Here is a 140,871-nt window from a genome sequence, read left to right on the forward strand (position 1 = left end):
GCAGCTGTTCTCTCCAAGCAATATGTTGTTAAATAGAAGCCTCCAGATGGAGAGCAACTTGCCTTTTCTAGCTGGCTGCTGTGTTCTCAGACTCCACAAACCCAGCATCAGCAGAAAAGGCTGGGGCAGATCTGCAACAGCCGTTTGGTACAGAACATTTGGTAGGCCTGATAGCTTCAGCTCCCCATAGACACACGAGGTGGCGGCATCCTGGTGAGCCACACATCCTGCCTGGTCCTGAGCAAAATTGGCTGCTCTGTGATATTAGGCTGCAGATGCTCAGGCTGAAAAAAAAACAAAAAACAACAACCAACAAACACCAAAACAGATTATTAAAGAGGAGCTTGGTATTTCCAGGATCAGCTCTAGCAGCACAAGACAGCATTGCTAGAGTGCTGGAGAGGGAGTAGTGACCTTTGTGGGGTAGGGTACAAACCGGTGGATGTGCCTGGAAAGACAAAGTCTGCTGAGCTGACCGCACCACAGAGCTGTATTTACACAAGCTGACCTGGATTCTAGGTAGCTACAAGCTATTTAACTCCTAGCAGTGCAAGCCTGTTCTCTCCCGAATCTTCACATCTTGATAGAAAATAAAAAATAAAAAGCTATGATTTCCCCCACCACCACCTCTTTCTTTTCCCTTTGTTCTTGTGGTGGTTATTTTTTTTCATAACAATTTTCTTGAGCAAAGTCAACATGCACTTTCTCTGGCTTGAACTAATTAACACTCTTGTTTCCCCTCTGAAACCATATGTGCACGGTCACGCTTGGGTGGTATGCAGAGAATTGGCAGTGTGCTCTTCTTGATATTTTTGTAAGGATTTATTGCGGAGAACCCAAATCAGGAGATGAACTATGGCCTATGGTGCAGGTACCCCCTGTGGGTAGGCAATGGGAGAGTATCCTGGTCTGTATTAAGGAAGGTCAAATTTAACAGGGTCTTTGCCAGTTATCCCACTAATTCCTGTCTGTGATTTAGGGAACAGCATCAGAGAATGCCATATAATGCTTAAAAGGATGGGTGTGATCAAGGAAATACAAAGAACTGTGTTCCTTGGAGCTCACTCTCTGACGGCAAAGCCACTTGGATGACAGGTGAGTTGGAGCTTGCATGTGCAGTAGAGGAGCAGGCATGGAATGAAACACTTTCCATTGAGCATTTCTTTTACTCAGGTATAATTTTAAGAAAAAGCAAAAGGAAATATTTCATGTGCAAATGAGTTTCTTGATTATATGTTCTGTCCTTATTAAATATGCCGGTTTAGTCCTGCAAGGTTGGAACCTAGTGATTAATACATTCGAGGCAATTAGGCTTTGAGCTGCCGTCCTTACGTTTGTTTGGTTATTTTCGGTAGCACATATACACACTTGCACAGTTAGTCTACATGCAAGGTGTAATTTATCTGTCTGAGGGCTGCACTCTGAGTCACTGAGTTACCTCAGAATGTCATGATTCCTTTCCTCTAAATCCTCAAGGAATATCCGAGGTGCTGTCTGGCTTTTGCATTCCCATTAGAAATCAAGTTACACTGTAGAAGTGGCAGTAGCCATCTGCATGTAGCAGGTTGTGATTCCCATTATAGGTGAAAATACACTCATCTTTCTACTGAACTCTAAGGATTCCTATACCAGTCTCGTTATTTCCATAAAGAATCTGTCAGCAGCCTCAGAGGAGAATGCAGGAAATATATGCAATATGTTTCCACTTGGTGATGTTCAACATTAGATATTTGACTGCATTCTCACAACCAAGGGAATGTAGAATGAATGCTGTTTGAGACTTAGGTCCTTCGAAGCAGGAATCCAGCTCAAAGCCTGTGTTTAATTTAATTTAACTTAATTGTTCATTTCATTAAATTTATTTAATTCTAGTATTTGAAGATCTGTTTAAAATAAAAAAGCCACTGGACTGACTTAATTCCTACCTAATTTCCCTATATTCCATTAAGGCATTCAAACCATCTGTGTCTAAAAATTATACACACTGTGTAACTTGTCTTGTGTGAGCACTCATTGTTTTTTGCATTGTTTTAATGTATACACACAGAGAAAAAGCCCGACATTAAAACACCACAAAGAATGCAAAACCAAACACTGGAAAGTAAGGAATTACACTGGGTAAAGAAGCCTATGTAAATCTAATTTGGTCTCTATGTGTGTCTGTATTCACATAATGTCTACGTTACACACAGATATATAATGAGCGCAGTGTTTCTGTTTGTACTGGGATAAAAGGCTTTAATTACATGAGAACCTCCTGCCTTTTCCATAAAGGGTTTGCCTTGTTCGGTGAACAGGACGAACCTGCTTTCAATGTGGGTCACTTTACAGTGAGGAAGGCTGTTCCCCATATGACTCTGCCCCATTTGTCCTAGCGGTGAATCATAAACGAGGTGGGAGGCTGCAAGAAGAGCTGAGGTGTACCACCGCTTCTGCAGGGAATTGAATTCATCATTTAGAAAGACAGCTGGGCGACAGCTGACAGGTATAGAAATATCTGAGCCTAGCTCCTTAACTCCACTCAAGGAGAATTCTCCTGACAAGCTCATGCAATTTAAATTCCCCATCAGAATGAACTCTGCCAGTTTACCCTGCTCTGAAGCAGGGGTGAAAGCAGGAGTAGTTCTGCACGCAGACTGCAAAGGGAGCTAATTTCTAGCAAGGAAACGGTCCCAAGAAGCCGATGGACTTCAGCTCTTCTGGTGTCACCACTGTGCCTAGAAGAGAACAGCTTGGTAACATAGAGCTACCTCAGGTTTATCTTTCTTACTCTCCAGTTGCTAATACAGTACAGGAGGACCTTCATCTTCATTAACCAAATTTATGAGCTCATTTAAGAACTGGTAGTGTGGCAAGGTTTCTTTTTCTTAAATCCAGGTCAACTGTCTCTAATTATCTTACTCGGTTTTAATTCTTTATTAATCAAGTGCTGCCTCAGCAGCTCCAACATTTTGCCCAGGAGTGATGTCAGGCTTCTGCCTGTTCCTCCGAGCCCCATCTGATGTTATTCCAGTTGCTTTTGTCTCCTTTTATGAGTGCATGCCTTGAGACTCCGGACTCTGATGTACAAAAGCACTGCATGTTCACGGTTGCCAAGAGGAGCTGTGCTTAGAAAATACAAAGTGCTGCACCGTGCTCAAGAATGCTAAACTGCTAGGAGCTGCAAGCTAGGCACCCAAAACTTCATAGTTTTCACCTTAACCTATCTGCCTCTGGGTTTCCCAATAAAGAGAAAGGCAATAAATCTTTATTGTATGGAGATGCCATAAAAATAAATGCATTAATATTTGTGAAACACTTGTATACTTCAGAGGGGAGAACTATAAAAAAGCCCATGAGGACATTAATCATTAGTTCTTGAGAGCAGAGTTTGAAGATAGTGCATTAAATAAGTCATGTGGCTCCATACTGAACAAAGAGAAAACAAAATATTGAATCGCTCCTCATTAAGACCCAGATTCTCAAAGGTATTTTAAGAGCCTAAATCCTGCTGAGAGTCAGGGCTTCTTAAGTGGCCATCATTCCCCTCCTCCCTCCCCCCTCATCCCTTTTTTTTCCTTCTGAAAATGGTAGGAGTCCTGTGAAAAACACTGTATATGATGGTGTAATTACAGATTGCATCACAACGCACGCATAATTAATGGTTGCGTTGGAATGCACATGCACAAGATTTGGGGCACAAATTAACATTACTCAAGGAATCTTAGTTGCAGCATTTACCAACGCCAGATTGCTTGGCTTTGCAACATTCATTATCTTTTCCAATAGCTACAGTACAGGTAATATTTTCTCTGGGTATAGGATAATAAACATCCCTGGTAGACAGAGGATGGGAAGCTTGCCCTCGCTGCACACCACCCTGCATGGCGGTACAGACCTCTGCCAGCAGCGTGAATGGTACAAGTAATAGGTTGCCATCTTCTGCTTGAATCTGCAACGGGGAGGGATGGGAGATTTTGCCAGTGAGTTTCATTTCCTATGGTTTTCTTCTTTATACAAATAGTCTGTGTTCTATTAGGCTATTTTATTAATCAGTCTTTGTACCAGGTAGCTTTGATTTATTGCATTGTCATAACTTCACCCCTACAGTACAAGATTCTTTTAGATAAAAAAGGCAACCAAGCATACATCCCATAAAACATTAAAATATAGCCATGGTTGTTATTATACAAAATAAGGCTGTTGCAAATTCTATATAAAACAGGAATTTGTGCCAGGTGCTCTTCATAGTGCCATGGCTGGCCTTCCAAGAATCTGGAAATGCTAATTCCAAGGCTAAGGAAACTTGGTTTCTTTTCCTTCTCTGTAAACAAGATGATATTTGTCTCAGTCCTGACTCTAAATCTTGCAAGCCGTGGCTGGGTGCTGACAGACAGGATGCCAGTTATGTGACCAGAGGCTTGCTCTGCCCAGGGCGACACTCACTGGTTTCCAGTGCTGCCCCAGTGCTGAGAGTCCTCCATGTTGTGGCAGGGATCAAAGTGTTACTTTCAGCTCTGAACAGCAGAAGAAACCAAAGCCACCTTTCCTGCTCCTCCTCCCCAAAATGCTGAGAACACAGGTTAACAGCATGCAACTTCCTTAATATAATCCAATGACAGTGGAAAAAATATGCTGAAAGACACTGAATCATTCTTGAGCACAGCCTATCTTTTCAATGGTATTTTTATTTTGTCTCCTAACAGAGAGTCACGCCAAAGACCTTTTGTCAGAGGTCAATGAGGCACTGGTTAAGAAGCCCTGCACAGGAGTGAAAGGCTCGCTTCTGTAATCTTACCCTCAACATTTACTTGCATGTAAACTCCACTGTGCAGTTGGAATATTCCTTTCAAGCTGTTTTTGTTTCTCAAATCAAAATCAATTTGCACCAGAACATGTAATGACCTTTCTGTTATTTGAAAGATATTTTCAGTGAAGAACTACTTCAATACTACTTTTTCATCAAAAACACATTTCTTAGCTACTAGAAATGTATTTTCTTTCCTTCCCCCCCCACCCCCTTTTTTTTTGTTCTTTTGTCCTCAACCCTCCTGTGCCCAGAAACAGTCTCTTGAGGATCCTATTTCAAGGTTGGGAAAACTTCTGCTACATAAAAATATGTGATTCCCAGCAATGTACACCTTGGAAATTTTCTGCTCCAAACATTATCTTAGAACACAGCAGCAGCCCAAAAGAGGTGTTTTGCATGATGGTATATTGTCACCTCTCGTTATATGCTTTTCATCACCCTATAGGATTTGTGCTTATAGAACTGTTTCTACAGATCTACTCATTCACATCACTCCTGTCCCTCTCTCTGAGGCTTTTCTTTTCATAGAATCACAGAACAGCTTGAGTTGGAATGGACCCTTAAGAGTCATCTAGTCCAACTCGCCTGCAAAGAACAGGGACACCTACAGTGAGATCAGTTTGCTCAGAGCCCCATCAGCCTGACCTTATGTGTCTCTAGGGATGGGGCATCAGCCACCTCTCTGGGCAACTTGTTCCAGTGCCTCACCACCCTTGTTATTAAAAACAACAACATCAATAACAACAAAGAAAACCAAAGAAACAAACAAAAAACCACACCTCCTTCCTTACGTCCAACCTAAATCTGCCCTCTTTAAGTTTGAAACCATTTCCCCTTCTCCTGTCTCAACAGACCCTACTAAAGAGACTGACCTTTCTTATAAACCCCACTTTAGATACTGGAAGGCCACTATTAGGTCTCCATGGAGCTTTCTCTTCTCCAGGCTGAACAGTCCCAGCTCTTTTAGCCTGTTCTTGCTGGGGAGGCGTTCCATCCCTTGGATGAATTTTTTCCCTCCTATCTCTTCCAGAGTTTTCTGTTCCTTGCTTTTAGTCAAATGTCTCAAAGCTGTGTTTGACCTCTGTTCCCAAAGGTCATTTCTGTTTATTCTTCTATTCAAAGGCCTTGCCCTTTGTGGGAAATGAGATCTGGTGGTATTGGGGAACTGCTAGGCCAGTCCTATTGCAGAAGAAATCCAGGAAGAATAGTGAGCAACCGACTGGGGTAAATCACAAACTCACAATGGCACAAGTGTGGAGAAATCAGCTGAGGTTCCTGTGGGTTAAGTACAGAAGCACTGGATAACAGGAGCCTGCAATGAGGCTCAGCGCACTCAACTTGCACTCAACTGCAATAAGCTGATGGAGAAAATAAAACTCAACTAGTGAGAGCATCACAAGTAACAAGAAATCATTCAGTAAGTACGGCAGCGGGGAGAGGAAGTCAAAAGAAAGTGAATTAGTCATCAGAGACAAAGCTATTGACTGATGCTGGGAAGGCTCAGAGTGCCTAATGCCTTCTGCGCACCAGGCTTTGCTAAGAGAGTTCGCTTGTGATTAGGTGATTGCCATTACACACAGCAGTGACAAAGGAAAAGGAAAGAAGAAAGTACAAGAGCATTCAAGCAGGTTAGAAGTGTTCAAATCAACACACTGGCCTGGCTATGGGTGAGGGTGCTGAAAGGAGTGGCTCTGACAAGGCTGGAAACATTAATGTCCATCCCTGGGAGCTTGGGAAGGGCAAGTGAGGAATGTGCTGATGGAAAAGCATGAGTGGGGCCTGTCTGTGGAAGGGTGCTTTAAAAACACAGAGAGCAGGCAGCCATTTTCTTCCCAGCACAAACAGGCAAATCCATTGCAAACAGCCTAGATGGTCAAGCTGATCAAATTGCCTTTGGCAGAAGCAGAACAGACCTTGTGGTGGAAGAATGGAGTGACCTTAGTTAAGTTCTTGTTCATAAATGAAAAAGTTCAGTTTATGTCAGGTAGTGGGCACAGAACTCTGATGCCAGCAGTTACTTGGTCACTTCCTGGCAATCAAATGTGTTACAGATGCATTTCCAAAGAGGTCTGTTTCAATAGCAGCCTCCACAGGCAGCACCAACTGGGGAGTGACCAGAAGGATGAAATGGGAATTAAAAATAATCTATATTAACACAACTGGAAGCGACAGGAGGTAGCGCTGTGGCCGTGGGGGCCAGCAGGCTGAGGCCTACAACTACATGAGGGCAACAGGGGGACATGAGGCAGCAGGGTTGTGAGAGGGTGTGATAACACAGTGAGGAGATGGGTGAGAACTTCCTGGGAAGGAGCTGCTCAGTAGGGTACGGTGGAACCAGATAGAGGGTGAAGGAGCAGGGTGAGGGGCTGCCCTATGGGGACTGGGGACTCGGCGTCCTGCCGAGCAGTGCTGAGGGAAGCCATCCAGACAGCATCCAGAGCCACTGGTGGAGCACGGGCCTCATGGTGCCCTTTGTAAGAAGGAAGCTGAGGGGAACGAGATCCAAGGAGTTAACGATGCGCCATAACTCGCTTGCAGAGAGCAGATCAGATAAATACGGTTGTCCACCACCAATCTGCCTTTCCATTTACATTCAGTGAAGATCCTCTACTAATGCACTCACATATTTTCTGCTCGCTAACCATGTTCCTGTGTATGAGCACCTATCGATCTGCTATCTCTGCTTCTCTTCTTCCATAGAAACAACTGCATAGCTCAATAATGCACACACCGAAGCACTAAAGTGGGCTTAGCCGAACACAAAGTAACCTTCACCAATCCGAAACGCCTATGTTACAATTTACGGGAGGCGTTCACACGATTAATTTAAGCTCTCAGCGATCCGAAGAGACGCGGTCCCTCCCTTCGCCCCGCTTCTACTCCCCGAATCGCCCCCTCGCCCCGCATCCCCGACCCCCCTCAGCCGCTCCTCCTCCTGCAGCGCAGCCAACCGCAGCCGCACTGCATTAGTAAAGGCGCACCGCGTAAATAATTGATCCGCGCAGCACGGCGGCCCCGCCGCTCCCAGCCCTCTCCTTTCAGCGGGGCGGTGCGGCGGGTCCCTGCGGGGATCCGGCTCGGCGGCTCGGTGGGAGCAGGTGCGGCTGCCCGACGCGGTGGGGGCGGAGCGGAGGGCCGGGCCGGCAGGTGGGGGCTGCCGGGAGGCGGAGGCGGAGGCGGAGGGTCGGACGGCCGGGCTCGGCGCGGGGCGGCTGGGCGAGTAGCCGGGGAAAAGGGAGAGGCGGGCGGCGGCGCTCCCGCAGCCCGGGCCGAGAAAGAGGCCGGCGGGGCCGCCCGCTGCTGCTGCGGAGCCAGATGTGCGGGACGGGAGGCGGCCAGGGGCCCGCGGGGGGGTGTTGGAGGCTGCCGCCGCCTCTGCTGCCGCGGCCGGGGGGGGCCCTTTAGCTGCAAGCCGGGCAGCCGCATCGGGAGCTGCTGTTTTCTTCCCCTCCTTCCTTCGCCTTTCTTCTCCTTCCTCCTCCTCCTCCTCACCAAAACCGGGAGAGGAGGCGTGTTCGCAGAGCCTTGCTGCACCGGTTTTGCTTGGTTCGCTGTTGCCGGGTTTGGTTCGCAGGGTGATTGGGCTGCGGGATTTTTTGTGTTCTTTCTTCTTTTATTTTTTTTTCCCCCTTTTTTTCTTTCCCTTTTCCCTCTCCCGTGGCCCTTCGCATGCTCGGCTCTGGCTGGATCCTTCCCTTTATTTTCGGCGGTGCCGCTCGGAGGGGGAAGGGAGCGCGGGGATGAGTGCAGCCTGACGCACGGGCACGGCGAGGGGGGCCCGCCGCCAGCCGCAGCCCTCCGCTCCCGCAGGGCGAGGGGCTCGCCGCCGCCGCCCCCTCCCCTCGCCCCGTTCCGCCGCAAGGTGTGCGTGCGCGGACGGCAGAAGAGGGAGGAGGAGGAAAAGCCGCCCTCCGCCTCGCCGGCAGCCGCCGGGCGCCAGGGCTGCCGCCGTGCTCCCCCCCTATGTAAGGCCCCCCGGGCGGCCGCATGGCGATAGAGCGGCGCCGTGAGGCGGGCGGCGGGGGCCGGCCGCTGCCCGAGGAGAACGGCTCCGTGCCGGGAGCCGCCGCTCCCCCTCCGGGGTCGCCCCCCGCCGGGGTCGCCGAGATCCAGGCGGTGCCGCCGCCCGCCGCCGCCTGCAGCCCGCTGCTACTCGACTACGACGGCTCGGTGCTGCCCTTCCTCGGGGGGCTGGGCGGCGGGTACCAGCGCACCCTGGTGCTGCTCACCTGGGTGCCGGCCCTCTTCATCGGCTTCAGCAAGTTCTCGGACTCCTTCCTGCTGGACCAGCCGGACTTCTGGTGCCGGCAGGCCGACGGGCAGGGCAACTGGAGCGTGGCTCCCGGCCACGGTAACCGCAGCGGCAACGGCAGCATCTTTCCCCCGGCTGCTCTGCCCACCCCCGTCGCGGGGAACGCCAGCGAGTGCGATTGCCATGAGTGGCACTACCGCATCCGGGCCGGCCTCGTCCAGAACGTCGTCAGCAAGGTGAGCGGAGGGCTCTTGGGTCCCCGGGTTCACACCCCACTGGAACCAGTTCCCCCTTCCTCGTTTTCTTGTCCCCATTTCTGCGTGGGTTTGTCGTCGTCTCACGCCTTGAGATGGTGTTCTCGGCGCTGTTCATGTGTAGATATGTCTGGCTGTCCCAGGATGCGGGACTGTCCCAGACAGGTGCCCGTGGGAGGGCTGGGGCAGGGCTCGGGTGATGTGGCCCTCAGTTCTGTGTGCCATCAGAACCGAGAGCTGGGCTGGTGTGTGGGGAAACTGATGGTGCGGGGTAATGGACAAAGTTCTGCTGAATTCCTCTTGTTCTGCAGCCCCTCCCTTGATAACGTTTCCAACAGAGTGAGTAGTAATAGAAGAAATGTCTCGTGCAAGTTGTATACCTCTTCCGAGGTAGAAAGCTCTGTTTTCTGCTCCCTGATGCAATGGCTAAAGTGGAAAATTTCTGATAAAGGAGGCTGAATTTGCAAATAGAGGCTTCATCTCTTCACCTTCTCAGGTTTTGCTTGTGCTTTGGCTGTGTGAAGGCTCTGCCGTGGGCCTGGTGGTGTTAACAATGCTCCTGAAAGCGCTGTGTTATCTGTAGCTCTTGGAAGTGCAGAATTAAACTGTTACACCAGGAAAGCGGTTCCCCTTTGGCTCAAAACTCTGAACTCAGCAGAATTGCTTCCTGCCTAGAAGCGTGTTAGGGATTAGCTGCGCTTATCTGGTTGGGAGAAAGCAATGCAGCGGTGGCTGGGTGGTCGGTGTGCTCGTGCTTTGCTCTGCCAGCGGGCACTGGTATTAATCATCAGAAATCATCACAGTTTCTCTTCATGTCCCTCGAAAGCGTTTGCAACACTGGGAAAACAAGCACAGCAAATCCTCCAAAAACTTGAATCTAGAATGGATTTAAACAAGCCTGCTGCACTCCTTCCATGAGAAGGAGCACAGGCACATGGTGGACTTGGTTGGCTTGTGGCGTAAGAGAGCGTAATGAAACCTGACATTTTAAGAGAAGCAGATTTCCTTCTGTTTATAACAGGAGATGGAATGTTTCATATGTTTTTGGGCTTCACACTGATCCTGAAGTGTGAAGAAGCGATCTTGAAATATAGTGCAAACTGTAGCAAATCTCTTTTTTTCTCAGAACGCTGGAGATCTTGTGAAGGTCACCATCACGTTGGCCTCAGAAGGTCGAGGGAGAGTTAGTTTGCTATCTTGCACGCTTTCATAATAATAATAATAAAGTGTTCTTTGGAAGAACTTGCGGCAAAGGGCAGATCAATTTTAATGGATAAATAAACAGCTGTGGTCCCTGCTGTCTTGTTTTCTACTAGAAAGAATAATAATCATCTTTTGAGACTCTGGGTTTGTTTTTTTTCAGTGTGGAGTTCTTGTTGTGTGTTTGCTTCCAAAAACTTGGCAGCTTTTTCTCTTCCATTTCTAATCCCTTATAATTATAATTAGGTTGTTTTTATGGGGTCAGGGTTCCTCCCCAGCTCGTGTTTTTGTTCTCTTTGGGGCTTTCTGGGTGGGTGTGCTGTCTGTTTTCATCACAGTGAAGAAAGAGGAAAAACCCAAACAACGTTAGCGTATGGCTGAATGGTCTGTTTCCCATAAACTGCCAGGCACTCCTGTGATGCAGGAGTGTTCCTCATCACTGCTGGCTCTCCCTGTGTGCATCCCACTGGCCTTGATGCAAAGGGACTTTGCTGGGGGATTGAGGAGGTGTTCCCATCCCAAGGTATTGAGATCTCCCTTAACTCCTCCCAACAATACTTTTGTTTCTGTAAAGGATTACGCGATGTTCTCATCTTTCTAAGTAGAGTTTTATTAAATCTTAGGCTAATATACAGTCATCTCTGTAATAGCCAGGGGTTATATGGAAATATTGTAAACAGAGACAAAAGTATATCAATAAAAAGTGTACTTTTGTTTGGCCACTGAGCCACTTTGTTCTTGAGGTAATGCACTGGATCAGTCTGCCCAAGGAGTTGCTGAAGTCACTGTCCCTGGAGGTGTTCAAGAACTGTGTGGATATGGCACTGAGGGATGTGAGTTACTGTGCATAGCGGTGATGGGTTGATGGTAGGCGATCTTAGTGGTTATTTCCAACCTTGATGATTCTATAATTTCCACCATCTCCACATCCTCTCCTCTCATGGTACCTCTATCCAGTGTTGTGTCTCTGCTCCTGTTCTCTCTGATGACCCATCCTCCATCAGGCCTAGGGCTCATGGATCCAGCCCTGCTTGTTGTCTGGCTTCTCCCTGTTCTGACCCAGGAGGTTGCTGGGGCTGGAGGTGGCCTCGTGCTCCTTGGAGGCCAGCACTGCCTCACCTTAGTGCTGCCATCACCTTGCCCTCCTCCAATGAGTCACTGGGAGTGCTGCTTTTTATAGTGCTGCCAGTCATTAGAACTGGGAGCGGTAATAAAGGACGTGCTGCTCGTTATTTAATGCCGTTGAGATGCATATAGCAAAAGGGTCAGGTGCATAATTTAACCACAGGAATTCCAGTGGCCATATTAAATCATGGATCTGAGCTCATGTCCTGCCTTGGTGCATAAATCTTGGTCTCGAGCTATTTCATGTGTAAATATCCCTAGGAGAATATCTCTCTAGGAGAATTCACTTGTGAGGCATCTTAATGTTAAATGCTTCTTGGGAGATTTTCATCTGTTCTTTGTCATGTCATTGCCACTGTCACATCACCACAAGCAGAGAGTGCCCGTATCACTTGTGATATACATATCCTCAACTGTCCTTCGGGCTAAGAGCTGGCAAGTGAATCATGTTAGCGGGCTGTGTCTCACTGCTGTCCGAAGGGTGGATGCTGAGAAATGTTTCCTTCTTTTTTTTTTTTGAAGAGGAGAAACCTGAGTCTCACTTTGTCTATTTGCAGAGTGGCCATTCCAATAAATTATTAACATTGACATAACAAGCAACGTCATTACAGTTAAATGTATGTAGCTGTGCAGTATATTGGGAAATATATATAGGTGTGTGCACCTAGCAGGGACTTTTCCAGTCTTCTTGTCACTCTCTTTAGTGGCTGCATCTTCTGTCAGTTTGAAAAACCAGCTGTACTCCTGGGGTGGAGTTTTCATGGCACTGTGTAGTTATGGGGCCGATGGCTGTTGCTTTTCCCTTTGTTACCAGGATGACCAGTCTGTTGTATTGAGTGTTGTTATGTGGTGCTGTGGTGTAGCTCTGAATGCTAATCTGTATAATGAACACCAAGAGCTGGCAATGGGCAATGACTGAGGCTTGATTAAATTGCAGTGGATGGTAGTGCAGCTTCTCTCCGTGCACACTTGTGGTGTTCCAGATCAGCTGTGTAGGGCAAAGTGGTTAGTTGGAGGCTGCTTTTTAATCATCTAGAACAATTATGTAATAGCATTTTGTGTCTGGTCACATGGGAATTCTTGTTGTGGCTGCTTTTCTGTTCCAGATGCTTTGTTTTGCTGCAGTGCTGTTCCTCTTGGCTCTTTGCTTCCCACTTGATTTGGGTTGAATCATCTTCCTTCTCAAGGAATGTGCCATGATTTTACCTACTTGCTGCTGGTTTGATCCTTCTCATTCCAGTTTGGCTGGGTGTGCAGCTAATTGTCTTCCCTAAAAAGGGTTCGTAATTCAGGGGAGCCCCTGTGTGGCCCAGTTATGAGCATGGGGCAGCGCTGTCTTGGTGGGGACTTGGGTTAGTTCAGGCAGTGATGTGATGCTCTGTGCCTCTGCAATGGCATGTCTGTGCCCTGCCAGGTTTTATTCCCTTCTCTTTCTTGCAGTTATGGAATTTTTCTGGTCTGGCTTCTGTTGTTTTGTCTCTCTTATCTGGCAGTGTTTTTCCTATTTTATTTTATTTTAAATAATTGATTTCTTTTTCCCTCTTGAGTTTTTTTGCTGAGTTAATGAGGTGAAATGGCACTGCGTGGTGACTCATGCCCTGGGCTGTGGTGATGTCTCACAGGTAACTGCAAGTAACCTGAATGTGATAACAGTGAGAAATTTGGCACTGCTCATTGGTTGGTAGTTCTTGGAATAGGAGACAGGTGTGAGTTTCAAGTGCACTTTTAGAACTGTTATTAATTCAAAGGGATCTCTGGCAAGGTCCTTCCCAAAGGAGGAGTGACCAAGCTCTGGCACAGTGCCTGTGGAGTCTCATCCTTAAACATACTCGAAAGCTGTCTGGACATGGTCCTGGGCTGCTGGCTGAGTAGCTTCTTCTTAATCCCGAATCTATTAAACCCTCAAGTTACGGTACCAGGCACAGTAGGTGGGCCAGAAGCTGTAAGATCAAAACTAGTGCACTGACTTTGCCCTTGCTTGCCTTGTATGGATTGAAGGGGGCAAAGGGACACACAGTATGGTAATGAGGCTTCTCACTTATCGGGGTGCTAATGAACACCATCCTAAAACAAGGCATGAATGTATGTGTGTTCTGGCTGAGCAGAGTGTGGCGTGTGGCTGTTTTGGTTGCAATACCCGCATTTCCCAGTGTTGGAGCTGTGCAGAGCTGGCTGTGTCTGCCTGCAAACAATGTGTTATCATCATATGCTGATGTATGCGATAACCAACTGTGATCTCACTAGATGACAAACATGTGCCTAGTGAGCTTACATGTCTTTATTTACTTTTGAGGGGGTGTTATCTGCACACCAAAATACTTCTAAGCAATTGGTGTAGGAAACAACAACTATTTAGGATCTGTAATGCCACCAGGACTCGTATAGGCTTTGTTTGCTTTTTGGTGTGGGTTTTCTGTGCTAGAGGGAATGTGTACAGAGTTAATGTTTATTATCAGCTTGAAGATAGTGTCTTGGATACTGGATTCTGTTTTCAACCTACTGTGAATTTTTGCTTCTACAAATGGCACGAAAGATTTTGTAACATGTAGCTCCATGTTACAAAATCTTCACGTCATTCTCAGCTTTCCAAGACTGATTTTGGACCTTTTGCTATTCCTCATTTTCTGTGAGTGTGTGAAACCACTGTGGGTTTTTGTTGTTGTTTGTTTGGGATTTGTGTTTGAAGAGGTTGGAGTTTTGTTTGGTTTTGTTTCCACTCCCTGGTAGATCCTGTATCTCAGTCTTTGAGTCTACACATACCAGCCCTGCACCTGTTGTAGCGGGAGTTATAAGCTTCAGTGTGTGTTTCCCAACTGTTCAGGCGGTTTCATTTCTAATGTGCTTTAGCAGTTGTCTCTCTGCTTACTCTGGCCGCAAGTGTGTGATTGTAAAAGATACCCTCTCCGTTTTCTTAAAGAAATTGTCAAGGAGGATGAACTGGTGTTTAGGAAAAGCATTTAATCTTGGGCTAGTCATGCTGTTTGTCATGGTAACACTGAGATGAGGATTACAGGCCAGCTGGTTGTGAAGGTGTCCATTTTCAATGAAGTAACATCTGGAATAGCATGAGATTTGTGGTTTTCCTTAAAAAATTGTTGGCTTAAATTAAAGCTTTCCAGATAAATTCTAGAGAGCTGCTAAATTTGGAAGGTGCCAAAAGAGATTTAAGCTTTCCCGTTGCTTTGGTTCTGTTTTTCCCATTAGCCCCCTAGTTTCCACCCGTGTCCCCCCTCTGCACTATCTGGTGTCCGTGCCTGAAACAACCGTTCCCCTACTCCTTCCTACCCTTGTGCTCCTGCAGCGTAGCTGGCTGCCTCAATATTATTGAGGATAGGTCTTTCTTAGCTGAGTTACAGTGGTGAGAGGGCAGGGTCATGGCAGTAATAACTGCATGTCAACATTAAGGCATCTGTTCTTTTTATGTGCAGCAACGTTGAGGAAGTGTTTCTCTTGAGGAATGGCTTTCTTTTTCTCATCCCCTTCCCTTGTCCACATTCAGGAGTTTTGTCCCGTGCTTGACATCAAGCAGTGCTTAAGAAGGCTCGTGTGGTTTGTTAGGAGTATGTATTGTCCTGCAAAATACCGGCCTTGAAAGTGTTAACTTGGTTTTGATAATCAAATGATAGCAAATGTTAATATTTAACTAAAACATTGTGGGTTCTTTACGTATGACTTCTGTTTACCATGAGACCTGTTCAAGATACCAACATGACAACTTGTTCAGTTTTTTATTTATCTGGATGGTGAAGCCAGCCCCACCAGAATGTGCCTTTCCAGAATGTGGCATTAGGGCACTGTAGAAAAGATCTTTGCATGTCTCAGTTCTAGCAAGAGGCGTCATTGCTCCAGTCTTTTCATGCTTCTGGAGGGTAGCAAACATCTGTGGGTATTAAAGTAAAGCATAGGTTTGTAGTCACTCAGATTTGTGGCAGTGGTTTCCCCGTGATGTCAGAACATACGTAGAAAAGTTGAAGCACAGAGATATAGAAGGGAGGTGAAAGTATCATACATGTGAATGTAGTGTCCATGAAAGCTGCAAGACTTATTATCTCCCAGTGCTTTGATGTTAGATGATACTGTGGAGTTGGCAAAAGGGGAAGCAAATTATAACAGCTGGAAAACAAGTTAGTCAACTAATCTTAATAGGGTGAAGTCTGGAGAAGATGAGAATGTCTCGGGATAAAGGAAACTGCTAGTGAAAATGAAAGAACTGATAGAGAAGTGGGTGGTATGTGGATGCTACTAAAACTGATTTAATCATGTTGAGTATTCACAAGGGTGTCATATGGTTAACAAATCATCTTCTAATTGTTGGTGTATTAGTGATGATTATTTACCTAGCCAGCTTCCTTCTTCCCTATCCTGGTGGGGAAAAGAAACAGATCTGAGATGGGACTGAGGCTGGAAACAGAAGAGCTAATTGCTCCTGTTTGAAATGTGAAACTGTAGATAGGAAGAAACCTGCATAGTTTTGTGGTGTTTCAGACTGCATCTTGTCCCTGTTGGACTCTACTGGTGTTGTGATTTTTGGATGGCTTGGAGGGTCATCTTCACCTGTTGCATAAACTAAGGAGTAATTTGGTGCAGAGCAATGAAATTTTAGACAGAAGCCTTTTCTGTGTTAACACAGTGACTGAGTGACAAAGTTAGTTTCTATGGTCTTGTGTATTTGAAGTTTGTGGCTTGTTTTCTTGATCACATCACTGCTGGAGCCATGTCACCACAGTGGGGAGAAGACCATCCTGGGTGAGCCATGATTAAAAGGCATCAAATACAATTCTGTGCACACAGGTGTGAGTGGGGCAGCTCAGCTGGCAGGCATGGAATTGGGGTGCAAAGCCATGCTGGAGGAGAACAGTCATCAGCATCTTGTCACAGGGAGTAGTGGGGCCAACTTGTTTAGCCTAAGGTGTTATATAGGGCAGTGGCTGAGAGTGTCTTAATGTACCCCATGCCTTATGTTTGCCTCTATCACAAAGAGCCGAAGTTTACAAAGCAGGTGGGAGCACTGTTTTAGGTATCAGTGTTTGCATAGAGATGTATGGTAGCATGGCGCCCAGTCCTCGTGCTTTATTTGTAAGGCTGAAATACTAGACTTTAAAAAAAAACCTTCAAAAGTTAGTGTGGAAATTTCACAGTGAAATCGTGCCTATCCCAAGGATGTATTTCAGCATCTCTGGCTTTGTTATACTTCAGAAACTGTTAGGTCCTAAGCTTGTGAGAACCACGGTTGTGTACTGTTTTGAAGGAATGGAAACTGTTTTCATAGGTACATGAAACTGCTTTCATGCAACACTGTGTGGTCTAATTATATCTTTCTGGGAAGCCTGCTGAGCACATGTCCTCTGGCTCATGCATTCACTCCTCTTTCTCTCTTCTTTCCTCTGTCCCCCAAACCCTTGGCTTTGTGGCAACTGTCAAAAGTAGCTACAACCGAACACTCAATACTATGCTAACAACAATATATTTCTTGCTACCTGAGTACAAGTTCTTGCAAACATGGGCAGTTACGAACCCCTCAGAATACCAGCGGGTGCTTTCTTAGTAGTGATTTTAGTAGAAGCATTTCTGTTTAACAAAAGCATCCATTGAGGGTGAAGTTGAAAGAAGTTAAATATATGTGGTGCTTGGAAGTCTGGTGTCATGCAGAAAGGAAACAGCTTGAAAGTCAGGTGTTCTGGGTTCAGGAATTCCAGCATGTGAGGTGCATATTTCTTTGATAGCTCTTGAAAGAAAATATACAAAAAAAAGCTTTCAGTAGCACTGTGCTGGCTTTCTTCTTGTTCTTTTTTTTTTTTTTCTTTTTTGCCTTGACTCTCATTTTCCAAGTAAATAGGTTGTACCTGGTAAGAAAATAGGACTTTTGCAGGGATTTCCCCCCATCAATGGGAAAGTCTTCTTTTGGAAGACTGTTGCTGAATGTAGTGGGTCAAAGAAAAAGGAATTTTTGTCCCTTATTTTGAAGCCTTTCAGGATTATTTAGTTTACATTTAAAACTGCAAATTGCTGTTTTGGAATGTGACATTATACTTAGTTACAGATGGCTGTATTGGTGATCAAAAATGCCGGGTGTTCCCAAAAACAATTTACTGATGCTTGAAGTGTATTTGAGATTGGGGAGTGTTTTGCCCAGCTGTGTGCTCAACGGAGTGGCATTGCTGCCCTTGGCCTTGAAGATTAAAAAGATTAAATGCTCTTTTGTTGCCACTGCTGGCAGGAGCTAGAGGTTGGAAGTGTGACTGGGCTGCCCCTGTTGTATTATTTGTCTTGATTTGTTGTTGTTCTGGTGGTTTTTTTGTTCAAGGATGTCTGTCAGTAAAACCACCCTAACTCTGTGCTGTGGACAGGCTGGTGTGTGTCTGGGTGGCTTTTCCTGCAGCCTCTTCAGTGTTACAGCTGCAGGGTTACTTCCTGTAGAGCTGAGCATTGTGGTGTTTTCGGGATCTTGTACATTTTCTCAAACTTTAATATTAAAACACAGACAAGTTGTTACTTCTGGCCAGAGGCTGAGACAGCAAGAAGAGGAGCGTTGTCCTGTAGTGGCCTGTAGGGACTTCTTGTCACTGTCCTCAACCGTGGCTGTCACTGTGAGCAATTGAGTTACTGGGAGAAGGCATTAGTGATATGTGTAGTACGGTAGAGGGACTGACTGTCCTACTTCTTTGGTTGTGTTTGGGTTTATATCTGTTTGGTTTTGTTTTATTTTTTTTGGAGGAGAGTGTATTTGCTGTTTTTTCTGGTTGTACTTTGGTCTGCTGACTTGGAGTTTTCCCTCCAACATAAGGGCCTGGAGATGGTTTTGATTTTTGTTATATATAGGGTATGAATAACATCACTTTTTTAATTAATATTTTTTATGTAGCTTGGTTTTTTGTTTGTTTGGTTTTTTTAAAACTAATTTTGTGGTTCATATTTTGGGGGAAAAATACTGAAAGAATGCAAAAGTATCATAAACTCTCACTATACAAGGTGCTTGCGTAGAAAAGGAGAGTAAAGATGGGTTCTAGAACCATGTAGGGAAAACCACCAAGCTCTGGTAAAGTGATGAATCAGGAATAGGTGTTGGTGACATGTAATTGATTCTTGTTTCCAAACTGCTGCGCAACATAGAAATGTGGGGCTTCTCCCTAAGAGGGGTCTTTGGGCTGCCCCAGCTGGCTGTGGCTTACATAACATTTAGAGGCTGAGGTTCCCAGGGTAGCACCTCTTCTACAGGGACTAAGGAAACAGAAAAGGAATGGATTTTACATTTGCGATTTATATAAAACTATTCCCTTAATTTCGCTACAAATCTTGGCTTGCTGGATTAATCCTGTCCAGACTTCCATCTTATGTAAGGAAGATACGGGATGGTTACATTCAAAGTACACTAACTTTTGCTGACTGTCTTTTGAAGCATGTTTCTAACAGTCCTCTGGCTTGAATTCTGGCTTTTGAAGCACAGTTACTCTCAGCATGGGTGGTGACTCACTGAGATCAGTTAAACATTAAGATGCTGAAGGTGTGACTCCTTAGGCTTTGACAAAAAGGGCTGTCAGTGTGTAAAAAACACTTGCAAATGTATTACCTGTCTGCTCAGGTGAAATTCTCTACATTGCTCTACTGTTACAGAAGTGGCTTTCTTTTCTTTATTTGGAGTTTACTTGGAGTGCCATCTGAGCTGCCTCTCCCAGTGTGCAGTGACATGGGAACTTGCAATTTCTTTGTGAAGCAAACCTGAGTATCCTATTTACCGAACAAAACCACTGGTGCTTGTAGTAGGCTGCACTGCATAGGCAGGCCTTGAGGGTTGTGTGTGCTTGTGCCCCGTTGTGGCTGCTCTCCTGGATGTGGAAATGTTCTCAGTTGACCCATACTGGGCTGCAGAGAAAGCCTTCAGAAGGCAGCGAGTGGCCAAATGCAGGATTGGCACGGAAATAGATGTTTTTGCTTTCACAGCGGCTGAGAAGTTGGGCAAGAGCCTTGAGAGCAAACAGACACGTGGTTCCCTGATAGCTTATCAGAAAGTGCGCTCTGGGCGTTGCTGAAGGACTTGCTGGGAGTTTAACCTTTCTTCTGTTTTTAAGCTTCTGCTCTATGTGCTAAAGTGGACAATTTAGTATCTTGTATGTTGTCCCAGCATGAAATTTCACAACAGCCCTTTGTGAGGCTTGGTCTCCTCTAGCCATGAACCTTCACCGACTGGCCTGGCATGGTACATTCCCTGTCTGGGCTCTGGTGGTGGCCAGCCATTGTGGTTGGCAGTGGTAGGCCCTGTAGGTAAATGGACCTCATGTTCTTTTCATAGTGTTACTGCTTATCTGACAGTAACAAAAGAAAAATGAGCAACTTATGGATATTGTCTTTAAGAAGTACTTGTGTATAAATTTGGCTGTTTTTAATACCTTTAATTTCTAATCTACACTGAAGAGGTTTCTCACTCTTAAGACCTTCTGGATTGTGGAAATAAGGCCAGAGGCTTCTGAAAGTTTGTCTGGAACTCAGAGGTACCTCCTAAATGTAGTTTTGTTTGCAGCTTGCCTGGTCAGCTATCTTTGTTGCAAACTAAAAGCTGATTCTTTAATTGTGCAGATACTAAGTAGAGGAAATGTAATTCCTACTAAAATACTTTGAAAATGTCAAGAGCTGAGAAGAGCAGTTTCACTGCCTTGCTGAGCTGCTTCCTGTAGATGGCCAATAGCTATTTGGTGGGAAAGAAAAATACTCATACTACTTGCTTCTGGTTCCTTTATGTACCTTCAATATGCAGCTTGCAGAACAGTGTAGAGAATCAGACAAGCTGGTACAGTGACAAACTCAAAAATACATTTAATGAAAATGAAAGCCTGAGCCTAAATGTTTGCAGAAAGCTGGCGTGTTTCTTTTAGCCACAGAGCGCTCTGCTTCTTGGTGAGATGGTACGTTTTGGGGAGGATATCTTCTGTGATGTTGAATGAACCAAATGGTTGAGTCAGAGCTGTATGTCATGAAAATGCCTAACTCTGCAGTGCACCTAATTGAGCTCTTTTGAGGGAAGGCTTCTTTTGAAGTTGCATTGGACTTTTGAGAATAAATTCATCTTTTTATTTTGCAAGGTTGACTGATAAATTTCAGTTAATATTTTTGCGACTGCCACTACAATTACATTATACACAAGCAGCTGTTTATTCTGCAGTTTTAATTCTGGTGTATCTGATCCTTCAAAGTTGGCTGTACTTATTTTTTATTAAATGTGTATGGCTCCTGTTACCATCAATATTTGAACACTTTACAAACCACCAGCAAACATGCCTTCCTACATTTATTCAAGGACGCAATAGGGCTATCTGCACTTTACACACAAGAGAGACTAAGTTGCCTGTCTGAGAGCAATGAGGATGCTGGGCTAAAGCCAGGAATGCAGCCTGACTCTCCTGAGGCTTAGTTTGAGCCTAAGAGGAAAACACCTTGAAGGTTAGAAAAGCCTTGCTAGAGACCTTCATTATCCCCACTGAGTGCCCTAATAATGGGCTTCACAGAATGGTCCATTTTCTCTTCTTTTGGATGAAAAGGGTGGTTTTGGTATTAGAGATAGCTCTGGCATGAAAGTTTGGCCCATCTGTTTTGTGAGCTGTGGTGGAGGCTGACTATGAAGGCTCTCTGGCTGAAAATGAGGAGCTGGTTTGGATGCTTTTCTGAAAGCAGAAACATCTTAATGTTTTGCCTATGGGAGCCTGAAGCCAGAAGCCACTGGGATCTTGTGTCAAGGAATTTGCTTTTTCTGTTGTATCCCATACCATATAAGTCAACAGCAGAACACTGTCCTAGGTTGTCTAGCTGTAGGTGTTTGGGGACATTATGGTAATGCACCCTATTTACATCAGTAGTGTCAGTTGTGCCCCATAGTACCTAAACAAAAGTGGCCTGAGGAGGGAGAAATTTCAGTGCTGGGTGCTCCCCTTTTGTAAATATGGGCCCGATCAAACTTACTCAAATTAATCTTTATGTGAATTTCATGGGATTTCATGGGGCTTGATTTGAGGGGGAAAGCTCTCCCCTGCTGTGTCACAGAACTGCATACATTTCCATGCACTCATGCTAGGAATGAAGCTTGAAAAACAGTCTTTCAATGTTAGTATGTTTAAAAGCACTTGAGAATGTCATACCTGATTTTTGTTTATCTGTCTTCTAGTGGGATCTTGTTTGTGATTCTGCCTGGAAAGTCCACATTGCAAAATTCTCCCTACTTGTAGGATTAATCTTCGGTCATTTGATAACAGGATGTATAGCTGACTGGTAAGTGCAATATCTTCTAATGCAGTATATCAATTAATTAAATGTCAATATTAAACACTGCTTAGATTTTTATCCACTTCTTATTCATAAAGAACCTTTGCTTAATGATTTTCAGGTTTGGAAAAGAATGTGATGAACAGTTTAAAACTGTGTGTTAATTGCTTGAACTGAGTAATGTGCTCCAAGGTAAATAACAAGAAAATAAGCTATTTGATAGTTGACTTAGTTGTTTCCTGCTGGCACAATTCATTACAGCTGTAGAGCTGGTGCAGAAGTATGTATTTGCTAATCATGTAAGTGAAGCCTTTGCTTTAGGGTTTTCTCTCTTTTTCTGAACTAGGAGATAAGACGTTGAAAGCAGCATTGATTTGATTGAATACAAGAGAGTTGTGTAATGTCAACCCCGTGCTTACACAGTGACTTTTAAGAGTGGTAGAAGGCTGTTTGTTGCAAACCTTTCAATTGTTCTATTTTTAAAGCTGTTGTTAAGCAAATGTTCTGAATTAGTGTTAAGGAATCTCAGCCTTAGGTGCTGTTGATATTGGCGTTTTAGATTTGAGCACACAAAATGCAGTTCCTTAAATTACAGTACTGAAAACATAATGAGGTTCCCCAGTTGTTCAGGGTTCAGTTTTTATGTAAAAAAAGAGGGTCTGGTAGTGCAGGAGAAGGGGAAGAAAGTTGAAGGCCTGATTCAAGTGATTTAAAAGGAAACTTGCTGAATCTGAAACAATAGCTGCGATGCTGCCCCAGTCATTTCAGTGGCTTCCAGCACAATTGCAGTGTCAGAGCTTTAGTTGGCCCCGAGTTAACTCTTTCACTGTTTGCTAAACCAGGAAAGGAAGGAGTTGCTTATTAAGGAAATTCTAAAAAGCCCCAGCGATGGCTCATCAGTCAGAGGGTAGAGAAAAGGCTCCCTGCAGCTGTGCAGCAATGCGTCTCAAACTTTCATAGCAAAACTACGTCTTTCTTCTTGAACAATCATTAAATGTTTTTAGATAAGTCAGGAATTATGACTTCTCTGTGAAGCAGGGAACGGGCATGGTGAAATACAGTTGAATTTGATTAAAATGCAGCAGTAACAACATGTAGAAAGGATAGTGGGGAAATGAATCAGGGTTCTCACTTAGTTTTCCAAAATAGGAATCTGTATGAAGGAAGCAGACTTATTGCCAAGCTAGGGAAATGCTGTTATAATTGACAAATAAGTCACAAATAAGCCAACAACTTGTTGCTTAAAGGGAACAACTTGTTCTTCAAGGGAGAAATCTGCAGCAAGCAGATTTAATAGTTCTCTGAGAAATGAGTACCCTGATCTTCCATCCATTTCCTTCCTCAGTGTGTAGTTTGCTCTACCACGTGTTCTTTTTCTGTGTTTTCCCTACAGTGAGAATAAGAGAGTTTAAGGACAGACAGTTTGACAGATGTAATGTGATGGAGAAAAGGGTAGTTTGTTAAATGGGTGAGAAGAGCACACCCGTTATCCTTTTGCAAGAATTGCATTGCTCTGGCTGCTGCCACCAAAGCTGATTCTGGTGCTGGTCCTCTGCCCCCATCACTGTCGTCTAAAGTAATTGATGCAGCAAGGTAGTTCTGCACTGGGGTAGTCCTTTTTTGTTTGGTAGTGGCATTTGGTGCTGTTGAAAGAGCACCTAAACAGGATTTGCTTTGTTATTCAATCACTGTTTGAATTTCCTCTAAGAGAGGGGGTTGTGTGGAAAGACAAATACAAAGAGGATTGTACTTGTGAGGAGTTATTTTATTTCTTAAAAAGTCAATCCAGAGCAAGAACAGGCAAGATAGGGCCAGATCGATGTACATAAGTGCTATAGTCTTTCGGAATTCTCATTTCACTTGTATGAAATGAATCATGTTCTGGTCATCAGAGGAGGCTTTGGGCGTTTTTAATTTGTTTTAAGTCCATAAGATCCAGGGCATTGCTTTTCCTTTTTGGAAGGTTTTTAAAGCTGCACATGGCCGTAGCATAGCATGCATTATGACAATTTGCTAAGCAGACTGGAGTGGTCTGTGTTCAACATACAATAGGTAATGCAAGCTTCGGTAGCTGTGTGTAATAAATCCATAGGAAGAAGGTCTGCAAACCTGTTAGGCTGTGTAAAAAATCAGCAGTGTCCAAAGGCTGATTAAGCTATGTGTTTGATGGGCAGGGTGCTGCTGGCACTCTTGTCCTGGAACAGGAGCTGTAGGGGTTTCTGTGGAAGGGTCCCTCTGGAGCAAGCACCCAGACAGAAATCATGTGCCTCAACCTGCCCTGGTACTCTTTGGAGCCTCTGTACCAATTCAGATCCCAAAACTGAGAGAGAGCCTGCAAAGATTGGCGCAGGAAGGATAATGAGATTGGCTGCAGAACCAGTTTTCTCAAGGGTGGTGAGATATGTGTAAGAGCGGGAAGGGCAGGTCCTGTCCTCAAATCATTTGCCTTTGCCCTGCGCCTCTGATGACACTGGAAGTGTCTGATTCATCTGCATATCACTCTGCGTAGGTTGCGGGTTGATCAGAAGCCTGTGGTTGCTTGTATGCCTAGTTATTTACCTGTGTAGGCAGAATCCAACATCTGATATAGATAATAATACATGGTGTAGGCCGAGGCTGTTGTGGCATGGAAATTTCTCTGAAGTAGCGTGGATGGCAGCAGATAGCATCCCAGGTCTGTTTTACAAGGGAGATTGTGTATGGTTTAATCTCTCACAAGCGTTTCCATGTAGCGTTAGTCAAATAACTGTCTACACATAAAAGGCTTTATATACTCTTAAGACAGCATCCTGTCAAAACACTGCTGGATCACCAACGATGTGGCTGAAAGCTGCCCTGCAGTTCTGATTTCTTTTTATTTTGAGGAATGTAATGAATTTGGGGGTGAGGAGAAATGCTAGGGTAGGGAGGTACTGAGGGGCTCAGGAGCTTTCAGAAAGCCCAGGAGGATCTCCCTGTTCTTCATTAGCAGCAAAAATTCATTTGCATAATTTGTATAATGGTAGAAGAAATTCCAAGCCCTAATGATGGGTAACCTCAACTAAAGAGGATGGGAGGAGGGGAGGAAGGGAACTGATGTCTGTGAAGCATGGAGCCTTTTTTAATCAGCATCAGGAAATGGCAGGTCAGGCTTGTGATGAGAATTTAACTCCTAATTCTGAGGGCTTACCTTAATGCCTTTCATCTATAAAATGCTTCCACAAATACTAATTGGTATGAATTGCAGCTTGACTGTTAGGAAAACAGGGCTGTGAAATTCTGTGCACATCGCTGATAACAGAGTGGGCAGTTTTTGTATTCAGGGTTTGGTATGAGGTACTTTCCCTCCCTGCCCATGTGCTGTGTGCCCTGTAAACATAAAATGTAAAGCAGAGGCATCAGCAACTGCCATCATATCCACCATGTTCCTGGTACATTGCATATCACCGAGGGGGAAGTAAAGCTGTGTTCTCACCTTGAGGCTTGTCTCTGACAAATTGCATTTGCACCCTGATTAAGAACCTTCTCCTCTGACCTTGTGGTCTCCAGCCTGCCCCCTGCTACTTACTGCTTTCATAGAACAGAATATCCTGAGTGGGAAGGGACCCATGTGGATCCTTGAGTCCCAACTCCTGACTCTGCACAGGATGACCCCTGTTCTATAAGCATGGAATGTTTGGTGCCAATGGGTTAAGTGAGGTATCCTGTAGTTGATGCTGCAGCTGGAACTAAATGAAAGCCCCCAAACCTGTCCAATATCGTCATCTTTGGAGTACTTTGAAAAAGTGTAAGTGATGACACAATTACTGATTTGCTTTTCCAGTTCCCAAAGGCATCAAATATGATGCCTCCTCTCCAGCCCTTTGCCCCTCTATTTCATTGATCTTGTTCCATTTTAAAGCAAAATCCAAAGTTTTAGTTGTGACTTTGTGTATGAAGCTGCTGGTAACAATAAAATAATTGAGCTGAAACACTTCAGCATGTGAAACTGGATGAAGTAGTGATGTTTATATGCTCTTTGTTGCACTGACATTCAGCCTGATAGCTGGCTTGCAGCTGACAGTCTGCTTTGAATGGGTCTGTGAAAGCTGCCTACGAAAAGCAAGTTCATGTATTCTTGGTGGAAATGGCATATGGAGCTGACTGAAAGAAATCCTCAGTTCCATTGGAAAACTTGTGGGAGTTGACAAGTTGAAAAATTTTGGAAGTCTCCACATAACGATCCAATTTTTTGCTTAAAAATAGCAGCATGCTCTGGTGCTTCATTATTACCAGCCTTGTGCAGGAAGGGGAGGGTGGTGGGTGGGAAGGGGAGTTATAAACAGTGAGCATGTGAGATGTGTAGAAGGAATATGAAGCTTTGCATAGGAAGCTGACTTCTGCAGCAGGTGCCCTGTGTTTGGTGGCAGCATAGCTCCTTATCAGCACCTGCAGCTGAAAATCTTCTCTGCCAAGAAGGGCTGCAGTGCTTATACCTCAGTTGCTGATGACTGCTTTGGAGTGGCTTCTTCCTCCTCTTCCTCCTTTTCAGCTGGTTTTGTGGGTCTTTTTAGCTGCTGTGAGGATGCGAGGTGGACGGAAGAGTGGAGCTCGCTGCTTTCCTGTAAGCATTAATATCGGCTGTCTGAGGATTAGGGAAGCAGCACAAGCCCTGTTTTTACATTCAGTCCCCATTTCTTAGGCTTGTCCTTAATGATGAGGCTAAGAAAAGTGATCTTTTTAGCATGCTTTTCTTGCAGAGGAGTCTGGAAAGCACATCTCTGTTGGGAAGAAGAGACCTTTGCAATAAGCTTTGGTTGTAGGCTGTGGGGAAATAATATATGCTATCGTGTAATGCATTACCATAAATACATTTCTTCTGCTACTGAAAGCTCTGAAAAGCTGTTGTTGATCTCCCAGATATTTGTTTATGGTCCTGTTGTAGTTCCTACAAGTTTCCTCGTTCACTGTTGGTATTGTGCAATTGGTCAACTGATGTCTTAGTGAAGAAGTAACAAATCACATGATGGCCCTGCTTAATCCCACCTGAAATTAATCTGTCAATGCAAAGCTGACTGAAGAATTGAGTGGTTTTTAGCCAGCAGCAGGGTGGGCAAAATGGAACAAGCATTAAAAATGGGTGGGAATATTTGGAAGGCATTGTATGATTTGTGCTACTCTTTGTAATGCTGGAGTGTTATGTCCATCCTGGCTTTTAACACTATTTCTCTCTCTTTCTTATTTTTAGGGTTGGTCGGCGGCCCATACTGCTCTTCTCTGTCATATTCATTTTGATATTTGGACTGACTGTGGCACTCTCAGTGAATGTGACAATGTTCAGCACACTCAGGTTTTTTGAAGGGTTTTGCCTGGCTGGAATAGTCCTCTCCCTGTACGCATTGCGTGAGTATACCTTTACAGAAATCCAAATGTATTTTTACACAGTATGTAGCTTGCATCGTGCTTTCCTACAAGCAAACAATTCTGAATCATACCCATTAAAAAAAGCTTCAGCCTGTGTTCTGATAACAAAGTAGGGATTTTTGCAGCATCTCTTCAGGTTGGTACAAAGCAATACTAAGCTCAGTAGGAGACTCTGCGCTTTTCCTGTCTGGAATTATTTCAAAAGTTCCCCTGCTACTTGCAGCTAAGAGGTCTCTTGTCCCTGCCTTGGATTATGAAGTACAGCAGAAGTATGTGAGATGAGGAGCCTGATGTCTTCTTATCAAGTCTTCTTGATTCTTTGTACTTTTTGTTCTTTGGTTTTTGAGTATTTCAAGGGGATAAAACCTGAGAGAGTCTTGAAGGAAAGCCTATGAGAAATGTCTGCGTGCTCATAATATTTAGGAGAGATGCCAAGACCTATGGAAGTCCCATCCATACGTTGTGCCTTCAGAGGGTGCGTGTGCAATGCCGCCAGCCCTGATTGTGTCACTGGAATACACTCTGGGGAGCTCTGTGTGCTTGTGCTTCCTTTGCTGTTTGTGATAAAGGGGTAGTACACCACCTGAGGGAAAAATACATCCTTTCCCCCTTTTTATTATGGCTCTGGAAAAGTATTGCCTAAATATATCCTGGGACTTGCTGTACAAATCTTCATAAAATTTTATTCACTTCCTATCTTAGCTGTTAAATCCTTACGGGTTATAGATACCACAGTATCCTCACTCTACATGGAGTATTAAGCTCTACAGTATTTGGTATTTTGTTTTGAGATTGTGCCATGGGGAAAAGAACCTGAGTAGAATACGCAATGTTTTGTTCTTTTGCACTTCTTTGTAGTAGACAATACAGTACCCAAGAGAGTTTCACTCTTTTTCTTCCTGCTTCTCTTGCCTTTGGTGGTGTAATCCCAAAAGGGGGATTGGACCAGATGATCCGTGGAGGTCCCTTCCAGCCCCTACAATTCTGTGACTCTGTAATTCCCAGCAGGAATTCTTCATCAAAAAGTAAAGCTATTATTGAAGACATCAAATGTTCTTTTGTACTCCCCCCATCGTTGTTTATAGTATCAGTGAGAACTTCATTATCCCTTTTACTTAGTGACCCTAGAGACCTTGCTAGAATGGAAGAAACCGATTAGGATATTCAGCTGGAATTCAGACTAGTTAGAAAACAAAGTTTATTCAGCCAGAGTCACCAGCTGAAGTTTCCGAAGCTACTGTGCAGAAGAAAACTCTACAGGATTGCACAGCCTGCAAAGATAATTAGTCTGCCACAGAGATCCTCTTTACACTATGTCAAGCACACTGGTTATGTGCGGATTTATGGCCTGCCTCAGGGAAATTGTAAATAACCATCCTGATGCTCTAGGAGTGGGAATAGAACCAAAGTGCTGCCTTTAAAGCAAAGAGCTGCTGAACTTGAGTTGCCGTTCACACCATGCTCTGCTCAACAACCTAATGTGGTTTTCCTGTGGGTCCCTGCCAGTGTGCTGAGCAAGCCCTGGTACGGACCTTCCTTTCTGTGCCACTGCAGGCTGGTTTCAGCACGGCCATGAGTTGGCTTCTTGTAGGCTCTGCACATTGGAAAGGGGGCTGCAGCAAGATGCTGTTTGACCTGTTTTCTCAGGTGACAGTGTGACGGGATGTGAGGAAATGGCCTTGTCCTGCACCAGCAGAAGTTTAGATTGGATATTGGAAAGAATTTATTCCTGGAAAGTGTGTTTAGATATTGGAATAGACAGTGGAGTCTGGCATCCCTGTATTTAAGAGATGTGTGGATGTGGTGCTTATGAATATGGTTTAGTGGTGAATCTGGTAGCATTATGTGATGGCTGAACTTGATGATCTTAAAGGTCTTTTCCAACCTAAATAATTATGTGTCATCTTGCTGCTCAGGACTTAACTAATCTAAGTAGTTTCTTTGGCTAAGGTGAAAAGCTGTAGTGCAGTTCTTTTAGTTTTTGTCAAAACTTTAGCTGGGAAAGGATTTCAAGTGAAACTTCTGGTGAACCTGCAGGAAGAGATGGTCTCTGCACAGGTGCTGGCACTTGCTGTGAAGGGAGCAGGTAGAGGAGAAATGAACCTGGGATTTTATTTCTCAGTGCTGTATTCATTGCCTTGTTTGGGAGAAGAAGGAGATGGTACTTCTCTCCTGAAGAAACTACAGTTCTATGAAACACAGGCAGCAATGAGAGGCTTTTGTTTCATGATGGAGCTTCCTGCCTCTTCTGCTTAGTGTGCTGTATGCTACAGCCTGATGCACAGAACTTGGGTTGCTGCTTTGGTGACCTGCTGTGTTGGATGAGAAGGAGGGTGCTGAGACAGCAGGGTGAGCTTCGATTTGACCCATTGGGATGGAAAAACCAACAGCTGGGAGAACTGGCCTTGAAAGGTAGGCAAAGGGAAACCACCCTGAGCAGTGCCATGTGTGCCTGAGTGCTGCCTCAGCTGATGCCTGCAGGCTTTTACAGATGGTGAAGGTGTGCCTCTCCCCACAAATTGCTCTACTCATGGGCTGCCAGCCTTGTGGGACAAAGTATGCTCTGCACATGTGGAAACCACAGATGTGAGCAGCAAATATGACTCTAGAGAGCATGAAGGGAGTGGCTGCTGGTTCCTTCTAGCCTGGCAGGGATATTGGTGTGGCCTCGTACTGCACTTCCCTAAGGCTGGGTTTCACAACCCGGGTGTGCTGATGCAAGAGCTGGCAGGGCTGCAAGCAGGAGATCTGTACCCATACCACTGCCAAGGCTGTGCTGTGGCATCAGTAGTTGTATGGGGAAGCTGTCCCCATCCCTCAAGAGGCAGGGCAAAGATCCTGCTGCCAGCAAGATGTGCCTAGCAGTCTTTTCTCACCTGCCTTTAGGTGTTTTCTGGGCCTGGGGGTGCAGAAGCTGTCAATTCCCAGAGCAGAAGCTGGGATGATGGCGTTAATTGCATTTAAGAAGGAGGTGGGGGTGGAAGGTATTGTTCTGCAGCTCCCGTAGCAGCACTGGTGATCACACCTGAGATCAGGCAGCAGGAGCTGTGCTGTGGGTTTGCAGGCTGTTTGATTGTTTCATGGGTGGCTGGACTGCAGATTAGGCTGTGAAATTAGAAAGCCTAGGCTTGAATGGAGCAGTAAATAGGCTCTGAAAATAACTGTGCTGAAAGGGAGACATCATCTCTGCAGGTTGGATTGAGGAAGCAGGGGTGCACCTCTAATGCGTAGTAGTGGGATGAGTAGGCACATTGTTTTGTCCCTTTCATTGGTAGGAAGAAAAAGGTAGAAACACAGTGAAAAATAATAGCTTGTGTTTGGAAAGGCTGAAGAATGCTGGCAAAGGTTTCCAGACTGGTTAAGACACCCAGCTGTGATGTATCTTTCTCATTTGTAGCTAGGTCAACCTAACCTGTTACTTGTGAAAATTACAAGGCACTGACCTGAGAGAGGCTCAGTGTGATTTCTTAAGCTGCTTTTTTATTTTTATTTGTTTAATGCATATCCTGGAAAGCTGGAACAGCATGCTAGAAAGCTTGCTAATGCTGAAGAATGAGCAAAGAAGCGTGTAGACTCAGGGCTATGAAGCATCCCCAGGTACACAGCCCCCAACTCCATTGGAGCTGGAGTGGTATAAGCAATAATTGATCAATTTTAATTCTCTATTTTCCTCTCCTGACTCTTCAGCAGCAAACATGGTCTTGGCTAGGCAAGGCAGGTGAGGTGCTTCAAGCCTGTGCTGTTCCATCTGAACCAACGAAATTAAAAACACTGTAATGCCTTCTTCTCTTCAAATCAGGGGAAGTGGAAAACATCCGGCTGTGTTCCAGTGCATTGACATGTGCTTCAGTTCTGCAGTAACACGCCGTTCTCTTGGCTGACACTTGGTGACAAGAGCAAGGTTGTTAAGCCACCTACCTTCTGTTTACATAACCAGCCTTCTCCTGCTCACGTAACCAGCCTTCAGTTCTGAGTCATCCAACTCAGGTCTGGGAGGGGTGATCAAGGGAGGCTGTATTACATAGAGGTCCCCCTAAAGTGGCCATTAATTGCTAAATGATTTGGACTTTTTTGGTAGAATTAAGTTGTGACTTCTCATAGAGTCTGCTGCCCTCCTTCTCGATGTTTCTTTCCCTTTTTTGCTGCTAAGAGTGGTGTGAACTCTTCTGGGGATGTGGAGCCTGCCCATGGAGTGCTGTCTGGCATGCTTGTTTTAACCTCTGCTATCTGTTTTCCAGGTCTGAAGTGCCCTTGGAGCATTGTGGACACTTTTCCCCCAAATTTTTGGAATTGCTATGCTGTTTGAGGCAGCCAATTTGAAACAAATTTGTATCAACTCGTAAAACATGCCTAAGGGGAATAAAAACAGTATTTTCTGCAAAGCTCCTAGGGAGGTTATTATGAGAAATCCTACCTTCTGTTGTGCAGTTTCTTGTAACTCATCATAATTGTAATGACATTTCTAGGGGTTTTTATTTCTTGTTGAGTAATGGTGGGCAGAATTAGAGCTGTGCTGGAGGGATGAGCAGACCTGAGTTCACAGCCACTGGAAGGAAAGTGGGGGTTGGCTCCTCGCCTTCTAATTTACCTCAGTTGCTTATGGAACTGAGCAGTAAGTGGGAGTGTCTAAGATGGTCGTGTAGTTAAATCAAAAACATTGCCTTTCATTTGTAGCTCCTTTGCTCAAATGAAGTGGTGTTAGAGCTTTCTTGTAAGTGCAAATTGTAAAACATCTTTCCACATGCTTCTCTGTGTGTGTGTGTTCCAGCTGCTGTTTGTGTCAGCAGGGAAATGGAAATGTCCCATTACAGGGCACGCCAGTCCTTAGTACTGCTGTATGTCTGACATCACAGCTTTGTGGGTAATCGTGGACTTGTTAAGGCTGGAAAAGACCTCTAAGATCGAGTCCAACCATCACCCTATCACCAATCTATACTTCCATGATCTAAGAAGTATGTTTCTTCTCAGAAACACAAGTGGATCAGAGGCAGGGATGTGAAAATTCTGTCAGTCGTGGTTCTTATTTATTTATTCTTTTTTCCTGGCAGGAAATTGTATTTGCTACAGAAAGCTTCCTTTGTTGAAGGCATGCATATGCAGCCTATTCTGCTAAGTCTGATGGCTCACTGAAAATCACCTATGAATGGTGGTTCACTTCCCTTTCCTACTTTTTCTTACGGACTTGTCAGAAAAATCCAAGCGGCAACAGGATGTGCATAGAGGAAAAGAACGTGTATGTGGAAGGTGGATTTAGCAGTTATCTGTAGTGACTTTAATATTAAAGTCTAGCAACAAATGTCAGCACACAAATTCACTTAAATATTTATGTGCCTTTCAAGAGGAACTGTAATTTAACACGACTAGCCAAATTTCCATCCCCAGTCACATGGACATGACTCTTATTTTCTCACCTACAAATAACATGACCCCATGGAATTTTTTTGCTAGTTCAGCTTAATTAAATTTCACTCAAAGCATGAAATTTGCAGGCAGCGCTCACTGCAGTATTTCTAAAACTGCATATTATTTTGTCAGATATAATAAAAAGTTCACGCTTGTTTTAATTGTTATTTGTGTGATTAAATTCTGTAGGCTGACAACATGCTGCACCAATTCTCATACAACCCCTTTTTCTTTTTGAAAGGAAGCTTCTTAGAGATGTAAAAATCAAGCACTGCATGATTTTTACATGAAGCACATGCTGTAGTTACAAGTATGAGCTGTGTTTAAGAACATCTCATCCCCTCTTCAATTCAACTGTGCATACAACCAGGTAGTTCTTACAGATAAGTTTAGGCACAAGTGTTGTTGCTAGTTTGAAAACTTGTTTGCTTGCATTCTTTGAATTCTGGTTATGGTATGAATTTTGAGAGAAGAGTAGAGTCAGTGTCCCTGAAGGTGTTCAAGAAGCGTTGCAGATGTGTGGCACTGAGGGACATGGCTTAGTGCGTGTGGCGGAGATGGGTTGATGAAGGCTGAGCTTGATCTTTGTGGTCTCTTCCAATTTTAATGAGTCTATAGTTTGACTGGCTCCTGGATGCCCAGCATCTCAGTCCAGCTTGTCTTAACAGGAATTCAGAGCAGATAAACCATTCTCATAGTTTCTCACTTCTGCCTTTCTATCCTGTTCCTTTGTAGCAGAGATTGCCTTCTGTTAGAGATATGCTGCTAGCTTCTATAGTAAAGCCTCAGTCTCCAGTATAGTCAGGCACTGTAGTGCAAATACATCTCTACCAATGGCTTACCTCACATCATCAACATAATAGGGGGTATGCATTTCATTCTGCTTCTCTGTGCCCTCTGAGGAGGGTAATTGTTGGCAGAGGTGGTCTTGGAGCACTGTTCCTTAGCTGAGGATGCAGAGGTATTTGGAGCTGTGGAGGAGGGTAAACTCTGCCAGAATGCTGCAATTAACAATCATCTGTTGGAAATAAGTACCAGGTGCTGAGGCTCAGGTAAGTTGCTTTGTGTACCAGCTGTTATCCAATCATTCAGACTAATGGTGTGGAGAAATTAGGAGGGTGTTTCCTCTGTGAAGCATTCACTTCAACACATATTTAGGCTCCTTGATCAGGGATCATTGTTTAAAATAAACAGATTAACGAATCTGTCAAGTTTTCTGACTGATGGGGAGTACAGTGCTGCTCTCTTAGCTGTTCTGCAAGGCCCTCTTCTAGACACAGTGATGTTTTCACCCAGATTTTGGTGCTGTGCTGGCAGTGTAGGTGCACTGTGAGTACACAGAACTTGGTTTGCAACTTCATAAGGGAGGTTAGAAGGAAAAGGTGTATGAGAAACACAAGGGAAGCAGAATCAGTAATGTCAGACAGAGGATGCAGTTTAATAAGAAGTGGTTTTGAGGCTTTGTGTTTTTAGGTTTGTTTTTTTTAATTATAGCAAACAAAAGTGGGCTGAAGGCAGGGAGGAAGAGCAAGAGCAACATAAAAATTGTATAATGGTAGAAGTAGCTTGTATGTTACACTCGCAACTGGCATTTCTAATAAAATCCTATTTTGATTTCCTTTATGGCTCTGGCTTGAAAAGGGGTTTTAATCTCAAACTTGATGGACTTATTTCTCAAGACAAAAGCAAATCTTTTTCTAGGAGGCTTAAAGAAAGTTAATTAAAGAGCCTCTGGTTTATAGATCCATTAAAAATAACTCTGGAAGTTAAAGAAATAAAGCTGTAATTGTTAGTCATTGATTGGAAAAATGATACCTGTGTCTGTAGAGAAAACCAGTTGCTGCTCTTCAGTGTTTTGGGATTTGGACAGGAGAAGCTTTGACTGTATTATCCTTGGCTCTACCCACGTCAGTCTTCTGAGATGCTACATGTGCCGTTAGAGTTATGGACCATCCTGTCCTGTTCTTGCTTCCTTCATTCTTAGCGGTTGCGAAATATATAGAACGTGGAGTTAATATATATACGTGAAGTTCAGTTTGCATCTTGTAAGCTTTTAACCTGATGGATTCAACTTTTTAAGGGGGCAAATTTCACTCTTCTTGACCAAATGTTTTATCTTGATAAACTAAAAATAAAAAGTAAGTATCTGTGCAGCTGACGTTTGTCTTGACGTTTTAGTCTGCCTTCCTTGGATGAGGGAAAGTGCTTCATGCAGCTCTGGGGACAGCAATGCTTGGCAAGGCAGAGAACAAGAATAGCCTGTGCATGACCCGAGGAGGAAGAGTAAGGAAAACAGAATACATAGCGTGTACAACAGCTGTGCCTTCTCTCTTCTTCCTGGTAAGAGGGAACGTGACAGATAACTTTTCTGAAAGAAGAAATCTGCTTATATCCAGTGAAGAGTAACAGCAACAATGAAAGATTTTGTATCCTAGCTATTTCAGAAACAAAAACACAGCCAAGAGAAGCAGGCTGTGCATTGTGCTAGTCTGTACAGATCTGGGCCATATTGCCCTCCTGGTGCTTTGAGTGCCTAGCAGCACTTACATGGGACATATTAATGCCCTTTCCTGCTTGGACATCTTAGTGTGAGGTCTGTCCTGGTGAGAAAATATCTATTTATGCTATGTTTCCATCCTTACTTCAGTCCAGGTGTGTGTCCCTGCCTGCTGCCACTCAGCTGCAGCCACCCAGCTGCACCATGGTTCTGAATGCAGAAGTGGAAATCTCTCAGACATCCCACTGGCTCACCCAATATAGGGCTGGTGGGCTTTTTGTAAAGAAGATAAAGAGAAAAATCTTACTCTGATCCCTTGAAGTAGCTAAAATATCAAAACTGCTCTGCTGAACTAGGCTGAAGCTTTTTTCCCTGCTCTTGGAAGGAGTCCCTCTTGGACGCCTACCTGTGTGACCTGGTGTAGGGAACCTGCTTTGGCAGGGAGGTTGGACTCGATGATCTCTAGAGGTCCCTTCCAACCCCTACAATTCTGTGATTCTGTGGAGGAGATACAAATAGATCTTGCTGTGGTGCCCTTCTGTAGATACAGTTTTATTCTTGAATGCTTGTTGCAGCAACCTGAAGTCTGGAAATTCTCCTGTTAAAAACAGATTAGTCTGCTACAAATCACTGTGAAACTTGCCCTTATTCTGCATGGGTCATTTTTGAACGCAGAATTTAGAACGTCTTTCTTACAGGCTTTTTAGAGATTATACTGTGTTTAACTGCAGCTTGGCAGAGTCAGCAGGTTTAATGTGTTCAGCTAAATGTGTGTCTCGGACAGGTTGATGTTTCCTCCCAGGATAGCTGACTGCTTGCAATAGTAGCAGATGGAAGTCCTTTTGTGTCTTCTGGGCATTAACATGTGTTGGAGATGAGTGGATGAACTGGCAGCAGAGAGGAGGACTCTTAAAAATGATTTATAGTGATCTGTATGGCTTTGTTTAACTTTATTTACTTCAGCTCTTGGTGTGGGGAAACTGGGTTTGGGTTTATTTAAAACTTCTAAAACTCAGTTGGAGAACCAAATATGATCAGGTCTTGCCTATGAGACTTCCAATTTTCTGGCTGGCTTTTCTTAGCAACGTCTAAATTAGCGAATAAATAGAAGCCTCCAGTCTGCTGATGACAACGAATAATGTGTGATTCAGAGTAAAACAACTTGATTGTGGACTTGGCAACCCTAAACCTTCAGGAGCAGAAATGCAGACCATCAATCTGATATTGCAATGCTGGAAAGACTCATGGAAGGTCATTTTGTTGCTGTTCTTTCGGTAAATTAAATGCTTTAAGGAGAAGACTAGGTTTTATTTTTGGCTTTAGAGGGGAATAAAAAGTAGGACTGAGGGGCAGAATCTTGCTTGCATCTAGTATAAAGATGCTGAAAGGTTCACTCTGTACTGAACACAGCTCGTATGACAAAGTCCCCAGAGATTTTTATAGGTTTTGGTGTGTTTTTTTTTTTCCCCTTGTTTCTTAATAATTTTTTGATTGCTGCTTAGGTTGTTGCCTGATAATGTCTGACTACAGTGTACATCCCTATTTTAAAATTGAACTGAGTAATACAATGGGAAGTTTCTGGTGTCGTGCATTTGGGCAAAAATATCACCCATATTTTTTTGCTGTAAAAAGTAATACTGAAAAAGGAAGGGTTTTTCTCAGCACTGGAAGGGAGTAGTGCATATTCTGTGGGAAAGACTAGTGAGAAAGGTATGCTTCAACACATCTTACAATGCATTAAGAGAATTCACTAAGATTTATAGAAGATTATATGTGTCCTGATGATTCTGAATTGAGGATATTAGTCTGCAAAATGTTATGCATAATTCTAACATACATTTAAGGTGTTACTGTAACAAGGTTAAATGCCAAACCAGAATAGCTTCATTTTTTTTCTGCTGCAATGCAGTTATGCTTGTACAGTTGGTGTGAAGCAGTACTGCTGTGACACAAACCCTCTGACAATTTTAAGTCAGGCATTTGGTGTAAAATGTATCAGATGGAATGTCACTGTTTTTTCCTGGTGATTGTTATCGTGAGAACTGTGCTGCAGGTGTGATCCCAGCAGATGCTGTTGCTCAGTGATCACAGCCATCGCTTTCCCATTTCTGTGGTCACCGTGCAGGAGAGCTGCATTTTCACTCTTTGGCTGCATGCTGACTCCTGAGGATGAACCTGCATGGAGGAGCTCCTCCTATTCCCACCATCTGAGTTTTGCTGGTTTAGCCAGATTTGTGCTTGAAATCAGATGTGCAAGATGACAGGGATTAAAGAAATTCAGGAGCATCTCTTGAGCTATTACCCTCTGCCTTTTAAGAGATCTACCTTACACTTGCTGTGAGATTGCATCAGCAGTGGAGTTGGTGCAGCCGAGGGAACACAGCCCTTCCTTCTCACATGTCTATTGCTGTGTGCACTGAGAATGAGCTGAAAGCAGATGAGGCTCTCAGGTACTGGAAAATACACTTCAGGTGGGGTAAAATCAAACAGAAGGAAATCACAACATTGTGCTATGAGAAAGAATGGCAACAGCCTTTGGACCCCGGTAAAGGAAGTTAAAGAAACAAAGAGTGTGCGTATATGGCCTCTAGCTAAGCTTGCAGTTTTCATGTGGGAAGGGGGTGAAACTCTCTCAACTCACTGTTTTTGATAAAAGAGTCCTTTTTCTTTTTTCTCCCTCCTTCATTTGGAGTTGTGAAATGTTAGCAGCAGACCTAGTAAATGTGGCTGTATGAGCGAATGGAGGAAAACAGATAAAAGGTGCCTGATAAAGCACTGAATGGAAGTCATGGCAGATGACTTACAGGAGGGGAAGGCTGCCTAAAAACATATGCGGCGCGTTTCTTCTTTTGAAAACTGTATTGCCTTGAGATAAACATTCTACAGAAGATGCTTCATTTCCTTGGCATCTCTCTATGCTGTGGAAATCGTAAATGTCTTGTTCTGGGTCAAATTTAATTTCTGTGGTCTCTGAAAGTAATGCGATGCTCATAAATGTGATATTTATTCCATTCCTCATGCACAAACTCCTGGATCGTATATTTTTACTGCAGTCTTCTCCCTTGCTGAACTACTCTGTTGTATCGTGGGAATTCGTAGGCAACAAGGACAGATTTAGGTGAAAACAGATGTCAAAATAAAATTTCTCGTGGGGTAGAGACTCCTCATCCCACACACACAATGTATATAATCTGCTATTGGCATAATCTCCTCTTTTATTCTTCTGCATGAAGTTCTTAGCAATGAACTGAGACTGGTTTACAGAAGATGCTGACTGAGCACAGTGTAGAATGGCACTGACCTGAACTTTGTTGCTGCTCTTCTCTCTCTCTTCTAGGCTCCCCTTCCCCAGTTTTTTCTAAGTATTTTAGGGAATGTTGAGCGACTTGATGCAAGGAGAAGGAGCAAATCACGCTTTCATGCATCCCTATCTATTTGCTGATGGCACTGCATCCACTTTTGGTCCAACAGAAGTGCTCTTCACGTGAGCAAAGTCATATAATGCCATGCCTGTCTGCCTCACTATTGATGATGATTTCCTGGCAGTGGCATTTAATGGCTTATGTCTATTATAAGCTTCAGCTGGATTCCCTGGACACAACAGCATGATCTGTTCCTCCACTCATCACCACCCCTCTGTAGGGCACTGTGGATACTGGTAGCAGAGCAGCTGGCATTCTCATTACTTCCTGGGTTTGGTTTCTTTGCTGGCATAGCTTCTTAATGAAACACCTGATGAGTCAGTGTGAACTGATCTCGCTTGGGTGTAAGGTTGTCATCTCCCTGAAGGCCAGGGACAAGTTCTAAGTGTCGAGGATGCTGTACGCTAAAAAGATGATGTAAATGTATAATCCTGCACTTGAACGGATAGCAAATTGCGAGCGGAACTGGTGCAGCCAGAAGGAAGAGTGTCCCCTAATCCCTCAGGCAGCCCTTGTACATAAGAGGGACACTTTAGATGTGCATATTGAAATTGATTTCATCTTTCTGCCCCATTAAACAAGCAATTGGTTTTCAGCAGCAGCTCGCAGATGAATCTGAGTCAAAGCAGGCTGATTAACTGGAGGATAGCCAACTTAGCAATTGTTTGTCGTCTCCTGTTTAAATCTAGCTGTATACTTCAATAGACGTGTCAGAGGCTTAAAACTTCTCCCCTCAAGAGACAATGCAGTATATTAGTCTGTTGAGAAATTGCTGAGGTTTCAGCATCCGTACCAACTTCTGGATTTAACCAAGTACTGCTGCTGGAGTTGCTCACGTCAGTGGATTTGTGCCTCCTTGCATCCTGTGTTTATGAACGGATGGGTTGGAATTCAGTTGGATCAAATGCGCTGAAGTGAAACCTAATTCCTGTCAGTTAATAGCAACTATTTCTCGTTCAGACAAATGCGCTCCACTTTTTCTCTCAGAACTAGATGATCTGAGAGCACAAATGCCTGTTTGTATTCTGAATATCTGAATTTGGGATTTATTGGTGACTAACCTGACTTCTAAAAGGCAATGGTGCTAAGGAGTGTCTGCTTAAAGTCTCACAGGTCTTATCTGTAATATCCCAGTATTTGTTGTCTTGATTAGTTTAAAGGAAAAATACAAGTATTTAAGAGTTCTTCTCTTCACAATCTCTCTGTTGGTTTGTTGATGAGTGAAGTAAATAGACAAGAAGTGTGAGGAGAGAAGGTGGAGGGAGGAAGGAAGCTGCTACTGCTGTGCATGTGGTGCCTATTACTTATATTTTTTAATTCACTTTATTATTTCAAAGGAGAGTTAATGAAAATCAATGACTGTGTTGCTACCTGGAGGGGTGGGAACTGAAGTAAATCTACAAATGAAAATGCAAGCCTGCTGGACACTTAGTAATCTATATCAGGGACAAGTGGTATCCTTCAGGGGTCAGTGCTGTGACTGATGCTCTTTAATATCTTCATGGATGACATCAACAGTGGGATTGAGTACATTCTCTGCAAGTTTGCAGATGACATCAAGCTATGTGATGTGGTTCACACACCCAAGGGACAGGATGCCATCCAGAAATACCTAGACAGGCTCAAGCAGTGAGCCCAGTAGAACCTTACAGGGTACAATAAATCCAAATGCAAGGCCTGCACTTGGGTTGTGGTAACTCCTGCTATCAACACAAGCTGAGGAATGAAAGAATGGAGAACAGCCTTGACAAAATGTACACATGGATGGCAATGCACCTTTACAGCCCAGAAAGCCAACTGTATCCTGGTCTGCATCAAGAGAAGCATGGCCAGCAGGTTGAGGCATGGCCAGCCCCTCTAGGTCTGAGCTGGTGAGACCTCTTGGTGCCCACCAGAGGAGGGCCACAAAAATGATTCAAGGGATGGAACACCTCTGCTTCAACGTGAGTGGTGTGAAGCAGGAGGACTCTGCACTTACTCCTTTTGCCAGTACAAGTTTTCTTCCTGAGATCCCCTTATGTTTCCTAGCAGTGTTCTCTGAGCTGAGCAGCTCCTGCTGCTTTTTTTTCCGGGTGGGAGAATCACAGGTGTGTGCTGAGCTTTGTCCTGCCCACCCTTCCACTTCTCGTTAAGTCTGGTTGATACTCACTTGGCATGAAAGCGAGACTGGCTAAGGTGTGTTGGAGAGAGGAAGGACGAGGAAGCTTTTTGAGACAAAAGGAGTAATAATGTGGTTCTGGTTTAGTTTCTGAATCCCAAGGAGTGGGAAGAGGTGAAGAGAGAAGTGGAGAGCTCTATCTTTAACAAGATGTGTTTTCAGCTAGTGCATTGAGTACTGATGGCCAATGTAAGCCCTTTGAATTGATCTCCTTCCAGCTTTGTTGTATTCAAAAATATACAGAGCTGAAATTCTGAAGGTCTCTGCAGTGCAATCAGTGATGCATAAGCAGAGAATTCCTCAGTGAGGGATTTTTTTGTCTTTTTAACCTTTTTATTTTATTTTTTTTTTAGCAGTCCGTGCAGTTAAGGCCACAGTGTTGTCTTTGCGGCTGATCCTGTGTTTTAACCCTGGTTTCCAGAGGCAAGAGACCAGAGTAATATCGTTCTGCCTCATCTAACTGCTTTTAATCTGGTTGGGGTGCTGCTCAGTTCCCAGACTAGATTGTATGGGTTGCCTGGAGTGGCTCAGTTGTACAGTTAGTGCCTGGCATCACTGATGGGACAGTGTTTCTTTCTGAATCAACATAGAAAATAGGTTAAAACTGAGCCCATGCTCCTCGATTCCCTGCAGTGCTGTTGGTAACTGTGTGCATGATGAGTACCGGTTGGTATTGATGGCTGGTAGAAAAAGCCGTATTGTTTTTTCAGTTTGGTGCTATTTTAGTCACTTGTCGGTTTCCAGCAGGACATCCAACAGGCAGCGGTGCTCCATCAGAGCAAAGTATGCACTTCCCACTGTGATCACAGGAATGCACAGCTCTTCATTTCTGATGTTGGAGCACACACGTTTCTAGGATTGCTGAGGTCTACAGTTTAGTTTGGAATGCTGCTATAGCAGCGATGCTGAGTCCTCAGAAATACTGCCTGTTTGTTGTAAAGCTGTATGCGTTTTACTTTAGAAACAAATTAATTACTAATTTTGTGTTCAAAAAGTAACTTCTTTTAAGGGATGACTGTACAAATACAAAACAATTTCCTGATGTCCTGCGGTTTGTGGTGCTGATGTGAAAAACTGTGAGTCGGAGTGCACATACTTAAGTATTCTTCCTTCCTGGAACGGAGGAGCACAGCTTAGTGCCAGCATTAGACCACACTTCTCACCAGGAGCCAGATCTGTGTGCAGGGCTCTGACACGCACACATTCACAAGAAATACGTTCTAAGTTGCATGTTTTTTTCCTTACACCACTGACCTGTAGCCACACTGTTCTGGAGGTCATAAGCTGCTTCTCCTGCTTTCTCCTACCTTTGAGAGGATCGGTTTATCCATTCTCCCTGGCTTCTCCATATGCAGCACCAAACCGACTGTTGTCTGTAATTATGATTTCAGCTGTTCTCAGTTTATTGCTATTTATTTACCTTGGAAACTGGCCAGCGTTTTCCATGGGATTATTTCTCATTGCTGAAGTAGCTGCAGTCAGGATGGCTAAGGCAAAGCAAAGCAACTATTAGTTTTTAGGCACTGAAGGCCAACTTGGGACTTTGGAAGCCTTTAATTTACAGCCCAGAATTGTTTGCTGCCCAGTGTAGGGGAGCTAGAAAGTGCTGTTGCTTGCATATATTCACCTAACGTTTTGCCTCCCATGAAAATGTGAGAAATACTGCAAAGATCACTGATGCACTGTAAAAGCAGTACCTGCTGTAGGAAGCAATCTTGCTACTTTTTGGTTAACTGCCAGCAGAACAGAGCAAAAGGAGCTTTTTCCCAATGGAAGGGCAAAGGAGGAGCCTCAGCAGTCTGAGAAATGGCAAAGAAATTTGTAGAAGGAGGGACAGCATTTTGTAAGTAGCAGCATGGACACATCTAATGAAGCAGATCTCAGTGGATGGTGTTTGTTTCGTAGCTCACTGCAGTGGCTGTTTTGATTAGGCTTTCCATTGTGTTGAAATGTGTTGGAGTAGGTAAGGAGTGCAGGTAACTGTTTTTCCTGAGGTAATGGCTTTGCTTATTTGAGCCAAAGGAAGACAGGAAGCCAAGTTAATTTAGTATGGGTTTCATCTATGAGGTTTCTGGTGCCTTTTATTATTATTTTTTTTCCGTGGTGAAAACTGGCAGAATAGGAAAGGAGTCTTTGTGACCTCATGGCTGAGCAAAACAAGACTGCTAATTATGTTTAGGAGGCTTGCTTAGATTGTCATAAATATTTCTGCTTGCATTTAAACCCACAGACCTCCTTTTTTAAGAAGATAAGAATTCAGGGTGGATGTCACTGCAATTCATGGACTTCACTCCCTGTTTTTGTTCTGGTGCTGACTTCAGTGTGGCTTTATTTGGGCGGGCCAATTGCTGGGTAAAACTACCTGACCTGGCAATTGCTAAAGCTGGGCAAATGGAGGGTTTATAATTACCTTGCCTCAGGAATGAGACCTGAGGTGTTAGCTGACTTTAGCTTCCCTTGCCCTCTAGCTGCTGCCTTTCAAGAGTTGGGTGCCTGGAGGCCGCAGGAGCAGCAGCCCAGCGCTTGGGGGACAGTGGGACCCCAGGGGGGGTTCTCTTGCTTTCCTTTTCATAAACACAAAGTGAGTGGAAAGCTGCAAAGTTTGAGTCACCTAGTATTTCACTATAATGAGGCAAGGGGGAGGAGGAGGAGGCAGCTGGATTCAGATTTCCTGTTGTTCTCCCTCTTCTGGCTCAGTTTCTCAGCTTTCCTACCCCCTTGCTACGTGCCCTTGTGATCCCCTGTCAGGCTGTGCTGCTGCACAAGGCAGCCTTTGTTGCAGATGGAGTGTGGTATTTATGTGTTGTGAGAAACTCTACAACAGCAATCTATATTGGAGGCTCCAGGCACTTCGGAGCTCTTCAGACCTGAGCTGTGTCACCCACACCCCTGTGAGCTAAGCATAGAGCCGTAGGGAGGCTTCAGGCAAATGGAGAAGATGCTGCAATGCCAACCAGTGTAAAACATGCTGGTGGTCGCTGCCATGTAGGTGTTTCTTCAGAGCAACTGCTGTGTGTCCACATTAACAGCTGAGCAAATCTTAAGGTATCTGTAGAAGGGAAGAAACTTTTGATAGATCAGTCATACAGAAGTTGCAGGGAGCATCATCCACTTGGAGAAGGAATACTGCTTGGGGGAGTTACACCTGCAAGGTGCTTTCCTTCACTCACAGCTCCCAGTCTGCACTGTGTCCAGCAGCCCTCCCATGTCTGCATTAGGGTGCCTCATTGCTCTGTTATACTAAATGTCATTAAGGAAAAGCTGTCATGGAAAGGCCACGGGCACTGCATGGAGCCTTCTTTTGAGTAAGCCTGTTGATGCTGTGCTGCAAGTGTATCTTGTTCAAAGGCTGTACTAATTATAAATCAGTCTTGGGAGATGAGGGTAAAAATATCTTTAGTTGGCTTGTCTCTGTAAACAACCTGTGATGCTATTTGGAAACATGGCACAGTTTCTGTGTTACAGGGAATACACATGCTGTTTGTGAATGACTTTAGCATAGCCATGGTGCAGAGCTTTCCCCTGGTTTTGCCTATGAACGAAGCAAGAAAGGGATTTTTTTTTGAATATCAGAGAGGTCAGAGTCAATGCTGATGAGCTGCTCCACGATGCATTACAGGGAGATATTGTTTTCCTCAGAACTGGAGGAGGAAAAGGTATTTATACCAAACAGCTCCCACCTCTTCTTCTTTTAAAGAAACTCCAACAAGGAAGCACCCTTGGAGTACCCCTCTGTTCTTGCTGTATGGATTTGGGTAAAATCTCTCCTGTGCTTTACAGGACAAATAGGTCGTGATGGTTGACCTGTGTTCTGAGCTATATTTCTTATGAAACAGGCCAAATATAGGCAGAGGAGCAGTCGATACACCTGCTGAAGAGCCACCAGCTCAATACTTTGGGACTACATTGATAGTCTTGAGGGAAGAATGCCTGAAGTGCACAAAAGGATTTATCATCTGGACTAAATTATTCATTGGGGTACTAAAAGAAGAGCATATGAAAATATAAACTGCATAGCACACTGCAGGCTGTACTGGGCTAAAAGACAGGTAATGATCTTAGGGAGAAAACAGAGGATTTCAATTAACATAGTGCTGTCAGAGCATATAGCAGCACAAGGGCAATGCTAGGTATTTGTCATAGTTGTACTTGTTTTTTGGTAGCTTAAATGCAGTAGGGCTTAGTGTGTATTAACGATAGGTTACAGCAGGGCCAGTTGATAAAGAATGCTGTAAATCTTGTGAACAAGTAATGTGAACTGGAAGCTTTTTGCTCCTGGTAACTTGTAAGGTCTTTCTCATGGGTTTTCCTCCTCGCTGTTTGTCTTGCAGACACCTATAACTCAAGTTTTTGAGGTGTCGTTCTTGTGTCCCCTTCCTGCATCGGATCTGTTCTCAGTTGTTGAGTACTTTTATGCTTGAATCTGTCTTCATCAGAATTTCAAAAGCTCAGGTGTTATAGCAGTGGGATTTGATTACATAAAGTACTAGGGAGTGATTAGAAGTAGTTTGCATTCCAGATGGTAGTTAATGTGCTTGAAATTGGTCAGCTCAGAAAAGGACTTGAGCATTTTGGGGAAGAAGATGCTTTTCTGTGCTTGTTTCTAACTCTCCCCCTTTTCTCTCTCTCTCTCTATTTCTCTTATTAATTAATAATAGTCTTTGTGTGGGTGAAGATTTGTAGAGCCAGGAGTGAAATGACCTGGGAATGACCTGGGAACTTCTGCCATTCTGCACGTATATATATAGCTCCTAGACAGCCACAACAAAGGAGATACTGCTAATGATTTTCCAAATTTGATGGAGGCATGAATTAAAAAAAAGGTACTTGGTTATTTTTGGAAGATGTTGAGCAAAAAAACCTCTCAATTTAGAAGCTGCTTGATCTGTTTTTAAATAAAGAAAACGTGAAAGTCAGCTAAAAAGAAGATGAGGGAGAAGATTTTGTTGTGCTTCTTGGCAGTGTCTTTGTTTTCACTCTACAAGAGCATCTGTGTTTCAACCTATACCAGGAGAGGAGGGGGAACAGAGATATATAGTTAGGTGTGCAAATAAAATTGAAATGGCTTTCTGCAAAGAGAAGATTATCACATAGGATATGCAGTGGAAACCACAGATCTTTCTCATTATTACAGATAGCCTGGGAGATACTGTAGGGATCTCATGTGAGATTAGAAAAGTAAGCAGATCTGTCTTTCAGTGATATGATTAGGGTTAAGGTCATCCCTGCCACCTTCGCCTGGGGAAAATTTAGTCCTGTGTGCCTGAGGAACTGAGTAGTTGATGTCATTTTCTGTTGCTGCAGCTGTGGAATGCTTGGTTTTTGGCTGGATGATTTTCTGTTTGTGTCATTTACACATCTTTCTGGTCCCTTTGCGTCTTCAAATGTTCTTGTGTCCTGGGACAAATCTAGCCTGGCTCATTGCTTGCATTCTTTGGAATTGTAAGACTCTCCGTTTAGCTCTTCGCCCTCTGCTGAGTTCAAGTACTTCCTTGTCTGATACGTTTTAGCTTTCATGCTCTTACTTAGTGTTACTCCTAGTTTGGCAAGGCTCTAATTTTATGTCCCTTTAGCTCTGCTCAGTGGTCTGTAACTATTCATGTGGCCCAAAGGAACAGGTGAAAAAGTTCTACAGCAGCTGCTTCCAGCAGGGTCAGAGACTTTGGTGCATTAAGTGTAAGGCTATACCAAAACTGTTCTGAAGAGCTGTGCTTTCTATGAAGGTTTAAATTGTTTACATCCTCTTCTTGCTGTAAGACAACAACATTCTTGATTGTAGCATTGCTCAGATTTTTTTTGGAAGCTGTTATCTATTGATAGGTGTGACCTATCAAGAAGATATGACCCAAATTGTCACAGTTCTGCTTGATTTCTCCTTGGGTCTTTGGGGTTGTTCCACTCTCCCTTTGTTAAGCCTGGAAAGTGCTTCTGAAGGAGGAGTGTGTCCTCTCAGTCATTAAGCCTTTCCTTAGACCATGTTCTAATCTTAGACACCCATTTAAGAAAATCTTTCTTCAGTGCCAGTTAGGAGCTAGCAGGTCTGCAGTGGAAACAATTAGCATTTCTTTTCTTGTCACTTTAAACTGTATAGCTGTTACTATGCTACAGTTCACGTGCTAGCTTAAGAGCTATGGTTCAAAGTAGTTAATGAACTTCCTTGCTCCCAGCAGCTTGTATGCTTTGGTAAGTATGCGAGTCATCCAAACTAAATGAATGCAAATTGGCTGATTACTTCAGATAGAGCTGAGGTGAACAAAAACTGCGATTACATCATGCTTGGGGTGAGTCTCCATGCGTGCTGGAAAGACTTCTATGTATAGGTTGAATATGATCCAACTGAGAGGTGTCAGCCAAGTGATCTTCATGTCCATGACATAGCAAACAAGAAGAGGAAAAAAAGCTTAAAAACAAAAAATAAAACAACAAAAAGGACACAAAAACCATTGGACAGGGGTTTTGCAGGGTCTTTGCTTATAGCTGGGGTATATTTGTCTCCATGCTTATTACTGTGTAATTGGCGTTGTGAAAAAACTAGCATATTACATAGTATTACACAAGCTACTTTGTCCTGAGCCTGTCTTCTGTAAGTTAATTTCCAATATGTCTTTTACTAGTAATCACCAAGTATTTGTGAGCAGAGAGGTGACATATTGTAACATGTGAAGTAAAAGAGCTGAAATGAAATCAGATGATTGACGGTAAGGGGGAGGGGAGCATAAGGAAGACAGCTTGATTAGCTGCCAACATGACAAAGAGTGGTAGTTCACTGTTGTTTTTTTTCTTTAATTTTTAATTTAATTTTCAGTTTTGCCTGGTTAGGCTCTTAAAGGTATACTATTTATGTAAGGCAGTGCTGTCATTTCTTCAAGATGAATGCTTATAGCCATTTATATAAATAGAAGGACTGGTACTGGCAGGATTGATGCAGAAATACAGGTATCAGGCTGGATTTGCTGTATGCCATACATTCTCCTTACTTTTCTGGGATTTGTAGCACAAGACTGTTGTTGTTAAAAGCAAAGCTTCTTTAGGGCGTTAGTTTAACGTGTTTACTTTAAGCTTCTGAAATGCTGAATTGAAATTGTTTCCCACTTTGTATGCGCTGCCAAGCCTTCAGCAAGAATGGGGAGAATAACTTGGTTAGCTTTCATTCTGCCCTCTGCACAACACTGAACTGATTGTGACTGTACTGAATGAAATGGTCAGAAGTGCGGGCGGGGGGGGGAGAAGCTGAACACGGTGCTAATAGTGTCAAGCAGTATGGTTGTAGACCTTCAGCAGTTTATACAGAGTATGTATAAAGTCGTGTGTTTTGTTGTTTTTTTGGTGGTGGTTCTTTTTGATTTGTTTTTCTTCCAGGCAATAAATAATGCATAATTGAAACTTTAATTTGTTGAACAAATTAATATATTTTTCTCAGAAGTCAGGGTCAAGCTTTCTTGGCACAGGCAAACATTTAACAATTATTTTTATTTAATCCAAACAATCTTCGCTGTTGGCAGACAAATTGCCTGTGTCATTTCATGCTCTGTGCTGCCAACACGTTCTCTGTTTTCCACAGTGCTTGTTATATCAGAGAATCAAAGAATGGCTTGGATTGGAAGGGACCTCAAGGATCATCAAGTTCCAGCCCTGCTGTCACTGTAGGGTTGCCACTAGATCCAAGTACTAGATCAGATCATCCAGGGCTCCATCCAACCTGGCCTTAAACACCTCCAGGGATGGGGCATCCACAGCCTATCTCTGGGCACCAGTTCCAGCACCTCGGCGCTCTCAGTAAAAAACTTCCCTGACATCTAATTTAAATCTCCTCTCCTTTAGTTTAAAACCATTTCCCCCGTCCTATCATTATCTATCCTTATAAAAAGTTGATTTCCCTCGTGTATAAACTCTCTTTAAATATTGGAAGGCTGAAATGAGGTCTCCCTGCCACCTTCTCTTTTCCAGGCTGAACAAGCCTGGTTCCTTCAGTGTATATTAATAGGAGAGATGCTCCAGCCCTCTGATCATCTCATGGCCCTCCTCTGGACCCTCTTCATCTTCCCTGTTGTGGGGGGCCCAGACTTGTACATAGTACTCCAGCTGGGGCCTCATGAAGGCAGAGTAGATGGGGACCCTCTCTCTGCTGGCCACCCCTCATCTGATGGAACTCAGGATACCATTGGCCTTCTGGACTGCACTCTTGCAAGTCTCCTTGGCATGCCAAGAAGGCCAGAGTACTTCATTTTGAAAGCAGCTGTGTCAGGCAGGGAACTACTAGTCTAGTGAGGAAGCAATCCCAAGTATTACCAGGTGGCTCTGGCATGGGCCACAGCTGGAAAGAACACTCCACATTTCCTGTCGTTGCCTTCAGTGTCCTGCATCCCTGAGCCTAGCTATCTGTCATTCTGTTAACTGATTTTTTTTCTAATCCTGCCTACCTAAATTAGCATTCAGTACCTTCCGAGGGTGCTGAGCTTCATCTGGAAGGCAGGAGGAGGCTTTTGCAAAAGTTTTGGAGTAGGTAGTGAAATAGGAAGAAGCTCATGGGGCGTTTAAGCTTTGTTAGCCATTGCCAAGTTTCCACAGGGTTGTAATGTCAAGTACTTCTGTAAACAAGACCTCAGCCCACGCCCTCCTGTGTAGGTGGACACAGAGCTTTCAGTTAAAACCCTGTGCGTGCCTGTGTGCAGAAGTAGTAATGACTGAACTAACGACTCTGCCAACTAAACTTTAACTTTCAAGTCTCATTGAGTCTCATTATATGGTTGACAGGCCTAGGAAGTGCTTACGCATCCTGAAGCTTCCTGGACAAATGGGTGCAATGTAAAATATTTCCAGCTCCTGGAGCAGCCAAATGAAAGGAAAAGTAGAACAGCTCAAAAATAAAAGGAAGCACCCTCTCATCTCAGGTTAAATAAATAGATGGCGAGCTCTGAAACTGGTTGTTCCAATTTTGTTGACAGGAGGTTTTACTGAGACCTGTGCTGGACATGGCTTGTGCTGCTTGAATCTCTCGAGTTCTGACTGAGATTTGGTCACTAATGCAGGTGCAGGTAACCTTCTGGCCAGGTTGAGTGGGTGACAAAATGCATCTCAGCATGGCATGAATGCTCAGGCAGGGTAGCAGGGCAGCTGTGATGGGGTGTCTGGCTCTCTGAGTGAAGGCCATTGCTACTTGGGACCCATGTTGTTCCCAGGCATCTTTCCTGAGATGGAATGAGGGTTTCACAGTCATTTGCTTCATACTTAATATGTAGCTTGCCTCAAAGGGAGCAGAACCCTCCTGCTCATGAAAAGAGGAGCTGAAATAGAGAAGGTGGAAGTGTCCCATCAGGTCATGGAACTCAGTCCTGTTTTGGGGCCAACCTCAGGTACTGTGCAGGAGTCAGAGAGATGTCTAGACGAGCTCCCATCTGCACCATGTCTCTGAGGTGCCACACCACTGTAAACTGCTGTATGCCTATAGATTGTCTCTGGCTTCTCATCTGCCTCTCACAAAGCCCATATTAGGCTGCCTTGGACGTGGTAGGTGCTGGATGGGTGTAAGCAAAGCTGCAGCTTCTTTCTGCCTTTCTCCAAAGGGACTAGGAATCTTCTTGTGAAGAAAAGTTTTCTTGCTATTATTTTTAGTGCTGTTTGATAAAGCAGTTTTTGAGGTGAAGATCGCTGTTGTTAGAACAGTATCCCCAGTGGAGACTTCTTTTTCTCATACTGATTATACAGCCATGTCTGTAGACCACAAGTCTGTGTATTTTGTAGGATTTCTTGAACTTGCTTCAGTGCTTTGAAGTTATTTGGAATAGAAACAATCAAAACAGAGTAATGAACTTAATGTGTGCACAAAGATGTTATATCAATTAGTGCTGGAGAAATCCACACCAAGGAGCCCAAGGGGTCTTTGGGCTATTGCTTTTCTGGTTTGTAGATTCAAACCAGGATGTATTTGCAGTTAAAGCAAGAATTTTTGGTTACGTTTAACGCACAGACAGACAGACTAAGGAAATCCTTACGCGTGCATTGCTGTTCTTAAGATATCTAGTGACACTTCTGGGATATGGCTCCTTCTGGAAGGGAAGCTGGATGGTATTTAGAAATCTCTTGAATTACAGGTTTTTACTGATGCACATCCAGTATTTATTTGTCTGAAAATGTCATTCATTCAAAGGTCAAACTCAAATCCACTTGAATGTAAACGTATTAGTTTTCTCCTCTTCTTTGTAGAAGGCTGGAAAGAAGCTGCTAGGATATGTGTTTCCTTGATCAGAGTGCTTTGGATGTCCCTTAAGCCCTTGGATGGGAAGAATGCCTTGTGATTGTTCAAACCCAGATGGATTCACATGCTTGGCAATAAGGCTGTTCTGGGAAATGGAATGAACCTACAGAGGGATATATTTAAAGAACGGAACTGTAGTGAACACACATAGAAGTGAATTTAAATTTAATTAAGTGGATTTAAATCCACTTGTCTAATCTCCAAGACCAAAGTATCGTTTGCTCTGTAAGTTCATTTCCTATTGGCTTGGGTGCTTTTCTCTTTCCCTCTAGTTGTTTGCTGTCAATTTTTGCTTCTGAGATTTAAGAGCCTTATATATATATATATCAAGGTTAGGAGCTTCATAGAGAGCTTTCTATACATCAAAAATCTACTGTTAAAGTAGTATCAAAAATCTAATGTCAAAGCAATATGTAAAGAGTGCTCTTCCTCTTAATTGAGGAAGAGCTTTTCAAATCAAAGCCACTTCTGCTGCCTTCTTTTTTATTTCCCCCAAGAAAAGTGCTTTCAAAAGGAACATCTGATATTGTTGTTGCAAAATATTCTAGTCTTAGAAAAATTAGGAAGGAATAGCAATGGTCTGGCCTAATCCTACTGCCTGATAACTGCATGATTCTGTCTCAACATAAATGTCATCAGTAAAATATTGTTATCAGTGTGCTGGAATACTGAAGTTGTGGTTTTATGATGTGGTAAATGTGGTTCTGAATGTTTGTTTGTTTGTTTTTTGGTTCGTACCTGTAAGGTTTAGGGCGAGAGCACTCAGGCCCTCAACCACAGTCATAAAAGAATCATAATTCGGCAATTTTAGAAATTTCTGCTTTATAAGCATGGAAATAAATGCAAAGTGCATGTTGGGATACAGGAACAGCTGTGTGTTCAAGGTCAGGTTACAAATGTTTGTTCCTAAACCGCTCAAAGTGTACTTACAGTAAGAGTCCCATTCATTAAGGTCAGGGTTTGCAGCAGGGTCGTATGCTGCTTTAATGTAGTCCACAAAATTGCAGTGATTTTGCCAGTAATTGCAAAAGCTGGATCCAGCTGCTGAGTCCAAATCCCAATTTCACATCATACCTTAAAATAGAATATTTGGTGTGGGAAATACCAAGAGTTGGCCATAGATTTTATATTCTTGCCTTCAGGCTGAAACTCTAGCTTAAAATAAGAGCTAAATTATTTAAGATGCTTTTCCAAAGGGAAGTGATCACTGGTAGTAATTCAAATACGATGACTTGTAATTAAATATAGTTTTCACATTCGTTTGGCTCTGTTCCTGGAAAACTGGGTGGGTGCATACTGTATCTCTCTGTACACGTTCTTACCCAAGCGGTTGTAAGGGCTCAGCTCACACTTGCTCAGATCCTGATTAATAGCTGTTTTTTTTTTCCTTGTGGCTTGTGCCAAGCTGCGTTTGGATGGAAAATTGAGTTGGAAAGCACAAACATCATTTAAAGACTAATTATTAGTAAAATAAAAGCTTGTTCACGAGCTCTTCTGCTTAAGTGAGATGGAAATTTATCAAAATGTGTTTCTGTTCTTTCTAGCTACCCAATCTCTTTAAACAAAGGGAGCGTTGTGGCTTTTTGTTTCTGGTCACTGTGTCCTTCAAGGTTTTAGATATTACAGTAGATAACATAGTGTGTACTAGAGAGATGAGTAAGCTGTTGGTATCCTGAAACTTCCCCTCAGGTCATTGTCAGCATCAGGTTCAAAGCCTGTAGTAATGGGTTACTTGAAACAAACTGAAATAAACAGGGCTCCTCCAGTATGGTGAGAGGGGGAAGAGCAACAGCAAAAAACTTCCTATAATACATTTGACTTTCTAAAGTTATCTTTGTTCCCTACCTCATTCCAGTGGTGTATTTTCTTCCCTTATATCAGGGAAGACTGTATGCTTAGGTGTTGCTTTGCAGGTAGGCTGGCATAATTCCCAAGTCAGGAGTATGGGAATGAGAAAGATCACCTTACATCTGTTCAGATAGGTGTGTTCCCAGTGGAAGAAGGAGAAACAGTGATTCAGGAAGAGCAGATATCAAATTTATGGTTTCTGTTGTTTTTTTTAATTTCTGTGAATAAAAAAACAAGTAGCATCAGATATGGATGTTATTCCTTATTTCTTTTTTAACAGTTCCTTGATGTTAAAAAAAAAAAAAATAAATTCTTTTGCCTATGCTTGGGTGAAATTGCACAGTCATATCATCATAGACTCATAGTATGGTTTGGGTTGGAAGGGACCCTTAAGATCATTTGATCCAACCCCTTGCTATAGGCAGGGACATCTCCCTCTAGACCAGGTTGCTCAAAGCCCCATCCAGCCTGGCCTTGAACACCTCTGGGGTGGGAACATCCACAGCCTCACTGGGCTACTTGTTCCAGTGTCTCACCACTCTCACAGTAAAGAATTTCTTCCTCATACCTAGTCTAAATTTATCCTCTTCCAGTTTAAAGCCATTTCTCCGTGTCCTGTCACTACATGCCCTTATAAAAAAGTCCTTCCCCAGCTTTACTGTCAGCCCCTTCTGGTACTGGAAGCCTGCTGTAAGGTCTTCTTCAGCCCCCTGATCATCTTTGTGGCCCTTCTCTGGGCCCACTCCCAATAGCTCTATGTTGGTCTTGTGTTGGGGGCCCCAGAACTGGATGCAGTCGAGGCGTACCATGTCACCATCAGCTTACTTCAGCATGCTTGATGATTTCAGCAGGTGTTAGCCAATGCTGGAAAGCAGCTGTATCATCTGAGTTTATGTCTGCTTTGTAGATGGAGTGGAGATCCAGATGTTCTGAAGTGCTGGAAATGACTTAGCCATAGCTATAAAAAAATGATGCAGAGGGTAGTAGGCAAAATTGTATGGAGCTCTTGTCCATTTAGATGTGACAGTGCATGGCAAAAACATAAGTTCTTCTGCAGAACAGCAGCCAAAGCATGGGCTGAACATGAGCCAGCAGTGTGACCCAGCCAATGACAGCGTGGCTTGTATCAGAAATAGTGTAGCCAGCAGGTCTAGGGAGGTGATCATCCCTCTGTATTCAGATCTGGTGAGGCTGCATCTCTAGTACTGTGTTCAGTTTTCAACCTCTTGCTATAAGAAAGACATTGAGCATGTCCAGAGAAGGGCAACAAAAGCTGGCGAGGTGTATGGAGCACAAGTCTTCTGGGGTAACAAAAGCAGCTGAGGGATTCTTTAGCCCAGAAAAGAGGAGGCTCAGGGGAAACAATTGCTCTCTGCAACTCCTTGAAAGGAGGTTGTGTTGAAAAGAAGGTTGGTCATTTTTCCCGGGTTACTAGCAATATGATGAGAGATGGTGGCGGCCTTAAGTTGTGCCAGGAGAAATTGGATATTAGGAAAAATTTCTCATTAAAGAGTGGTGAGGTCTTGGAACAAACTGCCCATGGAGGTGGTGGAGTCGCTGTTCCTGGAGATGTTCAACAAAAGGGTATAAGCAGCACTGAGGGACATGGTTTGTGGGTATGGTGGTGATGGGTTAATGGTTGGACTAGATGATCTTAGTGGTCTTTTCCAACCTTTATGAATCTACGATATCGCTGTTAGGCAAGGAAGGCTTTGGGGCTGGTTGTTACCATTATAAAGGGAAGAATAATCCTTATGGTTTGCAAGAGTGGTAATGAGCAATCAAAAAGCAAAAATGTCTGAGATGGATGTGTTTGGCTGTGGGAAAGAGGTGGGTGCCAGGCTGCTTGGAATGCAGCTACTTTGAGAAGGAAGACCGATCACTGAAGGAGGACGCCTCCTTTTGCTCGCTCTGCAGCTCTCCTCAGTGCAGACCTGGCACACTGCCTGCTTGTGTAAGCAAGCAGCACTGCTGCAAACAAGTAGGCAAAGCATGTATTATGGATAGTGTCTCCAAAGAAGCCCGTTAGAAAGAGAAATATCGTAATTCTCAAGTAGCACCAACTTGTGTTCCTTGATTTCCTATGCAGAAGACATCCTCAGTCTGGCTCCTGAGGAAAAAGTTACTATTTCTCAAGCTCTGTCTCTTTTCTCTTTTCCTTTTATGCATTTATGAGACTTAAAAGGATCTTCCTCTTTCTAACAGCTAACCCAATTCAAAGGAAACTCTGTGGTCCCTCTCAAAGAGAGATGGTGGCCGCTGAAGCATTTCAGGTGCACACAGTGCCGAGATAGGACTTGGGGGACATGGCATATAGCTGCTATCTGAGGAAAATGGGGGAAGGGAGTTCAGGCTGTTTCTTTTGAGGATCAGTTATTAAGCCTCACATCTGTGTCTTTAGATAAGGAGCAGATTTGGCCCATGGTACATAACACCATAAATTGCTTTGTGGTTGTCTTCTAATACAAGATACAGAAATCTGCTTTGTTGCCAGCACTGCAGATGTACAAAGAATTTACCTATTGCCTTTCCTTCTTTCATTCCATGTTAAGCATGTAAGTGTCCTACCGTGTTACATTAACTCTACCACAGAGCCATCTGTTTGTAGCACTCACAGTGTTGGTTAGCAAGTTTTTCACAGGGAATGTGCTTCAGTCAGAGAAAACTTACTTCTTTTAGCCATAGTTCTGCATATTCTGGTCCTGTATAGGGTGCATTTGGCCATGGGCCTTCATAAGCTTCAGTGTATGCCTTGTGACAGGGATCAGTTTTAATTCAAGCAATAATGTGTGGGGAAAAGACTCTTTTATTGCCTTGTGGATGTTTTTTAGATGCTTCACACACAAATCTCCCAGAATGCTTTCACACATCATTAGTTATCTTAATGCTTTGTCAAAACCACAGTCATCCATCCCTCTTCATCTACATTTCCTTGGAAATTCAGTGCTCCCTTTGCTTCCTTGCCGAGAAGTGCATTGAGGATCATTTGGTGTGTAACCGGTTGAGTGCTCCCCTGGTGGCAGATGTTGTCCCTAGGGCTGCACAGCTGTGAGCATGCTGGGGAACAAGAGACTGCCAGCTTCTGGCCTTGTTTCACAGTAGTTTCACCTGTAATTTTATTTGCGTATCTTATTTATTTTTGAAAATCAACCCGTTTTTCTATATTCCCTACAAAAAGAAAAACTGAATGAGGAGAAGTTTACTCAAGTGGAAGATGCCATTGGGTGTTTTAGCACCAGGGAAGTAACAACCTGAAACAGACAAGCTTTTTCTCTTCACTGCTTTGGTACAAGGTATAATCAAACACATCCTTTGAGCTGTCTGTACCTTATACTCTTCTTTGATTAAGTCTTTGTTGTACGTGACGATGCTTCTTGTAGTACAGATGGCTGTTTGGCTGTTTCAAAACGCAGTATGTTGAAGTGGAAGTAGCACGGTCAGTCGCAAAGCCGAAACAGCAGAAGGAAGCATCAGACATTGGAAAACCTGTTTCATGGACTACAGGCGTATTGTAAACATAAGAATTTCTGCCTGAAATACATTCTCTAGCTGAAAATGTTGGTTTGTTGCTACTGTGATTGTATTCTTTCAGGCTAGTACCAATTGTACTCATCAAGAATGTCCAGAATGATTTTCCTATGATAATTCTGATGTTGGCCGTTTATGTCCCGTTATCTACTGGCCTATTTTTGTCTTAAATAATAAGCTCAGATTTCTTCATAATGACAATTTCCTAATCTCCCCTGAAATAAATTGTGCCTTCTATGAATATTTCTAGGAGATCTATGAATAATTGACTACCAAGAAAAGGGAAAATCCTTTTAATAGGCAATTGAATCTTGATACGATGTATGAAAATTAATAAGTAGATCTAAAGCTTTAGATTTGCTATAAATAGTTTAGAGTAGGTGTACAGTGTTCAGGAACGAAGATGCTCTTAGTAGTACCAATTCCAGATGTTTTTTCTATTCCAGATGTTTTCTGTATGTCGCTAAATAACATCAATCTATTTTTCCTAATGTTTGGTTTACGGTTGATGCGTTGCAATTCTGTGTTTGAATGCACAGACATGCTGAAATTGACACATTCATGTCTAGGTGAGGGAGAGGATCAAAACAAAATCCATTTAATTTTACTTTCTTTTGTTTCTTCCTTTCTATTTTTTTTTTCTAAATTATTATTAACTCCTCAACATCTGTTTCCTCTTTGTTATGCTTGTGCAGGCATTTGCTACAGTGGAAAAATCTTTGTATCTTTTAGGACAGGCGTGCAATGATTGTTGAAATGAAGAATATTTTACAGCTGTTGCTATTACGGTTGGTTTTGTTTGTAGCTACTGATGAGCCAATAATAAATCAGTGCAAGCCTTTCATGCCCACGCTTTTCTTTCTTTGCACAGAACTTGGATATTTTTTGCTGCTTGCTCTCCTTTGTGTGGTGGACTGCCTAGGGAGTTTTCCTGTTCTGGAGGAGGATTTTGAAATGAAGTTACTACCACGCTTCAGATCTTAATCTCCACCACTGTTTGCAGATGATTCTCCAGCAGCCAGCTGGGTCAATATTAAAACCATGCTGCGCTGCTGAAAACCCCGCAGCCATGTGTGTATCAGCATTTCCAATTTCTCATATCTGGAGTTCAGAAATTGGCTGTAAATCGAGTCCCCTGTGGGGAAGAAAGGGTATAAGTGGCAGCGCTCACCGACCTTCTCACCCATCTGGCCGTGTTGTGCCCATAGGGCTGAGCCAGCCATGGGTACAGGGGATGCTTGCAGGAAAAGCAACCCCAAGCACAGGAGGGAAGCTGTAGTTTTATGTTGGTGCTCATTGCCAAGCTGTGCTGCTTTTGATGAGCTGTGTAGGGCTGGGAACCAATTACATTGTTATCTTGGTATCCATGCTGCAGGCACATAGTTTTTTTTTTCCCTTAATAAACAATTTGCCTTGTTTAATTTCTGTGCTGCCTATGTTTGTATTCTCCTTTTAGGAACTTGTGTGATTGCCTGTTGTCAGCCATAGTTGTAGTAATACATATATTAATGTGGTTAGGCTTGTACCTGGGTGGTTGTTTTATTTTTTTTCCTGTGTGGTTCCCAATCCCTCCCTTGATTTGCATCTTCCCAAATTAAAAAATAGCTCCACAGTACAGTTGCTTTTGCTTTGATCATTGTGGCTGTGCAGAAAGGTTACTGGAGACAGCAGCATCGTGGTGACAGTGGCATTCTGATAGTAGCTGTCTCAGCAGTTCTCTGGCTCGTTCACCCTCAACTTTCCCATCTCTATTTGTTTCCATTTCAAAGGTGGCCTCCTTCTTAGGAGGGTTTATTTTAATCAAATGCACGTGGGTGCCTGGCTGTGTTATTTATAGGTTTGTGTGCCAAATGCAAAGTGATCTGAGCCACGGCTTCTGAATAAGTTAGAGGAGATTCCAACTCAAGCTGAGGGCTATTCCCACTGTTTAACTCTATGCAGGCAGAGGGATGTGTTGTCTGCATTCAGGAGTGAGGCTAACTCATGATAGGTTTGTGGAAGTTTTGCAGGTTGTTTGTGTATGTATGGGTGGTGTACTGTCATGCATTGAACACTGGAATATAGAATCATAGAACTGTTTGAGTTGGAAGGGAACTTTCCATCTAGTTGGACATCTAGCCCAACTTCCCTGCAGTGAACAGCAACACCCACAGCTATATCAGGTCACTCAGAGCTGGGTAACTGTTCCAGTGCCTCACCACCCTCACTGTAAATGACTTTTTCCAACCTCTTTTAGTTTACTATATCTGATCTCCAGAGTTATAAATGCTGTTTCTTGCCTCTAGCTCACGCTCCCCCGATGTGGAATTTTTGATGGTTTTTTTTGGTGGTAGGCATGGATGTCTGTGTTGGAAGATGTGGGGTAGAACTTTCATCCTGTCTTCTCTTCTGGTGCTGTCTCTTGATGTCATTAGGACACGGTGACCATTGTTGGTCAGGCTTTCCTTTCTCAGTGATGGTCTTATCCACTGTCTGCTGTAAGGCAGGAAAGCAAAATTAAATAACCAGCCCATGGTGTCCTTCATTTCTTGCTGCTCTGGGCTCAGGGATGCTTGCTTTCTCCTACACAGATATACTGCAACCATGTATAAGGTTCAGTTTTGGAGAACCTGGGCTGACCTCCAGCTGTGCTCTCCACAGGAGAGTGGAGGTCAAGGAGCACAAACAGGCTGGCCACATCGGCACTGTACATCAGTACTAGGGTAAGTCCTACAGGGTGCAGCGATGTGGGCAGACAACCAGGGCTGCATCAGGGTAGCTGCAGAGCAGGACAAATGCCATGGCCATGCATTCAGCTCTGCTCTGCTCTGTGCAGGAAGAGCTCCTTGCTCTCAGAGCTGATGGACCCTCAACCACCCATCCCTTGCATATTTAATGTAGCCAGATGTTTAATTTAGCAGATTCACTTCCTACGTTTATTTATACAATAAAAATAAAAAATGTGTTGCGGGCAGCTGGGCACTTGACATCAGCTCACATTAAAGCAGAAGAAATTTCGAGATGAGAAGCCTGTGGTGCTGGTTCTTCGCTTACAAATACTACCTCTATACCCAGACTGATGAATGCCTTTTTACACATTGAAATGAGATCTGTGTTTCTTTCAGAGGCAAATTCCAAACTGTTCAGGCATGGTTGTACACAGATGCAGATATCCCCAGCAAAATAAAAGCTCATTATGACAAATATAATTTTACAGGCTAAAGAAATTAATGGTGTATTTTACCGGCTTGCGAATGTGTAGAGGAGTCCTGATGCCAGTGGTTCTGTGAATGCAGCACGTACTGAGTGGAGATTTTTCCACTGAAACATGATTTTAAGGGTTGGGATTTTTGTTGATTAAGGGCAGTGCAGTACCACGTAACCCTTGGAAAGCCAATTCCCTTTCAGTCTCTGTCAGGCTCTGCACTGCAGAGCAGATGTCTGGCACCGCACTCGCCTGGAACTCAGGTTGTTATGTCATCCAGCACTTATGAGCACCAGGCATTTCCTGTCCTTTGGATGAAGGTAGTTTATTTAGAAAAGAGCTTGCTTTTATCTATTTTTGCTCTCAGTAGAAATGGAATTCCTTCTTCCACACGGAACATCTGGTGAAACTGTAAATGGGAGGAAGTGACTGAAGAAGTGGTTTAAGTGAAGTGTTGCGTATTGCATGATTTTGTGTGTTTTATCGCGGTAAGCCACTATATAGGAAAATCCTGTAAAATAAGGAAACAGTGGCAATAATAGAAGCTCCTGTTCTTAGAAACCTGAGCTTAACATTGCTTTGTGAGAAATAGGTGGCTGACAGAGTGGCAAGCAGTGCTGCACAGGATGTCTGCAAGTGTCGTGCAAGCAAGCAAGGTAGTCTAAAGAGGCTTCTTGCTTTACCTTTCTCTTCAGTCTCATGTGGGAGCTGTCTCAGTTTATGGAAGCATGGGTAGAGTTCAAAGATCAGAGAGCTATGGCAGCCTCTGTCTGTGCTCTCTCTGTGGAACTTGTGGGCCTTGTGTCTTTAGACATGCCTGCTTTTTCTCATTTTGACCAGCAATCTCAAAGGTAATGAGGCAAGGCAGGTTACGGTAGTCTTCACCCCATGTAATGTTAGCCATTTAATTTTACCACCACATGTTCTGATCCTCACATCTCATAAAGTTCCTTTAATCCCTCCTCCAGACCCCAAGATGGCAAAAATCCCTTCCTTCTGAGACTGCACTTGGAATAATGAAAACTGAAAAGGAAAATCGTAGAACTGTTCTTCTTCCCGTAGTCCATAAATAGCGTAGTTTGCCTATAGAAGCTTTGTGTTTTGCAACTTTAAATTGTATTTTAGTTTACCGTCTAGGACCTGTAGTTCTGAACAGTTCTGCTCTTTATTTTTATGACTCTTGTGTTACTCTTCCTTGTTTACTTGCTTATTTTTGCCTTCGGCTTGGAATTCAAGATGTGTCCCATTTAAAAGGCCTTCTGAGCTTCATCCTTCATTGTGCAAGCTTTGGAGTTCAGCTTAACAAATACAGATGTTCTATGGCGGCACCCTCCACATGTCTGTCATAGCTGAAGGGTTTACAGCACTTCCAAATGTCTTTAGTTTTTTCCTTTAAATTTTGATTAGAAACATCACTCAGCAAGAAGGAGCAGCAGCTCACATTCTCTCTGCTCCTGTAAACACATATAAACGGGAGTGAAAATTAATTTTTCGAAAAACATCTACACTGCTTTTAAGTAAGAGCAGATCTTATGGAATTAGCTATTCTGTGCAGGCATACAAACCAGATTGCCTTTTAGATATAGCTCATTAGTGAGTACTGTCACTGAGAAGGCAGTGAGGTACTGGCAAGGGTCACCCATAGAAGCTGTGGATGCCCCATCCATGGAGGTGTTCAAGGCCAGGTTGGATTGGATGGAGCCAGGGGCTGCCTGATCCAGTGCCAAATTTAGTGGTTAGCAGCCCTGTCCACGGTGGGGGGAATTGGAACTAGATGAACTTCAAGGTCCCTTCCAACCAAAGCTATTCTGTGGTCTTGGTAAAATCAGGATGTTAAGTACAGCGTGGTTTTCCTAATAAGACTATGCAGCTTAAAAGTTGCATTGGAATCTTTTTGCTAGTTGGTCCAATGCTGCTTCTGTGGAGCTGCTGGTGTCCCACCACTGCCTGGGGCCACTGAGGAGGCCTTGTGGACAGGGAGTGGCAGGGCCATCCAAAAAGCAACTATTTTTCTCCCATCACTCAATGCTTGTCTCAGGGATGGATATACCCGTCGAGTTTACCATGTTCCTTTAAGTGGCTGGGTGTGATTGCAGAGCAAAGGGTTTGCAGTTTTCAGTCTGAGCTGAAAACTGAGCTCAGCTTTCATATTTCTCCAGTTCTGCCTTTTCTTTCCTATCTCTTTACTGGCAAGAAGATCAAAAGGAAAATTTGGAAAATTTGACTTAACTATTCCTGTTGTGTTAAGCAACAGAGTGATTTGTTCGTAGCTTAGTATGGGAAGACACATGGAAAACTGCAGAACAGGCAACTAGCCCATGAGAAAGGGCTCATATTAACTTGGGAACACAAGTAAACTGCCTCTAGCTTCTGCTGGTAGCTGGAAGAAGCTTGTTTGTGAGAAACTGCTCTGAAGCTGTAACTAGGTATCCTTGCTTATCCTGATAACGTGATGCTTTATTGTCTCCCACTGTTATATATATGGCCGCGGTACTAAGGAGCATGTGAGCACCTTGCTGGCCACCACTAGTATCTGCAGGGTGAACCCCAGGGCTGCCCCCAGTAGTGAGGACTTGGTGGAAGCTGGCCATCCCCAGTAATTTGAGTGCAGGCACTGCCTGCAAAGGGTGCACCGTGTCAAAGTTGTGCTGTTGACTATGAGCAATCCATGTATCGTACAAATGTTAGTAGGATTGTAACTGAGATGTTGCTTGCTTTTTGCATTTGTCTTCAAGTCAAAAGCATGTCAAACACCAAAACTTATTAGAGATACAACCTCCCTTAAATTTCATGACCATACTGCTGCACAGTTGCACGCAGGCAGGTGAGATCTGTGCCCGGTCTCCTGGCATTGCCTCTGCCTGTAGCTCTTAGTAGGTAGGTAACCACCAGAAGCAGTGAAACTCAGCTCAGTCATACCCACTGTGTGAAATGCGTAAGCCGTGTAAAGAATTGCTTGGAAGTTGATAAGGAAAGGTTAAAGATTAAGCTCCAAAGGGCAGAGGAGTGCATGTATATATCTCGACAATTCTAATTGCGGTTGTGATGCGTATGAAGTTTGCTAACATTGTCGAGACAGCAAATGAAAAATCCACTTCTGTGAAGTGCAGCTGGATTCTTTCCAAGGAGCTTAGTTTCTTTTAAATGTTATGTTATTAATTAGTTCAGCAATTAGTTCTGGTTTTGTTTGGAACAAATCAGCGAGTGTTGCCATCTTTTAAACTCCGCTGTGAGGGACAGAGTTGAATGAAAGAAGTTTTTCACTGTTGAGAGCCAGCGTCCTCTGCAGGCCCGTCTTCTGCAAAGGGGCATCTCTGTTAATCTCTGTGAAAGGCGGTTATGATGAAATGTCAGCTTTCTCACTTGCAGTTATTACAAATGAATAGGGAGCAGTGATGTTTTGCCATCTGTTCAGTAGAAATATTCCACTGGTTTTATCAGGTTATAATTGGTATTTTCCCCTGCTAGGACCAGTATGCTTGGATTTTACATAGTGTTGAACTAACTCGTATATTTTTCAGAGGTCCTATCCTTGGAAAACTTCAAATCCAAGTGGATGTTCTTGGATGGATGGTTCTTGGGTGGTTTTGTTATTGTGTGGGCATACATAGCAGAGCAGTTTACATGGACGTTTTAATGCCAATAGCTCTTGTACTGTTCTTCATCCTCAAGTCAGTCACTCTAGGAGTTCCACTTCCTCAGTTGCCATGAGGGCTTTTTCATTCTGTGTCCCTGTCTTTGCCTTCCCCTGATCTGTGTCAGTTCTCATGCTCACCCAAATATTTGCTTAGACATTGACAATAGCAGGACACGGGGAAATGGTTTTAAGTTAAAAGAGGGAAGATTTAGGTTGGATGTTAGGGGGAAGTTCTTCACTAGGAGAGTGGCTAGGCCTTGGAACAGGCTGCCCAGGGAGGTTGTGGATGCCCTGTCCTTGGAAGTGTTCAAGACCAGGTTGGACGGGGCCCTGGGCAACCTGATCTAGTAAAGGTGTATGTTTGGTGGCCCTGCCAGGCAGGGGGGTTGGAACTATGTGATCCTTGAGGTCCCTTCCAACCCGGGTCATTGTATGATTTTGTGATTGTGCGTAAGAACATTCAGGTGATTTGTTATTAAGTTTATATAAGCTAAAGGTACAGAGTGCTTGCTGCCCTGATGTGTTGGGAGGAAGCATTTAATAAACCCCAAACAAGGGATTAGGTTGTCATCTGTCTGAAGGTTGTGAACTGAGATTTAGAAATAGCTGCTGCTGGAAAATTATTTGCCACTTGGTTAATTAAGAGATGGCCGCGCACATTGGCAGCTATTGATTTTCTTCTCCTTTTTTTAATTGAAGTGACTACAGCATCGTTTAAATTCTCCGACAAATACAGGCACAGAGTTCCCTCATCGGAAGCATCTAAAAAGAAGAGAGAGTTTCTCTGATGCTTCTTGTGCTGTGGTTTTTTGTTTCAGCTGCTTTTTTTCCTCCCCATCAAAAAGATGACAGTTGTGATTTAGAACCTGCCAGAAGAAAAGGGGCCAGCTGGCGTGAGCACAGAGGTGTTAGGTTTGCAAAATAGTCATGTGATCAGCTGCATGCTTCCTTTAGAGCAAGCCAACATTCTGGAACAAGGAAGAATGCAACAATTCTAAGCTATCTTACTCTGGGGCAAAAATGAAAACAAATACTGATGTGGTTTTGGAAAGTCTGAGGTTATTGGGAAAGACAGGAGGTTATTGGGCTGGCTCATTTCTTTTATGGGGAGAATTCAGGAAATGCCAAGCCTTGTGTTTTGGCTGGATGTTGGACAAGAGGTGTTGTCATCTTGGCTGGTGCTGTGTGACTGCACATTGCAGTGCTCGTAGTGGCAGAAGTTGGGTGTTGAGGCTGGAGGGTGCTTTGCCTGGTGGCATCTGTAACAGTACACTGTTATGTGCAGGGTCTCCAACCACCAGACCAGGCTGCCCAGAGCCACATCCAGCCTGGCCTTGAATGCCTCCAGGGATGGGGCATCCACAACCTCCTTGGGCAACCTGTTCCAGTGTGCTACCACTCACTGAGTGAAGAACCTTCTCCTAATATCTACCCTAAACCTCCCCTGTCTCAGATTAAAACCATTCCGTCACCTCAGGATACGTGTTTGTGTGTGGCTGGTTGGATAGTTAAACACATTCATTGGGTGTAAATGGTGGGATGGTGCGTGTTTAAAAAAGATGGACCCTGAGATATGTGGAAAAGTACTTTTGAAGGAACATCGTTGCCCTTTCACATACATTTTAGGATAGCTTTTGTCCTGTGCTGCATAAGAAGAAAATAACCCCATTTCTCTTACTTGAAGTTTAGTCTGTTACAGCTCTCTTTGCTTGACAACAGATTGAATTTCTCCAGAGAGGAAATTAGATTTTTCCTTTTCTTTCTCTCCATCTCTGCCGTTTGTTTACATGAATTGGCTGATTGCGGTGTGTGCGATAACCTTTCCTTCCACATTCTGCTTTATTTGCTGTTCCTTAATAAACTGTATTTACACACACTGCTTCTTTTTAGCTGCTTCTGGTGACAACCAAAACGATCAAGAAAAAGCACTGTGTCTAAACTGAGCCAGGAGTGCAAGCAGGCTTAACCTGTGCTGAATTAGAAACACACTGATTGAGGCAAGGAGACAATTGAGCTCCTGAGTAGGGTGTGTGGCACTTACAAGCCTGAGTCTGTAACTGCCTGAAAAATGGGATATATATGCAGGTATTTGGTGGATTTTATTCATGTATTTATTTTTCCCCCGGCAGCCAGCTGCAAACTTAAAAAGTCTTGCTGGGGAGTTATTAATAGCTTCTGCTGTAATAGTATCTGGTAGTCTAGCCATGGGCTGGCATGGGGGCTGTGTTCCTCTAGGAAAATCCAGCAGGATAATCTGCTCCCAGCTGAAGGCAAAGGAAGAGGCCCCTGGGTTTTGAGAAAGCTTGGTAGAAGTTGTGAAATACAGGGCAGTAGAATGGGATCGCCTCTCAGCACTCCCCAGGATCACTAGGTGCTGGAGCGTGCTGCACACAGGGATTTCATAATGCTACTGACACTAATGATTTCAGGTGCTCTGCATTTTATATCTAATGCTACGCTGCCTGAGCTTTCCCTCTGCTCACTCTGTAATGAGGGCTTTGTTACAGAACTGACTGTTCTCCTCCCTTTTGGGGTAAGGGTTGCATCTTGAGAGTCCCTGGAGTGAGGGAACTAAGACCTTTGGGTAGATAGCAATATGGTGAAAACTGCCAAGAGCTGATTTCCTTTTTTTTTTCTTTTTTCCCCCCCAGCATTTTTAAAGATACAATATGAAACTGAAAATAAATCTGTAGTCAAACCATCTCCTCAAGAATTCTTTTTCTTCAGTGGGAAGCAACAGCCCAGGCTTCAGGTGTTTTTCCTTGGCTGTTTTCTCCAAGGGATTATCCTATATAATTACAGCCTTGGCAGCTCATAGACTGAAACTGGGAGGGGGGAGAAAACTGCAAAGGCACAGAAAGCGGTTAGCTTGTGGTTTGTAATGTACCTAGCGTATGGACTGCGTTGAGAGAATTGCTTTGTGCTTTGGGACCTGAGATGGTGAGTGAATGCTAAAGAGTTCTTCAAGCAGTGTGACTTAACCTCTTTTCCCTCTTGATGTATTATTTGCAAATGGCTTACTGCTTTTTCTTCTTTTTGGTTTTTCTTGTTAAAATGAAAGTCTTTGCTATTCGCCCTTGTGCAAATGTCAGCCTTTGAGAACAAATGAGGGTCTTTCTGAAATCTGAAGCAAGAGGTCTATTATCAGTGCGCAAGGCTAAGACCAAGCAGGAAAGCCTGGTTATGGCCCTTAGTCCCTTCCCAGCCTGCTCAGCAGGTTTGGGGCCTTGTGGCTGTGTGAGCTGATGTCAGCCCAGTGTTAATGTAATCCTTCCTCCATACCTGCCTGTGTGTCCATCTCTGCAGTCTCCCATGAGCTCAGTCCTCTCACCTGAACCACAACCTGAGCTCTCAGCCCCCGGCCTTGTAAACCTCGCTGGCCATGCAGGGCCATGTGGTGCAGTGAACGTGAGCTCATAGGGAGCGTGCGCTGGGTTTAGACCGTCATGAGACAGGTTAGTTTTACCCTACTGATGATGTGTCGTTGCGCCCTTTTCTGTAAATCTGAGCCTTTTTGGTGGGCTGTTTGGATGGTAGTTAATTTTGGTGTGGAACAGTCTAGAGCCCTGTTGTCTTTAGCCAGCTGTATCTAGGTTTCCAAAAATGATTCTAAAAAAGAAGTGAAAGCTTTTGGGGCTAATGGTTGAAGACAAATGCAAGCATGAGATGTGCCATACATCTTCTGCTTAATATCCCTTCCAGACCAAGCCAATGTGTGACTCTGTGATCTAGAAGGATTAAAACATCCCAAAAACAAACAGATGCATCCAGGAGTTTATGATACTGGTGGTCATTTCCATGGTTTGTGTATATGTTAAGGGTTTGTTTGACTCTCTACAGTCAGCAAGATATTTGAGGTGCAGACCTTTTTGGTTTTGGAACCTTTTGGTTTTGGAAGGGGAGAGCTGGAGTTTTCTCACTGGATTTGCCAGAGAGCTGATCTCTGTCTTGCAGTGTTTTCACATGAGTTGGTAATGTCTCTTGTGGGACTGGGTGAGCGCATCGCGGCACTGGTAAGAGCATCAATCAGGAAGCCCTTGCTAGTCCTGCATAGAGGTGCTGCAGTGTCTTTACTGACGGGGCTGGAAAAAGCCTGACTGCTAAATGCTTGCTAAAAACAGCAGTACTGAATATTTTATTGTATCACATCGAAGGCAGAGGTTGTGGAAAGTCAGTAGACTGTCCTGATATGTAGAACATTTCAACAGAGATGCGATATTTCATTTAAGCAGAGCACTTGCCGATGACGCTTGAAGGTCACGCTCACCCAACTACTGCAAGGACTTTTCTTCCACTATCCAGTTCTTCCAGGGGAAAAGGCAAAAAAGGCCTGTGATTATCCAGAAAAGAAAACAGATGCCAGACTATCCCTGAGGTGATTTCCATCCTATACAATGACTGACTGCTGCACATGGAGTTACACGCGTTATGCTCCAGTGACTCCAAAGAGCATAACTTCCTTATTTTCATGCCTCTTCCTGACGTCATGAAGAAGTTGTTCTTGTCTCAGTGAATTTTTGTTATCTCGTACTAACCTGAGCAATGCAATTGAAATGCCAAAGTCTCACCTATCTAATGCAGACTTCCTGTTTCTATAGCAACAGAAGTCATCCTTGCACTTAGCGGATAAATACTGGAGCATGAGAAACTGCGACTTCAGGGCGTAGGAAAACAAACAGAAACACTTGTACTTGAAGATCAGGAAAAGAAAATACAAGTGACCTCTTGGCACAATTAAAAAAATGGCTGAGGCTTGGAATATTTCATTAATAAGATTGAAGCCATATTAATATCATAAGAAGTCCTGTGTTTGAATCTCATTTCCCTAATTAAAATGTAAAAGCCCTTTATAGCAAATGAGAGTCTTTGAGGGTTTTTTCTCCCCCTTTCATTTTCCAAAGCTGTTGTGTTTCTGGTTACAGTAATGAAAATTTGGGCTGCCTCACAACAGATGCGTTTCCCTTTCGTGTTGGCAGAAAAGCATCAGTGTTTTTTGTCACTGGCCGAAAGAAAAGGAAACAAACAGCATGTGGTGCCTAATCCTATATTTGATCTGCGGGCAGCCAGTTCCTGGTCAGTGGGTTTAGATCTGTGTTACAGAGATAAGTGCTGAACAAGCTACAGATGAGAAAGTGAATGAATGAGCAGCTGTCTCCTCTTCCTATTGTCTTATGGTTTTTCAAGTACTATTTTAACAACCATTAAATCATAATTTAAAATAACTGTGGGAAACATCCCAAGGAAAAACACCAGCACTGACAGCAACACATCATGAGTGTTTATGAGCTTGTGTTTCTGTATCAGCATACTGATAAGTACTGCACAACGGTTGTGGCAGGTTTATTGTACTTGGTTATTAATCTGTGGAAGTGAATGTAGGCAAGTGAGAAGTATTAAATAGGGGGTTCTATTATATTCTTACTAGCGAAAACATTATTTATGTTGGGTATATTTGCAAAAGGCAGTCCAATTTTAATGCTGTTTCTTCTGGGCATTAGAAAAGAAAAAGAAAAAGCCGCCTTTCTGATAAATTCATCTTAGTTTCTCAAGAATAAAGCCAGAATTCAGGATTTAAGGAAGCTTTTAGTCTACTGGCATCACTTGTCACAGGGCAGCTGAAACAGCCGGTGCTAGCAGTGATGATGGTTGTTTGCCCTACAACAAAAGGAGGGATGGGAGACAGGATAAGGCAGATACAAGGCTGTCTTGTATGAAAGTTGATCAAGACTAGTTATTATGAAAATAAAAACCACACCCAGAAACAATCCACTCAGCAAAATCTGCCTTGAAACCAGCTGACTTGCAGCATGTTTAGCTGTGAGAAGCTAGCATCCCATAGGATCCTGCTGAGAGCTGTGCTTTTCTGCCTCCAGCAGACTGACAGGGAGGTGTCTGGTGTCTTTGAGAATTGCAGAAAGGCTCTACGTGAAATCTGTGGATCACCTGTCATCTTCTAGTCTCCTTAAATATACACATATATATGTGTATATTTATATTTTGTTTATGGGGGTAGGAGACATAGGTTGACAGTCAGAGATGCAGCAGATCTGCAGGAGATGCAGTATGTGCATGGAAGTTGCACATGTTAGCACCACAGCCAGCTGCTAATGAGCTTCCCTTTTGCTGCAATGGTATTAAAAGCCCAAATACATGAGGAAACAGGATTTATGGGATGGTCAAAGGTCTTGATGCTAAGTCCGTGGGATTTCATGAAGCTGGGCAGCCTGCTGTGGGGAGGTGCTCCTGTGGGGTTCTGAATGCATTGCATGTGCTCTGTGTTTCAGGGATAGAGCTCTGCCCTCCTGCACATCGGTTCATGATCACCATGGTGGCAAGCTTCATTGAAATGGCGGGGCAGTTCCTGATGCCGGGGCTGGCTGCTCTCTGCAGGGACTGGCAGGTCCTCCAGGCTGTCATCATCTGCCCCTTCCTACTGATGCTGCTCTACTGGGTGTAAGTATTTCTTCCCCTTCAGGTCAAAGGCAACACAAGTTCCTAATGCTGGACTTGAGAGGTGCCTGGAAGTAAGGGTGCTTCTCCATACATATCAATTATTATCTTGTTCTTCTACTCACTTTGTATGAGGTTTTGACTGTGGAGTAAGAAGAAATAACATTATAGCTTACTGTAGTAGCCATAAGTTTTACATGTTGATGTGTCAGGACTCAGTAGATGAGTATTTTGTTGGGCAGAAAGTTGTACTTTGTAATTTCTCTGGCAGTAGCTTCCACTTTGAAGATACAAAAGGATGTGCCCCAGACTAACTGCTTCGACTTGTGGCTGCACAGCTCGGTTTTCTCTTTAAACCTGCCCTGTGGTTCTGGGCAGTCACTGTTCATTCCTTTGGCCTTGGTTAAGCCCGTCTAGGTTAAAAATAACACACCTCTGCTCGTGAGTATTACAACTGGGCCCAGTGTGTGCACGAGGTGGCTGGCTCTGAGCCTCCCTGCTAGTTGTTGCCCAAATTAATGTGCGCCAGGCTGGCAGCTGGGGAGCACTCCCACAGGTCGCTTCTCTGTTCTGGCTCCTTGTCCTCCCTCACTGCCAGCCCTGTGGGCTGTGCTTTGGCAAAGGGCTCCAGGCCTGGTGCTGCCTGTCCTGGAGAAGTGGGGGGGACTCTATTGTCACCAGAACTTCATAAACCTCCCAAAACCATGTATTTTTGCTTCTGTCTTAAGAGTGACACACAGTGGTGGCATAACATAGCAGAGACTAGCGAGAGCAGGGTTGTACAAAACCATAACAGTGAGAACAGAATAGATAATTAAAGTAATGCTGGCTATGTTTAAATGTTTAGTTGCTATAGACTGAAAACGGAGCAAGTTGGTGGTTGTAACACCTAACAAATTGCAACTTAAGTACTATGTTTTTTCTGTTCTTGGGTAAAGATGGAGTTCTCATCCATTCATCACCATAACCCCATAAGTAGAAATCTCTTTGCCTGTCTCTGAGCTCACATAAGTAGACATACTATGGCATGGGCTGAGGGCAAAGAGCAGCTCAGGAGAAAGTTATAGGTCTTTTATAAGATGATGATCTCTTTTCCTTTTTTGATTTCCAATATATAATAAGTATTTTGCTGGTGATACCTTGATGCTTTATAGCCTAGAATGTAGCTGAAACATGAGTTGTACTGTATATTTGAAGTTAAAAGAAGCTGATAAATTCATTCTTAGAAAGGTCTTTTGGAAAATGAGTGAAAATGAGGCCGAAGCAAGAGGAAAAAAAACATGCCCATTCAGAAAGTATTGATGGAAGTGAGGGAAACAAGCGGATGAAAAACAAACACTTTTATATTATGACTGTATGTGCATTTGTGTGTATGCTTGTAAGGCAGCTCAATTAACGTAACCTTGTCTTCACTGGGAGAAACTTTTATAGCAGCAACTGAACTTTATCTGGAGTACACACCATACTCACTTGTATAAGAGAAGGCCTTCAAATCAGCATGTGAAGAAGAAGATTTTTTCCGTGTTTAAAAATTAAAAATCCTGTTCCATTATAATCCTGGAAAGTAATTTTTCACTTTTTAATCTCCATCTTTACAAGAGATTTCAAATCACTTCTGTCAGATGTTTTCCTACTGCAGCCTGAATTATCCTGTGTAACCGTGCAGCTCATCTATCCCCTGCCTGGCAGCAAATGTCTCCTGCACACGGCGCTTCCTCCTTCTCCCCATTCTTTCACAATGGTATTAATAGGCAGAACTCCTCTAATATGTTATACAATTCTGATATGTCCTATCTCAAGGTGATAGGATGGTTCCTGTATCATTTGTGTATCAGTGTAAAAGGGAATGGCACCAATTCCTGTGCTTTGAGCCTTTTTTCTCTTATATTTTTAACAGATGATTTTTCCACTTTTTGAAAACAGTTCTATTGCCCACAAATACTTAAACGAGCAGCTACCCACTATACTTTAAAACTATAAAACTTTATAAACTGGGCAGCAACCCTAATGTGTTTTCCGTCTCTGAAGTATTTTCCCAGAGTCCCTACGGTGGCTGATGGCTACGCAGCAGTTTGAGGCATCCAAGGAACTTATCCTGCAGCTCACGCGCAAGAACAGGATGAACACGGAAAGTGACATCAAAGGAGTGGTGCCTGGTGAGTAGAACAGGCATCCATGAATCTGTCCATTCAGATGAAATTCTTTTCTACAAGTTATTATTCAGATGCTTTCTTTACTTTGCTGGTACTCACTGTCGAGGGTCAGTTCGGTTCTGTACTTCAGCTTGGTAGTCATACCATGGCCAGTGCTGTGATTTCTGTAGTAGTTGGCAGATCTGTGTTAATGATCTGGTTTGCATGTGAATTGCATATCTGAAGTTTCTTGGATCTACATCACACACAGCATGGCTGTACAATGTAAATGACATTTTCTTGGTAAAGTTCTGAAAAGCTCAAGGGTACGGAGCAGCCTCTGATCTCCATCCCTGTCTCTGTTCTGCACATCTTCTGCAGGGTAGATGAAGGGACTTGGAGAAAATGTGCTTCAGAGGCAATAAGAGATCTCACAGTTAGACTTGGAGATTCCCAACCAAGTCTAAATGTGGCCTTTCTCAGCTAGTTAGCTACTTGAGTTTGTCGACAAAATAAAGTGTGTTTTTAGGGGATTACTTGAGTTTCCTTTAAGGAAAACGATAAAGATGCAACTTGGTGCTATTGGAATTTATTTAAGCTATTTCTAGTTACAGTGTCACTAAGCACTTGTTACTTAGCACTTAGAGTGCTAAGTATCAAAATGGTTTTATGGCTATTACTAGCCACAGTCTGTATGTGTCTTGGTGGGTCTGTAAGCAGAAGAAAGCATCTGTTTTTGTGTGCTGTAATCACAAAGACATCATTGCTGTATCAAGGAATGGTCAAGAAGCCTGTACTTGTCCGTGTGAGAGGATGCAGTGCAGCCTGATGCTGATAGCTCCTATTTATTCTTAAATCTATTGCTGAGCTTTCCTGTCTTCATGGAGGGGGTTTTTATTTGTGATTTGTTTTATTCTCTGAAGTGGCTGGAAAACGTTTTGCTTCAGTCCAGGTCTGTTGTGTTGCTGTTTAGTATTAGTGATAGTAGCCTTGTGTGACCAAGTCACTCCGTGTGTTGACATGTACAGTCTCCGCCAGCTAGAAACCCTAGTGTAATTCTACTCACCTATATCAGTCAAATTGGTGTACCCTGTGTAACAGATTGTTACTGGAGTTGTATGTACACATTTTGGCAGCTTCTAACAGTTCAGTAATAGAAAAAATTGACACTGAAATGAGTGAAGTATTTCTGGGATGGAAGAAAATGCAATTTTAAATTGTGGTCCAAGCAGCGAATGGGTGTATTTACCCTTCTGAAGAACTGTGCTGCTCCCATTGTTGGAGGAAAGCTTTTAATTCTCCCTTTGGTTATGCTACACACAGTGGAGACCAACCTTCTATAGCCTCTTCGTGCTGTAGAGAGGTGGCCCATGTGTTAGGTAGGGAAAAAAACGAAGCTTGTTTGCTCTGTTTGAATCAATCCATGAGGTAAAAGCAGTTTGTCAGTGTTCTTCTAGAAGATGCCTCCAAAGAGAAGAATGAATTGTCTTAGTAGTGGTCGCACTGTAGTTGTGATAACAGCTTCTATGTCTGGAGACCATCACAGATGGGCAGTACTTAGCCTGCAAGGCAGTAGGCAAACAAATTAAAGCTGGACAAGAGTTTTCTAGCAATTGGCAACCCTGTCTATGGCAGGGGGTCTGGAACTTAGTGATTCTTGAGGTCTTTTCCCATCCAGGCCATTCTGTGATTCTGTGACCTGCCCTAAGGATGTGAAGGCAGTGTATGTTCTGAACGGCAAAACAAATGGAAGGTTGGCCCCTTAGCCAGGGCTTTGATCTGAGCCCTAGATGAAAACACAAAGTAGAATGGTGCTGTGGACATAGTGTATATAGTCATTGCTATCTAAGGTAGGGCTATTCTGTGGAAGAAAGCACAAAAATACTTTTGCAGCTTGGTGAAATAATACAGATGTAATTACAGAAGCGTGTGGTGATGACATGTATTGTGTGTGTGTACGAATACTGACTGCAGTTAGGAAAGCTGTGGTTTTCAGGGGGGTTTTCTTTGAATTTAAGAAAAAAAAAAAATGCAACAGCTCTCCTTATGTCTGAGTCAGTCATTTTTCCTAATATGAGAAAATAACTACAAAACCTTTGATTGTACCTCAGGCCACCACAGCTACAACTACAGTACTGTGTACGGATTGGGATGGATGAAGAGCCAGGTGCATTAGGCAGAGGAAGAAAGCAAGTTCCTTAGCTCAGTAACACAGGGCAGCCTCATGTGATGCTGCTCCATACAAACCTGCTGGATGTGTTCCTTTACAAGATCCTGTTTCTTGGTTGTTTATTAGTGCCGAGCTTAAGTACCCCATGCAAGTCTCTGGGGTTAGCCAGGTACATTGTGTTGATGAATATGATTTAGCTGGGAAGTATTGGTAATGGTTGGACTAGATGATCTTCTAGGTCTTTTCCAACCTTGATAATTCTGTGATTCTGTGATTGTGGGAAATTCAGTTCAAACCATTGGAATAAAGGCAGCCTTTAAGTCTCATGAACAAAAGAGATTTCTGTGTTAAAGGAAACCAGCCAGCAGCAGTGATTTCTGTTGCCCTCTTGAATATCCGATCAGTTTTCAGAAGGGGCTCCTTTTTTTCCTGACAGTCCCCTCTTGTCCGCCAGTGGCAGCTGATGGAGTTTATGCAGCTCCTTCAAGGCATTGCCATACAGGAAAAATAGTGAGCAACAAGAGTAAGACTGATGAATGTAAGTCTTCTTTTGCTGGCTGGATATACAGAAGTAGAAGAGGAGGTCATGCACGTGACATGAAGACGACAGTAATGACATGACAGCTACAGGATTTGAAGAGGGAGGGCATAGAAGGGAGCACTGCACTGAGAATGTGCCTTGTGGTGCCACTGGGAAAAGCCAAATATGCTGTAAAATAAAATAAAATATAAAGAGATAACCAGGTGGTGGTCAGCTTCTCTTAAAGCTTGACTGAATTTCAGTGGGAGCTTGGCATGGAGGGCTAGCAGCAAACTCTGGTGCTCTCACTGCCCATGTGAACAGGGCATGGATGTGGAGCAAGGAGAGGAAACCTAAAGAACCCATCAGAGGAGAAGAGCACTGAGAAGGACTGCTAATACAGCGGAGAGGGAGTAGGGGAGTGAAAAGAGTTGTGGGGGCACAGTATAAAGATAGTTGAAGGTGACCTCCAAAGGCAACAAGGGACAGAGGGCATTAATGGCTGTAGAGGAAGGAAGAAGGAGAGCTAGGGCACAAAGACTAAAGAGTCTGTGACTACTTGCTTCCTCCTCTGTCCAGAATAAGTTGTCAAGCCCTAGGATGCAGTTTCAGCATTCTTCTCCTGTGAAACCCACTTGTAAAATGTGTGCCTCACTCCTCTGCTGCCCACCTTGCTCGAGGCTCCCTCCATAGCTCCAGCCACAGACAGCCCTAACACCTGTGTAGGTATCTGCAACATGATGGCCCAAATACAGCTCCACACAATGACAGCTGAGATATTCCTTTTTGTTTCTTTTTGGGTGTTGGTAAGGTTAGCAGAATATAAACATTGGCAAGTCAGGCTCTCAGAAATGCAAAAAGTCAGGTTGCCTGGGCAACCTTTGCTTGGCCTCCTGTCATGAAGATAAGATGATACAGCCTTTAATAACGTGACTGCAACCTATTTTTTCACAAGACATAGGATGAATGAATCAGTGCATAGCATGGACGATGCTGTGGGAATGAAGCTGTTGTCTGTTCCTCATTTGTTGCAGAATTTGGAAGGTGTGTAGTGAATGAGCCAGAGGGTTGCAGGAGGAAAGAGGGCAGTCCTGGGGGAATGAAGCTGAATAGCTTGTAAAGAGCTGAACTCGTGCCTGTGTCCACCAGGGATGTTCGTGCACAGTGATGGAACATTCCCTGCAATTAAGCTTTTCCAGTTGCCACCAGTCATTGTTTCTTCAGTGTGTGTCTCTATAGCGTGTATTTCTGGGGCTTGGTTTGCAGAAAGGTAGAGTTTCTTTCAGGACCTACAGTGAATATTGCATGCAGAGCAACCCAGAGCTCGTATTTCTCAAGCTATACTCCTAAAATTGCTGAGTGATTTTTTTCCTCATTCTGGACATTATTTCTCTGCATTTCATCTCCCTGCATTGCAAAACTGGAATAATCTTACGAGAAAGCAGTGGGGGTGATTCCATTGATATTTATGAAGTACGGGAGTATTCTGACAGCGCTGTGGGAATGTCTCTCAGGAAAGCTATGATTTTGTATTCACTGTGAGGTCTGAATAATAAGGCAGAGGGGCGCGTCTTGAATGAGAAAGGTAGAGAATGTCTAATAGCTCATTTGTTTTCACTGAACATTTTGGAAGAGGAAAGCAATGTGCAATCATCTAATTAAGTGCTGTATCATAAAGTGTATGAGTGACTGGAAGTTGCAGAGGCAACCTTGCATCTGGCCTTTCCCACCTTTTTTTTGAATGTAATTAGAAACACGGGATTGAAACAAATTATTGCAGTCAGTCATTTGTATTTATAGTCAATGAGTTACACAGTTGCTCTGACTACCTGAGATACATCTTAAATGCTGTTAGCTTTCTTGTCCCATCCTTTTGTTGGAAAGCCATTCCCTAATCCGGATTGCTCTTATGCTTGGCTACATTTTAGCATTCAGTTCAAATATACTGTAGCTGTCCAAATTCTTTGTCTTTTTTCTTTTCCCATTTGCTCCTGTGCTGCAACTGTCTCTATCTTCATTTTCTCTTTTCCCATACTGTAGCAGGAGACAGCTGGATTTCTTCTCTATCTCCTCTCCTTTGATAAATAGGCTTACCAAGGCTTTAGTTTCTCAAATATTGATGACCAGAATTGTAAAAGAGCACCCATATTTCATCGTGTGGATTGGAAATACTTTATAAGTGCAGCATATGGGTGCCATATAGTCAGAGCAGCAGCAGAGAGCCAGCGGCATTGCAGTCCTTGTTAAAAGCTCATATTCCAGCAGAAGCGCTTCTCTTGAATTGCTGAGTTGTATTTTGCATTTCCAACTTGAATTTGCCACACACCATCTCAGGTTCATCCATTTTTCTCTGTTGTCCCTTTTCTGTGCTGAACAGCTGATAGCACCTCACTGTCATCAGCAGTCGTCATTGACACATCCCTCAGTTTTGTGCCGATCTCCCTACTGAGTTTATTAAATATCGTTTTTGTTTTTGAGAATGACAAGTCACCCCAGCAGTGATCTCCTCCATCCTGCTGTCATTTCCATTTTTGTGCCCCTTTTTGCTGTCTTTCCATCAGTCAGCCCTTTACCCAGCTTGTATTTTTGTATGTGACTTGATAGCCTTCAATACTCCTCCAGCATGAGGCTTTTAAAAAGTATGATATGCCAGATTGCCAGTCCTTGAAGACAAAAGCAAGCATGGATGAGATTCTGGAGACAGAAATCCTGGGAAGCACAAACAGCCCTGCTCAGCAACAGCGCAGTGTGGCTGTGGGCAGGTTGCTCAGCTCTGCATTTCAGCTTTGTCTGCCTCCTGCTGTTGAGCTCTGGGGACCGATGGTGCCTTTCTGTTATGCTTCCATAGCTCTTTTCATGTTCAAAACACTACAGACAGTAGCACTTAGCAGCCAGAAAAATCAAGCAACACTCCGTCACCATATGGCATTTGTCACCTTGGACATCCTTTTTTAGAGGTTTGCTTCAAGCTTTGTCCATTTTGCCTTTGCCAAACAGTGCGGGGATGGGTGGCTTCATTTGAAGCCTTGAGAGATGCTTTACAGCTTTGAAAGCCGTGGTCCTGAGATGCAGTGAATCCCACGAGAATCCAGCAGCTCTGGGAGCTGGAAGCTGATGGGGTTCCCCTCCCTGTGAGACTGTCAGAATGTCCCAGTGAATAGCTTTAATTTCCACTGAGACGTGAAGAGCGAGCACGCTGACAGTTTTCCTACCGAGTCCTTGAATAGGAAGCCCGCAGTGTGTGTGGGCTCTGGAGTATGGGAAAGCTCATAATGGGCCTCTGGGAACGTGGGGGAAAATGTATTTTATTTTCCACACTCTCCTTTCTGGCGTATCAGTCAGAACTGAAATGTTTAATGCAAATTCCTTCTGAACTGATGACTTTGGTGCAAAATCAAAGAAAAGACTGGGGGAGGGGCAGTTGTTCTGCTGTAACTGGCAGAGCAATAGTTTGCTTCTGTGTGACTTTAATGGATGTTAGCTCGACTTTTAAGATCGTATCATTGACCCATGGAGTTTAGACAGCCAAGGAGCTGTCAGGACCGTGCTGCTGCTCTCCTGATGGCCTATCAGTCACATACCTGATTTGTTGCAATCTCAGTGATGTTTTGCCTATTGTAAGTGTTTGTGTGGGGGTGGATGAGTTGGGTTTTGGGTTGGTTGTTGGGTTTGGTATTTTGTTTGTTTTTTATTTGTTTGTTCTGTGTTTTTTGTTTTTTGTTTGGTTTTTTTGTTTGTTTGGTTGGTTGGTTGGTTGGTTGGTTGGGTTGTTTTTTTTTTTTGTATATATAAAAGATGGAGAAAGCCATCAGAAAGATACATGATATTGGAGACTTGGGGAGAGCCAGTCATCTGAAGGAAGTGACTTGTGAGTAGATTTGGATGTTTTAAAGATTGAAGAGATGGGGAAAAAATAAGTGGTAGAGTCCGAAGGTTCAACCAACATTACATGAAAGAATTGAAATAGCACCTGACTTTACATACATACATATATATCTTGTGTCCTCTTAATTTCATTTAACGAAGCTGTGGCTTAACAAAGCACAGACTGACAATGAAAAATGACTTTGGGAAAGCTCAAAGAGCACGGCGTTAGGGACAGTCTACTGCTGACAGAGGAGGAAATGTTTTGCTTTGAAAGTCCAGATCTGGTCGTACTTAACCAGATGGAGAGAGAACCCTCGTGCCCACAAGAAGTCTGTGCAGCGTGTATTGTGTGGGTGGTGATTTTCATTGTTTCTCTTGAGCCAAATTAGTAAACAGTCATCCTCTGTTCAGCTCTGCGAAACCTTGTGCTTTTTCTTCTGTTTTGCTTGATGTTTTCAGTGCAAAAGGTTTAGCATGGGCTCAGTTATAGGTTTTAGAACACTGTCTTATCTGACTGCTGTAGTTGTTTGGAATTATTTTCTTCCCATTTAATCCTTTCCAGAATCTCGCTACAAAAATCATTTTGACCTTGCTCTGTGAGATTAAGTACCTCCATTTTTTATTGCTTTCTTTGTTAAAATAGCTCCGATCCATTGCTGAGCCCGCTGGGTGCTCCTGTCTTGCAAATATTAATTTGGCCAATTTCCTCTTTTGCTCCAGCTCTGCTGTTCTGATTCTGTGGGCCTCACGCTGCATAGATGCTGGGGAGAATGGATATTATCAGGTATAAGGAGACTAGTGCCATAATATCCTGCTTAAGTACAGTCATTAAGTACAATGAAATACCTCTCATTTTTTTTCCTCAGAAATATTCCACATAGTTAGAGCAGATAGGTGACCAGAAGTGACCTGTGAGCAGTGAACAGTGCGACTATTTGCATCTAAATAGTCTTTTCTTTGCTTTATTATTTTTATGACACTGTTTTCCAGTAACAGTGGACAAATGCGTCTTTTGTTTTGGTTGTAAATTAGAGCTGGTCTATCTCATTTCTCCCCAGTGGTTTGCTTTTTATTTTTTTTTTCCCTTTTTTTCCCCTCCTCTCTCTCTCTCTGTCTTGTATCTCTTGAAGGGATTACTGTTCAGTGAGTAGAGCAGAGGCCAGGGCAGTGCAGTGTGGGCAGCTGAGGACACTGGGCTGATTGCCCATGCACAAAGGGAAAGGATGCAGGGTGCAAAAAGGGACTCTGCTGCTGCTGTGGAGCAGGCTGGAAAGCAGCAATACAAGTCTTTGCCCTAAAAAACAGTTGTGGTTCACACTCCTGGGATACAGCATTTTTTATGACTGTTTTATAGCTGTGGCTTTTGCTTGCAGCAGGCTTCATGCCCTCCTGCTCATCTCACTGCTGTTGTATCTTAGAATCATGGAATCATTCAGATTGGAAAAGACCTCTAAGGTCATCTCATCCAACCACCAGCCCATCCCCACTGTGCCCACTAACCATGTCCCTCAGTGCCACATCCACACCTTTCTTAAACGCCTCCAGGGATGGTGACTCCACTGCTTCCCATGGCTTGGGAACAGTGGCCCTGTTGCATCCTGAGTAGGAAGGAGTTCACTTTCAGTCTCTAGGCTAATGATATTTTGGAACTGAGCAATGTTCTTCATTTCATCCTACATCAAGTAGAGTATCAGGTGCAATATTTGAGAGGTTTGTGTGTTGTAGGATTGTAAATAGAAGTTGTCTTGCAGTTAGCTCAGTAGTTTAAGGACAAATCTGGTTCAACCGTCAACCCATGCCCACCATGTCCACTAACCACACCCTTCGGTGCCACATCCACGCATTTCCTGAGCACCTCCAGGGATAGTGACTCCACCACCTCCCTGGGCAGCCCATTCCAGTGCTTTACCACTCTTTCTGAGAAGAAATTTGTCTAAATATCCAACCTGCACCTCTCTTGGTGCAACTTAAGGTCGTTAACTCTCATCCCATCACTGATTACCTAATGATTTGGTTCATTTGTTTTGTTTCAGAGCTGGAAAAGGAGATCACTAGGAGATCGAAGAAAGTCTGCATAATCAAAGTGGTGGGAACCAGGAACCTGTGGAAAAACATTGTGGTACTGTGTGTGAACTCGTAAGTCCCATAATGTGTTCCTGTTTGAGTATTTTTGTGGCTGGTGACCTGAAAGAGATGATGGGGACTATCCAGTGAGGGACCCTTAGCTTTTAAAATGTCCATTTGAATTTGGTTCTGAGAGTTTGCCAGTGGGAAGTGGGAGCAGTCTGGACATCTGGACATCTGGACATCCTCTGCTCTCCTTAGAAGTCTGTAGTGCTCTCGTGGCTTTTTCTTCCCCAGTCCATGGCCCCACTGTGCAGCTGTTATCCCTGCTAATAGGCACGTGGACCAGTCTTAACACAGAGAGGACAGCCCCTGAGAGGCATGCAGATTCTGCACTGGTTGCAGAGCCAGCTCTCTTCTTTAGACTTTGCATTCCTCTTTGCCACCAGTATTTGGCCTGGTTCTGAACCAATGTCTTCTTCTTAGGCTGAGCAAGCAGGTTGAACAGCCAGAGTTAGCTGTATGTGGAATTCTCCCTTTCACCCACACCCTTTCTAGTGACGCGTGTTTGGAAATTCCCTAATCCAGAACTAGGGAGCCCACAGAGCAACTTAGAGCAATAGAGCATGGAGGGTGTTTGCCATCCAAATAGAGTGTGCAGCTGATGTGTGTTTAAGGAAATAGCTTTCAGGTTTGTCTTTATGAAGTGGGAAAAAGTAAATCTAAGTTCTGTTGATTCCGTTGCTTGGGTCTACACTAGGTTTTAGCAGTGTGGATGGGACATGGAGGAGGAACCTTTCTCAGGGAGTGATGAGATATCAAGGGAGATAAATGTCATCAGTTTCAGCAAGTTTAGATAACTGAGTAATTCATGGGGAAGCAGACCGGATAGCAAAGCACAGATGATACGCTAATCTGGCTTATTGGTCTTGGCCTAAATATCAACCTTAGCAAGCATGTGTGCATGCACAGAAGAGAAGGGGAGAAGATAGAAGCTGGTTAATGCTCTTATTTGTTAAAGAATGAGTTTGCTAATTAATATTTCACTTAGAAGGGGAGTTATCCAGATACCCAAAGCAGGTGACATCTCTGTATAATGGCAGGTAGCTGTGCTGCTGTTTGTTGTTGTGGGGAGGAGTGTGGTGCTGGGGGGAGTATTCTTGAACTGTGGTGTTGATTCACAAGTTTGCAAGAAAAATTCCCCAGGCTCCATGTAGTCACGCCCTCAGCAATTGTGTATTCCCCAGCTGTTTCTATGCTTAAATTAATACCCGGTTTACACTGACAAGTGCTTCAAGTTCCTGACACTCGGGAGGATAGAGGTGTATCAGCATAATTCACCTGCCATTCGTTTTTGGAGACCCAGGTCTGCAGCGCTGTGAGGCACCATGAATTTGACACGAGCTTGCAGCTCATTGCAGTCATTAGTAATAATCATTGCAGAACAATGTGTGACTTTGCAAGCTCATTTCTAAGGGGTTTTCAGTTGTAACAGGCTAACATGGGGGGTGAGATGCTGTCCGAAGTATAATCCAGTACTGTGGGCAGGAGGGTCTTTCTGGAGGAGGTGTTTGTATTGTGCTGTGTTCTGCCACCCAAGCACACAGGTTGTTCCATCACAGCAGTGCTGGTTGAGTGACCATCAGCAGTCGGATATATTGGAAACAGTGAGATGCTCGAGAGAGGAGTTCCTAAATGTGTTGGGAAAACCAGTCATAGAATCTTAGAATCACAGAATGTCCCAAGTTGGAAGGGACCGTAAGGATCATTGAGTTGGCGCTAAGTGTCCTTATGAAATTTATCATATTTTGATCTTGAGCAAAAGCTGTATGAATGATGACAGTAGATTGCAAATCTCTGTAAGGATTCTTTTTTTAATTTTCTATTTTAATCATTTCTTTTTGTGATAGCACCTGGAAGATGAATTAGAGATGGGTCTTTTTGCAGTAGGTGTTGTATTCTCACAGAAGAATTGCTTCCCACATGAATATGTTTCAGTGTTGAATTACATTGCAGTATGTGGTGATGATCTCTCACTGCCTTTTCCTGTTCCCTAGGCTGACTGGCTACGGCATTCACCACTGTTTTGCAAAAAGCATGATGGGGCACGAAGCGAAGATGACGCTTACCCAGAACTTCTATGCAGACTACTATACCATGGCTGGGATTGCGCTGGCATCCTGCCTGGCCATGTGCCCTGTGGTTGGCTTCCTGGGGAGGAGAGGAGGGCTCCTGCTCTTCATGATTCTCACAGCCCTGGCATCGCTTCTGCAGCTGGGCCTTCTGAACTGTAAGTTGGAGATGAGCTTTTCAGGACCACAAGAGGCTGAGTGTGACACATAGGGGTAAAATGGTCATAGCAGTTGATGGCAGAGAGTCTGACAGCCACGTAGCTGTGTGGGAGCATGGCTGATTTCTGTGCTATATGGTCGGGCTGATGGTGATTGCAGAAATATTACTTATAGTATATTTAGGCTCCCTTTTATCAGTTAAAGTAGTACATCATTAGGTGCTCATAGGAGTCTCCTTTTCAATGTTTCCTTGCACTGTACAGGTACAGAGATTAACACTGTCACAGTTAACAATTCACTGTCAAATTTTGGATGAAGGTTCTCTGCTCTCCCTGTTTTTTTCTTATGGGAGGGGAGAATTGATTTTAACTTGTTTGTGGAGTTGATGGAAAATATTACGCACCTTAGGTTGATTCCTCCCCACCTCCAAGGATCTTTGGATAAGGGACCAGGGAATGTTTCCATTGTCCCTCTCAGATTTGACATGCAACCTGCTTAGCTTCAGCAGCTTAATTTATCTGAAGGTTTCTCCAAACACTTGTTGCCTTAAGATTCATTAAGAAGAGGAATTGTGTTCTGGATGAGTCCCAGTGGTAAAGCTTATTGAGTGTTGGTGCTGCTTCTAGTTCTATCACGTAAAGACAAGCAAACAAAAAAACCCCATTTATTTCAGTGAAATAGGCTTTGGGGGAAGGAGCTGAGTAGGGGCTTGGGGAGGAAGGAACTTCCTACTTGGTCTGCTTTCCATATGGCCTCTAAAAGAAGCAGGAGTTAAAGCAATAGGTGCGTGTCTTCTGCCTACCCTGTCCATCTTGCTACTTAGAAATAATGTGTGGGTGGCAGAGAAGCAGAGCTGAGGAGCCCTACTTCTACTGTGGCATGTGTGTAAGGTCAACGTGTATATGTAGGTATGATTTCTTGAGGTGATGCAGCTTGTCTAAGAGGTTGTTCCTTTCAAAAGCAAGAGACTCTGCCCCTCTTCTGGAGTCTGTTGGGAGACAGCGACGTGCCTCTGGACAAACTGGAATTGTGACAAACACGAGAACACTGGTTGTTGCTGTTTTCTACTTCTAAGTTTAGAAATGACTTCAGAACTTTAATGAGAGAGGGTTTTTACTTTGAGGATGGAAAGATTTTTATGTTCCCTTGTGTTGAGGGGGAGCCCTTGGCCAGCAAATGTTGCCCATATTTGCAGACCATATTTCCTGAGAGTGTTGACCAAGTTAACCTTTAGTGAACACACTATTTGTGGAAGTGGGAAGGAGGAACAGTGAATATCTTTCAGGACATTGAGGAGACTCCAGTGTTGCTCTCCACTTGGTACAGATGTTTACATTTCCTTTGAGCTTGTGTACTGTGCCCAGCAGTGTCAGCTGAAATGAGAGAAGCTCCCTGCTACATCTCATGTTTTGAAATACTGTGACATGAAGATGCACACTGTGTGTGTGTGTGTTCTCCCAAAACTCCAGGTTCTGGTGATATTATCCAGCAGGGTCCCTACAATACATTCATCTTTCTTTTTAAGGGCATCAGATATTTGTGGAGGCTGCCAGGGTAATAAATGCAGTTGCTTTGTAGAGAGAAAGTGCACTGGAGCTGATAAAATCTGTTTTCAGCTTTTCAGCAACAAGGGCTGATGGTAGGAAGGAACGTCCTGTAAGAATTGCTAGAACCTTTTCTGTGATGGGTCTGTGTGGTTTTGTGATCAAAGGTAGTGGTGCAGCTGCTCAGAGAAGCTGTGGTGCCCCATCTCTGGAAGCTCAAGGCCAGGTTGGATGGGGCAGCCTGAGCTGGTGGGGAGCAGCTCTGGTCAGCAGGCATTGAGGCTCATCCTTATCAATGCTTGCTCCAGACCCTATGGTGCCCTTGCATTGCTGCCCAGGGAGGAGGTCACTGAGCACTCAGTGATGCTGACACTGAGAGCTTTGCTCCAAGCAGAGCCTGCATTGGCCATCTCCTTGGGGGCTGCAGGATGGGGGCAGTTTCTCTACTCCCTCTTCATTAACAACAAAGAGGCCTTTGTGTTATCCCAGCAGTAATTCTGGGTCTCTTCAAAATGCTTTTCCTCTGTGGTTATTATCACCATTTCATTAGCATTTATTTGGCTGAAGCTGGCATGTTGCATCAGAGGACATGCCAGTCCTGTTGTGGGACAGGAGGGGTGCGTGGGGCTGAGGGAGGCATGCAGGGCTTGTCTTTTCTTGCTCTGAGTTGTGTAAATAACAACAGTACATTCCTGTTTTCTCTCCCTCTCTTATTTTTATCATATTGTAACTTCCATGAACCTTGGACACAGTGATTGGAAAATACAGTCAACTTCCAGACTCAGGTACGGTTTACATACATGTCTGCAATGTGCAAGAAGCAATGTTGAAGTCTGTTCTTAGAAGGGGACTCAGACACTGTTTCTCAGCCTGAAATAATTTTGTGGCAATAACATGAGCTACATAAAGTGCCCAAGAGCCTCACAGAGCCTCACAGTGCAAGGTACTGCACTCACATCCCTATCTGCCAGCAGGATTTATCCTCTCCTGCTGGCTTGTGGTACATGGCATAAAGGGTTTAGCCCTCAGCAGGCTGTGGGAATCACTCGATACACTGCAGAACTTGTGACCTGAGGACACCCATATACTTTTTGCTCTCCCAAGAGCTGATATTTCCAGCAAGAATGTAAGTGGGTGGTTATCCATTGGATCCAACACAGAGGGTCAAGCTGAGCTGCATGTCTGCAGACCCACCGCTTGCAGGGCATTGGCAGGTGGAATGGAAGTGGGAGCACATCTATTTCCCTGCCCCGATGTGCCATGAGCCTCTCCAGCACCCAGGCCTGTGAGCTGTACCAGATGCTGGCAACCTGATGAGCACCGCCTGCATCCGCCTGTCTGTCAAATGTGGGAGGGAAATGTGTGTCTGGTGCCTAAAAGGCTGCCCAAATAGGTGGGTTGTTTTTTTTTTGTCTTTTACCTTTTTGTGGAGGCTGGGCATAAGTAATGCAGAGATCACTGCCATTTTTGGCACAACATTACAACGTTTCTTCATCTGTGTTTATGTCTTGGATGCTTGGGAAAGGATTTTATAAATACCTGTTTTAAATTAGCGTTACAGAAATGACTCAAATCCTTATTTGGGGAGAATGAGTAACGTAGACCTGTTTTCTTGTTTTCCTTCCTGGAGATGTGGCCTCCTTCTCTCTTTTCATGCTCATCCTTGTCTTTACAGGTATGAGTGACAGTGTCAAGGACAAGTTCTCTACCGCATTTTCCATTGTGGGGATGTTTTCTTCGCATGCTGTTGGAAGTCTCAGCGTATTCTTCTGTGCCGAAATCACACCCACAGTAATAAGGTGAGACACCAGGGCCCCTCACCTTAAAGTGCAGGGAAGAAATTGAACTCATTTTCTTAATAACTGGCTGTGTAACTTAACACGTTGTTTGGGGTGGGAAATCTCCCATAATTGGAGAAAACACAGTAATTTCTGAGCCACTTTTTAATCGCTGCAGTCTGTCAGTCTAAGTAAATGCCTATCTGAGGACAGAGGGGCTTTGTTTCAGATGGCTCCACCTCAAACCCCATTGTGGCGATTTTCAGCAGGCCAGTCATCACATGAAGTGCATTTGTTCACAGCGTGGTATGGTCTAAAGTACTGAGCTGAACCAGATCCTGTCGTTTTACACCATTTTGTTACTCTGCTTACCCTGCTGGATTTGTACAAGCAGTAACTGTGTGAGCCCACAGTTGGATATAAGATAGATTCATACAAGTCGGCAAAGATGGATGTAGCTGCAGTCAGTTCCCTGCCTCCGTAGGGTGAGTTAATCCTACTATAGGAGTGGTTCACTGGAAAGGACTTGCTGCATACTGTAGCGATCTGCAGTTTCACCTACAGCACCACTTAGTTCTGCCTTTACTACAGAATCATGCTCTACCTCTTTACCATCTTTCTCTGTGGCCCCAGATCTATCTCAGCCAAGACTCGATGTTTCTCTAAAGAGAAGTGCTCTCATGCTGGGCGGTAGTAGAACTCGGGCAGATGATCTCTGGAGAGCCTTCTGTAACTTGTCTTTGTATTGTGTGGCTTTTTTGTACCATTTTATTTATTCACCATTATCTTTCCCGGTATGAAGTTTGTGCTTGTGTGTTCTGGATTGTGCTTTCAGCAATGCCACGGCAATTCAGGAGTCCGCCCTGATTCCCATTGAATTTCATAGGAATGTAGGTCATATGGGTAGGAGGGAGAGGGGAGCGGGGAGGAGGAGATTCTGTGCTTCCCTCTTCCCCTCCAATTACACGGTTTTTCAGTAACTTTGTAAAAGCTTTATAACAAAGCTGTCAGATTTGCCTGTCCCCTCACACAGCCTGCTCTCCTAAGCTCTCTGACTTTGTGAGCGTATTTTGCAGATAACATTATTCCCACAGGGAAGGGCAGTGTGAGTGGCCGGCAGATTGCACAGCAGCCCAAAACACTAGCAGCTATTTATTTACGTGCCTGTCAGTTTGGTTTCTTTATGCCTCTTTAATTTGCTTCTCATCTCTGTTTGAAAGGCCTGCAGATAAGGAATTGGCCGAGTCCACTAGAAGGGGATCTGCTAAGTGGGGTCAGATATGCAGTGTGAACCTAGCAAGCTTTTTCCTTAAACTGCTCATGTTGTAACAGAGAGGGGGACAAATTCCTGTCTGGGAACCAAAGTTGTGCTTCCCCTGGCTCTGCTGGGTGACACTGGGCGAGTGACAATAGCTGGATGTGCCTCAGGGTCCCTGTTTATAAATAGGGATGATGATACTCTGCAGCGCTTTGCAGTCCTACCATTGCAAACCTGTTGATGACATCAGCTCGGGGCTGTAATTATGTTGTGGCTTTCGGGACAGTCTGTAAACATGTCTCAGGAGGAAGTACAGTTAAGCTGTCTGTGCTTTGCGCTGCAGTGGGCTCTGGCCTCGTTGCCTGTTTTCCAGAATACCACCTCTGGTGTCCCTTTAGTGTTTCAGAGCATCACACTGGGCTTTTGGTTGAACCTTGAGGAACCTTAAGAGAAGTAGTGAGAGAACTGGAGCTGTCTCTGAGGTTTCCCTGATCAGATGGTTTATTTGTACCAGGGACTTAGAGCTACTGAATGTGAGCATCGAATAGTGCTGGTAATCCATCTCCAGTAATCTTGATGAGAATACCACCGTGGGTTGCACTGCTCCTCAGTAGGAATGGGCTGAGGAAAGCATGATGTCCTCTCCCTGTCCTCTGTGTTCTCAGTCACTAACAAGTGGGAAAAGAGGCCTGGACCGAGAGTTCTCTCGGTGCCCTGCTGTTAAATGGGACCTGGACCAGGCTTGTCTTTTCAAAGGCATCAGGGCCATGGGTGTCCAGACTCCGGTATGGAGATCAGACTCCAGCAGGGCTGTTCATGTAAGAAGAAGGCTGGGAAAAGCCACGGGAGTGTTCAGGGGATGATTTCAGAAGCAGCTGAGCAGACGGGATAAAGTCCTAGTAAGCAATTGGTTCTGAGGACAAATGGCCAACCCGAGATAGGATGACAGTGCACTGTGCAAAGCTGAGAAGGGCAAGTCCTTCCTGTCAGGCTCAGCTGGGCTGAGGCTAAGAGCCCTAGGAAGGATGTTGTGCTGCTTTCTGACGGCCACTGCAGCCCTCAGGGGCCTGCACAGGGCAGCTGTTTCAGGCACAGGCCCCATCAGGACAAGGCAGGGCTGCCAGGCCACCTGCTCACTCTGTGCAGCAACATGAGCTCTGTCTGCTCCCTAGTGGTGGCACTGCTTCCCTGTTCTCAGAGCTTTCTGCTTTTTCACTTTTCTTTTCCCCCCCATTTTCATATTTGCAGCATAGTCAGACATGAAAAAACCAAGCACACCAATGTATACTTTCAGACCTTCTCCTGCCAGTTTCTGAGGGCAGGGTAAAGTAACGCTTGCTCTAATTACTGACACGACGTGGAAAAACTGTATATTTCCCCCCTCCAAATGTGAAGCTGCTTGCCCTGTAGGGACAGAGCTGCCTTTGTTGCCCTCTTCTGCTTCCTTTCAGCCTCTCCGATGTCCTTCCGCAGCTGCTTTGAAGGCTCCCCTCAGGTCCCCTCACTCGCTGGGATGCAGTGTAGCTGTAGTAAGTGCTGATGTGAGCAAGCCAACTTGGAGAGCGGCTCACCATGTGTTTGGGAGGGGTGTTCTTCACAGCACCCATGTGAGCCTATTAATGAAGCTGCAGGGAGGCCGCTTGCATAAGGGGCACATTCAGCGAGGTTTCTAAATTGCCATCGGAAAGCTGGCAAGGTTTTAATTAGGGCTTTGGCTGTATTGGGGGAAAATTCACTCCTATCTGTGAAAAGAGCTTCACCAAGTCCGGAGAAGCAGGAGGTACCTAAAGGAATTTTTAGAGAGAGCATTTATTGAAACCTGCACATCTCTGCCACTGGGCCTGACCTCCCTCTGCAGAAGAGGGCACTTTGGGAAGGGCACACTGCAGCTCTGTGGGATGCAGCTAAGGAGAGCTGCTTTGGGTTACAGCCAGGAGGTCTGAGTGTTCCTGCCACAGAAACAGGTCTGCCCATGTCTGTAGTGTCAGCAGGCGGGGTGGGACAGCCTCAGCCACGTGGCTGGATGTGCACGGGGCTTGGAGAGGCTCCAGGGAAGGTAAGGCATTGCCAGAGGGGCTGCTTGCATAACCCAGAGTCAAAATGGCATGGAATGCAGCCGGTATAAATGTTTCCATTCTTGTGATGGGGTGACAGAAGAGGCTGGTTTCACACTTCACCTTTGAGCTTTACTGCCTTTTCACTCTTTTTTGGTGCTTGCATATATGATCTCAGTACTCCGGCACATTGCTGTAATAAATAAGCATTTGTGCCATAAAGAATATTCTATGAAGTTCCCCATTTACAATTTAAATGTTTACCTGAATTCACCTTTTTGTCAGCCCTTGTTGCACAGCACACGAATACATGAGGAAAGCAAGAGCTAGGCAAGGCGCCTCCCTCATGGCGAGTCAGGAAGAGATCTCAGAAATGAATCCGTGTTATCCATCTTTGTCTTTCTATCTTCCTTTCTTTCTGTCTTTCTTTCTTTCTGAAAATGATTCATGTTGTACAGCGCCAGTGGATGTAGAGGTTCCAGCCCCAACACATTTTATAGGGAAAATATTTCAGTGCTCAGTACAGCAGAATGAGGCGATGGTCTGTGAAGCCTCATCTCCTGCCTCCGTTGGCCATTGCTGCCAGGTACTTCAGGGACATCCAAAATAGACTTCTGCACCTACCACTTCAGGTGTGTCTTGTCTAAGCAGGATGCTAAGCACAATCTGGTTTGTCCTTGCTAAATAAAGGAGCACTTGGAATAATTCAGAGGGCTGTACTCGCACAGTACAGCTGCTCTTCTCTTTATGTAGGTACAGTTATGTGGGTGTGAAAAGATACTTGCGTGAGTATGGTTATTTCTCCCCATAGCAGCAGATAGGCAGTAATCATCTACAACAGCAAAGCAACACAGCTTTTTTTTCCGCACAGCACAGAAGCTGTGAGCAAACAGCTTTGTCTCAGAGATTTCAGAGTCCATGTGCCCAAGTTGCTTGCCCAGTGAGACAGCATTGGGTCTCAAGCCAAAGGGGTGTTCAGGTGCTTTTCTGGCACAGATGTGCAAGGTCGGGCTCTCACCTCTACTGTGTTTGCAGGGGCGGAGGGCTGGGGCTGGTCCTGGCCAGTGCAGGTTTTGGCCGCCTGACTGCCCCCATCATGGAGCTGCACAACCAGAAAGGCTACTTCCTGCACCACGTCATCTTTGCCTGCTGTACGCTCATCTGCATCATCTGCATCCTGCTGCTGCCGGAGAGCAAGAACCAGAACCTGCCCGAGAACATCCCGGACGGGGAGCACTACACCAGGCAGCCCCTCCTGCCTCACAAGAAGGGCGAGCAGCCCCTGCTCCTCACAAACTCTGAACTCAAGGACTACTCGGGCCTTCACGACTCAGCAACTGTGAGCGATGGCATCTCGGAGAACACCACTGCCAACGGGATGAAGTCTATGTAACTGGGTGGATTTTCTCCTTTTTCTTCTTGGTTTTTGTTTCTTTGGTGGGTTTTTTGTTGTTGTTTTGTTTTTGTTTTCCCTTCTCCCCTTCCTTTTGTATTTTATTTGATGCTGTTGTGCAGGAGGAACAGCACTTTGGGCAAAGGTGTTTTGCGCAGGTTTTACGAACCGGCAACGGAGCAGATGTAGACTTGGGGGAATTCAACTCTGTTGCTAAAGCAACTCATAGGAGTCATCAGCTGTTGTGTGGATCACTCTTGAAAAAATCATGGGGGAAAATACTCCTCTGAGAAAGGACCTGGCTGGAGGTAGCCCTTCAGAACTCTTTTTTTCCTGCCATTAAATATGTATATTTATTTTGATTTATTCTCAAGAAGCACTTTATTTCCTTTTCCTTTCATAGATCACAAAAATGAAGCCATCTTATTATAAGAGGTGCAGCCATTCCAAGAAAGAAACCATGGGGGGAGGGGTGGGGGGAAGAAGGGAGGTTGTTTTTTGTTTCCTTTTTGTGTTCCTTTAAAGGAAGGAGGTATCACTGCAAAGTTGAACCTTGACTTGTGCAACATTCTTCTGCCTGTCTAGAAAGGCAAAGCACCCAGGTTGCCTGCTGTGTTTGTATACACCAAAAAAAAAAAAAAAAAAAAAAGAAGAAGAAGAAACAAAGCAAAACCTGTTGTGACTCAAATTCTGACTGCATTTTAGGCAGCTTATGGTTCTTTTTTATAGCCCGTGTGCATTGAAAAGTTACTTTCTAAATTAGTATGGATTTTTTTTTTTTTTTCACCAAACGCATCGAAGAAAATCCTACCCAAACAAGCTGGTTTTTCAGTGAGAATCAGCCTTACGCATTTTAAGAGTCTGTTAACCTATTTTAGACTGTTCCTGATGGTGTTTAGTACTAATGTAGATGTAAATGATTTTGACCGATGATGCAAAGATCAGTTTTGCCAAGAATGGCTTTAATTACTGGGAGGTCCTGAGCCTACAGCTGACTGCTCCAGAACAGCATGGACCAGCAGTAACAAAAAATAAGGAGCATTGGCTAGTTTGTACTTCTATTTCCCAAGGCAGCGTGGCTGCCATTGCCAGTCCTGGGAAATGAGTGTCCTGGCATTGCCCTGCCTGCGTTTAGAACCAGGGGTTTTGCTACCAGTTTAAGTGGACAAAATGTTTAAGTGACTATCGGAAAGGAAGGAATTGATAGCCTGGGTATGATTTATTGTCTGTTGTTGGACGTCTTTGGACTTTCTGAAATGTTTTCTGGTTCTGACCTGTGAATTACACGGTGAGCTCACCTGTACTTCCCCCCTTTCCCAATTGCTTTTGTAGGATTTTCTTTCAGGAAAAAAAGAAAACAAAAAAAAAAAAATTAAATGGGGTCAGTCCCCCTCTGCTACTCCAAGGAAGGTGAATATCCGATTTGTCACGTACTGTATGGATAGCACTTTGATCACAGCCACTTGACGTCCTTCCTCTGGACTCCAAGCCAACTACTTGCATTGGCCATCAGCTATTGGTTCTCACTGTATGATGACTGTGAGGACCCAGTTCAATGCAAGAACACTGTAAACAGCTTTCTTGCATTGTAATTAACCTCTCTCCTCTCCCTCCCTCTTTTCCACTCAGGCCATCCATTTGTGATTGCGCAGTAGTGCAGACGTTTGAACAAACAGAGCAGCAGGATGTCGATGTTGTATTGCGTGTCCATATGATTGCCACTTTGTTTGATGTTCATCTTGCGTTTGCGAGCACGGAAAGCGCATATTTGCACTTTCCTCCTCTACCTGCCCTCCCCTTCCTCCTTTGCTGTATATAAATTGTCTACTAACTACTGAACGTAACAGTTTCCATCCTCCACTAGGCTGCTGATGTCCTCTTCCAGTCCCCAGTATATCAGAGAGGTGCTGCCATGGCAGTTACTGAGGTACACAGCACAGCTCAGATACTGCCGAGCAGGAGGACAGGTAGACCCGCGGGAGCGACAGAGTGTCGTGTTGAGTATAATAATGTTGTCCTTAAGCTACTAATGTTTGTACAGAGGATGTGGACATTTGGGTTCTTCCTGAGCCCGGTACGAAACACTGGACCAGTTGATGCTAATTTTGCCCACAATTATACTACTGTTTTTTCACCTGTGCTAGACTTGCTGTGACGGCGAGAGCCTGATCTTCCTTACACCAAAGTTTTATTGCCCAGCTTGAGAGCGGCCATTTCCCTTTCTGTTCTGTGCTGACTTCCATGATCTGTGCTCACCTAAAGAAAACCCAAGGCCTTTTGAGTCCACGCGGTATCCACGTGCCAAACTTGTGCAATACCCTCGCCTTCAACTTAAGACATTTGTGGAAAGCCACACACACTGGGGGGAAGAAGTGAGTTCACAAGGGAAATTGACGAGGCAGAACAAGTTTGAAGGGAATAGAAAAGGTCTCTGTGTGTGTGTACTCAAGCTGCGGTACAACTATTGGAGCCCATTCGCACAGCTGGCTGCTTGCAGCACCGTCAGCAGTCCCAGTGTGCTCACAGCTGGTGTCCACAGCGCTTTATCGTTTCCTATTGTGGTGTTTGCTCTCTGAGGACAGGCAGGCCCAGGGAAGAGAATGCTTGTTTAAAAGTATCAATGTTGATGTAATGAACACGAGGTGACAGGCATATTTGGCGCTTTTTGTTGTCGTTAATTACTGCAGGCTTTTTTTTGTTTGTTTGCCTGTAAACAGGTACTTGGTACTGATCTGCAGTGTGGAGAGTCACAACTTCTCAGGCCGGTTTGGCCCTCCGCCTCCGTCGTGATAGTAAAACACAAAATCAGTAGCTCATTTTGCACCTTCTTAAAAGATGAACAATTATGTTTGTTTTCTTCTGTTTTTGTTTCCTTCTCCCCATGCTCACATAGCTGGAAAGCTTTTCTTAAGCTTCTCTGGTGTGGGAGAGCTTGGAGGAGCAGTCGGGTGCCACAGGCAGACACTCAGTGCCTCATTGCTCAGCCATCGGCTCCTCCATCCGCTCCTCTGCAGCCACAGCCAGGATTTGCTCTTCTACAATGGCCATTTCTGGCCATCACAGTGCAAGAAGCGCTCAGAGTTGTCCTGTCCACGTCAGCCTTTTTCTGTGAGCCTTTGGTAACCTCTCAGCCCGTCCGTGGATTTTTCTTTTCTTTTGGCTTACCAGTCAAGGGCTTTTTTCTTTCTTTCTCATTTTAAAGAAAAATGTGAAAGTGTTGTTATGCCTGATCTCAGTTGTCTTTCCTTTTAAGGATTCCATAATGCTTGTGTTGCCCGACATACTACAGACAGATGCAGACAGCATGGAGAAAGCTGTCATCTGTTTGGAGGTGTTTTCTGGCACCTGTGAGAGGGTTCTGTCTGATTTACCCTGCAGTTTTGGTGAGCACGTTTGTTGTACGGTTGTTGGGCTTTTTTTTTTTTTTTTTTTTTATCATTATTATTATTTTTAATGGAATTATTTTGCTTAACTGTTGCCACTTCCTGGAGCCAAACACTAAAGGTCACCAAATTGGAAGCAGAAGTGCCATTAAATGAACTCTGTGAATGTCAAGTCAAGTTGCGCCTGTAGCTGGCACATAAGACAACACTATTTAAAGTGTGGGATCATCTCCCCCACTGTAACTTTTTTTTTTTTTTTTCAAGACAAATGACAAACCTCATTTTAAATGTATTGTGTACAATGTTTTGGGAAAGGAGTAACAGTGTGTTATGTCTGTGGGTGAGACTTCCCTCCCCATTGCGGTTTCTGATGAAATTTTAAAGAACTGTGTTAACTGTATGTTTTGATCATGAATAGTCTGGTGGTGCTTCCTCATAGCACAAGCTTAAATCGAGTACTGAAAACAGTCTTACAAGCTAAATGTCTGCATGATGTTACATCCGTTGTACCTACTGAGAAACTTTGTATGTAAATGTACAGAATAAAAAGATGTCGTCCCATCGGTTTGCCTTCCGTGGTCTGACTCTCTCACCGTGAGTTCGGGTGAGCCCTCCTTTATAAACAGAATGAAACAATTTCAGTTCGGGCTAATTAAATCTGCACATTGATTTGCAACTAATTACCCTCCACATTCAGTCACTGAAGAACAGCTGTCTCTGCTTCCTGGGTTGTATAAATTAAAATCCCCTCCAACAGCTGCTTTTTGATCTTGAGCTGCAGCCAAGCGTTGGTGGCTGTGCCTAACAGGTAAGGACGTGCCCAGTGCTCCCATGTGGAATGTACGATGCCGATGGCAGGTCTGCAGCCATGGACATTCCAACTCCTTCAGACAACTGGAGACTGGCTGTAATCCAACATCACACACCAAACTCTGGTGAACTTGGGAGTTTTTGTTTGCATCAGAAGTTTGAGTCAGGGCTCAGCTTGCAATAAAAAAAGACAAATATTCCATTTCTCATCAGGTTGCTATGCTCAAAGTTCCTGAAACTGCTGTGAAGAACAGGTACTGCTCAACAGCACGGTGCGTATTGACAGCCACAGTCATTACACCATTGGCTCTGTGGTGTTTTGGGGTTTTTTTGTGTTTTTTTTTTATTTCCCAGTTAATTTTTAGCTGCCTGTTTTGTTGAACAAAATAGCAGGGGGGAGGGGTTTACCTTTGAAAGGATATCCTAGCAAGAAGCAAGTCTAGAGCTGTAGCAATAGAATACCTAGTAGTGGTGTTGGTATTGACTGCTCTGATTTCTCTAGCAAGTGTGTTCAATTTATACACATGATGTATTTGTAGCAGCTGGCAGACTTACCTATTGCTCCAGAAGTCAAGCTGTGCTTTTTGCCTCTATGTCGCTGTCAGGGCTGTACAGAAAACCCTTTGTGAAAACCTCCCAGTATCCAGAAGATGGAAGGTGATTCAGTGTTTAGCGCTAGTACAACAGCAACTAAAATGACAGAGCAAGGTAATGCTCGTTGTATTTTACAGCTGGTCAATATAAAGCACACGTGGCTCCATTCTAATAGCCCCCATTTCAGCTATTACCGTCATTTTCCTCTGAAGCAAAAGACAGTGCTGTCTGGTACCCTCACAGGTGTTTATATGAGCAACTGCAAGCTGCTCTACTACGTTCAACACTACCACGTGGCAGATGAATTGCTACAACTTGGCACTGATTTCCCAGCAGAGGAAGCAGGCCAGATGTTGTACATTGCTTCTACAATGATGTTCTTATGTGGCAGCACCTTCCAACTCAACCAACCTGTCCCCAGCTTGGCAGGGTATCAAATCTGGGGTAAAAAAACTTCCAGGTCCAACTATATTTAGGTCAGCTACATTTAATAACAAATGCAAATCCAACCAATGCAGTGCAAAACAAGTACGCTGCTTAATGCAGTGTGGACACCACACTCAGTTCTTCCGAAACAAAAAACTTCTTTTACAATGGTGCAAAGTCAGAACTTCTCAGGAAAAGCCATCATTTCTTCCTTGATCCTGTTTTCTATGAGTAAGGTGAAACCGCTGTCTGTGTTTGGCAGATTGTAGCTGACAAATACCTGCTTTTTTGTCTTCTTGGCTAAAACACAGAACAAAGCATTCAGACATAGTTTGTTCCATTAGAAAAGCCATGGAGATACTCAAGCATTCATTCTAAAAGATGACCATGAAGATGCCTACCAGACCATTCTCAACTTCCTGCATGCCAAGACACAGTTGTAAAGCACCCAGCATGGGCATGTCAGACAAATCTCTGCACATCACCCAAGTGGGCAATATAATCCCACCTGGTGACTGTGAACAAGTTTTTGGAGTGACACTGAAGCCATCAGTTGCTGGAAAACCTCCCCGTACTTTTTGTGTATTTCAGACAATTCTTAAATAGAGGACAGTGGAAGTGAAACTAGGGGCCAAGCTCAAACTCTTTTCATTATGAACACCCCCAAAAGGCTCCTAAAGCTGTGCATTGCTTTTGTCAAAGCCTGCTGTCAGTGGCTGTGTTTCCTCTACCCTTCACTTATGTGGTGTCCATGAACATCAGAATTTCTGGGCTACTGTGCTGCTAACTACCTGGAGAGAGGTGCTGTGAAATTAAAAGCTGTCATGCATCACAGAACTAATTAACAGTGACAGAACCAGTGTCCACTGGGGCAGGAAAACTTAATTATCGGAGCAGAATGGATAACACAAAGAAGCATTTTATAAACAAAATGGAATTCTACTTAGATATTACCTTTGTGATATCGCTGTTCTGTAACTCCCTTAACACATGGCTAAAATTCAACTGTTGAAGCACCACCAGGGAAAAACAGTCACTAGGTTTAAAACAGTTGGGCAAAATAAAAGACAAAAATGGTATTTAGGTCACACCATGTTCCTGACTGGAGTAAGCTGGGAGCTGCCATTCCCCAAGGAGAAATCAAGAGTGTTCCCCTCAGTGTTCAAAAGCATCATCTGAGATCTAAGCGCTGAAAATAAACATGCCAGAACGCGTGATAGCATGATACCTCAGTCCTTCTTCAGGTGGAAAGTTAATCTCAGAAAACCAATGTACATGTTTATAGTCGTATTTTAACACACACACAATATAAAATGCAGTGTAACTACTCCTTTTTGAGGCATCTTCTTTATGCAAATCTGTTTATTACCATTTTCCATTCTACCAGCTCACCCTCTCAGCCTCTTAATACACAAAGTTTTCTGTAGAAGGGGGCTCCTCCAGCTCACAGGGAACAATCTCTTAGGACACAAGTTTCTCAACACGAGATGCATCTCGTGTTAGAGTACGGAGGTAGGACACAGAGATACGCTGTGGGAAGCAGTTGCTGTACCCAATACAGATAGAAATAGGTATGAAGGAGTGGGAATGCTGAAAATGTGCTTTCATCAGTGGAGGGGAAAAAAATAAAATAAGGTAAAAGCCAGAGCCAGTACACTAAATGCAGCTGTTCTGGCTAGGAACTCGGTCAGACTGTAAAGAAAACAGTGGGAGGATGTGCGTTTACTGACACATGGGAGCACCAAACCTCCTGCATCAGAACAGGGAACCTGGCACTGCAGGAACAAAGCGCAGGTGACGGAACACAACTGCGAAGCAGAAGAAATAATACTATTCGCCTCCAGATGGCACTGTGTGCCACTTAAACGAGAGCCTGACAACAGCAGAATGGAAATGGCACATAAAAACGTGGTGACAGCACAGAGAAAAAGAAGCTATGGCCTGCTTGAGGGTTCCAAGATGGCAGGATGGGTAAGAAGGCTGCCTCAGCTATGGGGCGGGCTGAGATCAAACAGCCAACTCTGTTATTGCAGAAGCTGTGGGAGTATGAAAAACTCAAAACACTACTAGCTATTATGAGGAAGAATCACACGACTTTTTCAACTGGAATGATAGAAATAAGCAGAAAGCAAGCAGTGCTCCTCAGAGCAGAGGAGCTGAGGCCTGATGGCGGCTGCAGCTCCTCACAGGGAGCAGAGGGTAGCATTGAGCTCTGCTCTGTGTGACAGCAACAGGGAACAGCATGGAGCTGTGTCAGGGGAGGGGCAGCTCCCACACAAGGCATCCCCCGCCGCCCCCAGTCCCACCCCAGCGGTACGGTTCAGTCCCACAGCCCCGCACGTACCCAGGCGCTGGGCCAGGCAAGCAGAGGCGGTGTCGGAAGGGTCCCCCAGCAGCGATGTGGACACGGGCACGCTGTCCTGCGGGCAAAGCACAGCGCGGGGCTGAGCCGCCGAACGGCACCCGGCGGGGCGGGGACGGGGACACGCACTCACCCGAGGGCTGCACATGGCCACGGCCAGGCTGGACAGGGCGGGCGCGGCGCCCACCCAGAGGAACAACGAGTCCTGCAGCCGCATGGCGTGGAAGTGCACCCGCTGCTCGCCCAGCTGCCCGCTGAAATCGTGCAGACCGATACATCCCGGCTCTACAACGCCGGCCACCGCCTCCATCTGCCCGGCCAGGCCGCAGCGGGATCGGGGGCGGCACCGCGCGGAGCTCCGCCCCGGTAGCGGCGGGATAGGGCGGTGTGAGGGGCCGCCTTCAAAATGGCGGCTGTAGGGGGTATGTGGTGAGGTGCTTGTGGCGTGCGAATGTGAAACACGTTTTCTAATTACAGCACTGTGAGGCTGACAGAGCCCCTGCAGAATTAGAGGATAGCATGATCCGGCAGCACAGGAAGCCTCTTGTGTTTCTTTGAACTGCTCATCTTTATTTTGTAGCTAAGAAAGCTGAGCCCGTTGTCATCTGTCTGATCTGTCAGGTACAAGGCCAAGATGAACGTCAACTGCACTGAGATATCTGATAGAAAATCAATGATAAAGAAACGATACTGTAGCAAAAAGCACTGCATGTGTGTATAGGGATGCATTATATTGCTGCTGTGGTGAGGTCCAGGCCCCAGGAGTGTGGTTTAAATTCACTTCTACCTGTTCTTCTCCAAAAGTTATGTTGCCTATGGGAGCAACTGAATCCTAGGCACTGAATCTACAGCCCACCTTTTCCCTCTAAACCTTGAGTAAATCTCCTTCCTGATAACTGAAGGGCTAACAGATGTAAAGCATATGATTATGGACTGGGATGTTGCTGAGAGAAGCAAGTATTTTCATAGAATCACAGACTCATTTGAGATGGAAAGTGCTCTGAAAGGTCACTTAGTCCAACTCCCCTGAAATGAACAGGGACACCTACAGGGTGCTCAGGGCCCCAGCCAGCATCCTGTCTCTTAGATCCAAATGTACCTTGAAACACCCTGATCTAACTGGCCATACCCCTGCTCGAATGTTTATTCTAATGGAGGGCAGCATAAGGGTAGCACAAGCAGGAGAGAAAGGGAGAAGTGCCTCTGCTTCTACCTTGTAGTTGCTGTGGTAAACTAAACCAATGTTAGGTGGGGCCACCCTGCTTCATAGGGCTCATCAGATGTGATGAGACAGTGTGGGGAGTACACTGAACCCCTACTATGAATTACATGATCCAAAGCCTCTTCTTTGCATGGGGTTGGTACCCTCAGCTGCTGGCATCTCTGATGGGGTGGGGTGCAGCAGGCAGGGTGATTCTCTGGCCAGCAGCTCACTGTGACCTGCTGCAGTGTCCTGGGCCAGAAATCAGATTTCACGCCTGCCTGGAGCTGTGGCCATATGCAAATGCCTTCCACTCTGCTTCATTTCATTCATCTGCAGACTGGAAGTGTGGCAATCCCTGCCTGTCTCCCTGCAGCTGAATGAATATCTGCATAACTCGGCTCTTAAGGAGCTTTCTGAGCACAGAGCAAATGGTTTAGACGTTTTCTTTTTGTTGTTATGAGTCATGGGAGGAACTTGTCATAGATCTGTCGGAGCTTCTTAGACACGTGGGTCTATCTGTGGATGCTGGACGTGGCACTGACACTGTGTGACTCATCACTCCCTCGAGACAAGAAGAGGTTTGTGCAATCAAATGGAAATCATATTTTTTACACAGATAGAGCACTTCACCCTGGAGAAACCCCAGGCTGCTTGCAAGCATTGACTCCGGCACATAGAAGCAGTATTGAGATTTGCAGCTGTAATTGGCTGCTACATACCTGTGACATGGCTGTGATAGGGCTTGGAGGAAGGGACACAAAAGCTTAGTGGAAATGAGCTTACAAAAGGCTGAGAAAAGAAGTGTGAAAAGATGGTACTGAACAATGTTTTTCCTTATATAGCTGGATGGAATGCTGGATGCTGCTGTCTTTCTGTCCTTAGGCCACCAACAGGATCAAGGCTGGGTGTGCAGCATCCTCAGGATGAGCCTGAATCCAGAAAGGATCTGAGACTGCTGCAGCCCCCAGTGCAAGGGCTGAGGTGGGTTTCTGCTCAAGCCACACAGAGCCATGTTCCTAGCTTTGGAAATATCTGACACAACACACAGTGCTGGTTATCCTATAAACCACTGTCTGTCTGAGGTTCAGCTTGCTTTTAGGAATGAAACGCCCTTCCCAAAGTGGCTGTGCACTGCTGGCCTCTTCCCCGTCTCTCTGGGTGCTTTTCCTTTGCTGATGGCAGAATTTCCACGAATCTTCTTTTCCTCCCTGGACTTATATAATAGTCCTGCAGCCTGTGGCTTGGCCGGGTGTGTCTGCACACAGTTTCCCCCTTTCTTGAGTACCAAGTGCCAGTGTCTCAGTCCGGCTCTCCAGACAGTCAGCCTCTTTCATTACTTCTTACAGTCCTGTCACAGCCTTTTAACTTTTCCGTTCTCAACAAACCCAGCTGGACAAAATCAGCTTTGATTATTTTCCTTCCTTCTCCCCAGGCAGGGAGCGGAGCTAATAGCCTGCCACTGTCCCTGGCAGCCCCACGCATTTGCTTAGAGGTGAGCTGCCTCGAGCTGGGATCTGCTTTGTTTTTCCTTCCTGCTCTGTTGGATACGGAGCTTAGCACGAAAAGCAAATATCCCAAATGGTAGTTCAGTGTCTGTATGTGATATTGGGGGTGCATCTGATTTCCTAGCAGAAGCATCAAACTGCCGCTGTCACCCAGTTCATGTGAGTGATGATTATAGAGGGTGTAACCTTCAGAAACACCATTTAGTCCCCATTCTCCCAGGGGTAAATGTTTTAAAATGTAAATTCTTAGCACTACCGCTGTAAACGCAGAATAAATCCAAGAAGAAGGGTGTGTTACCTGCTAGTGCAACAGAAGAGCAGACAATAGCTGAGCTGTCAGAACCTGCTATAATATGTTACCAGTGTATTTTCAGCCCTGTGGGGTCCCAGCAGGCACCTACTAAAGCCTGTGTCCCACCCCTGAGCAGCAGCTGAGAGCATCCCTCCTTGCTGCCTCTTGGAAAGCAGGAGGAGCCACATCCCAGCTTGGCCGTGCATTTGGAGAAGCTGTGCCAGGCGTGGCTGGAGCTGAGCACTTGGATAGTGGCCTTCCCCATGGTCGAGAGGCAAATGCAAGCAGCGGGTGCCACAGAGCTCACCTTTGTTACGTGCTTCTTCTGAAGCAAGCAAAAAATCAGGTGAAAATCATTCCCAGAGCTTGTAGAGAGCTGCAAATGGGAAAACAGAGAGAAAGGAGGACAAAGGAATTCACAGAATAATACCTCCCTGCAACAGATTCGGGATCTGAGCCAGCCGCTACTGAAATCAATTGAAAAAGCACCTGCCGGCTTCCGAGAGCTGAGGATAAGCTGTTCATTATGAGCCTTGCTTATCACTCGCCCAAAGCCCTGCAGTCGGGCTGGCAGAGGTGTGTGCCCTCAGCCCCACAAAGCCTGCATGTGCTGCCGGGCAGGGACTGCCAATAAAACAGGGCTGGGAGCAAAACCCGTGTCTGCTGCCCACCCCACTTTGGTGAGGACGCTTCCAGCTTCATAACCCAAGTGATCAAAGCCTTTGTTTGAATCCTGCTGTCAGGAGAGGCTGCGCTGCTCTCCTGCAAGCACAGCACAGTGCAGCCGCCCCAAACCCTGCTTTGCTCAGCCGCAAATTCCTGGCGCCCCAATCTTCTCCCTCCTGCCCAACATAGGAGAGCAGCTGATGCTGGGGAGAGAGAAGAAAGAGATCTTTCCACACAGCCATTTTATTTTCCCGCAAGCCAGAGGTTTAACATAATATATATATATATATCGGAATGATCTGGGGCCATTTTGTTCATCCCCCAAAAGCATTTTCTTTTTCTTTAGCCTTCAGAAAGATGCGTATCACAGGCACCTGAGAGCAGCCAAAGTAGCTGCGGTGCCTTTTGCAAAGAGAAAAGAAAGTGTTAACGAGTTGACAGCAGCTCTGCCTTGCAGCGAGCTGCGCTGCTCTCCGCAATGCTGCTGCAGGGAGGGGAGAGCGGGGTGGTGACAGGAGACCTTGACAAACGCTTTGTTCAACCCGTTTGCCGAGCCCCTGCTTCATTAACACACCACGTCCTTGCAAGCAATGGATTCTGTAGGATCCGTAGGGATGCGGGGCGGTGTGTTGCTATTGGGTTTTCAAGGTCCTTGGGATGGATGAGAATAAGGTTTAAACAAAAAGGCTTGAAGCAAAAAGAAGCATTTCCCGGGCATGTGGGTTGCGTGTCGCCGTGGTTCCAGAGCATGACCTGAGGACTGCAAATGAAGTTCCAGCAGTGCTTTTGCCCTCTTAACGTTGCAATCTGCCACCAAACCCTCCAGCTATGCAAATCTGCCCCAATCTCGGTTCAGACCGCACACAAAGAGACACACACTCAGGACAAAACCGACTGAGAGCAGATTGCAAGAACGACTCAGACTGGCAACTGAATATTTGCTTTCATCCCTCGCTCTTGTGCATTCAGTGAATTCGTTCCACATTCACGTAAGAAACAGCTGCATCAGCACTAGTGCCGAGGCTGGAACCCTATTAATATTTATGCCCGGAGAGCCGTGCACACAGGCACCAAGTGTCCCTCCTGCCATTGGCTCAGGGATCACGGCATCAATGCTGTGCCCGGTGTCCATGCGACCGGATTTATGTGAGGATCAATTCCTCATCAGCACTCCTGCACCAGCTCAGGAAAACTCTGCCCTTCACCTCCCTCCTAATTGCACAATCATTTCCTAATCACAGACACCATTTCTCACCTCTCTTTTGTACTGTGGCGGTTCATACTCACATACTACACACGGCTTGAGATGCTGTTAGATGCTCACACCGCCCTTTGTCTGCTGTAAGGGCACACCTGTGAGCCTAAGCATGGACGAGCCAAAGCAAGGAGTGCCCACACTGTAGTTAGCAGCTCTCCCCAGGCACTCATCCTTCCCAGCCCTCCCTCTTTTCTTCCCTTAGCACCCTATGGAAAGGCTTTCTGCGCCACCGCTGATCCTCCCCTGCCCTGGAGCTACCCGTGATCCTGTTCCTATAATCCTCTTTCTGTCTGCAGTTTTACCTTCTCCTATCTGGCGAGGCTCTGCTCTAATGACTTTCTCAGAGCTTAGCCATTTTCTCAGGCTCCTGGGCCAGGCTGTGCGGCAGAGCTTGCAGAGAGGGCACACCAAGCACGCAGCCGCGTGCTGCTTCACACCCTTTCCCTCTGGCCAGCACAGGTTGAGACAAAAGCATTTCCTCAGCCCAGACACCACAGTGAAATCCTCCCAGCTCACAGGATCTTTTGGGTCTCTGAGCCATTCGCATCCTGGGGTGCCCCTGGATGAGGATGCGTGTTGGCCACAAGGTTTCCAAAAGGAAAAGCAAGTTCCTCCTTGGGAAAAAGACATCCCAGTGAGCACACACTGCTGCAGCACATCACACCAATGCAGATATCACAGAGTGAGAAGATGAATCCTTCCCCAGGGCATTCACTGGTGCCTCTGGATATGTTCTGCCCCCTGTGAGGGCCTCTGGCAGCAGAGGGCTGACAGGGATCACACCCAGCTCCCATATGGGAGGATACAAACCCTGACAGCACCGGGGAGAGGATGCATTGGAGAAAACCGGCCCGATCCTCCGAGCTTCGTTAAATGTGCTCCGTGCTGAGGTCACATTGTGCCTCCTCTCACTCTTACAGCCAGCGGGGATGGCTGCACAATAACCCTGGAGCTGCCATTGCCTGGCTCGTGTAGCCACACCACTTTGACACCATGGGAAATCAACCCTGGGAGCGAAATGATGGCGGGGCTTTTTGTTCCCCTCCCTTTGCCGCTCAGCCTGTTTCTGCCACCGGGCCGGTTGCCTGGGGAACTGCTGAGGGTGGCATCCAGCCGGCAGACACGGGGGTGCAGGGAGGAAAAGCCGGGCGGCAGAAAGGAGCAGCCCAGCAAGCAAGACACGGCCTTGCAGAGCATTTGCAATGAGCCCTGCCCAAAGGCTGCCGCAGTCATCTGGGTGGCTCCCATGCACGGCCACAGCTCTCAGCTGGGGGTACGTAGAGAAACGCAGACATGCTTCATCCCCCCCATATCCTCCTTACATTTCATTTGGAAATAACCTCTTTTTGTTCTGCCTTTCTTCTTTCTTTTCCCCTCCCAGTCTCAACAAGTCCCATAGAGAACACAGACACGAATTCCTCCCTTTCAGATCTGTGAATTAATTCCTTCTAGGAACAAGCGGGCAGGGTGGGTTCCTTTCTGGTGCTAATAATCCATTCTCTTGAACTGGGTTTTAAAATGGCTTCCTTCGGAGCTGCTGGCAATGAGCTTAGCGTAGGTAAGGAGGATGAGCGAGATCAGCTACTCCCCGCAATGCCAATAAATCTCGCAGCGAGCAACTAACACACAGCATGTGGCACTCGGAACACCTGGAGGTACCAGTGGCGAGCAATAGCGGTGCCGGCATTTTGCACCGGTTCTGCTGCAGCCGAAACGAGCCTCCCTTTCAGAAGCAGAATGGCTGCACTTGGTCAGCACCTGCAGCACGCGGTGAGCCGCTGTTCTGCGGGCTGCTTGTTGAGCGAGCACGTAATGCGCCGCAGACACCTTTCAATGCACATCGCCTGCGAAGCGTGCTCAGCCAGACAATGGGATCGCTCCGTGGCTCAGCCCAGCGCACACAGCCTTTATGGGGAGCGCAAGTGATGGGATTTTACCCCACATCCCTATGGAAGAGACAAACCCGTGGGTGCGTTTCAGATCCCTTCCAACCCCCCACCCCGCAGCTGCGGCGCTAACAAAGGGATGTGGGACACTGCACGGAGGCAGCAATCAGAGCCACGGGGACCCACGCGCGGTGCGGTTGGGTCGCAATGGGGGGTGTCGGGGACAAAGAAGACGGGCGGGGACAAAGGGGGACCAGCTGCACCCCGACACGGAGGAGCCCCGACGTCGGTCCGGCTCCGGGATGGGGACACGGAGTTTTCTTCACGTCTGGGGGCAAAACCAAAGGGCGGCCACCCCCACCCCGTGCCCTGAAGCTGGGGGGGCAGAGCACACCCGGCAGCAGCCCCTGTTTCAATACCGGCTGCCGGCACACGCCGTGGGCTCAGCACCCCCCTCCATCCATTGACAGCCCCCGCCCCTCCCGGCGCTGCGGCAGCGCTCAGCGAACAAAGGGCCGCGCGGGCACCGAGGAGCGGCGGTGCCGGTACCGCACCAATGCGGCTCTATAGCACCCACACGGCGAACACAGCCCCGGGTTGGACCCACGGGATGCCATCCCAGTGCGGACAGCCGCCCCAACCCGCTCCTTTGTCCCCATTGCCCGCGGCGGGGCAGGGCGGGGTGCGGGCGTCGGCCCCGGTACGAAGTAGGGCCGCCCCAGCCCCGCCCGTCTGCCGCTCTCCCATTTGCTGTGCGCCGCTGCCGCGTGATGTCACCTATAGGCGGTGCCCATGGGCCCTATTTAAGGAGCGGAGTGGGGCGCGGCCGCTGCAGCGCCGAGAGCGGGAGGTGACGGAGCGGGAGTAGCGCGGCACCGGCGGATACAGGCATCATGCGTGAGATCGTGCACATCCAGGCCGGGCAGTGCGGCAACCAGATCGGTGCCAAGGTACGGGGGTACGGGACGCCGCCCCTCCGAATGCACGGCGTTACACCATGCCGGTTTCCGTGCGCCCCAAAGCGGGGCTGTCCCTGTGTCCCCAAGTGGGAGCGGTTCCGCTCGGTACCGTCGTGCCGCCGGTTCCCTGTCGGGTTGCGGTGGTTCCGTGGTGTGGGCGTGGCGCGGCTCTGAACAGCAGTGTAGGGTGGGGGGGAAGCGGTTCTGCTCGACGCCGTCTATGCGGGGTCCCGGGGTATCGGTGCCACACCCGGCACCGTGGGGCGGCGGTCAGGGGGCGGGGCTGCAGTGACCCCCCTGTCCCTCTTGTGTCCCTGCAGTTCTGGGAGGTTATTAGCGATGAGCACGGCATCGATCCCACCGGCAGCTACCACGGGGACAGCGACCTGCAGCTCGAGAGGATTAATGTGTACTACAATGAGGCCACAGGTAACTGCTCCGGGGAGCCTGTTTCCTCCTTCATTTCCCTTATAGGAGTGCATGGAGACCTCATGTGTGTCTTGTCATGAGAGCTGTGCACGGCATGTGGTTTTCTAGCACAGTGCAATAGCTGATTTGTGTCGTAGCTCCTGATTTGCTCCTAAGAATGCCCTTATGCTGTGGGTGGGGACTTAGAGGGAGGCTGAAGGGAGCACAGCAGTGCTGCAGGGCAATAACACTGGCACTGGTTTGTCCCGCAGGTAACAAATATGTCCCCCGTGCCATCCTGGTTGACTTGGAGCCCGGCACAATGGACTCGGTGCGCTCCGGCCCCTTTGGACAGATCTTCCGACCTGACAACTTTGTCTTTGGTGAGTGAGTGTGCTGTGGAGGTGTCACCAGTGTGAGCGAGGCACATACAGGAGGCTCAGCGCAAGAACTGGGGGGTTGGATCCTAGTGGCACTCTGGGAATAGTATTGAGAGGCGTGAGCCCTGTGGGGTGGGTGGAAGTTGATCTGGGATTCCTTCTGGGGCACTAAGGTGGCACGTTGCTTCTGGTCCACGTGTAGGTCAGAGCGGGGCCGGCAACAACTGGGCCAAGGGGCACTACACCGAAGGCGCTGAGCTGGTGGACTCTGTGCTGGACGTGGTGAGGAAGGAGTCGGAAAGCTGCGACTGCCTGCAGGGCTTCCAGTTGACCCACTCTCTGGGTGGCGGCACTGGCTCGGGGATGGGCACCCTCCTCATCAGCAAGATCCGGGAGGAGTACCCCGACCGCATCATGAACACGTTCAGCGTCATGCCCTCTCCCAAGGTGTCGGACACGGTGGTGGAGCCCTACAATGCCACCCTTTCTGTGCACCAGCTGGTGGAGAACACGGATGAGACCTACTGCATCGACAACGAGGCCCTGTACGACATCTGTTTCCGCACCCTGAAGCTCACCACTCCCACGTACGGGGACCTCAACCACCTGGTGTCGGCCACCATGAGCGGTGTGACCACCTGCCTTCGCTTCCCCGGCCAGCTGAACGCCGACCTGCGCAAGCTGGCGGTCAACATGGTGCCTTTCCCGCGGCTGCACTTCTTCATGCCGGGCTTTGCCCCGCTGACCAGCCGCGGCAGCCAGCAGTACCGAGCCCTGACGGTGCCCGAGCTGACGCAGCAGATGTTCGACTCCAAGAACATGATGGCCGCCTGCGACCCCCGCCACGGCCGCTACCTGACGGTGGCTGCCATCTTCCGCGGCCGTATGTCCATGAAGGAGGTGGACGAGCAGATGCTCAACGTGCAGAACAAGAACAGCAGCTACTTTGTGGAGTGGATCCCCAACAACGTGAAGACGGCCGTGTGCGACATCCCCCCGCGTGGGCTCAAGATGTCCGCCACCTTCATAGGGAACAGCACGGCCATCCAGGAGCTGTTCAAGAGGATCTCGGAGCAGTTCACGGCCATGTTCCGGCGCAAGGCCTTCTTGCACTGGTACACCGGCGAGGGCATGGATGAGATGGAGTTCACGGAGGCGGAGAGCAACATGAACGACCTGGTCTCAGAGTACCAGCAATACCAGGATGCCACTGCTGATGAGCAGGGTGAATTTGAAGAGGAAGGAGAGGAGGATGAGGCATGAAGTGGAAATGGGTAGGAGTCAAGTGTAGTCTGAGCAGGCAAGTGTTCATTGGGAGGAGAAATCTGTGCAGTTGTGCTGAAGCATGCGTTTCTTAATTTGGTGCTCTCCACTGTTGCTTTTGTCAGCAGTTTTGTATCCTCGACTGTCCAATGTAACAGTAGTTGCAAGAATACTCCACAGTCTTCTGTTGAAATGGTTAACTTCTCAAACATAAAGGCTTTTTGTGTTCTAAACTGTGTCCTCTGTCTTATTTCTCTCTAGCTCTAGAAAATAACTCTTGTAGTTTTCTGTCTCTTTCACTTCTCATTCTCAGCCTTTTTCCCTCACTGAAAGGTTTAAGTCAATAAAACAAGATTTTCTGGGCCATTAATTCTGCATAGTACATAAACTGCACTTACTTGGCTTAAATGAGTAGGCACTGTAAGAGGGTAGCCAGTCCACAGGCGCTGTGAGTTCGATATTAGGCACTCATGTTTAACAGTTAATCTATTGTTACTGAGGAAGCTGCCTTAACTAATAGAAACAAGATGCTCCATTTGAGGGTACTGCAACTTCTATTTATGGACATACATGGTAGTGAGGTCAGCCAGAAGGTATTGAATGCTACGTTACATACTGTCAAAGCTGATCTGACAGGATAGCAGCAGTGCAGGCTTCTCAGCTGCCATCTCGAGCGCTTCTTATTGAACTTGTCTCAGGGCATAGATGCTGTGAATATGGGTGGCTGGCTGTGGGCTTACTTGATCCTTAGCTGTCCTGGCTCTGTGATCCTTCTATAAGTAGAAAGAGTTCATGAAGGGTCTGTACTCTGAGCACAATAGCAGCTGAGATATTAACTTGAATTCTGTTCTGAGGTATGGAGAATTTCTCTGAGGTGAGTGTTTACCAAAGAAAACAACCACAAAGTGGGCCGTCTCTGTAAGAGGGAATGACCCTTTGGGATCTGGGAGGAGATGGCAGGCAGATTTCTAAGTAACATGACTCAAAGCTGCCCAGAGCATAAACATGGTCCTGGAGTAATCATGTGCATATCCTCACAGTAGTTCTTTCTCACACCCCAATTACATATTTACACTGCTGCTGTTTGATGCTCTCAGTAATTGCAACAAGAAGTGGACCTCCTGCCAGGCAGCTGAGTGGTGCAGCAGGATCCTCGTGTGCATCTTTGCTAAGGTAAATTCAGCTTTTTTTTTATGGTGAGGGCGGTGGGATTTGTTGTACCGTGTGCCAAAAGTGCACAAGAAGCCTAGGTGAATTTGAGATGGGGCAAGCCTGCAGCATAGTCACAAGTTATTATAATATCTGAGACTCTTCTACAGGATGAGAGTAAAATCCTATACCCAGAATAGTAGTTATCCCATATGTGAGCTCGCAGTTGTTAGTTCCCCCAACACTGCTTAGGGAAGTGCTCTTATGCTTAAAAAAACCCACCACATTGTGAGAGCTGCTAGTAATGCTATAACCACTGCTGTCCTTACTGTTCAGAGGGAACAGCTATCCACCTATTTGCAATCTCTTGTGTGATCCTATAATGGGACTCTGGCAAGGCATTACCAGAATCAACACTTAATTAGTGCACAGTAGCTCCCTTTTATCTTGCCTGTTTTGGCTCTGTTAGTGGACTCTATTGCTTGAGCATACCGATGTTTTGCTGATGGGCTTGTTATCCTCCAGTAAGGTCTGAGATTGTGTGCAGAACAACAAGCTTTTCATGCAGTTTCTTTTCTCATCTCTATCCTTCATTTCACATGAAACCTCTGAAAAGAGAGGTGAGGAGCACTTAAAATGCCTGAACCGTCTGTAAACAAACACAGCACTCATAATAGCACTTGTATTTCTTAGAACATGAGCAGTTCTGGGATTAAGTATTAAACAAATTAAGGTTGTTTTAGTAACTGAGTTACTGTGTGCTGCCTCTGGGCCCTTTGAGAAATAACAACCTGTCTGGTTGTCACAGTAACCTTCCCTTGAAATTGCCCAACTGGATTGTGCTCGAACCTGTTTGTCATAAACTTGATTCCTAAAGGTGAGAAGGGAAGATGGAGAACAAATTTAGTTCCTCAAAAAGATTAGAATCTGGTCATTGATAGTGACAGTAAAGATCTTTCTACAGTGGGACCTTACAGAGTTTCACTAGTGTTCAGCATGTTCAGATCCTTTTTCTTAGTGTAATTGCTCTTCAGCTAACACTTAGATATAGTTAACCCAAGAGAACCATTGCACTACAGCTCCTGTATTAGAAAGTAGGACACCTTCCTACATTGCTTTCTTGGAAACAACACTGTTGTTTCTTCCTCTTCCCAAAGGAAGAGAAACCATAAGTGGTGGTACAGAAACATGTCCATCCTACACAGCTTATTTGCCAGCCATAATACTTAAGAAAATCAAACAAACCCACTTCCCACATAACTTTAGTAGGAGTTAAGGGTAATACAGGAAAGGGGGACACTAGGAGACTTAAAAGGGAGGCTTAATCCTGTTGGATAGGAGTAGTAAATCAATTATAATGGAAGATAATCCTCATATTGTGACTGGAAGTTGCAATGCAGGTTTTTTTCCTGCTGTACCTTTGAGTTTTATCTGCATCTACACTTAGGGGACCGTTTGTTATAAAAGCTGATGACTGCTGTATGCAAAGCAACAAACAAATGTCTCTTCATATGTTCACAGCTCTACTTCTTTCACAAAGAGCGGAACCACTGAAACTATTTCAGATTAAATAATCTGATTGCCTTAGCCTGTGTCAGCTGGTGACTTGTTCTTATATATGCGATAAACAGCTCTAGGATTTAAGGTCTTGTATGAAGCATCCTTTCTGGACAAAATGATGGTAGATACCACAGGCTCAGCGGGGTTCAGTTTAAACCATGTGGCTCTGTCTCGCTCCAATTTAGGAGTGAGGCAAAGGTTCTTTTGATAATGTTATGCCCGGCGTGAGATTAAGAAGAAGAACATTCAAATGTTGATCCGACCAGTTTCTTGGAAGTAATAGACAATTGAGGGGATGGGGAAGGGAGAGCGGCGAATGCCAAAATTAGGGTGATGGGGAAGGGAAAGTAGGCGATAGAAAAAGGTAGAAAAGAGCAAGAATTACGTTAAAGCGGGGAATAGTAACCTCCTGGATGCAGCAGCGTCCCGTAGCACGTTGTTAACGTTGGTCTGGGGCAAAATAAGCGTAGGGGAGAGCAGCAGCGAAGTAGCAGGCCGCAGATCGATGAAACGCAGAGAAGATGGTCAGAGTAGCGAGGTCTCAGGAAGTGGAGTCTCGGGCAGTGAGGTCCCTCGAAGTAGAGTCTCGAGCAGCAATCCCAGAAGAGATAATAGGCAGCAGTAGGACAACGGTGGAGGAATCTGAGGTCAGATACCTAGATGCCCACAAAGGTTCTTCAGCATGCAGGCGCTCGCGTAGAGAGGCATCTGATGACAGAAAACCTCCTTGTTTCCGTAGTGAGGCATCTGGTGTCAGAAAACCTCCCAAATTCAGTGTTTGTCCGTGCCCTTTTTATCCTTCTTTCCAGCCTTCGAGACATTTCGGGACGGCTCGGGTCAGAGTCCTGTGATTTCCTCAGAGATGTCAATCTTCCTTGAGATGAGCCAACACGAGAGGAAGACCACTTAAGGGCCATCAGTCCTCAGAGATGGCCATCTTCCTTGAGATAGGCCAACACAAAAGACCACTTAAGGGCTATTGATCAGTATCTTATCTCCCTTTCGTAGCTCCCGGACTTGTCCATCTCCTAAACAAAGGGATTTCTCGAACCTTGGTTCCTGTGTGTCTCAGACAAAGGCAGTCCTGGAACCTTGGCCAGGACTTGCCTGAACTTGTCCATTTCAGCAAACTTTGAGACAGTAATGTAAAAAGCATGGCCTCTTACAGGCTCATCTGTGTTAAGTGGTTTTATCAAAAAATGGCTTCTTTCATTTAAACATAGTAATGGTGACCTGTAGGAAAGCATCCTATCCTGTCAACTGTTAGAATTGATGGTGTCAGGAAAGGGAGCTGTCTCTTTCGTCTGCTTTGTTTGATGTCTGCCATTTTAAGGTGTTAGCAGAACAATTTGACTAATAAAAGCTACAAGAGAACAACTGTATACAAGTGGATGCATAGGTGATAAAGCTAAATATGGCTGTAAATGCTTTAAATTACATGAGGTTTAGGGTTTAGTAACCTGAGATGCCAACTCTTGAATTCCCTGTTCTAGGATCTCAGTCTAAAGGTACTGTACAGTGTTGTGGAAGGTTAGTCCCATATTTGGTCTGGACCTGAAAGAAACAAGTCTGGTACCCTCTGTCACAAATTTCACATGAGCTAGTATCCAAAAGCTTGAAACATTCAAGTATCTACTGAGAATGTAGGCCTACATCAGCTTTTCAACAGATGTTTTTTAGTCTGTCAGATGGGAGTAACAGTTTTCCTTCATTCAACATGAGATGCGCTTCTACATCAGAATAGGATTGCATTTAGGATAGTCAGGATACAGGATAGTCCCAGTGATGTGATCATCTAAGAATGAAATCTATGGGGACTGTCCTGTTGCCAGAAGCTTCTTTGCAGAAAGTATGAGATAAAGAAGTTTGTTTTCTTCACTTAGAACCTGAAGAAAGAAGGGAATATAATCTCTACACTAGTTCTCTGCACAAGTGGAGGCCTAAAAACTCTGATAGTTAAAGAAATATCCTGCTTCTGAATGATAGTCTCATATTCTCCATGCTACAGTAGTATGGTGCTAGTAGATCATTCCAGGCATCTGAAAGTGCCTCCTGCCTAGACAAACCACAAACAGTCTGTTATGGGACAGGGATGTTGCAATGCACTGCTGCAAAATGTAGTGGTGGTGCCTAGAGAAACAGGCTTTCTTAACTCAAAAAACAGGGCCAGAACATCTATTATAACATTCTATGCAGAAGGGAAGAGTTCTCCTCTGACTTGCTTCTTTTGCTGCTCTGTGAGCTGAATAACAAGTTCTTATCAGGATGAACCCTGATGCTAGCTTAAAATACAATTAGTTTTGTAATTATTGCATTGAGGTATTTTTACAGAATTACCTTACTATCTATTTTTAAAGGTTCAATTCATTCTGCTTCACAGGGAGGTGGGGTCTCAGTTAGTGGATTATTTTTCTATGTAATAGGGCCTAAAAATGTTAATTGCTAAAGGGATGAGGAAATGGGAATCCTCCCTAGAGAGGCCATGTGTATCAAGTAAATGGGGTGGTCCTGCCCTTTCTGCCAGGGGATGTTACTTTTCCATTAGGCACTGCAGTATCACTGGAAGTATACAGTAGTTACTGGTCAGATACTACAGCCTGCATAGGAGCTACAAGTAACACTTACTTGGCACATGGGAGGCACTGTTCTCTCACTCCTCAATATTCCTGTGCACTTTGTTCCACATTTGTTGTCTTCATTAAACAAATCTCATGACTCTGCTCTGGGCTCAGTGTAACTCAGGTGAGGTTTTTCCTCAACTTCCACTCTGCAAAAAATAAGCCTTTGTAGTATTTGTAGCACTTTTAAATGTGATTGAATCAAAAGGTCTCGAGAGTTTTTCTCCTACCAATCTCAAATTGCCACACTAAGCATCGGCCTTCTGATGTTCCACCAATAACCTGTTCTGTTCTTTGTTAAAATGGGAAAGTACATTCTACTGCTTACCAGTGGTTCCATTTTAGATGCTTGTTATCTTTTAGCTTGTCTACATGAGAAATCAAAATGGAAGCATTTGGTCGTACAGTAAAGTGCCTGAGGCCGTGGGGTATTTTGGAAAAAGACATTACTCTATTGGACACTTACCCATCTGGAGCCCTTTGAGCATTTCTTTTAATGCATGTTGAAGGTATTGAGAGGAGCCCAATCCCTCAGTTCTTACCAGCAAAGGAAATACAATTCAACAATTCATCAATTCAACAATTACAGTTGATAATCTTCTTCCTCCCTGAGCAGTTTAATAATGACCAACCTGTTTATCTGCTTGTAGCTTCAGTCTCCAGTTTCAAGTAGTTTATTAACAGCTGCCAGAAAGACAAATCACTTATTTTCAGAGTATTGTTAAATTGGTTGTCCACTTACAGTAAGAAAGTAATTTCACAGTAGATCTTTTCATCCTTCTCACTCAAAGCCATTTTTCTTTTATGGGCAGAGTTTTTCTCTTGAGAGAACATCAAGCTGGCTTTAAATTCCTGCTTATTAACATTTGATTCTTCTGAGACACAGATTTTCAAACTGGTCTGAGTGACTGATATGTCATCTTTTATAATCAGGTTGTGCTTCTCACCTGGCTTCTCACCTGATAAACTCAAGGCTTTTTTTGTCAAGAATGTATTTATCATAGCAAACAGAAATGCTAGTAATTCAGCTTAAGAATGTGAAAGCACTTGCTCCAGGAGATGGAATGGCTGCCCTGGCAGAGGCTGTAGAGTTTGTTCAGTAAACAGCTTTGTGTTGTTTTGCAGTGAAAAATGTTTCTGCCTTTTTACTATGGATCTGACAAATACACTGCCTGCCTCTGCAGTGAATAATTAAACGGGGCTTTCAAGCAGAATTCAATTGGCCTCACAAAAAAAAAAAACCAAAACAAAATACCTTTACATGCATTAAATGAAATTCAAGTATGGCTTAATCTACTACTATGCATCCAGCATAATCCCAGTTTTATTGTTAATAAATAATTAGAATGAGTAGTATTTGAAAATGCCAGCTCCACACTAGAGGATAGGGGAGAGTGAGTTTGAATTAAAGGTTTCCAGGGCTTTAAGAGAACTGCTACTCGTGGAAGTGGGTGGCTCCATGGGTGAGACTCATTCATTATCCTTCTGCTGCTGAAAAGGATAGTCCTACCCACTGCCTTGCTTTAGGGATTTTAATTCCCTCTGGAGCATGTCTGACTCCTCTATGAGTCAGTTTCCTAAAACATAAGGATGTGGTAAATGAGGTGGGAAGAAGCTTTTTCTTGGATTAAAGAATATGTCAAAGTGAGAACTGCTACAGAGAAGGCAAAAAAAAAAAAAAACAGTTTCTGCAAGGGAGAGCAGAGCAGGTGCATGATTGGATGGAGCCACCTGGAGCAACACCACCCTGGTCTCTTGCAGAGAACCCGGGTGATTTTAAGCAATTTATATCAAATCCCACCACAGACTGTGGCATCTCTTAGAATTTTCCCAGGATAAAGCCTAGAGTTAGCAAGTGTCTGTTTGAATTACAAGTAATGATTGGATTTCAAGATAGAGCAAGGAGGCTGAGGAACAAAAGGAACTGTGACTAGCTGATCAAAGCCTCTGTCTGTTCCTTGTTCTCACTGACGAGTGGGAAATAGGCTGCCCTGGAAAACATGATAGCAGCATTTCATTTATATTGATGCTGGAATCGGTTGTATATTGACTCGAAGGTCTTAGCTGATAGAGACAGCAAACAGATTTCATCTTCTGAGTGATCTTAAAAGGTAGATGCATCCTGGGTGGGGGCAGGAGCCATCTGGCAGCTACCCCATCACATCTGGTGTGCCAAGTGGAAATAATGAGAGGCTGCATTGTTTTGCCTCTTTCCTTCTCAGTAAATCTGTGCCTGGTGATGATAAACATATTTTCTCCTTTCTGCAGTCATTTAGTGTTATCATAATGATTGTATTTGTTATGGTAACTTTTGGAAGCCAGATGAGCAGAGTCTGTTTGTCGTGTCCTTCAGGACTATGTCAACAAATTCCTGACTCAGAGGTTACAGGCCAAGTTCCCAAGAGGAGCCACGGGGTATGGAAGAAACATTAAGTTCATGAGGAAACGGTTCTCTTCTGAAAAATAAGCACACTTCATTTCAGAACTGACAGTGCCCTATATTGTTCTGTGATGTTGTCTTGCACGCTTGTCCTCTCTCTTCTTTTGTTCTTGGCCAAGCACAGAAATTTCAGTCCAAGGAAAAAGCCCAAGTACAGAAGGCTCTACACTGAGATTGCTTTTGCTCATTCATAAAATTGTGCTCAGCACTGTACTGTGTAACTGCTTTTTTTATAGTGCCTGCAGTGGGCTGTAATTCTGAAGTAAAAATAGATTTTTGTTATTATTTTATTACTAGAATAAAAAATATCTCCACAAATAATCCACCCTCTTGCTGGGGAAAATATTGTTAATACACATTGCTAGTGATTAAGCACTGGATACCATAAGTGATCTCAGAGACTCTATAAGGTGGTAATACTGTTATTGTCTGGTATAATTCAGATGAAAAAGCTAATGGACAGAGCAGCGTCCATTGATTTCAATGGGAAGACTCAAAAAATCATTTCATTTCTGATACGTGTGTCTAAGCACTAGGTGCTATCACTCCTTGTAAATGAGAATAAAGCCATAGGCAGATGCTCAACCTATTACTGTGTATGCTTCAGCAGCTCCCAAATTTGTGTTTGCAATTCTCCGTCCTACAATAGGAAATTACAGCCACATTAAAATGTGCTAACATTTCCACTGCTTCCCTTGTGCAGCTCATTTCCAAGGCTCTGCTGTTGCCTTGGAAACAGGGGAAGGTAGAGTTTTATTCAGCTGGCTGCTGAGCTGCAAGCAGTGGTTTGGCTGCACAGCGGCACATGGGCGTTCCCATGCACAGGCACTGCAAATCTATGAATGGGGTATTTGGATTTTTATTCATAATACTAAATACCTTCAGTTTGCTTGGGAAGGGGGTGTGGGAACCAAACTATGTTAAAAATGCTATATTGTACCGGTCTACTTATTTAAATGCCATTAGTGGCTATGGTTTTCTTTATAGTGTTTATTTGCCAAAATGTAGGATTCTGGATTGATGTTTAAGTAATTAATGTTTAATTTTCTTTGCTGTGTGTTCAGGAGTGCTCAGTGTTACTGCAGACAAAGGATCTTTTTAGGCACATAAACATGAGCCTCGTTGTAAGTGCTCTTTTTCTTTTTTAATCTGGAGTTACATCCCTAAAAACCAGTGGGAATCTACAAAGAAATGGGTGTTATAGCTTCTGTGAATTAACAAGTTCAAAATCCTTAAGAGTGTAATAATAATAAAGCTCTAAGGAAGCCACTGTGTGTATGTGGAAGGAAGGCATGTCAGAGAGTGTCCAGGTACCTTCAAATAGGGAATAAGAATGCCTAAAGCTGTTGCTTTGTAGATTTCCAAGAGTAACTTGGCAGCCAAAAAGCTCTTAAATACTTATGTATATCCCACAGAGATGCTGAGAGGGACAGCTGTTTTGCAGCTCTGCAAATAGTGAGAAGATGTAACAGTCCAGTGCTGCCTAAAAATATGCAGGCGACTCCCACACCATGCAGAAATGTATACGCACAAGTTGCACCTGCAGTAACAAAGATTGCCTGTGACTAAGTACTGCAAAAATGTGGCAACAGAAAACACAATAGCAGGATATTTTGTGTTTTGCAAAGCAATAGCACGTAGTTCCATGTGTTACCGAGCTTGAGACAGCCCACGTTCATGATATTTCACTGCAGCTGAGGTTTCTGCCCTGTGGAAGAAAAAGAGACGTGGTTTGTTTGCACATCAGTACACTGAACAAAACTGAGGATTGCTTTTGAAAAATCTCCGCGTTATTTTCCAAAGGTCACAGCAGCCAAATGTAAAACAAAGGAAATGTCAGTGACTTACTAGATCAGTTATTAGTTCACATCTGCAAAGTTCTGCTTGTTTTGTTGTAATTGTAATTTAATGTTATAATATATATAATGTAATATAGTACATATAATATATGTACATATAGTACATATAATATAGTACAGATAATATATATAATGTAATATAGTACAGTGTGGCGCTAGGACCAATAATCCATCGACCTGATGTTACTCGTCACATGTGTTGGTCTGCTCCTCTCCCTTTCACAGAACCAATGAATTGTTGAAGTGGGGAGGTATCACTTGAGATCATCCAGTCCAATGCTACACCCAGCCCAGCAGGATCAGCTACAGTAGATTGATCAGGGCTGTGTCCAAAGTTCTGAATATCTCCAAGGATGGAGATGCCGCAGTCTCTCTGGACAGCATGTCTCTGTGTCTGATATCAAAGCTTTTTCCTATGTTACATTTAGTTGCTGATATTCCACTATGTGCACATTGCTTCTCCTCCTGACATTAGGTGCTACTGAGAAGAGCCAGGCTCTATCTATCTTCTTTGTATCTTTCCTCCATGTATTTATGAGATTCTTGATAAGATACCCCCCCATAATTCCCCAGGACAACCCATCCTAGCTCCCAGTTTCTCCTTGTATGATGACAGTCTCTAGTCTCTTAACCTTTATGGTTCTTCACTGGACTTACTACAATGTCTTCTCTCTTGTAATGGGGAGCAGACTACAGAATTTAGATGCATAATTCCAGATGTGTTTCATCATTGGCTGAGTAGAGGGCAGAGATTCCCTTCCTTGAACTGCTGGACTAATATAGCTCAGGTTGCTGCTGGACACCCTTGTAGCAAGGTCATACTGCTGGCTTACATTCAACTTGGCACCCACCAAGACCCCCCAGGCCCCTTCCTGTAAAGCTGTTTTCCTTCTGGGTGGCCTCCACCATGCACTGGTGCCTGGGGTTCTTTCCCTCCAGATGCAGGACTTTGCTCTTCCCCTTGTTGAACTTTGTGAGGTTCTGATCAGGCATTTATTCTGCCAGTTAAGAGTCCTTTTATTTGTTTCTACTTTCAAACTGTCAGTTCAGCTAGTTTTCTCTCCCTCTTGCTGCCTGTTTATCTAGGCCATACCTCAATGATTTCCTTACCAGGATGTTACAGGAGACAGTTCAAAAGCCTGCATAGCGTAAATGATATTCAATGCTCTTCACCACCAGTAATTGTAGAAGGCTGTCAGCTAGGTCAGGCATAACTGGCTCTTGTTAAATCCATGCTGACTAATGCCGATCACCTTTTTGACCCTAATGTGTTCAGAAGTTGTTTCCTGAAGAATTTATTCTCCCATCTTTCTAGGAATTGACGTAAGGCTGACTGACCTGTTCTCTGATCTTCCTTGTTGTTCCTCTTGAAGTTAGCAGTGACATTTTCCTTTTTATAATCCTTGGGAAGATTCTCCAGTTGCTGTGATATTTCGAAGATTGTGAAGTGTCCTCATAATGACATTAGACAGCACTTGTGAGTGTGTCTCACCAATGTCTATGCACTTTTTGCATGTTCAGTTCATCTAAGTGTTCCTCAAGAAGATCCATCTCTACTAAAAATAAATTCTCATTGCTCCAAATTTTCCAACAGGTCTCAGAAGCTTGGGATTTCTTAATAGTAAAAAAGATGGAGAAAAAGACATTGAATAACTCTTTGTTTTCCACGTCCTTTGTCATCAGTTCTGTGTTCAGTACTGGGTCTAAAATTTACATTTGCTGCAGATAGGTCAGTAATTCTTGCTGTCATTCACATCCCTTGCTTGATTCAGCTCTGGGTGAGCTTTGACATTCCTAAACCTAACACTGTATACCAGGACAGAGTGTCTATATTCCTCCTGGGTCACATAACCCTACTTTCACCTCCTGTATGTTTATTTCTTACATCTGTGTTTAGCCAGCAGCTACTTGTTTGTCTCCCCAGGCCTCATGCTGCCTTTGCTTGATGTCCCACTTATCAGAAAGCACCATTCTTGAGCTGTTTCATGGAGGTGAGTCATAGAAGTCAATCAGTCCTCTCAGATCTCTCTTCTCTCCAAGACAGTCTCCCATGGGATTTTTCCAAACAGATAACTGAAGAAGCCAAAGTCAGTTCTCCTGAAAGGCTTTGTTGCGATCCTGCTTTTTCTCAGGATCTTGAACTCTGCAATGTTATGGTCACTGAAGCCAAAGATGACTCCAGCCTTTACAGTTCTCACCAGTTCTTCCTTTATAAGAAAGCCCAGCAGCTTTCTTATCTCTCTCCCCTTTGGACTTCACGACAGTAAGTTATCATTGATTTGCTTCCAAAACTTCCAGGAGTTCTTGTATCCTGCTTTGTTGATCCTGCAAGAGATACTCAGAAGATTCAAGTTCCCTTTGAGAATAAGGGTCTGTAGGTGTAAGGCTTTTTCCAGTTCTTTGATCATCTCACCTATATCTTCCTGATCAGGAAGCATGTAGCAACCAACCACCACAATACAGCATACATTAGTTTGCCCTCTAGTCTTGACCCCTTAGATCATCATCCATCCCCAGGCAGAGCTCTGCGTGTTTCTGCTGCTCCTTCACACAAAGGGTAACTCCTCTGCACCTTCCTACCCTGTCCATGCTAAAAGGGCTTTCATTCATCCGTTGCAGCATTCCAGCATTCCACCATGTCTCTGTGATCCCCACAATACCATAGTTCTGCAACTGCATACAGATCTCTCACTCATTGTGCTAATTCCTTGTGCTGTGCTGATTCACCAGCAAACACAGGAGAGTTTTCCATGCTGCCATCAGGGCCTTGGCATTTCTATATTTGTGTGCACGTGTTTGAGGTGGACCTCCTTCATTCCTTCTGAATGTGTTGAATACGAGGTACACCATGCTGATCCCTCTTTGCCAACCTTGTTGGAAGCTGCCAATACCCTTCCTTGGTTCTGCTGTAAAGCTGTCCTTGCCAGGCCAGCAAGTCAAATGAAAAACATTTTTTTTTTTTTTTTTTCCACAACTGAAAATTTACAACTGTAAATTGATTAATGTTTTACAATCAAGTTTCTGTCCAAACCAATTTTAATTTATATGTCCAGCAATGAGGATGCAGATACATCACTCATACAAAATGTCATGGGGCTCTCACTGCAGAGGTAATGGCAGCCCTTAACTACGTAATACAGATCACCTGAGCTGCTTGGGAGGCTCACGATCCCTTTTGGGCTGCCGCCTTCTCCTCCGATTCTTGTAGCACTGCTATGGCTGAAGGAAAGTCACTGTTATAAAAAGGCACATACTACAATGCTCTTTCCTTGATAAGCTTGTTCTATCCTGAGACAGGCTGAGGGAGCTTGGCTTGTTCAGCCTGGAGAAAAGAAGGCTGCAGGGGGACCTCATTACAGCCTTTCAGTACTGAGAGGGAGTCTAGAAAGAGGAGGGGAGTCAACTCTTTGAAAGGGCTGACAATAGCAGGACAAGGGGAAATGGTTTTAAGTTGAAGAAGGGAAGATTTAGGTTGGATGTTAGGGGGAAGTTCTTTACTATGAGTGGTGAGTTGCTGAAACAGGCTGCCCAGAGAGGTTGTGGATGCCCTGTCCCTGGAGGTGTTCAAGGCCAGGTTGGATGGGGCCCTGGGCAACCTGATCTGTTTTTAAATGTGGAGGTTGTTGGCCCTGCCTGTGGCAGGGGAGGTTGGTGCTTGATGATCCTTGAGGTCTCTTCTAACCCAAGCCATTCTGTGATTCCATGATATATTTCATAGAATTTTAGAATGATTTGAGTTGAGAGGGACCTTAAATACCATCTAGTTCCAACTCCTTTGCCTTGGCCAGGGATGCCTTACACTAGATCAGGTGTATATACAACTTGGTTTAAGAAACACGTTTTCTCTGCTTCCCTTGAACTGTCCTTCCTACCACAGCCATCTGCCATGGACTTGGATCAATTTAGTTTATTTCCATATGTCAACAACCAGAGATGTTAGGAGTAAGGTCAAAAATCTTCCCAGATGAGGCGCACAGTGGGTTTCTGTTGACACAGAATACAAGTTCACTTGCAGAAAAACAGACATCCCGTTCCTATGTGCATTCAGGTTACATTGCTGCCAGAGTACTCTCAGCAAAAGCTGCTCTTTTAGCAGCAGGGTGACTTCACGCTGGCCCTCTGCATTCCTCAGCTGGGAGCCTCGCATGGACAGTTCTGACGGCTTGAGCTGAAACAGTACCATACTACTTGAAAGCTGCTGTTGGCTGCACCATGGCTGCCCTCCAATTTCTGCTTGATTTAAGAGTCTGAACCTCTGAACCATGGAACGATGATTTTTGTGCTTCAAAGGTATCAAAACACAGCTCAGCAGGCCCGAGCTAGAAACACAAGCTGGAAGGCGCTGCTAAAACGTAAGCAGTGCAAGCTCTGCTGTTGCAACAGACGAGTAAAGGAACGAGCGCCAGCAGGTGCAGAAGCAGCTCGGTGTAAATTATTCGCAATTCCTGAATTCCAGCTGTCCCCGGCCTCCGAGGGGCAGCTCCACAGCCGGCCCTGAGCTGTCGGACCCCCAACGGGAGACAATACCACAACCCCGCCCCGCTCCAGCGCTTCCACTGGTTGAGCGCCGCTGCCGGGTGGCGTCACCGAGAGGCGGTGCGCAGCGCCCAATTTAAGGCTCGGAGCGGGGCGCGGCCGCCGCAGCGCGGAGAACGGGAGGTGACGGCGTGGAAATAGCTTTGATAGCGGCATCATGCGTGAGATCGTGCACATCCAGGCCGGGCAGTGCGGCAACCAGATCGGCGCTAAGGTACGGGGTCGCCTCTCGGCTGGCTGGGGAGGGTCGTGCGACCGGCACCGGGGTGCAGCTCGCAGCCCCGCGGGGGTTTATCCGCGACCGGAGCGGGGCTGCCCTGCGGCTTCGTGCCACATGGGATGTGCCCGGGTTCTAGTCCGTGGTCGTGCGGAGCCGCCTATGGCTTGTACAGCTCGTGAGGGAGAGGGGTGCAGTGTCAGGGCCAGCCCCGGCTGTGTGCTGGGGCTGCTGTCGTCTTGCGGCGACGCTGCCATGTCAGTAGAACAGCGAGGCTGGTCTAGGCGGTCTCAAGCCACGGCTAGACAATAGAAGAGTATCATATCGATGGGGATGCGTGTGTTGTCGCCCCGTGGACGTGTGCTAAAAATGAATTAGCTCGAATTCCAGCGCTGCAGCTGCCCGTTTGCCCTCCTCCGCTCGGCGCTGCTTCTGTTAATTCAGCTGCCGCGGCCAAAGGAAACTCTTCTGCACTGACTCATGGAGGTGCAGCTTCCTCCTAGGCAGCTGCTCAACCATGCTAGGGAGTGGTCGGGGACGCTGTGTGCACAGGCTGCTAGCACGTGTGATTGGCACTGACCAGCTGTAGTTAACAGCTGCCCCTTCATAAAAATGTCTTCCAGTTCTGGGAGGTCATCAGTGATGAGCATGGGATTGACCCCACCGGCAGCTACCATGGGGACAGTGACCTGCAGCTCGAGAGGATCAATGTGTACTACAATGAAGCTGCTGGTAAGTTTGCCTGCATCCTCTGACACCATTAAATAAACATGGAAGAAATGCCAGTTCATTGTAGCTGGGAAATATCTGAGTAAGGGTTGTGATCTACTTGTGACTTCTAACAGAGCTTTGTTCTCACAATGGCTCTGATAGCACTGCAGTTTTGGTCTAGACAGTGCAACTCTCCAGTGAATTATGGAGAGGCTGAAGGGAGCACAGCAGTGCTGCAGGGCAATAACACTGGCACTGGTTCGTCCCGCAGGTAACAAATATGTCCCCCGTGCCATCCTGGTTGACCTGGAGCCCGGCACAATGGACTCGGTGCGCTCTGGGCCCTTTGGACAGATCTTCCGACCTGACAACTTTGTCTTTGGTGAGTGAGTGTGCCATGGAGGTGTCCCCCAGTGTGCAGGAGGCACATGCGGGAGACTCAGAGCAAGCGTGAGTGAGCTGGGGGGGGTTGGATCCCAGTGGTGCTCTGGGTACTGGAATAAGGGGTGTGGGCCCCGTGGGGTGGGTGGAGGTTGATCTGGGATTCCTTCTGGGGCACTAAGGTGGCACGTTGCTTCTGGTCCACATGTAGGTCAGAGCGGGGCCGGCAACAACTGGGCCAAGGGGCACTACACCGAAGGCGCTGAGCTGGTGGACTCTGTGCTGGACGTGGTGAGGAAGGAGTCAGAAAGCTGCGACTGCCTGCAGGGCTTCCAGTTGACCCACTCTCTGGGTGGCGGCACTGGCTCGGGGATGGGCACCCTCCTCATCAGCAAGATCCGGGAGGAGTACCCCGACCGCATCATGAACACGTTCAGCGTCATGCCCTCTCCCAAGGTGTCGGACACGGTGGTGGAGCCCTACAATGCCACCCTTTCTGTGCACCAGCTGGTGGAGAACACGGATGAGACCTACTGCATCGACAACGAGGCCCTGTACGACATCTGTTTCCGCACCCTGAAGCTCACCACTCCCACGTACGGGGACCTCAACCACCTGGTGTCGGCCACCATGAGCGGTGTGACCACCTGCCTTCGCTTCCCCGGCCAGCTGAACGCCGACCTGCGCAAGCTGGCGGTCAACATGGTGCCTTTCCCGCGGCTGCACTTCTTCATGCCGGGCTTTGCCCCGCTGACCAGCCGTGGCAGCCAGCAGTACCGAGCCCTGACGGTGCCCGAGCTGACGCAGCAGATGTTCGACTCCAAGAACATGATGGCTGCCTGCGACCCCCGCCACGGCCGCTACTTGACAGTGGCTGCCATCTTCCGTGGCCGCATGTCCATGAAGGAGGTGGACGAGCAGATGCTCAACGTGCAGAACAAGAACAGCAGCTACTTTGTGGAGTGGATCCCCAACAACGTGAAGACGGCTGTGTGCGACATCCCCCCGCGTGGGCTCAAGATGTCCGCCACCTTCATAGGGAACAGCACGGCCATCCAGGAGCTGTTCAAGAGGATCTCTGAGCAGTTCACGGCCATGTTCCGGCGCAAGGCCTTCTTGCACTGGTACACCGGCGAGGGCATGGATGAGATGGAGTTCACGGAGGCGGAGAGCAACATGAATGACCTGGTCTCAGAGTACCAGCAATACCAGGATGCCACTGCTGATGAGCAGGGTGAATTTGAAGAGGAAGGAGAGGAGGATGAGGCTTAAGTTCCCTCTAATCTGAAGAACTTCTCTAAAGCTGGCATGTGTATGGAATGAGTTTTGATAGTAGTGGTAAAGCATGTTCTTTAGATGCTGTGTACCCAATTATCCTCTTTGCACTTGTAACTTTGACAGGTTTTATCAATGTAACAGTTCTGAATCCCAAGTTATTACAATGTTCTTTTTTGTCCTTTATAATGTTAAGAGCACATAAAGGCATGCATTCTAGATGATGTTTTCTGTCTTTCTTAACTCCCCCATTGGACACAGCACAGCTATTTCTTTCCCCACTGGCTGAATAAGTTTCAAGACATGTCAGCTGTCTTGAAATGCAGTGGTATTTTCTGATCCACAGAGGCTTACACAGTGTTAATATGGATCCCTCTAATGTGAATATCTTTTTTATTTTCCTTACAGGACTTATATCTAGTGTAAATGAAAAATGAAATCACTAAATTTCCTGAACAGTGCAAGGACAAATACCTTTAACTTTACAGTTTAGGTCACCGTAAGAATTCTTCTACTTCTCTGTTGAACTCTTCTGCAAAACGCAGGTGTAGATTATGCTTTCCTTCTGGCATCAGATGCAACCTTAAAAGAGAAGGCGAGGGGAACCAATATTCTGAATATGCACTATGTTCTGGGAGCACAGGTAAACAGTTTGTTCTTTTCCTTTGCTCTTGGTTACCCAAGTAAAAATATTGATGTAACACTGATGTACTTTTTCCATGTATGTGGATCAGAATGTCAACAGCTGAAACAACAAACATACTTCCTCTGCTTTGGGAAGGATAAGCTCTGTTTTAATCAAATTTGTGTTTCAGACTTAGTTTAAGAACCTTTTTAGTGGTCTGCAAAGATGACAGTGAAATTGAAGCAAGCATGATACATCTAAAGGTATGTCAAACACCTAAGCTGCTTTGCCTCTGTCAGAGAACAGGACAGAATGTCCTGAACAGACTGGGTGGTGAAACTAAATCTGTAGCCACAGCAAGCTTAACTGGCATTTGCAGTTTCTCATTTTTCTGCATAAAAACAAATTCAGAACTAATGTAGTGTAGCATTTTAAAGCAAAAAGGGAAGTCTGTACTTCTGTAGCTGAATTGTGACTTAAGCTACAAAAAGGCTTAGGAGAGTTTCTGGGTAGCTTGAATCTTTAGGCTGCTAACTGATAGGTGAGACAAGACTAAACTAATTGCTGTTGTTTCCTGTCTGAGAAAGGCTTCATGTATGTACTTCTAGCACTTAAATCAGGTTGTGAAACTGTTTTACAAGTTTGAGCCACTTCAACAGCTAAAGACCATGTTGTCTGATGCTTTGCTGTCCTCATACCATTTGAATCCTACAGCAAAGGCAATAACTCTTCTTTTAGTGCTTATTAAGAGATGCTTGGTTTCAGGAAGAAAAGAGTACCAGTGTAATTGTGTAGTTCTCCCAGCACTTCTGTCTGAATTTCATGAATGTTGTTTCTTCAAAGACAAAGCAATACACAGATGTGCAAACATACTACAGCAGTCATGAATACCATCCACAACAGTAAGTAAACCTAATGTTACTTAATTCTAGCCACACAAAGAGAGTTGCACATTACAGAGTAATGGCATGCTTCTGACAGAAACAATGCATCTATATTACAAACAGCAAATCCTTTTCTAATTTAATATTCAGGGGAAAAAAATCTATGCAAGTAAAGGAGATATTCAAATTATTACTGAAAATATGTTGAACTTAAGCCTTTTCACCTTTCATCTGTAGTGCAACAAAAGAAAAATGAGATCATGTGCCTGTCTTTTATCTGTATTTTTGATATTTAATCACTGGCTTAATTTCTTATTGGGCAAATGCATATATGGGAGAGCACATCAGCACAAAGACATGCAAAGAACAGCTTTACATTTTACTGTTTGGCAACTTCTAATGCTTTCTACCCTTATGGTTCTTTTGAAGAAGCTATCTGATCTTTGTCTAGTTTTTGTTACGGCATGCCTTAGCATCTAGAACGTTTTTCAGTGAAATCTAACACTATTACAGGTATTCTAAGCAGGGCATCTGTGGGACTAACTGACTGTCAAGCATTTAAAATAAAAGTCTGTATGTGGTTATTAGGAAGGTCTCCTTATCTTTCCTTTCTTATCTTTACTGTTGCATAATGTCTTTTATGAATGACAGAGCTGACTTTAAGGTAAATATGTCACTCAATTTCTCACAGAGATGACATCAGTGAAACAGATTCTTATACTCTGCTTTCATAAAAATGTTTCGCTTCTTCTAATTCTTCTCTTGAGTGTTAATCAGCATCATCTGTTCCTGAGTAGTAATAGAATCCCTGAATTTACATGCAGAAAGAAAAGAAAGATGGTGAAATCCCTCCTTTTTATGGTAAGTGTTTTTGGGCTTTCAGAATGAATGCTTCAAGACTTTTCTTGTTTATGGAGTAATTCTTGAACATAGCTGTACTTTTTGTTCCCATTTCACTTTTCTGAAACAAATTCATGGAACTTCTGAAAAATAAAATCTTAGAGGCTGTTGCTCACATCAACAAGGAAGAACAGAGATCAGTATCCTCTGCCTCTCTATAGTAACTGGTCATCTTGCTCTATTCATAGCATCTAAATTCATTCCTCCACTGAATGGAACAGAAATTAGGTATCTCACAATGTAAGGAATGCACTGGCTATAACAACAACAACAAAAAAAAAAAAAAAAGTTTTTCCTAAGAATTGGAGTGTGGTGAGATTTGCAAAGATGAAGAGGATCTGCCTAAGTTTCCTTTGGAGAACATGAGGAAGGTACTTATTGAAGTACTGATTCTTCTTACTTTTTACATAGAGAGAAAGGTCTGAATACACTGTTTGCATAACTTGATAGGGAAGTGGAGAATAGTTTCACCTACATCAGGACCAATTTGTCCAAATGCATATATATATTTTTTTAATATTGTGGATTTTAATTTCTTCTTTATCAATCAGTTAGAAACACCCCATCATGTAACTTACCGGGAGCCTTTGATGTGCTCATGAATGTAGTCTGCGTGAAAGCGTGGAACCAAAGGGTCTTTTTCACCATGAATTATTAATGTAGGACATTTAATCTGAGGCAGCAACTGTTGACAGATACTACCTAGGGAGAAAATAAATGAAGGTTACCCTTTATTAAAAAGTAAAAAACGAAAGACCAAAGCAAAGGACTTGAGCTCCACTTGGGTTCTAGCTATTGCTTCTCCTTGCGGATAGCATGCAATTATTCCACAGAAGTGCGTTAACAGGACTAATACTTATTTCTTTTAAGTTGGATGCAAGTAGTAAAATTTGCTCCATTAGTGGTTATTAACAGAAACAGAGCAAGTGAAGCTGCTGTCCCCAGCCCTGCTTTTTTCTCTTCAGCCTTAGTTTTTGTTGCTTTTGCATTCTGTTGCTTTTGCATTCAACACTACATTTTGTTACATAGGTTTACATGACCCCCAAATCTCTTTTGGTGGAGCTTCTCCTCAGCATCTCATCTCCCAGTTTGTACATATGGCATGGGCTTCCTTCCCAGGTGAAGAATCCAGCACTCAGTCTTGTTAAACTTCAAGTGGTTGGTAACTGTTCTGATTTCTAATTTGTCAAGATCTCTCTGCAAATGTTTCTCCATCCTTGATGGAGTCAGCAACTTCTCCCAATTTAGCATCATCAACAAATATGCTCAGAACAACTTCTAGTCCTGCATCCAAGTCATTTATGAAAACACTAAAGAGAACTGGCCCTAAAATGCAGCCCAGTACTAAAGACCTCTAGGAGGCAGGGCTGAAAGCATCACAAAGTTTACATTTTTCTGCAGCTAAGCAGGATCTGTGTACCTTACTTGACAGAAAATACAGGATACAGGAGGTAAGTTTCAACACATTTACCACTGAATTTCATGGCACACAAACCCATATTTCCATAAAGACTTTATTTTTGTATGTGAAGAATTAGATTAGTTGAGCCACTTAAAGACAATAAGTCTTAAAGACTAAAGTCACCTATACTGAAATAAAGGGAGGCTTCAAAGTTTAATTGGCCTGGTTTTGGACTTACTCTTTGTCTATGTAGAGTAATTGGAGAAACTTACAGAGATAAACATTCTGTAATGATTATATTGCCTGGTTTAACTACTGCTATGGATTTTAAACACCCAAGCTGTGTCAATAGTAATTTTTTAAAATGTTTTGTTCAGTTTGAGCTGTCAAAATATGAATTTCCTTCTATTTGTACTCATTATATACTACTAGTTTTTAAAGTGTTTCAGCACCCATTTTCAGAAACTTAATATGAACACACCTCATATTTTGGAGAGCTTACAAGTGTCACCAAGAGCTAGTCCTTTAACTCTAAGAAAGCAGAGGAGAAAACTGCTTAGCAGAATCCCTCCCGTTCAGTCTGCATAACAGAAACTATTTACTAATGTAGTTTAATGGTAGAAGAAGCAGAAAGACTCATCAGCTAATGATTTCCATAAATCTTTTATCCTCCTGTACCTTACTGGTTCTGTGAACTGTCTATGAAGTAACTGCTTTATTCATGGGTGTGAGTCAGATCCAGCTTTTAATGCCATATGAAAAGGCTTTCCTTTCCTGACTGCAGGATTACTGTTAGATTCTTATCCAGAATTGTCTGCTACTATAACTGCTTCAAATTAACACTCTTGGAAGCCTTACCACCTGATTTTTCAGCAAAGCGGGATATTCCATCTACCCAAGCCTCACAGGTTTCTGCAAAGTATTTATGCCCATACAGCTCCTCCAGCGGTTTCTTAACCTTTTCGCTCCATTTTGAAACATCTCGGATACCTACATAAGATAACATTGAAATATGTTAGGATCAGACCTGCAACAAGACAAAACTCAATACTTGTCAACATTTGAATAAGTTTTCAAATGCAGACACGTATTTCAAACTTGAAACTGCACCGAATGGTTTTCAATAGTTCTTAGTTTATTATCCCTGCTGGAGTCTGAGCTACAACACCGTCTTATTACATTCACAAGGAAGAAAACTATACATAGGATAGTTCTATGACTTCTTATTTTTCTTTTGTGAGGGTATGAAGAAGATGAGTTCAAGGAGGTACTTTGTGTATAAAGAGAAGTATTTTTGTAACTGTGGCAGAGCTGGCAGTTCTTTTTATATCCTTCAGCCTTTTGCTTTGGCTTATGGATGGAAGCTCTTCCATGATTCTTAGCACTGTTCAGAAGAATGAAGCTCTTACTAAGGCATTCCAGCAGGCTGACATCATTGCATGTTTGCCCTGGTCTTCAAGAAAAACAAGCAACTTTGCTTAATAGAGCCCAGTGACTCATGACATCCTGACTACAGTTGTTGAAATAATCTGACATTAAGTTCACCTATTTTTCCCCTAACATTTTCATTACAGGTCACAGATCAGACACCCACAGAGGTAACTTTCTTTCAACTCTATTTATTTCAGTTGTAAATTTTTAAATCAAGAAAGCTCAAAATAATGTTGATAAAGCAGAGAATGTGAAAGAGACCTATTCAGTAGTGAAAAGTACCAAATCATCAAACAGTAATATATGCCATATAATATTTGCCATAAGCAAAGCTCTTAATTGGCTTCAAACAGGAATTAAGGGGAAAAGGAGTTTGACATTAATTAGCAAACAGAACCTGTCAAGCCAAATGAGCAAAGCAGTACTGACTGATTGAAAGTGTTGTTTTATAACAGCATCTGATTGGTAACCGCTGGGAAATAAGTTCAATCATCCCAGGCTATCTGTTACTTACTGTTGAGGCTCACCACAAAAACTCCACAAAGAAGCAATCTCCAGAAAGAGATGCTACCTTAGTGGTGGTCAGCCCTAAAATGGAATCTAGGAGAGGTGGAGTCAAGCTCCATCCCTTCTGGTAGCACAGCTGAATTACCTTCACCTGTGCTCCTGCAGCTGACTCGTTGCTTGCCTCAGATGGTTAATCAGAGGTTCAGATTGTGATCAACTGTTTCCCTTACAAAATCTGCTGTTTCATCTGTGCTGACCTTATTTTATGAAGATGAGGGAAAAAGAAAGCTAAATATTGAAACCCTTTCTCTCTTACCAAACCCTCAACCACAGATGAAATGCACTGATACTCAAGCAGCTTTATGGCCCAGAGATGCTGGAAGCACCAATCCACAAAAAGGCCAAAAGTCAGCACTGGAGAAGATGCTACTTGCAGTCTTTTCGAAGTAAGGCTTATTTTATTCCAAATGACTGATTCTGACTGATGTACATTTTGCAATTATTACGTAATAGAACTTCTGTTCATATAATAGCATGTAAAGAACTAAAGTAGCCTGTTTACAAAGCTAAAAAAAGAAACAATAAACTACTGCTACTACTAATGATAATAAAAATGACTTAGCACAGGTGATCTAAGCACACGTGTGAAACACACACATTAGTTACTGAGATGAAAAAACAGCTCGGTTTCACAGCTGGTAGAAATCAAACTCTAATCATTTAAATTAAACTACCCTCAGTTACCCTTGTTGAGAGCCGTTAGGGTTAATTCTTCATTTCTGATTTCAACTAGTGCTTGTTGTTGTTGTTTTGCTTTAGATGGTAAATGGTCAGGTTTTATTTTGCATGAATTTAATAATGATCAGAAATTCGGTGTTTATTTATTTTGGAAAGATTTTGTAACCACAGTAATTAACTTAAAAGAAATGCAAATTAAAAAGGTATTCTGGGATTTTACATGAATAATTCATTTGCTTTCTGACCTCCAAACAGCAAGTTATGAGCTTGTTTTCTTATTATGTATTATACGTGCCCTAGAAGCAAAAGATATTACGTGTTGACGTAACGATTTTCTGTGGACCTTGTCTAAAAGTTGTGCAAGATGTGAGAACGTAAATTCAGCCAAGGGTTGGTAAGATAATTCAGAATTTAACTTTAAGAACTTGGCATAGCAACAAAAATCTTACCTTCTGAAATATGCTACTAGAAGTGATACTTTTTAGCAGCTGTTGGTGAGGATTTCTTTTTAATCCTGCTATGTTACCCTGGAGTAACTGTTGGGCAATTTTTACCTATGATTTTAGTCTATCCCTATGTGTAACAACTTGGTGGATTTTGTACCCTGTTGCTTTAAATTTGTTGTGTCCTCAGCTCTGTCACTACTTAGCTGTAACATGGCAAAGATCCTTAGATGAAGAAGAAATTAATTATTCTAGGATATGATATTTCTCTAGTCATTAATTTCATACGTACCATTATAAATTCTCACGTCCTCTTGAGTAACACTAGCGTTTGCTCCCCAGACAACCATCTTGTGGATAAGAGCTGGATACTTCGCAGCTGCAATGAGTGCTGTAATGCCACCATCACTCCATCCCAGCAAAGAGAACTTCTTAAATTTCAGTGCCTTTTTGGTACAAGAAAGTTATATAAAGCTGATATTTTTCATAAGCATATATAAAGCATTCATCAAAAACTAGCAGTACAGATCTAGATGCAACACTGCATCATTGAATTAGATAGGGTAGCTTCCAGCTAGATTTTCCTGCTATAGTAAAGGTCATACACTTAGAAAAAATAAAAAAGAAACTCCACCCACTCTTCTACTTTTTCATGACTACTTAATAAAACAATCAGTGATTATATTAGACTCTTACTGCATTTAAGAAGCTGTCTTGAAATTAAGAAATGCTTAGTTAGAATGGATAGTGAAGACCTAGAGACCCAGGCTGCCCAGGGGGGTTGTTGATGCCCTGTCCTTGGAGGTGTTCAAGGCCAGCTTGGACAGAGCCCTGGGCAACCTGATCTAGTAAAGGTGTATGTTTGGTGGCCCTGCCAGGCAGGGGGGTTGGAACTACATGATCCTTGAGGTCTCTTCCAACCCGGGTCATTCTGTGATTCTGTGTTAGAGATTCACTTAGTCCTATGACAGTGAAGTCTTGGAGACCGATGGTACATAGAACATGTGGATTCTCTTCATATAAAGTTGGTAAAGACTACTGCAGTGTGGGATGGCATGTAACCAAAGATGAACTTGAGAAAAATAAAAGTTTAAAAATTGGAAAATGAAATCCAGTGATTTAATTTATTGATGCTAGCTGACCTATTTTAAAAACATCTGTAATGACCAAAAAATGCTTAAAGAGTGTTTGCTATAGGATTGTATCAAATTTAGGTGCCTAATCCACATTTTCTGAAGCATACGTGATGTTTTAAATATTAGCACCCCATGAATTTCAATTCAAAACATTAATATTGCAATGCCTTGTTCTTAAAAAGGAAGGCTCAGAACAAAAAAAATACGTCAACCAGGACATTAATTCATTCTGACTTATACATTCCTTTGCACTTAGAATCTGAAACTAGTTTTCTCATATTCCAAGATCTGTGGTAGAGGGTAACAGCAGTGACTGGAGAGAAGATTTTGTGTGATGTTCAGTGAGCAAAAGGTGAGGAAGATAAAGATGCTGGGAAGCAAAGGAATAGACCTCATTGCAGCCCTCCAGCATTTAAAAGGGGATCATAAACAGGAGGGTAATCAACTTTTCACAAGGGTAGATAGTGATAGGACAAGGGGGAATGGTTTTAAGCACAAGGAGAGAAAGCTTAGATTGGATGTCAGGGGGAAGTTCTTTATTATGAGAGTGCTGAGGTGGTTTAACAGGCTGCCTAGAGTGGTTGTGGATGCTCTGTCACTGAAGGTGTCCAAGGACAGGTTGGATGGGGCCCTGAGCAGCCTGGTCTAGTACTAGATCTGGAGGCTGGTGGCCTTGCGTGTAGCAGGGGGGTTGGAACTTGATGATCCTTGGGGTCCTCCCCAAGCCAAGCCATTCTATGAAAGAAATCTGCAATTTGTAGCGGAACAATATTCAATAGCAGTTTTGTATGTAGGAGCCTGAGTTTGAGAACTCCTTAGCAAAAAGGAATAATTGAAAGTTTTGAAAGGGTTTGTTTGTTTGTATTCTTTTTTATTTTTATTTTTAATTTATTTTTTTATTTTTTTTATTTTAGATGGCTTTAAAGAAGATATTGTACTTCTGAAGGAAAGGGAGAAAAAACAACACCAAGTCAGTTGAATGTGTTGTTTTGGCACTGAAGTGCTTTGTTGTTGGAATACCACTCCTTCTTTCTTCGGAGAAAAGAAAGCAGAAGCAGGAAAAGAGACACAAAAGAACTACAGAGAAAGGAAAAAAGTAGTTATAATCTGAAAGCTTGTTCCTGCTTGTAAACATGATGCTCAAGCAAGGCACACCCTTGCAGTCAAACTGATACTTGGTTTTCTTCCATTGCTACCGGACTTATCTGGTTTTGGCAGCTTCCTTGATTCTAGGCTCACTGTAGTCCGGCTCAATCCCAGATTTCATCTGTCTAAACCCTAATTAGCAAACAGAAAAGAAATAAGATAGGGGATAGAGAAGGACACGTAAGGTAAGATCTGACAACAAGGAGCCTTGAATTTTAGCAGCTAGTCACATGTTGGCCCTGGTCTGCTGAAAAAAATTAGTTACAAATGAGCAACTCCCAGTATTGTTCTGCCAAAGAGTCGCTGGTGTCTTGGCAAGTTTTAGGAGTTGGCAGCAGTGCTCATAAAGCTTTAGTTTTTGTTGTTGCTGCTGTTCTCCTAGTGCCAGTAGCAAATTATGCATCTCAAAGTTGCCTGATGGGTGGTATAGATGATTAAAATCTTTGTTCTAGGAAATCTGCCAGTGCTTTAACTGAGATCTACTTGCCTCCAGTTATGTATTTCTCTCACTAGCTAGCCATTATTTTGTTGCATTTTGGGGGGTTTTCTCAGGATGCCTTTTCAGCAGGGGGAATTTATTTTATCCTTTGTGGCTTTCCAAACAAAACCAATGCAATCTAACAGATGTCTTGAAAATGGTTTGTGTATTTGTTTGCTTTAGTTCTGAACTTACAGTGTGGGCCACTAACTTACATCGGCAGTTACCTGGGAGCTGGTTTCATCTCCTCAAGTTCTGTGGGTGATTTTGTGCTATCTTTACCCAACAAATGAACAACGTTTATTTTGAAATCACCTTCTCCATCAAGGTCTATGATGTGAAATGCAATCAAAAGATCATGCATGCTGTGACAAAAAATAATTAACAACATTAAGTTGCAATGTAATATCACTCTATACTATATTATTTCTTTGGACCACAGGAAGTACACCAACAGGCTGCAAAAACTGGGAGAAGCCCAAACCCACCTTTTTACTTCAACAGTACATTTTCAGACTCTTAAATATCACACTGTCTGTTTCCATAATAATAATTATTAATGTTTTGAGCCTTCATTGTGGTTTTCATTAGAGACTGGGATGGAGTATAGCAGGATGGACCTAAATACATTAGACTCCATCAATTTCAATTATATCTCAATTCCTTTGCAGAACACGTTCAGTGATATATAGCACTGTCATCTGCATCAAGATGATAAATACTCTTCTGAATTTATACTTCTGTTGTTTCACCGAAACCCTGCAGCAGTCACAGCTCCAGGAGAGGCAGCAGAATCTGAAAGAGCCCAGAATATTCTGAAGGTTCACCCATACAAATGGGTTTTGTCTGTCTGCAGGCTGTCTGCATGCAAACCACGCACCATTAGACAGCCCTCTGCAGGAGCTCTGACTTTGTTTTGTGCTGGAAATCCTAGTTGGAGTGATTACGTGGGAGCTGTGCTGTCCTTCACATGTTGTGCTAAAATAGAATCAAGTTACCTGCCCTTGGGAAGACTTTAACAAATAGTTGCATGATTACATGGTTTTTAAGGACTGCTCTGTTTTCTATTTTGCAGCTCTTAGTTTTTTAACAGAGGCAGGGAAAGGGAGTTACAACCATTTAGACTGAAAGTTTGTCACCTAACCACGGTAGCAGCTTTATTTTCTTTGTGTAGCAGAAGAAATTGGTGATTTACTGTGCAGAGAGATTGCTTATATGGTTAGAGGGCACAACTGTATTTTAATCCTGATTCTGCTGTCAGACTTATTTTGTTTCACCACACAGAATACTCGAGGGAGGTTGCCTTTCCAGTTTCATATGGTTCTTTCTGTAAGGTTACTGCTTGTTACAGAAATACAGTTGGATCCACTGACTGAATCTTGTCTCATATTTTTGGAATTTTCATGCTCTGCCAACTTTCTTAACATGGCCAAAGAAACTGTATAGCTTAACATAACAAGGCCAAATCATTAGTTAGAACTAAACCAGAAAACAGTGTTTGCACGTAGAGGAAGGAATAAAAGCACAGCTTAGGAACATAAATTTGAAATATTAAAAAAATCCATAAGATGGAGAAATAACAACAGCTTTGAATCATAGTCTTCATAATCGCAATAGCAGTGTTGGTTAAGACCTGGTATGATTACAGGAATCCTTTGATTTCCCACAAAAATAATTTCAGTTATAGGCTGTTAAATGCAAAGCGCTAAGTCAGTTTTCACTATCAGGTGTCTGTTGAACTGGATTGCTTGAGGTAAAATGTCAAGTTTCTATTAGCTAGAAAAATTTCTAAGAACCTTTCACTACTGTAATCTCTTCTAGTTAAATCACTCTGCTTAACCTTTGTTTTTCATACATAGTTTATCAAAACTCATGTGGTTCTCATCTGTAAATCTCATAGGGCAGGGCTTTGGAGTAAGAACATATTGCTTTGTAATTCCCTAAGCTGAACTTCTCTGTATATTGCAGAAGAAACCATTTTCCAGGATAGTGTATATCAGCCCAGTTTTAAGCCTTCATTTGTATGTTTTGCTTAACTCGTCATCTGTTGGAAATACTATATTACACAGAATCACAGAACTGTAGGGGTTGGAAGGGATCTCTAGAGATCATCGAGTCCAACACCACATTCCCTACACCACATCACACAGGTAGGTGTCCAGATGGGTCTTGAATATCTCCAGAGAAGGAGACTCCACCACCTCCCTGGGCAGCCTGTTCCATGGTTTTGATTGGGATAGACTTAATTTTCTTCATAGAGGCTTGTATGATGCTGTGGTTTGGATTTTTACTGAAAATAACAGTGATAATACACCAGTGACTTTAGTTATTGCAGAGCAGTGCTTATACAGGCAAGGATTTCTCTGCTTCTCATACCAATCTGCGGTGAGGAAGCTGAGGGTGTGAGAGAAGCTGGGAGGGGACACAGCCATATGTGAGACAATGCTTGGCAATACAAGCTAGGAGAAAAGAAGGAGGAAGAGATGGATGTTGAGAATGAAGGTGTTTGCCTTCTCAGGTAAATGTGTGATGAGCTGTGCTTTCCTGTGGCTGAACATCTGCCTGCCAATGTGAACTACTGAAATAGATTCCTTATTTTGCCTTGTTTGAATGCATAGCTTTCACTTTACCTAGTAAGCTGCCTATCTCAACCCATGATTTTCACCTTTCTGCTGCTTTCTCCCATCCTACGAGAGCAGAATGAGCAATCAGTTGTGTGCTGCTGAGCTGCCTGCTGGGGTTAAACCAAAACACATACTTAGAAGAACTCTTCCACATGCAAAATTTAAGGTTTTATATAAATAAAAATATAAATAAAATCACAGAATCACAGAATGACCCGGGCTGGAAGGGACCTCAAGGATCATGTAGTTCCAACCCCCCTGCCTGGCAGGGCCACCAAACATACACCTTTACTAGATCACGTTGCCCAGGGCCCTGTCCAAGGACAAGGCATCCACAACCTCCCTGGGCAGCCTGTTCCAGGGCCTAACCACTGTCCTAGTGAAGAACTTCCCCCTAACATCCAGCCTAAATCTTCCCTCTTTCAACTTAAAACCATTTCCCCGTGTCCTGCTATTGTCAGCCCTTTCGAAGAGTCTGAGAATACATTTACCTGCATAAGATCCACAGCATCTTTTGCATCTCTCTCAAAGAAATCTGGAGGGAAGTCTCGAGAGGGAGGGATGGACTTTCCATATCCTCGTGGATCCCAAGCAACAATAGTGAATAGCTGCTTATTCATGGATTTAAGCTGTGGTCCAAAATCCGTTTGACCACTCCCTGGAAAACCATCATTCTTCAATTAAAGAAACCACCATAATAACAAGACTATGGGTGTTTGAAGCTGGACTTTAAATACATTGTTTGAGGAGACAGTAGTGACACAAAAGTACAGAATTCTAACTTTTTATTATTCTAAGATGTTTGTTGCCAATTCTTTTCCTCCTGACACAGTACAGTTTCTTGCATTGATAGCCTTGACTTTCAAATGATTAAATACACTGAGTCTAGAAAAATACTGTTGCACTAAGCTATCTGTGAACACCAGGAAATGTATGAGTGACTATGAGAGTCAAGCAATTGAGAACCAATATCATTATATATAAAAGTCACCCAGCGAGATATCTGAAATCTTTAAAAGCAGTTAACTGGTTGCTATACCTCTACATTTTCCTATCTTTTGTATGTGTAACAATTCACCTCTTAATGAAAATGTTCTATAATCAGGTGCTGGACACGTTACAAAACAGTTTGTGCATCGTAGCAAAAGAGCAGATGGTTAAAGAGGTGGTTGCTGTACAAAGGAAAAACAAAATCTCCAGACCTAGCATTCCGGGAAGCAGAAGAACAGCATGGTTTCCTTCTCCTGTTTGCTGATAATGCAGGTTGACTCCATTCACTTGGATTTTGGCAGATGGTATCGAAGTACTAGGGATGCAGCAAGGAAAAGAAAAACATTCAGACAGGTAATTCTCATCACTACAAGGTCATTCAAGGAATACAGAATAATTACTTATTAATACCACAGAGGAGAAATCTCCTTATGTCATGTAATAACTTTTGAAGTAGCTACGGTTGACCTTATTGCTTCTAAACTGCATTTCTGTGTCTGTGAAACACATCACAATCTCTTGTTATGGTGGATATATTGTTCTGTAATAGTGGCATATATAGAAGGTAACCAACGTGTAGACAAGGGATGTATAGAACGATTTTGAGATTCAGATAGTGTTAGACTTTTCCCACAGCTCTACCTTTCTCCTGATTAATTATTAACACTGGGGGCTCAGGAATTTTGCTGAGCTTGTGACATACAACCCTTGGATCGTGTCTCAGTGTAAAGTCCATTGAAATCCCAGTATTTCACACATAGTGTGTTTTTAACACTTTTTGGACTTTTTTTTGGTTCTTTAGCATGCTGAGAAACAGTACTGGAACCGGGTATTGCTAAAATAGATGTAGTCTTCTCCACACAAAACTTCTGCATCTGAACTTAGCTCAGTATTGCTGCCACCACCACGACTTCATTTCTGCTAAATGAAGCTAAAACACCCCATTTTTCATTGCTTGGCATAATCATACCCGCAAAAAAACCCACTTAAAACAGCGAACCAACAAACAAACAAACACTGACAACCCGCAACGTAAGGCAGCTAGCAGCGTTAAGGCTTATAGCACCTGCCTGCATACACCACATCGGCACAAGGCAAAGCACACAACGAGCCTCTGGGGACTGTGCTTTTCATTACCCGTAGGAGGCGGCCGGTCCCCGGCTTGTGAACATCGAAGTGCGAGGTTGCAACACCAGCAGAGCCGTGACCGAGCTCCGCCATGCCATGGTGCCTCCTCCCCCTTCCCTGTGAGGGGCGGGGCGACATCAACCCTGAGGTAACGCGGCCGCTCAGTGACTCTCTGCGCATGCGAAGAACCGCCATAACCCGACAGGCTGGAGAGCTGGGCTCGGGTGAACCTAATGAGGTTCAACACGGCAAAGTGCAAGGTTTTGCACTTGGGCTGGAAGAACCACAGGCACCTGTACAGGCTGGGAGGAGTTGTCCTTGAGAGCAGCTCGGCAGAGAAAGACCTAGGGGTCCTGATAGATGAGAAACTTAACATGAGCCAGCAGTGCGCTCTGGCAGCCTGGAAAGCAAATGGGATCCTGGGCTCCATCAGGAGAGGGGTGGTCAGCAGGGATAGGGAGGTGATCGTCCCTCTCTACTCGGCTCTTGTGAGGCCCCATCTGGAGTACTGTGTCCAGGTGTGGAGCCCTCAGTACAAAAAAGACATGGAGATTTTGGAAAGGGTCCAGAGGAGGGTCACAAAGATGATCAGGGGGCTGGAGCACCTCCCCTATGAGGACAGGCTGAGGGAGTTGGGTTTGTTCAGCCTGGAGAAGAGAAGGTTGCGGGGTGACCTCATTGCAGCCTTTCAATACCTGAAGGGAACTTACACCCAGGAGGGGAGTAAACTCTTCGAAAGGGCTGACAATAGCAGGACACGGGGAAATGGTTTTAAGTTGAAAGAGGGAAGATTTAGGTTGGATGTTAGGGGGAAGTTCTTCACTAGGAGAGTGGTTAGGCCCTGGAACAGGCTGCCCAGGGAGGTTGTGGATGCCCCGTCCTTGGAGGTGTTCAAGACCAGGTTGGACGGGGCCCTGGGCAACCTGATCTAGTAAATGTGTATGTTTGGTGGCCCTGCCAGGCAGGGGGGTTGGAACTACATGATCCTTGAGGTCCCTTCCAACCCAGGTCATTCTGTGATTCTGTGATTCTGAGGTGGTTGAGTTGCCACCCCTGAATGTGTTTAAAATCTGTTTGGATGTGGTGCTCAGGGATGTGATTTAGCAGAGGGTTGTTAGCGTTAAGGTAGCGTGGTTAAGTTGTGGTCAGACTCGATGATCTTTAAGGTCTTTTCCAACCTGAATAATTCTATATTACTATATACGTATCCTCCAACCCACTGGGAGCTCAGTGGCTGTCCTGAGTGAAAAGTTGTCAGCCTTGCTCCAGTGCAGTTTGTTTGTATATAACCGACAATGCTTAGAGGTGAATGCCAGTCATAGCAAATGCCAGTGCGTAAAGAGATTAACTCAGCTGTGTGAGCATGCTGGTTTCGTTTATCCCCTCAGCAGATCAAACCATTTAAGATTAAGGTCTTTAGTGTAGCTAATTACGAGTAATCCACCCTCAAGACAAGCTGCCTTCACTCTTGCCCAATGGCATACACGGGACCCTGCAGTTTCCTTCCACTTTCAGAGGCCCGTTTTTGCTGTGTGTGTCACTGTTCTCACTTCCTTCTGGTGAAAGGTGGTGACAGCTGACTGTTGTGACACCA

The 140,871-nt window shown here is 44.4% G+C and overlaps 5 protein-coding genes and 3 long non-coding RNA genes across 12 annotated transcripts; 6 read left to right on the plus strand and 2 right to left on the minus strand.

The window, feature by feature from the left end:
• The first annotated feature begins 4,480 nt into the window (after positions 1-4,480).
• Positions 4,481-91,065, plus strand: SLC22A23 (solute carrier family 22 member 23). The gene is made up of 10 exons (XM_015854573.3): positions 4,481-9,277; positions 21,771-21,874; positions 27,075-27,229; positions 69,467-69,635; positions 71,661-71,788; positions 80,355-80,457; positions 82,443-82,675; positions 84,973-85,005; positions 85,896-86,019; positions 90,346-91,065. Exons 1-10 carry the CDS (start codon positions 8,777-8,779, stop codon positions 90,701-90,703), a joined length of 1,908 nt encoding a protein of 635 aa, XP_015710059.1. The 5' UTR covers positions 4,481-8,776; the 3' UTR covers positions 90,704-91,065.
• Positions 91,066-95,961: 4,896 nt separating this feature from the next.
• PSMG4 (proteasome assembly chaperone 4) lies at positions 95,962-98,623 on the minus strand. Its single transcript, XM_015854575.3, has 3 exons — positions 98,412-98,623; positions 98,261-98,336; positions 95,962-96,216 (listed from the first exon to the last, which is right to left on the minus strand). Exons 1-3 carry the CDS (start codon positions 98,586-98,588, stop codon positions 96,095-96,097), a joined length of 375 nt encoding a protein of 124 aa, XP_015710061.2. The 5' UTR covers positions 98,589-98,623; the 3' UTR covers positions 95,962-96,094.
• A 7,297-nt stretch (positions 98,624-105,920) lies between these two features.
• LOC107309618 (tubulin beta-2 chain) lies at positions 105,921-108,332 on the plus strand. The gene is made up of 4 exons (XM_085540284.1): positions 105,921-106,039; positions 106,369-106,477; positions 106,729-106,839; positions 107,039-108,332. Exons 1-4 carry the CDS (start codon positions 105,983-105,985, stop codon positions 108,097-108,099), a joined length of 1,338 nt encoding a protein of 445 aa, XP_085396410.1. The 5' UTR covers positions 105,921-105,982; the 3' UTR covers positions 108,100-108,332.
• An 830-nt stretch (positions 108,333-109,162) lies between these two features.
• On the plus strand, positions 109,163-116,455 carry LOC146761962 (uncharacterized). The gene is made up of 2 exons (XR_014943583.1): positions 109,163-109,272; positions 115,780-116,455. It is a non-coding gene; the product is annotated as an uncharacterized LOC146761962 (long non-coding RNA).
• On the minus strand, positions 116,136-139,398 carry BPHL (biphenyl hydrolase like). 4 transcript variants are annotated; one of them, XM_085540285.1, is made up of 8 exons: positions 139,287-139,398; positions 138,362-138,465; positions 137,651-137,817; positions 132,068-132,221; positions 129,518-129,646; positions 127,833-127,956; positions 125,320-125,427; positions 116,136-117,574 (listed from the first exon to the last, which is right to left on the minus strand). In XM_085540285.1, the coding sequence occupies exons 1-7, from the start codon at positions 139,373-139,375 to the stop codon at positions 125,340-125,342; spliced, it is 855 nt and encodes a 284-aa protein (XP_085396411.1). In that variant the 5' UTR covers positions 139,376-139,398; the 3' UTR covers positions 116,136-117,574; positions 125,320-125,339. The 4 variants fall into 4 exon arrangements, with proteins under 4 accessions (XP_085396411.1, XP_015710054.2, XP_015710055.2 ...); XM_015854568.3 differs by having other exon boundaries at positions 129,515-129,646; XM_015854569.3 differs by lacking the exon at positions 116,136-117,574 and having other exon boundaries at positions 125,206-125,427.
• LOC107309619 (tubulin beta-1 chain) lies at positions 122,366-125,064 on the plus strand. The gene is made up of 4 exons (XM_015854566.3): positions 122,366-122,475; positions 123,102-123,210; positions 123,461-123,571; positions 123,782-125,064. Exons 1-4 carry the CDS (start codon positions 122,419-122,421, stop codon positions 124,840-124,842), a joined length of 1,338 nt encoding a protein of 445 aa, XP_015710052.2. The 5' UTR covers positions 122,366-122,418; the 3' UTR covers positions 124,843-125,064.
• LOC107309621 (uncharacterized) lies at positions 128,568-133,877 on the plus strand. 2 transcript variants are annotated; one of them, XR_014943582.1, is made up of 4 exons: positions 128,568-128,705; positions 130,231-130,254; positions 130,928-131,040; positions 133,826-133,877. It is a non-coding gene; the product is annotated as an uncharacterized LOC107309621 (long non-coding RNA). The 2 variants fall into 2 exon arrangements; XR_001553260.3 differs by lacking the exon at positions 128,568-128,705 and having other exon boundaries at positions 130,116-130,254.
• On the plus strand, positions 134,108-135,912 carry LOC146761963 (uncharacterized). Its single transcript, XR_014943584.1, has 2 exons — positions 134,108-134,242; positions 135,207-135,912. It is a non-coding gene; the product is annotated as an uncharacterized LOC146761963 (long non-coding RNA).
• Positions 139,399-140,871: the final 1,473 nt, after the last annotated feature.

Source organism: Coturnix japonica, chromosome 2 (assembly GCF_054131305.1).
Source record: "Coturnix japonica strain WE chromosome 2, WE-NBRP24, whole genome shotgun sequence".
In the NCBI taxonomy this organism is placed as follows: domain Eukaryota; kingdom Metazoa; phylum Chordata; class Aves; order Galliformes; family Phasianidae; genus Coturnix; species Coturnix japonica.

What these genes read in the sequence shown, in the direction of transcription:
- LOC107309619 (XM_015854566.3), top strand. Translation starts at nt 122,419, where the DNA reads ATGCGTGAGATCGTGCACATCCAGGCCGGGCAGTGCGGCAACCAGATC. An exon ending in GCAACCAGATCGGCGCTAAG is followed by an intron (nt 122,476 to 123,101) that starts GTACGGGGTCGC and finishes AATGTCTTCCAG; the next exon opens with TTCTGGGAGGTCATCAGTGA. An exon ending in GTACTACAATGAAGCTGCTG is followed by an intron (nt 123,211 to 123,460) that starts GTAAGTTTGCCT and finishes TTCGTCCCGCAG; the next exon opens with GTAACAAATATGTCCCCCGT.
- SLC22A23 (XM_015854573.3), top strand. Translation starts at nt 8,777, where the DNA reads ATGGCGATAGAGCGGCGCCGTGAGGCGGGCGGCGGGGGCCGGCCGCTG. An exon ending in CCTCTCCCTGTACGCATTGC is followed by an intron (nt 27,230 to 69,466) that starts GTGAGTATACCT and finishes TCTGTGTTTCAG; the next exon opens with GGATAGAGCTCTGCCCTCCT. An exon ending in ATCACACCCACAGTAATAAG is followed by an intron (nt 86,020 to 90,345) that starts GTGAGACACCAG and finishes CTGTGTTTGCAG; the next exon opens with GGGCGGAGGGCTGGGGCTGG.
- PSMG4 (XM_015854575.3), bottom strand. Translation starts at nt 98,588, where the DNA reads ATGGAGGCGGTGGCCGGCGTTGTAGAGCCGGGATGTATCGGTCTGCAC. An exon ending in TGGCCATGTGCAGCCCTCGG is followed by an intron (nt 98,337 to 98,411) that starts GTGAGTGCGTGT and finishes CTTTGCCCGCAG; the next exon opens with GACAGCGTGCCCGTGTCCAC. An exon ending in TTGCCTGGCCCAGCGCCTGG is followed by an intron (nt 96,217 to 98,260) that starts GTACGTGCGGGG and finishes TCTGTGTTTTAG; the next exon opens with CCAAGAAGACAAAAAAGCAG.
- LOC107309618 (XM_085540284.1), top strand. Translation starts at nt 105,983, where the DNA reads ATGCGTGAGATCGTGCACATCCAGGCCGGGCAGTGCGGCAACCAGATC. An exon ending in GCAACCAGATCGGTGCCAAG is followed by an intron (nt 106,040 to 106,368) that starts GTACGGGGGTAC and finishes GTGTCCCTGCAG; the next exon opens with TTCTGGGAGGTTATTAGCGA. An exon ending in GTACTACAATGAGGCCACAG is followed by an intron (nt 106,478 to 106,728) that starts GTAACTGCTCCG and finishes TTTGTCCCGCAG; the next exon opens with GTAACAAATATGTCCCCCGT.
- BPHL (XM_015854568.3), bottom strand. Translation starts at nt 139,375, where the DNA reads ATGGCATGGCGGAGCTCGGTCACGGCTCTGCTGGTGTTGCAACCTCGC. An exon ending in GGACCGGCCGCCTCCTACGG is followed by an intron (nt 138,466 to 139,286) that starts GTAATGAAAAGC and finishes CTGCATCCCTAG; the next exon opens with TACTTCGATACCATCTGCCA. An exon ending in TCTGCTTCCCGGAATGCTAG is followed by an intron (nt 137,818 to 138,361) that starts GTCTGGAGATTT and finishes ATGGTTTTCCAG; the next exon opens with GGAGTGGTCAAACGGATTTT.